At 48.3% G+C, this 117,012-nt stretch overlaps 2 protein-coding genes and 2 long non-coding RNA genes across 12 annotated transcripts; 2 read left to right on the top strand and 2 right to left on the bottom strand.

The window, feature by feature from the left end:
* Positions 1 to 1,632: 1,632 nt before the first annotated feature.
* On the top strand, positions 1,633 to 20,423 carry ADORA2A (adenosine A2a receptor). 8 transcript variants are annotated; one of them, XM_031656452.1, is made up of 3 exons: positions 1,633 to 1,955; positions 11,173 to 11,775; positions 18,651 to 20,423. In XM_031656452.1, exons 2-3 carry the CDS (start codon positions 11,453 to 11,455, stop codon positions 19,555 to 19,557), a joined length of 1,230 nt encoding a protein of 409 aa, XP_031512312.1. In that variant the 5' UTR covers positions 1,633 to 1,955; positions 11,173 to 11,452; the 3' UTR covers positions 19,558 to 20,423. The 8 variants fall into 8 exon arrangements, with proteins under 8 accessions (XP_031512312.1, XP_031512316.1, XP_031512314.1 ...); XM_031656454.1 differs by lacking the exon at positions 1,633 to 1,955 and adding an exon at positions 2,542 to 2,560; XM_031656451.1 differs by lacking the exon at positions 1,633 to 1,955 and adding an exon at positions 4,016 to 5,781.
* On the bottom strand, positions 7,261 to 73,102 carry LOC116270752. Its single transcript, XR_004178946.1, has 3 exons — positions 72,841 to 73,102; positions 16,743 to 16,819; positions 7,261 to 10,473 (listed from the first exon to the last, which is right to left on the bottom strand). It is a non-coding gene; the product is annotated as an uncharacterized LOC116270752 (long non-coding RNA).
* Positions 49,731 to 55,124, bottom strand: LOC116270753. Its single transcript, XR_004178947.1, has 3 exons — positions 53,427 to 55,124; positions 51,593 to 51,651; positions 49,731 to 50,339 (listed from the first exon to the last, which is right to left on the bottom strand). It is a non-coding gene; the product is annotated as an uncharacterized LOC116270753 (long non-coding RNA).
* Positions 73,103 to 73,280: 178 nt separating the features above from the next.
* On the top strand, positions 73,281 to 106,456 carry UPB1 (beta-ureidopropionase 1). 2 transcript variants are annotated; one of them, XM_003905328.2, is made up of 10 exons: positions 73,281 to 73,641; positions 81,218 to 81,389; positions 83,236 to 83,323; positions 90,209 to 90,303; positions 92,478 to 92,639; positions 94,370 to 94,539; positions 100,087 to 100,168; positions 101,686 to 101,728; positions 103,467 to 103,621; positions 105,581 to 106,456. In XM_003905328.2, exons 1-10 carry the CDS (start codon positions 73,532 to 73,534, stop codon positions 105,662 to 105,664), a joined length of 1,161 nt encoding a protein of 386 aa, XP_003905377.1. In that variant the 5' UTR covers positions 73,281 to 73,531; the 3' UTR covers positions 105,665 to 106,456. The 2 variants fall into 2 exon arrangements, with proteins under 2 accessions (XP_003905377.1, XP_009215190.1); XM_009216926.4 differs by having other exon boundaries at positions 73,379 to 73,641; positions 94,415 to 94,539.
* Positions 106,457 to 117,012: the final 10,556 nt, after the last annotated feature.

Raw genomic sequence — 117,012 nt, 5'->3', positions numbered from 1 at the left:
AATGGTCACTGCCATGGGCCTCATGCTCCTCCTCCCAACACACTGGCCAGGTGCCTGTGTGCCCACTTCCCACCCACCCTCTCCTCCCTGCAGTGAGTGGTGGCTGCTGTGATAGAGATCATGCCCCCAATCTGCCTTCAGCCTTAGGGTCCAGCCTGGCCTTGGGCAAGCCCCTCCACCCTGGGCCTCTAGCCAGGGCCCCACTGGTCCCCAGAGGTTCTAGAATGCAAGAATTCCCAAAAGCCTTTGGCCACCAATACCCCGGCTGTCTGACATAGCCTGTCCTGTCGTGAACAAAATTGGGATTAGTCTACATCCCTCCAGGTGCAAGGGTAGAAGGCGGGTTCCCTTGGACAGCTTGGAGGCTGGACATGAAGTTGTTCCCAATTGGAAGCCTCCAGAAAACAGGCAGGGGGGGGGGGGGCGGGGCGTGGGAGAATTCCCAGCCTCAGGCTTTAAAATTCCCAGTTAGTCTGTGGTGCAGACAGGACTCCCTGCCTCCTTGATCAGGGAAGGGGGAGGATCGGGGCCACACTGGGCACCAGGAGCTGGAAAAACAAGGGGGTCTCTGGCCCAGAGTCTGGGATGGGGAGAGGCAGAGGGGGCACTGGAAATTGGGGATGCATCTTTGAACTGAGATACCAGCTGTTGTCAAGACCAGCCCCTGGGCCAGGCTAAGGAAGGGCAGGGCTAAAGGTGGGGAGCCGAACAAGGGTCAGGCAGGGCCTTGAATGCCGTGTTCAGGAGGCTGGCCTTTATCCCTCAGGACCTGGGGAGCCATGGAAAGATTTGAGGAGGAGCGGGCACTGGGCACAGCTGGACACTAGGGAAGGGGTGACACAGGGGCATGGATCCAGCCCAGCTCAGATAAGGAATAGCAGAGTTCCGCGGGACCATAGCAGCAGAGGCGGCGGCAGTGAAGACTTCTTCTTATTTATTGATTTATTTGAGACACAGTCTCGCTCTGCCTCCCAGGCTGGAGTGCAGTGGTACGATCTCGTCTCACTGCAACCTCCGCCTCCCGGGTTCAAGTGATTCTCTTGCCTCAGCCTCCCGAGTAGCTGGGACTACAGGTGCATGCTACCACGCCCATTTTTAGTAGAGACAGGGTTTCACCTTGTTAGCCAGGATGGTCTCCTGACCTCGTGATCCGCCCACCTCCGCCTCCCAAAGTGCTGGGATTACAGGCGTGAGTCACTGCGCCCGGCTGGCATTGGGGGCTTCTTAAAAAAGAAGGAGGCTGGGCCCGGTGGCTCACGCCTGTAATCCTAGCACTTTGAGAGGCCGAGGCGGGTGGATCACCTGAGGTCAGGATGTCGAGACCAGCCTTACCAATATGGTGAAACCCCGTCTCTACTAAAAAATACAAAAATAAGCCGGGCGTGGTGGCGGGCGCCTGTAATCCCAGCTACTCAGGAGGCTGAGGCAGGAGAATCGTTCGAACCCGGGAGGTAGAGGTTGTAGTGAGCCAAGATCGCGCCACTGCACTCCAGCCTGGGCTACAGACCAAGAGTCCGTCTCAAAATAAAAAAAAGAAAAAGAAAAAAGGGAGTGTGGGGGTGGGGCCCGGAGCGCTCCAAGGGGCGGGGAAGGGGACTCCCAGGCCCGAAGACTCTTGGAAGGGAGGGGGGTGTGGCGCTGAGGAGGCGGCGGGACGGATGCGAGACCGGGAGAAGCGCGCTGGAGGGCTGCGGGCGGGGGATGTGGCGCGGTCCAGGCCCGTCGCGGCCTCGTCCTGACAGGGACACCTGCGGGCTCGTCCTTCCAGGATCACCTGCGGGCCTCGGGGGCCGATGCCTCGACTCCCCCTCCGGCCTCGGTTTCTCCGCGCAGCGGGGCGGGGCGGGGGCAGCGCGGGTCTCAAAGCTGCCTGCAGGGGGCGCCCGTGAGCGGCGCGGCCGGAGCCGGAGACCCAGCGGCCGCCGAGACAGCGGGAGCCGGCGTGCGAGCCGCAGGTCAGCCGGGGTCCTAGGTCCGGGGTGCGGGGTCCTGGGTGCCGGGTCCGGAGTGCGGGGTGCCGGGGGTTCGGGGCTGGCGGCCGGGCGGCGTGGGGCCGTCGGGGGTGTAGGGCTGAGAGGACTGGGAGGCTGGAGTTCTGCTCCCCTCAAGGTTCCTTTCCCGCCGCCCGGAAACCAGTTCCCCGGCGCGGGGTCCGAGTCCTGCCCCGCGTTGGCCGCCCGCACGGCCCGTGAAGGGCCCAGGCACAGTCACGCCCCAGGCGCAGTTGCGGCGCCGCGTGCGGGACCCTCCGAGCCGTCCCAAACTGCAGCGGAAGGCGCGCGGGGGTAGGCGGGGAGGGAAGGCAAGTGCGGCGGCCAGGGCAGCGCGGGGTGCGGAGCCGCAGGTAGCGGGCGGGGAGCGTCAGTCCGTCCGTCCGTCCGTCCGTCCGTCCGTCCATGCGCTGCAGACCGGCCCCGCGCGCGATGAACCTTCCAGGAGCTCCTCCAGCGAGAATGGGCAGGGGGCGTAGAGGCGCTTCCTGAGGGCTGGCGGACCGGACCCCGGGGCGAGGGAGGATCCCCAGGTGGAGGAGCCGGGCGGATACCGGTTCCCCGGGAAGGTGCGGCGCGGGCAGAGGCACCCGAGAGCCCGGGGCGCGCCGAGAAAGGGGGAGTCGGGAACTATGGGCCGAGCGCGGGCGCATTCCTTGGACAGTGGTGGCGGGAACTGGGTTTGGGGGACCCAGGAGACGACGGTGGACGGGCGGGGGTGGGCGCGCGCCTCGGACTGGCCCCGGCTGTCTGCCTGGCTGCCCGCAGCGAAGGTAGGAATGGCGGGAATGGTGACGGCTCTCGAGGGATTTGGCGCAAGGCGGCCCAAGGGCTTGAGGAGGAGGCCGCGGGCCGGCAGAGCTGAGATCCTTGTGTCCCGCACTCAGACTTTAGTTGCCCCGACTGTACCATGGGAGGAAGAGGGAGACCCAGGGCTGGGTCCTAGGCTGGGGGAGTCGGGGCGCTGCAGAGAGGAGCAGGTGTTTGTGGCCCTCGTTGGAGGGTGGGCCGCAGGTCAAGCCAGCCCTCCGTCCCCATCCTGAGGCACCTCCTCTCCTGGGCTGTGCCCGCCACAGGGCCCTCTTCTCTCCTGCCAGGTGCTCAGGTCGCCTCCACTCTGCCTCTGTTGTCGGCTCCCCCTGGGTTCCCCGGCGGGGCACTCTGCCGAAACTACCTAACGGGCCAGGGCTGCCCCGGGGCGCTCCAGCCCTGGAGACCGTGGTGGAGGATTCTGTGGAGCACCGCGGGCCTGGGACGCTATTGCTGGGTGGGGCTTCCTCACTGGCCCTGCTTTGGCCGCTCCTGGAGGCCTTGGGTGGGGCTGGGAAGGCCGGGCCCTGTGGGCAGCATCCCCCAGCCCCCATCCTGGCAGATCCATGGCAGGGGCGCCTCACAGGCTAGTCCATGGCCATGGTGTCAGTCCCTCCTTGTTCTGCGCTTGCTTTTTGGGGTTTCCTAGGCTCTCCGTAGTCCTAGTGTTTCTCAGGCAAATCCCAGCCACTACTCCTCCATCTGCGTCCCCTGTTCCCCCAGTGCTGAGCTGGCTGAGCTGTGAGCTTTCCTGCTCCTTGCCTCAGGAAGCTAGGGACAGCCCAGTCACCTCTGGCCGGAGGCAGGCCTTGGGCCAGGCTGACCTGGCTGGTCTCAGGGCTGTGCTGGGCTTCTTCCCATATTGGCCTGTGAAGTACAGATCCCCAAATATGCCCTGCTTCCTGCCTCCAGGAGTCCGCGACCGAGGAGGGCGATCAATGGCAATGACTGCCTCGTGGGCAACCCGATGGACTGGAGATTTCAGTGCCCTTGTCTGGGTTCTGGTCTTGCCTTCTTGACCCACTCACTGGGCAGGTCACTGTCCCCTGGAATCTGATATCTCATCTGTAGAACAAGGATGATGATCTTAGCAATGCCTAATGTGGAAAGGCCTTGGCTTGGGGGCGAGTGGGGGAAGGTTTAGGGCAGACCACAGAGCCAGTTAGGGATGTGTGCTGGAGCTGGGGAACCTGGGAGGGAGGGTATTAGGCTTGAGGGTCAGTGGACACCACAGGGATTGCTGTTGGCAGAGGGACACGTGAATGGCAGTTGGCCTGGGAGCCAGCATGTGTCTTGAAGGCATCATGTCCTGCAAAGTCCAGGTGAGGCCTGGGCAGTGCCTGCCGTGTGGGACCACAGCCCCTGGTGGCTCTTAGTTGTGTCCTGACACCCAAAGAAGGTCTTAGTACCTCTCACCGACCTAATTCCTGAGCCACCTAACCCCGAATGAGCTAGAATTGCCTTCCCAACCGTGTTTGCGGGGTCTGTCTTGTCTATTGCAGCGCAAACTGGTCCCTGAGCACGCAGGAGAGCAGAAGAAGGACAGACGGACGGATGGATGGATGAATGAAGGCGGGAAGCATAGGCTGAGGGGATTTAGGGCATGTGTGGTGAGGATGCTGTGGAGAGGAGACCACACAGGCAGGAGCTGAGCTGGTGAAAGGGAGGGTTCTAGCTCCCAGGAGAGGGGTCTGGGCCATTGACAGGAGGGGCTTGGTCCTAGGAGGTGGGTGGTCCAGAGGTTGAAAGGAGCAGAGGAGCCCAGATGGGGAAGGGAATGGAGCTGGGGTGCAGAGAGGAGCCCCCACACGACTGCCCACCTCCTGCGCAGGGCCTGGGACTCTGGGTGGTGGGAAGAGGCAGTTTCGTGGCAGAGAGGGAGGCCCGGGCCCCTGTAGCCTGGACTCTGTGGATCTGGTCAGGGACTGGGGAGGATCAGGTGGAGGGAGGAGCAGGAGAGCAACTGCCCCTTATCCCAGCACAGGGGGCGATGGGAGCCCAGGGAAGGCAGGACCCTGGCTTCGGGCCTCCGCAGGCATTTTCTCTGCTAGAATCTCTCGCTACCTCTCTCCCTTCACCTTCTCCTCCAAGTCCCACTCAGATGCTGCTTCTGTGAGTTGCCATGGGGATTCTCTCACCACACCCCCCACCCCCCACAGGGGAGGCCTGTTCCAGGAGTCACTGGGCAGGGGCTGCTGCTGCTGCCCTTCTATGCCCCACCCCTCAGATGTGCCGCTGCAGCCCTGGTCTTTGGCATCAGCCGTCACCTGGTGGAGAGGCTGCCGGAGCTGGCCAAGCAGAGGGAGGCCGATGGTGTCACTTGGTGTCTCCTCTGGCGTATGGGCAGGAGATTTCTCCCCAGAGGCCCCGGGCTGGTGTTTGTCTGCCCCTGTGTCACAGGAGGACTCACCTCTGGTCCCTCAGTGGCCTCTGCAAACCCTGAGCCAGCCTGGGGGAGGCTGCTCAGTGGGGAAGAAGCAGTGGCCAGGCTCTGCTTGGTCAACTTGCCCTCCTGTCAGCCTCCAGGGCTGCTTTGTCACACCTGCCCAGGGAGCCAGCAGCCGGTCCTCACCCCTCCCATCCTCAGTGCAGACACCCTGGGGCATTCTGAGGCCCTGCACCCAGCACGGCCCCTTCAAGCCTCCCACAGGGTCCCGCCCAGGACTACTGGGCTCTGTGTCCTCGGGGCCATCTAGAAACACTCCCTTGTCCCCCCTTCAGCAGCGTAGTATGTGTTGCCCGCCATTTGAGGGAGGTGCAGGTGCCAATCCTTCACGTGACGTGATGTGGCTCACCGCAGCCTGTGTACATGTGAGCAGCCGCGTGCAGAGGGGAAGCTCTCCCGGGCCTCGGGGACTGTGACATGGAGCAGGAGCCGCCCCCAGCCAGGCTGCTTTCAGCACAGCGTGGGCCCCCAGCACCTTTGTGCGGGGTGTGGCCCCTCGGAGGAGGGCTGTCAGGCGAAGCCTCGTATGAGGGGGTGAGTGGCGCCCAGGCAGGGAGGAGGGGGGGCTGTGGCCTCCCTGGCCCCTAGCCTGGACACATGGGGGTGTGGAGAGCAGGAGCTGGGGCCCCCAGCGCTGGCCCCAGGGCTGCGATGTGGGGGCTGCTCTGTGAGGCAGGCTCAGGGCCTTAGCCTCCAGCTGCAGGGAGCTGGGTCTTGGCCCCATCTTGCCCACATCCTGCCACCAGGAGCAGAGAGCCACAGCCGCACCCGGGCTGTGGGGGAGGGATGCCAGGCGTCTCTCTGGGTCCTGGGCCCAGCCTGCACCCAGCGCCTAAAGTAGGAGCCACCGGGCAGCCCCAGAGGGCAGGAGGGAAGCAGAGCCCATGCTGGGTGGCTGGTCACCACCGGGCAGTGAGGAAGGCACCTGCGCTGATGAGTTTTTGGGGAGGGTTTGGGGATCCTGGGGCCCTGGGCTGTGGGAGGTTCATGCCCAGGCCCCCCTGGGCCACCCAAAAGCCAGTCATAGTGGGGCCCACGACCTGCCATGCCCCTGCCGAGCTCCCGCAAGCCACTTGCTGATGCTTCTCAGTCTACCCGATGCCTCTCAACCGTTTCCTCCTAGACTAGGTCTCTTCATGGCATTTCTGTGAGAATTCCTCAGTACTAGCTTCAGATCCCCAGTCGCCTCTTCCACCATGTGTGTGCCTGAAGCCCACCACATGCCTTATTTCAGTCCCTCTGTTTTTCAGTCCCTGGATTTTGTATTATTTCATGTTTATATCCACCTGTCCTTGTTTCATTTCCGCCAGTCGGTTCAGAAGTTCTCATTCTTGTCTACAGATGCCATTCTTTTCTTTGCATCTTTGGACATCCTAAAGGTCTCTAAAATCATTATTAGATTACTGTATTACCTTCCTTTCTGCTGGAATGAATTCATCTCCATATTTTGTATTCTGTTGCTTGCCTTTCTTAGCCTTCATTTACCTCTTGCGCTTTGAAATTGATTTGCGACTCCTCTTAGGTGAGCCAAGGTTTTGGAGACAGGGAGTGGCCTGCAGTGCCTGAAACTGCAGGGCAGCAGCCGTCTCCCAAGAATGTCCTGGGTCCTTTCCTCCTTTGAGATCCCCTGCCATATGCTCAGGGCCCAAATGGGGCCAGGCATAGCAGTGGGGGGCATACCTCCCTGTGGCCCAGCAGTTGGGGTGCTGCCAGGCCTGGTGGAGGTGGTAAACATTTGTTATGGGAAAGTAGCAGGAGGGTTCTAAGGCTGGGATTCTGAAGCCCAGGAAAAGGCCAGGCATGGCTGGAGCAGGTCCGAGTCCCTGCACTGTGCCCTGTATGTTGCCCTTAGCCACACTCAGGAGCAGATGTGCAGGGCACTGCCTAGAAGCCGGTGGGCACCTCCGTGCAGCAGGCTCTGGGGGGTACAGCCACCATCTGGGCATGTGTACAGAGGGCCTTGCTAGTGCGACATACAAGGAACCAGAAGACGTGAGCCAGAAGATGTGTGGGTTTTGATTAAATGGAGTTTTAATTAAAGTGGCCGGGTTGGGGAAGGTGAGGAGGAAGGCAGGAACAAGTAGCAGTTTTGAGTCTGACCGCGTGGAATCCTATAAGGTTGTTCTTTCAAGAGGCATTATGCACGTTCCACAGCATGTGTCCCCTGTCTATATGGGGCAGCATCTGCCCTCTGATCTGTCCCCAACAAGGGGCAATCACAGAGAAGTATTACATTATTAGTATTTAATTTCCCCTCCTGGTTAGCAACAGATGACTGAAGGATTAATTAGATGCACAGAGCCAACAGAGAGGGATAGGAAATTGCCAGATCCTGGCCCCATCCCCTCCCTGGGGCCTCGGACCTTCCTGTCACTCTGGGAGGCTTCTGAGGGAGGGGAGCTGGAGGCCCAGGAGGCTTCCTGCTGCTGTGCTCTCTATGGGTACAGCCCCAGCCCTACGCCACCTTCCAGTGCTCTTGGTAAGGCTGAGAGAGGTCGCTTCACGCCTTTGGGCCTCAGTTTCCTCATCTGTAAAATGGGTTTCCTGGGACCAGCAAGATCACAGATGACAGTCATTTCCCAAGCTCCTAAGCAGGCTGCACAAGCTGTGTCTGAGGGTCCAGTGCAGTGCGTGACCTCTAGGCAGGTGCCTCCTGGGATGCATAAGGTTTGGCAGCTCAGCAGTGGCTGGCATCGTGGCCAGCTGACTCTGTTGCTCCCCAGTTCTGGTCCATGACACATTAGTAGCTTGAAACTGGGCACAAGGGGAGAATTTACACCACAGAAATCAGGCAAAGCCTGTAAGTCAGGGCACCCCGGCCCGGGGCCGATTTGCCAGCCTATGGTAGTTCCCAGCCTTTCCCCGAGGAACGCACTCCTCCCCTGCCTGCCCCAAGGGTGCCTCTGACTCCACCGATCTGCTTTGCTCAGGGCTGAGAAAGGCACAGCTGAGAGTGGATTCTGGCTTGGCAGCGGCCCAAGTTGCCTGTGGGTCCGGGCAAGCCTCACCCGGGATGTGCTGGCAGCAGCTGGGAGAGCCTGCAGGAGTGCTTAAGGAGGGGCCGAGGGAGGGGACGGGCAGCGAGGTGGCCTGTGTGGACCCTGCCGGCAGGAGCCATGGGTGTCTTTAGCCCCGTGCGAGGCTGGCCAGGGCAGAGGGGTCTGTTGCCCTCATTGAGGCTGGTGGGCAGCAGGAAGTTGGCTTCAGTGTAGTCAAGAAGGTTATCAGTATCTAATGCTGTTTAGCGTGGGGACCCACAGCACAGAAGGTGCGAAGACCCTGAGAATGGGGGTACACAGGCAGGTACCCACAGCTGCCAGGGAAGCCTTGCCAAACAGAGGCCCCAGTCAGGCTCCTCCCAAACCAGGCATCCCGGCTGGCATGGCACCAGTCCAGCCCCTGAGGCGGGTGCCGATGATGTGACCCCACCAGCAGGGCTCTGAGTGGTGGGACTGGGGAGTCCTCCCTCACCTGGGCAGACATGTTATGTTCCACCTTGTCTGCCCCCAGCAAGGCCCTTGAATCTGGAGTGTGGTCTGGGGCTGCATCAGCTTTCTCGCCTGGGATGGTCAGATTGGCAGAAGGTTGTGGCATCCTTCAATGCAGATGCCCTAGAGAGGGCCATGGTGAGACGCAGGATCCCTGGGTAGAGGCGGCTCCTCAGTGACCCACTGGGCCTCACTGGACAGTGGCCTGTTGCTGCTGCTGGTGGTGCTGGGCCTGGGAGGCCACCTTGGAACCACAGGCCAGGCACCTGGGTGGGAGGCAGCCCGGGCCCAGCACCAGCTCCACTTGTACCCATTGGGCAGGAGCTATCATGAGTCAGGTGGGCCCTGGTGACTACTGCTCAGGGAGAGAGGCCAGGAGCATCAGGGATAACTGTGTTCCTTGAGTGTGGCCAGAGATGGTGCCAGGAGACCTGGTCTGGCGCATCCCTGCCAGCGACATGCTTTGTGAGTGGCTGCCTGGCAAGTGCCCCATGGAAAGCAGGGGCTTGGGAGGACTCAGCCCTCTCCAGCTGCTGCAGGCCCTCCATTTTTGCAGGGTCTCTGGTCTCTGCTCTCTCCTTCCTCCTCCTGCTTCTGTGTCAATGCTCCATTCCAAGCCTCCTAGTAGACGCAAAAGGGCCTGTTGGGTGCAGGAGAACCTCCAGTCCCAGGTATGGCTGCAGCCTGTGCCAATCCTGTTCCAGCCACTTGAGGTGCTGACAGCATTGGAGTTGGAGGGAAAGTTGGGGTCTGTTTGAGCTCTGTCACATGGACAGTGGGGTAGAGGGGAGCCTGACCCTTTGAACAGGGCTCAGGACCAGGAGTGACTTTCTCTCCAGGTTGCCAATCCTGCTCCGTCCCTCATGTCCTGAAAGAGAAGAGAGATGAGGTGGCTGCCCGAGTCCACGTGAAAGGCAGCCTCTGACCTCTTGTCCCCAGGCAGGCAGTGGTGGCTGGCCATACACTCACAGGGCCCATGAGGGTTCAAGACTGGAGGGGGTAGATCTGAGGGCCTCTTAGCTCTCGGAGAGGGGCAATTTAATGGGCAGAGGTCCGTTTGGACCCAGACCATTCACAGGCTCGAGGGGGACACTGGGAATTGGGGCTGGGCTCAGGCCTGCTGGGGAACCAAGACTTCTGCTTCTGAGGCATGTCAGTTAATTCCATTTTGACTCTAGGGGAGCCATTTTAAATGTTTATTTCCTTCTCATAGAATCATATGTGAGAGCTGGCATAGCCCCTAGAGGTCATTTGGGGTCCAACTGCCTCACCGTATCAATGAGGAAACTGAGGCCCAGAAGAGAAAAGCATTCTTTCCCAGAGTCCCTCAGTGAGTCCTGGTTCCATACCTGCTTTCTGCCGGGGACCAAACTCCAGTTAGTCATTCCTGGTGTCAGCCAGGCAGAGGAGCAGGTGAGGGAGAGGGTGTGGGAGGAGGGAGGTGAGGCAGCTCCCTCCGAGTGGAAGCTCACAGTCAGCTGCAGCACCGCCCCCGGCCCTGACTGCAGCTGTCTGGTGGGGGCACCTGGAGGCAGCGGGTTCGGGCGCAGTGTGAGAGGGCTTACCCTCTGCGGCAGTGGGAGAAAGGACCAGGCGGCTCCCCACATCCTTCCACATCCGAGCTCCAGGGGTCTCTGGCCTGTCCTTTCATAGGGCAGCTGGTGTCCCTTAGGTGGGTGCTGGTAGTTCCTGGGAGAGCTGACGGGATGGAGTGGGCCAAGGGGGCTGAGAAGCTGGCCTGGCGAGAGAAGGTGGGTGGGACTGGGAGAGCCTGGGAAGGGAGGGGCTTTTCTGGGAGGGAATGTCATGGGGCTGGCCATGATCCAGGACCCAGGAGACTGGTCAGGCTGCCATAGGAGACCTAAGAGGCTGAGCATGGGGGGCCAACACAGTGACAGACTTTAACAGGTTCCTGGCCCCCCCAGGAAAAAAACAGACTACAGCTGATCCTTGGCCCTGAGTTTAGAGTGGGAGGCACCGTGACCCCAGTGCGCACAGCAGGGAATGCAGGGAGCCATGGATAGTGCTGGGGTGAGCTGGAGTCCTGGCAGGCGCCTGGCCATGGTGCTACTCGTTCTGCAGAGCCTGGGAGAAGGGGCTGCCTCCTTGGGAGGGGTTTGCGTGAGAGTCTTAGTGGGAATTCTATTGGACCAGGGGAACCAGTCTTGCTCAGTGACTTCTCTGGGTGTCCTCTAAAGTGAGGGTCAAATTCCCACCTCTCTTGCCTCCTGGTTATGACCACAGGAGACAGGGCAGGGCATGGGGCTGGGCGGAGTTGGGGGCCATCCTCAGGCTAACACCTGGCCTGTGGGTGGGGTGGGATCTGAAGCTGTAGGGTCTTCAGGGGGCCAGGGTGGGTGTGGGGCTAGGGGTGGCACTTTCTGCAGGGCCCGCCCTCTGCAGATGGTTCAGCTCCTTATCGGCTGTCCCTTTGCAGGTGCCTCGGGAACCCTGAAGCTGGGCTGAGCCATGATGCTGCTGCCAGAACCCCTGGAGAGGGCCTGGTTTCAGGAGACTCAGAGTCCTCTGTGAAAAAGCCCTTGGAGAGCACCCCAGCAGGGCTGCACTTGGCTCCTGTGAGGAAGGGGCTTAGGGGCCTGGGCCCCTCCGCCTGGGCCAGGCTGGGAGCCAGGCGGGCGGCTGGGCTGCAGCGATGGACCGTGAGCTGGCCCAGCCCGCGTCCGTGCTGAGCCTGCCTGTCTGTGGCCGTGCCCATCATGGGCTCCTCGGTGTACATCACGGTGGAGCTGGCCATTGCTGTGCTGGCCATCCTGGGCAATGTTCTGGTGTGCTGGGCCGTGTGGCTCAACAGCAACCTACAGAATGTCACCAACTACTTCGTGGTGTCGCTGGCGGCGGCCGACATCGCAGTGGGCGTGCTCGCCATCCCCTTTGCCATCACCATCAGCACCGGGTTCTGTGCTGCCTGCCACGGCTGCCTCTTCATTGCCTGCTTTGTCCTGGTCCTCACGCAGAGCTCCATCTTCAGCCTCCTGGCCATCGCCATTGACCGCTACATCGCCATCCGCATTCCGCTCCGGTGAGCAGGGCCAGGGTTACATCTGTGCAAAGGCTGTTGGTGCCCAGGCTTTGGTCTGTGCCCGGGGCCAGGGTGAGCCTGGGGTCAGGGCCTAGTCTGCAGTGTCAGCATGGTGAGCTGGTGACGGGGCCCTGGGCTCAGCAGGGGCTCCCCAGGGCCAGCACGTGGCCAGCAGTCATGCTGAACTGACTGATCCCTGTGGGCGCAGGGCAGCATGGCCCTCCCAGGAGGCCTGGGTTCCCCTAGGCTGCCTGAGGCCAACTGTGCTCTGGTTTTTGGCAGATGAGTGTGGCCAGGGTCTGGCATTGGGCTTAGCAGGGAGCTCTGGTCCCGGTGACCCACGTGCTGCCAGTGGGTGTGTCTGGGCCATTCCTCACACACGAGCAAAACTCCCCGCATGATGCTGGGGTGGAGCGGGGAGCCAGGGGAAACCACAGGACCTCAGTGCTAGGAGCCGCCCGCCACCTGCATTCCCCCAGCTCCTCTGGGCCAGCCTTGCAGTGTGCATATTAGGAAAATGACCCAGAGAGGGGAAGTGACTTGGCTGAATGCCACAGTGAGTCACTTGGACCTATATGCAAATTTTTGTTGCTCCTCAAGTCACCAAGGACTCATGGTTTTGGAGGCAGCCAGTGTGCTCAGGGGCTGGCTGTTGGAGGGGATTTTTATGGTGAATCTTTTGTGAAGTGACTTCAGCCAAGTATTGTGTAAATGAAGATTTTCCCAGAGGCTGAGTTTACTCGGCGTGGATTCCGCCTACCCAGGCCATAGATGAGGCTAGAAAGTGCATCCCTCCCTTGGGGACTTCAGAGGCCTTCTGTCCCACCTCCTGGCCCTGCCGCCATGGAGCTGGATTCCGCAGCCTGGGTGGTTGTGGGCCCTGAGGCCATGCATGAGGCTTGAGGTGGTGCCTCTTGAGAGTCAGGGAGCAGAGTGTACCATCTCTGTGGTGAATTATCTGAGACTGGTGGGTGCTTATCTAAAGAGGAAGCCACAGCAGCCCCACTCAGGTTGAGGGTGCCCCAGCAGGAAGGAGGACCCAGCTAAATGAGCAAATGGAAATTTAGAGTGTCAAACCCAGGGGGCCCTTAGAGGTCATTTCCTCTCATCTTCTGGATGGAAAATGAGCCTCAGAGAAGAGAGCCAGCTGTTTCTGGGCCACACAACGAGTTGGTAGTGGAGCTGGGGCTAGGCCTGGAAAAAAATGTGGCCTGACCCCCACTGTGACTTCAGTCACTGGGCAGCGGTCATGGGCAGCCTGTCTCCCGGAGCCTGCACCAGGTGGCCATCCCTGTCACCTGGGCTCTAAGCGGGAGCAGGAGCTGCATTGGGCTGCTCCAGGGAAGGGGAGGAGTCTGGACCTCACACGGCCCTATCAGATGCTCTGTATCCCAGGAGAGTCTAGAACCCTTGGCAAAGGAGAAGGGGACCCTGGCCAGCCCGGACAGGGATGAAATTAGGGGTTGTCTGACTCTAAGTGCAGTCTCTGGGGAGCCTCCATCCATTGCTCTGCAACGGGCAGAGCAGAGTTCAGGTTCGTTCAGTGGCAGCTCAGAACACGGAGGCCCAGGAGGGGCCCTGTCTGCAGGTGCCCGGGTGGGCCAGAGAACAAAGGACTGGAGCTGACTTCAGGGAACCGAGCTGAGTCTGCACACTGATGGGATGCTCCGTGGGGAAGCAGAGGCCAAGCTCTCATTTTTTCTCTGATTCAGAGGGCGTGATCCGGGCTGCTGTTCTCAGTTTAAAGGAGCTCGACTTTTTTTCTCTTTTGTCTCTCCCTTTCCTCCTCTGTTTTCTGAGAGTTGAGAGAATGGCTCCCTATGAAGTAAGACAGATGTGCTGTGTGGCTGTGGAAAGTTAGCTGCCTCTCTCTGGGCCCATTTCCTCATCCATAAAATAGAATAAGTCTCTCTGCCCCTCTGAGCTCACAACGGTGTTCTGAAGGTCCAGTGAGTGGATGGGGTGACAGGGACCCTGAGAAGGGTTGGCGGGGTAGGGAGGGTAGGGATTCAGATCTTTGGGTTCAGAGCCATGGACCTGCTGCCCCCTATCCTCTACCCATCTCATCCCAGCTTTCTTGGAGCTGGACCTTAGTTCCACCCAGACCTTGAGCCATTTGACTCTGCTCCATGAGGCTCTGCAAGGCTTAGGCTGGTCTCTTCTGCAGAGGGCCCTGGAGAGGATGACGACGATGATGTTCATTCTCCCTCGTGGGCAGAGAGCTTTACAGCTGCCAAAGGATGTCAGCTCAGCATCTCCTGTCATCCTCTTGGCCTGCACTGTGGCCAGGCGGATGTTCTGACCCTCCTGTTACTCATGAACTCATGGGGCGGCCAGAGCAGGGAAGGACATCAGAGTTCTTCCCTCTGGTGTCTCCTGATGTGGATGGACTCCAGGGCCCTTCAGGCTGTTCCTGGTCCTTAGGTCCCTTCGCTTTCCTGTTCCTCAAGGCCCCTGGGCCGCTGGGCATGTGGAGGTGTCCATGTGGGCTCCCGAGAGCAAGCGGGGTATGAAGGGAACTTGGAGACACTCTGGCCTGAGCTGGAGTTGCAGCCTGGCTCGGGATCCTCCCTCCTCCTTTCTCAGCTGGGAATCCAGCCTCCTCTACATGCCGTTTCCTGCTCCACTCAGAAAGGTCCATTCAGCTAGCCCTGGGTCTAGCCTCAGGCCTGCCCCACTCTCCATTAACTGTTTTTTTAAAAAAGAATTCAGTTTTGGAAAAATCTATTATTTTCCAAGTTCAAGGAACCTGTTGGGCTAGCACAGGGCCTAGTCGAGGAACTCTGTGAGAAAGACTCCAGGCCAGAGGCAGTGATGTAGCTCTCTGTGTCCCCAGAGGATAGAGAATTCAGGGCGAGAGACACGGGCTGCTTTTCCCAGTTCCCAGGGGACTTTTGCCTCACTGTCCCCTGGCTCTCACAGCAGCCCCTGGTGGATGCTCTCGCTGGTTGAGGAACAGGCCAAGGTGCAGGTGGCAGTTGGTGGTGAGACCCGAAGTCCTAAGACTTCTAAGAGGGCAGGATTGGGAGAGAGGGCTCCCTGGAGGAGGTGCCACCCAGTGGGTCTTGCAGGATGGGCAGGCAGGGTCTCACTGGCATGAGTGTGGGGGCAGCAGGTGTGTCAGGTGGGGGGCAAAGCCTGAGACAAGACCCTGAGGAAGGAATGAGCATGTGAGCACTGGTCAGGGAAGGGTGGCCTGGCTGCCAAGTGACAGAGAGAGATGAACAGCATGGGCAGGAAGCGTGGAGGCCAAGTCAGGCCTGTTCATACCGGGGGAAGGAACGGAGGTTTCCCCTGTTGGTCCATGGCTCTTCAGTTCTTGGATCAATGACTCCTTTGGACAACTTACGAAAGCTCCACCTACTCTTCAGGGTGGGACACGTGCACATAAAGCCCCACCTGGAATCATGGGGCATATTCTTGGACCATAGGGTTAGCCCCCAATGTGGGTAATGGAGATCCCCAGAAAGGGGCAGCCTGCAAGCCAGGGGACACAGGGCTGCAGAGGGCACCTCCACAAGGGGTGGGCAGCAGCTCTGGGACCCACATTCTCTGACACGCCTGGGCATCCCAGAGTGGCGGCATGTCATGCTAGACGGCCTTGGCATCCCTTTCAGCTGGAAGGTCAATGTTTGGGGTCTAGGAGGGCAAGATGTGAGTGTATGAGTCACAGATGCAGCCCAGGGTACATTGCTGGGCCTGGCTGAGGCTCAGCTGTGATTCCATTTGGGCCCTGATGCTGTCCCCACTCCCTGGGCACCAGGGTCCAGGGCTCTCAGCCTATGGGGATTTCTTTTAAATAAACTTACTCTATTTGTGTTTTTTTAAAAAAATGAGTAATGTTTTGCCCACGCTAAAACATTAAAAAGGAACAAAAGAGTATAGTATAGTAGAAAGCTGTTCTCCACACCCCGCTGGTTCCCCACCCCCAGTTCCCTGCCTGCAAGGCCATGTTAAGAATCCTTCCAGAGATATTCTTTGCATATATAGTCAAGTGCTATTAAGGTATGTTTTGTTTCTGTCCCCACACGGGGCTTTCTTTGCAGAGTGCAGTGGAAGACTCCCCTTGTGGGTTCCCTCTTCTGTACAAGTAAACAATTGGACAGACCAGGGATTTCCATACTGTGTTCCCAGAAGCCTTCGGCTTGGCTCTGCTGTCCCCACCAATTCACTGATTCAATAAACATTTAATAAGCCCCTTCCCTTCCCCAGCAGCTTCACCTCTGTGACTGCCTGGGAATGTGGGCGACAAGGTTTGCTGCTGAGAACAGTTTGAAAACCAGCAAAGCAGGTGGCCCAGGGCCCAGGCAGCTCTGCAACACCCCTGTGGCTGCTTGGCTCTGCTCTGTTGCCTCAAATGACAGGAAACTCACTATTGCCTGAGGCAGTCCATCTCTCCTGTGAACAGCTCAGCTGAAAAAGTCTTACCTACCCTAAGCCACAATCTGCCTCCCTATAATTTCCACCCACTGATTCTCCATTCTGCCCTTAGAGGGCAGAGTGCTGACAGGTCCAGGACTTGGTCCCATTTTACAAATGAAGAAACTGAGGCTCAGAGAGACAAAGTTTTAAAACATTCCTGTTTACAGGGCTGGAACCCAGGGAGGGATATGCTTTTCTCAGGAATAATGTCAGAATTAATATAGCGTCCCAGTCAATGAGGACTATATAAATTACTGTTTGCAAAGCACTAAGAATGGTGTCTGGCACAGAGTCAGTGCTATGTAATGTAGATGTGACAATGAGAGAGCCTGAGATTTTATGTTTGCGAGTCCAACAAGAGGCAGGGCAGTGCCAGCTCCCTGTTGCTTGGAAGCAATGAGGAAGTCTGTGACCCTCCTGTTGAGGCCCTGTTGCAGGTAACCAAGCCCCCATGGAATGGAGCTGAGGAGCTCCTGAGAATGGGCTTGTCTGGTTACTGTTTGGATTCAGAAATGACCTAAGAAATTCAGAACAGACAGACTCACCTTGGCCTGAGTTGTCTCTGGGCTCTTGGAATGTCCACAGCAAGTCCATTCCTCTCCTCGGGCCTCAATTTACTCACCTGTAAAACAAGAGGATTGGACCACATAAGAGATCAGAAGCCACCAGGGTTTCTCTTTTTCTCTGTAATTTGAATAAGTTAACAAAATTTAAATCTGAGGAGATTATACCCAGAAAACCATCTCCTCAGCCCCACCTGAGATCTGGTAACAGCAGGCACGCATTTTGCATGGCGGTGAAGACCAGGTAAACGCCCCACCAGCTGCCTCCTGTGTGTGCTACCTGTAGGCGCCTGTTCACTACCCATAGATGAGATGGTTTCTGTGGATGTTCCCAGCTCCAGAGTTAAGTAGAGCACATCTTTCCTTGCACCTTCTTTTTTTTTTTTGGAGATGGAATCTTGCTCTGTCACCCAGGCTGGAGTGTAGTGGCTCGATCTCGGCTCACTACAAGCTCTGCCTCCCAGGTTCATGCCATTCTCCTGCCTCAGCCTCCCGAGTAGCTGGGACTACAGGTGCCCGCCACCATGCCCAGCTAATTTTTTGTATTTTTAGTAGAGATGGGGCTTCACCATGTTAGCCAGGATGGTCTCGATCTCCTGACCTCGTGATCTGCCTGCCTTGGCCTCCCAAAGTGCTGGCATTACAGACGTGAGCCACCCCGCCAAGGCTTCTTGCACCTTCTGAGTGTCCCTGTCTCAGAGCTGACAATGCAGAGATGGATGTAGGAAAGCCCTGCCCCCGAGGGGCCCAGATGTGGTAGGGATCTGCTGCACTTCAGTAGGAAACTTCTCTGAGATCTCTATCCTGGACTTGAAGGATGGGTAGGGTTTCTGCCAGGTAGAGGGGAGTGTAATCTGGTCTTGCCAGAATCAAAACTGTTACAAACAGAAGTCATCCCTCAGTGATCATCAAGGTTGCCTTCCTAAATTAGGGGATTTTTTTTTTTGTCCATTCTTTTATGAAATCTATGCCACCTTTCCTACAGGGCTGAGGTCTGCTTCCTGGCTGGCAGATCCAGCCATTTCCCGAGTATAAGACTGGGAATCGGTAGGCTTGGATTTCTGTCTGGCTCTCACTCAGTGATTTCAGGCAGATTACTGTCTCCCTGGACCTCAGTATTTCCTTGCAAATGTTAAGATGGCCATGTGAATGTTAACACGTAATTCTCTCATTTCTCTCCAGAGGGCTGTGGGTGGGTTTGGAGGGGAGAAATGGCATCTCCTTTGGCCTGGGACCTCCTTGCCTCTTTTACCCCCATGCTGCCTCTTTGCAAGGGCTTCTGGAGACCCCAAGTCAAATGGCAAATGGGGAACAGAAGACAGGGTATGGAGTATAAGAGGTCTAGATCCCCTACAGGTCTGATCTGGCTGGTACTGCCCCTAACCAGTGAGGCCACCCTCCAGACCCCTTCCCACTCTCCAAAGGGAAGCCTGTCGTAGCCTTAACCAAGATCAACCAACATGGAGGTGACTGATCTTGGTTAAGGCTGTGACCAACATGGAAGTGATTGATCTTGGTTAAGGCTACGACGCATTTCCCTTTAGAGAAAAATAATGTTTTCCCCCTCAAAAAATCATGCGTTAATTCCCTCCAACCAAACTAAGTGCCAGGACTACTCCAAAAACTCCTCAATGACCATCTGGACGTTTGTACATGGGTTTCCATTTCTTGGGTGCCTGCGCTCCTGTTACCTCCCAGTGGCCTGTGAAAAAGGCAAGGCATATTACTTCCACTTAACAGAAGAGGATGCTGGGGTGAGGTGGCAGGAAATGACTGGTCCAAGACCTTATAGTCAGGAAAAGGGGAAGAGGGTGCTGCTCTGGGGTTCTGAACTCTTGCCCTGCTTAACCCTGGTTTCTCAGATCTCTGATGCTGGTCTCTTCTCCCCAGGTACAATGGCTTGGTGACTGGCACAAGGGCTAAGGGCATCATTGCCATCTGCTGGGTGCTGTCGTTTGCCATCGGCCTGACTCCCATGCTGGGTTGGAACAACTGCGGTCAGCCAAAGGAGGGCAAGAACCACTCCCAGGGCTGCGGGGAGGGCCAGGTGGCCTGTCTCTTTGAGGATGTGGTCCCCATGAACTACATGGTGTACTTCAACTTCTTTGCCTGTGTGCTCGTGCCCCTGCTGCTCATGCTGGGTGTCTATTTGCGTATCTTCCTGGCGGCGCGACGACAGCTGAAGCAGATGGAGAGCCAGCCTCTGCCAGGGGAACGGGCACGGTCCACACTGCAGAAGGAGGTTCATGCTGCCAAGTCGCTGGCCATCATTGTGGGGCTCTTTGCCCTCTGCTGGCTGCCCCTACACATCATCAACTGCTTCACTTTCTTCTGCCCCGACTGCAACCACGCCCCTCTCTGGCTCATGTACCTGGCCATCGTCCTCTCCCACACCAATTCGGTTGTGAATCCCTTCATCTACGCCTACCGTATCCGCGAGTTCCGCCAGACGTTCCGCAAGATCATTCGCAGCCATGTCCTGAGGCAGCAAGAACCTTTCAAGGCAGCTGGCACCAGTGCCCGGGTTTTGGCAGCTCATGGCAGTGATGGAGAGCAGGTCAGCCTCCGTCTCAACGGCCACCCGCCGGGAGTGTGGGCCAACGGCAGTGCTCCCCACCCTGAGCGGAGGCCCAATGGCTATGCCCTGGGGCTGGTGAGTGGAGGGAGTACCCAAGAGTCCCAGGGGAACACGAGCCTCCCAGATGTGGAGCTCCTTAGCCATGAGCTCAAGGGAGTGTGCCCAGAGCCCCCTGGCCTAGACGACCCCCTGGCCCAGGGTGCAGCAGGAGTGTCCTGATGATCCATGGAGTTTGCCCCTTCCTAAGGGAAGGAAATCTTTATCTTTCTGGTTGGCTTGACCAGTCACGTTGGGAGAAAAGAGAGAGTGCCAGGAGACCCCGAGGGCAGCCAGTTCCTACTTTGGACTAAGAGGAGGGAGCCCCAGGCTGGAGCAGCATGAGGCCCAGCAAGAAGGGCTTGGGGTCTGAGGAAGCAGACGTTTCATGCTGTGAGGCCTTGCACCAGGTGGGGGCCACAGCACCAGCAGCATCTTTACTGGGCAGGGCCCAGCCCTCCACTGCAGAAGCATCTGGAAGCACCACCTTGTCCACAGAGCAGCTTGGGCACAGCAGACTGGCTTGGCCCTGAGGCTGGGGAGTGGCTCCAACAGCCTCCTGCCACCCACACACCACTCTCCCTAGACTCTCCTAGGGTTCAGGAGCTGCTGGGCCCAGAGGTGACATTTGACTTTTTTCCAGGAAAAATGTAAGTGTGAGGAAACCCTTTTTATTTTATTACCTTTCACTCCCTGGCTGCTGGGTCTGCTGTCAGTCCTGCTGCTAAACCTGGCACCAGAGCCTCTGCCCGGGAACCTCAGGCAGTCCTCTCCCGCTGTCACGGCTGCCATCCACTTCTCAGTCCCAGGGCCATCTCTTGGAGTGACAAATCTGGGATCAAGGACAGGGAGTTGTAACGGAGCAGTGCCAGAGCATGGGCCCAGGCCCCAGGGGAGAGGTTGGGGCTGGCAGGCCACTGGCATGTACTGAGTAGCACAGAGCTACCCGGTGAGAGGCCTTGTCTAACTGCCTTTCCTTCTAAAGGGAATGTGTTTTTCTGAGATAAAATAAAAATGAGCCACATCGTGTTTTAAGCTTGTCCAAATAAGAATGGTGTCTGAGTTCGTTTCCTACTCCATAGCTAGGCCTGTGCACACATACAGGCATGTGTTGTGTATGAGAGAGTGTGTGCGTATGTGCAGACACCCTGCCTGCCCCAGGGGCCCTCCCCAGGCTCCTGTCCTCGAGGGGACAGGCTGCCTGGCTGCACCACAATCCAACCTGCATTTCTATGAGGGCCCACAGGGGCTGTGGGAGAAGGGGCTTTCCCCAGCAACTCCCTCCCTCCTTATCTTCCTACATCTTTAAGGGAAGATCTCTTTGTATGTTACCTTCTCGGAACTGTGACCTGCTACCCCTGCCCTGCTCCACCCTTTAGCAGAGGTCACAGAGGTATCTGCAAACAGATCTGGGCAGGGACTACACTGCCTTCCCCTAGAATCCCCCTCCTTCTATTCTTAACAAAAGAAACCTAGAAGGAAGGGGTGTTTTTGCTCTGACCCCGGCCTCAGGGGTCTCCTGCCTGAGGAGGTGGTGCCATCTTTCTGTGATGGAGAAGTTTGAGGCCTGGAAGGCGTTTAGCAACCTGCCCCTGCCTGAGGTTGGTGGGGAGCTGTGATTGTCCCGGTTTGGTCTCATTCACTCTGGGTTTCCGGAAGGAGTGTTCGAATGTCAAGGGTAATCCTCACATAGCCCTGTGAGCCCTGTTTTACAGATGATTAACAAGCCCAGAGAGGTTACATGCTTGCTCCAGGTCACACAGCTAGTAAGTGGCAGAAGTGAACTTAAAACCCAGGTCTATCTGACTGTAAAATCCATGTTCTTTTTTTCCATTAACTTATGATGAACTATTTGAACCAAACCAAAAAGTATAAAACATCATGTCCTTAGCACTCTGCTTAAGAACTGAAACATGACAATGTTGGATCTGACCCCTGCCCATCATTACCCTGCCTCCTAGGCCTGGAAACAACCAGTTTCCTGAATTTCATTTCTTTCCATTGCTCTTCTTGCTCTTCTTCTTGCTCTTCTTCTTCTTCTTCTTTCTTCCTTCTTTTCTTCTTCTCCTCCTCCTCCTCCTCCTCCTCCTCCTCCTCCTCCTTCTTCTTCTTCCTTCTTCCTTCTTTCTTCTTCTTCTTTCTTCTTCTTTTATTTTATTTTATTTTATTTTTTTGAGACGGGGACTTGCTCTGTTGCTCAGGCTGGAGTGCAGTGCAGTGGCACGATCTCAGCTCACTGCAACCTCCACCTCCCAGGTTCAAGTGAATCTCCTGCCTCAGCCTCCCGAGTAGCTGGGACTACAGGCACATGCCACCATGCCTGGCTAATTTTTTGTGTATCTTTAGTAGAGACGGGGTTTCACCATGTTGGCCAGGCTGGTCTCGAACTCCTGACCTCATGATCCACCTGCCTCGGCCTCCCAAAGTGCTGGGATTACAGGCATGAGCCACCGCACCCAGCCCTTTCCATTGTACTTCTTTACACTTTTAGTATATGGATGCCTGCAAAACTGTCCCAAAACCAACACAGGATTGTTTTAGCTATCTCACTGTTATATCCTCAGAGGTCCTCTAGACTGGCTGCACAGGAGAAATACCTAGGAAGCTTCAATCAGCACCAAAGCCTGAGTACCTTGCCTCAGAGACACTGGATTAATTGGCCAGGGTAGATCAAGTAATTCCCTAGGGGGTTCTTATGGACAGCCAGGACAACCTATAAGGAGCCACTGGTACAAATGCACTGAGTCCACCCCCTGTCCACACCAGCTTCCTCCCTCCTAGGATCTGCACTGGCTGTGGGCTGAGGGTGGAACAGTGGCTGGGGTGTGCCTGAGAAGACCAAGAACACAGAAGCTGCCAGTCCTCATGAGCAATTGGTGGGAAGAGGCCAGAAAGAGAACCACAAAAGTAGGGAAGAATGAAACCTCATCTCTCCAGCCTTTTCTGAGACCTTGGGAACCAGGCTTTGAGTACTGAGCTAGATGGGTGTAGGCTTTGGGGCTGGGAGAACAGGGCCAGGGGCTCAGCAAAAGCTTCTAGGTACAAATGGGCCCTAGTCCTCCCAGGGCCAGCTCCAGCCTAGTGGTAGAGCACAGGCCTCCTCATGTCCTTAGGAGCTTAGGGTCCCATGTCCACACCCACCCCATGTTGGTTCCCACCTTCAGCAGGCCTGAGTGTAAGCACATGGGCAGAGACCTGAACATATGCAGGCATTATTCCTCAGACAGTAAGAGAATACATGTGTGCACATATAAACATGCTAGTGGGCAGAGCCCATCTCAACAGGAATAAGTGCCCACAGCAGCAGCATGAGGGAGATGAGAAGACTGGCGAAGGGCATGAGCAACAGCCCAGTGCCATGGGGTACAGGCTATGTCCCGGTCCACACTGCCCTGGGCCAGGCTGCCAGGAGCTGTGGCCTGGGCTGCTCCAAGCCCTGCAGCTCTGTCGAAGGGCCCCTCTCCACCCTCTCCCTGCCCTTCCCAAAGGGCTGGGGGTGGATAATATGCTTCATTCAGGCCTGTCCCACGCATATGGGTCCCATCACAGATCCATGTTCTCCATGGCCCCAGCCCTTCTCTACAGTGGGTGTTGCCAGGCCACTGGGAGGCCTGAGAGCAGGGATCTGGCTCAAGCTGGGTCTCGGCTCATCACTGGCCCTCACAAGAAACAAGCCTGCTGGAGGGCTCCTTTCACCCTCCTCCTCTAACCACCCCTCCTGAAACCCTACCTTAATCGGGTTGGATTAAGGCCCTATCCTCTGGGAGGCATCACCCGGGGGCTCAGGGAACTGGGTAGGGGCCACAGTTCTGTGCACTGACCAGGGGACAGCAAACCACAGCAGGGCAGGAAAGAGGGGCCACCTGGGTACTGTGAGGAAATGAGCTGCTGATGTTCCCTGCATCTTCTGGGACTCGGTATCCCAGAAATGGGAAACTGGTCTTTTCAACTGTGGTGGGGAAACAAGAACCCAGGGGAATCCAACTGCTCAGCATGTGGGAAGGGCTCTGCCAGCCCACCCCTGCTCCTGGGGCCGCAGGGAAGGTGGGTGAGGCCAGCACTCTGTGCCTGGGATGCTGCTGCTGTCGTGCGATGTTGTGCTGCTCCCCCACATGGCTGCTGCTATGGGCTCTTGCCAGTTGGACACCCTCCCCTGAGCTCTGGTGCCGGACAACTGTTTTCTGAGCATGCCAAGCAATGCCCCTCTGCTGGTGGGAGAAGTTACTTTAGAGGGTACAGAACTTAGGAAGACCCAGGTGTGCTGTGAGGCAAGTGGCTCCCTCCCTGACCCTTACTGCTCAGTGTGCAAGGTTACCACCTTCCCCTCCTCCCCACACCCATCCCCCCTCTCTCCCAAGGTGCCCCTCATTGCTGCTGTCACTCATCATTAGCAGTTACTGTCATTTTTAGGACAGCCCCTGTCAGGCTGCAGAGCCAAGGGAGGGGGCAGGAGAATGTCAGATGACTCACACAACCTTAAAAGAGGGGGATGGACACACAGAACACAGAAGCTAGCTATGAGAAGCACCTTGTGAGACTCTGGTTCAACCCTTTTTCCAGAGGAGAAAGAGCAGCTTAGCAGAGCTTCCTGACAATTCCCTCTGCTTCCCATTAGTCAGGCTTGGAGGGAGGCTGGCCTAGGAGAAAGGCCAGGCCAGGGAGTCAGCATGAGGCTGGGCAGGTGACAGGGGTAGCCTACCCAGGGTCCTCTGAGGGAGGTGGGGAAGGTTTTGCATGGACCCATCCACGCTTCTTTGCCTTGTCCAAGGAAGTGTTTCTGTTTTGGGGAGGAGAGGAGTGACTCTTTGTCAAATTAGCCATCTGAACTCTCACCTAACAACCAGCTAAGCCCTCAGATCGTGCTGGTTAGGACCTGAGCCCTATCTCCTGGCTCCCTGTCCCTCTCCCAACCACTTAATGAGCCCTTGATGATGCACACTGAGCCAGGGGCAGGATGCAGGGAGCTAACCACTGACTAAGGAGAACAAGCCCAATGGGGAGAATAAGCCTGACAGAGGGAATAAGCCTGTGAGGGACACACAGGCTTTCAGAGGAGGTGAAAGCCACACCCTAGCGGGCAGCCAGGATGGGCTTCACAGAGGGGGTCACGCCAAGCTGGCCTGTCAAAGGCCCGCGGTCAGCTCCAGGGCCCCATCTCTTCAACCTGTTGGTCAGGAAATAAGAACAAGGAGGGGCTGAGTAAATCTGCGCCTGATTTTCATCTGCCTACACTGAATTATGCCATCCATTTGGAGGCAATTTTCAAGTTAAAATGTTGTCAGAAGGCTGTCACAGTTTTGATCTTTCTTTTCTGTTCTTTCTCAACCCACCCACATTTTCTAGTTAGGTTGGAAAGGGGAGTGAGGGGGATAGAGCCTGGTTTATATTCAGAGATTTCTGGAATTGTTAAAGATAGATGAGACTTTTAGAAATTATCAAGTTTTCTCTTAGGAAAATTGAGTCCCAGTTCAATGTCACAATTAATTGTTCTTTCAGTTCTAGAACTTTTAGGGGAACTGGAGGGCCACGGCCAGGCATCCTGCAGGCTATCTCTTGGGGTTTCAGCTTGATTCTCTCTGCTGCCTCATTCAGAGATGCCAAATAATCCCACCACTTGCTCCTTCCAACCACCACCCTGTTCCACCGACTGCTGGATGGGGAGTCAAAACACCAGTTTCAATCCCTGGCCTTGCCATTGACTTCTTTCACAGGACAAGTCACTGAGCTGCCACACCTACTTTTAGATAAAATGAGTTAATAAACGTGGGCCGGGCGTGGTGGCTCACGCCTGTAATTCCAGCACTTTGGGAGGCCAAGGCGAGTGGATCACCTGAGGTCAGGTGTTCAAGACCAGCCTGGCCAACGTAGTGAAACCCTGTCTCTACTAAAAAATACAAAAAAAAAATTAGCCGGGCATGGTGGCGAGTGCCTGTAATCCCAGCTACTTGGGAGGCTGAGGCAGGAGAATCTCTTGAGCCCGGGAGGCAGAGGTTGCAGTGAGCTGAGATTGCACCATTGCACTCCAGCCTGGGCAACAAGAGTGAAACTCTGTCTCAAAAAAATAAATAAATGTGGCAGTGCTTTGGAAGGTATGTGCAACACAAATGCCCAGGATGATGCCGACCGCTATTATTGTAATAATAAATCCATTCTCAGCTCAGAAAAATAAGAGGGTAGCCAATCAATAGTGCTAGTGTTCTTGGCATCAGAGAGTGGAAAGGAGGCTGGGAGGGAAGGAAAATGGGGTGGCAGGGAAGAGAGCTACTGACCACCTTCTACATTCTGCTCACTGACATTGCCCAGCCATTGCCAGAGGGAGAAATGCGGTAGGTGTGAGTTCAAGGCAGGCACCTGGAAGTCCCTGATCTCTGGGTGCCAGGAGGTGGATGCGGAACTGGCAGACGACCTAGGCAAGGGTCACTGATTATGGATCATTTACTTTCTTCAACCCTATACTATCCCATCTGTTTATGAAAGTCTAGAAACAAGGGAAATTTAGGCTTATCTAAGAGGTTAATGGAGAAGGGATACTGTAAATGTCTCGGCCAACAGAGTCAAATTCAAAATGACCTCAGAGGGCTGGACAGATAAAACTGAGCAAAGACCACTGTAAAGTCCTGCTCAGACAGGATGTGGTGGCTCACTCCTGTAATCCCAGCACTTTGGGAGGCTGAGGCGGGTGGATCACTTGCAGTCAGGAGTTTGAGACCAGCCTGGCCAACATGGTGAGACCCCATCTCTACTAAAAATACAAAAACTAGCCAGGCACGGTGGCTCATGCCTGTAATCCCAGCACTTTGGGAGGCTGAGGTAGGCAGACTGCCTGAGGTCAGGAGTTCGAAACCAGTCTGGCCAACATGGTGACACCCCATTTCTACTAAAAATACAACAAAATTAGCCAGGCGTGGTGGTGTGCACTTTTAATCCCAGCTACCTGGGAGGCTGAGGTAGGGGAATTGCTTGAACCAGGGAGGTGGAGGTTGCAGTGAGCCGAGATCATGCCAGTGCACTCCAGCCTGGGCGACAGAGCAAGACTCCGTCTCGAAAAATCAAAATAAAAATAAAAACTAGCCAGGTGTGGTGGTGCGTGCCTGCAGTCCCAGCTACTCGGGATGCTGAAGCAAGAGAATCACTTGAACCTGGGAGGCAGAGGTTGCATTGAGCTGAGATCACGCCACTGCACTCCAGCCTGGGCAACAGTGAGACTCCAAAAAAAAAAAAAAGTCTGCTCAACTTCAAAAAGGCCAGTGTGCAAGGAGGAGTGGGAGGATAGAGAGACCCAGCCTACTATCAGTTCAGGTCAAAACAACATGGACACTACAGTTACTCAGTTGAGCACTGGCTAACACCGTGGGACAGGCTGGGAAAAAAGCAACCACAGCCTCAAGCTGCACTGACATCCTAGTTACTAGGAAGTGAGTCCCAGGCTGCAGGGACTCACCAGGTCCCCACTCAAGGCAGGAGATATGCTCATTTCTCAACACCACACCTGCTCATGGACAAACTGAAATGAGTTTGTCATTTTGTGCCTGCAAACAAGACGGTAACCTCCCAATGACACTCAACAAATTAACAAGTGGCCAAAGGAAGGGGATCAAGACAGGGAGCATCTAGAAACTGAAAATGTCTGGAGGACGTGAGGTTGGAGAAGACTTAGGGAGAGCCATGGTGAACAGACCAGATGAGAGAAACAGCTTGCCATGTGCTATTCCAAAAGGCACAACTGGGCTCACAGAAGCTTCAGCAGAATAACCAGTTCACATTAAAGGCCACCAAGATGCAACAATTTGAGACTCATGGCTGGGTCTTCAGTGATCCAATGACAGTGATGTCAGGATATTCAGGCGCTTGCTGGCCTGGAAGGGGCTTGGACCCCCTTATGGGACTTGAGGAGACTCCTCTGTACTTCGAGGGCACAAGGCTAGGGACGATGGCTCATCTTTTGTGGCCAGAATTGTCTTCAGTTTAGTTTTCAGTTCATGGAAGCCCAAAGCAGGTATGTGGGATAAGACAGAGGATTAGGAGGAGGGAATGACAACATATATATTAAAAAGTCACTACCTGAATCCAGTGGGTATAGGTGGGAGATGCCTACCTGGTATGGATTGAAAGGCATCAAAGAGGCCCAGAGTCCTGTATTAACAGAATACACCCCAAGGCCAAAAATTCCTCCTTAGATGACAGCGGTATTACCCCCAAGTGAAGTACATTTGCTGTCTGGAGAGAGTACCATGATGACTTATTGGGTCAACATGTGGACATCCAGCAGAGAAGCCTGGGGAGGGCTGAGACATAGGGTAGAGAAGGCATCCTGCAGCCCAGGGTTAAGCAAACTGCCAACTCTACAAAATGCTCTCACCCAAGGAGTGCCAGAGGGTAAAGCAGGGGAGGGTCCTCACCAGCTTCCTCCATCCTATCCCATACTTCCTGTGGCCACTCCTTACTTCCCTAATCCTATTAGTAGGAGCTCTTCTCCTTATCTTCCCAAATCTAATCTATTACATTCTGTTAATTCTTTCCGAACATCTTTGGAATCTGTTCCATCCACTCTACCCCTTAGTAATCCCTCAAAGTCATGGTCTTGGCGGAGGCACTATCATCTCTACCAACCTGGATACACTCCAAACAGACCTCTTTGTTGATCTCTTTTACCACAATCTATTCAGCCCAAGCAGTGAGATTAATATCCCCAAAGCATAGCATCAGCCATGTCCCTCCCTTGCTCCAAAACAGTTAGTGGCCTCTAAATGTGCAGCAGATCAAGTCCGCCTTCTTTCTGTGGCCAAAGACACAGCTTTGCCCTCCAGAGACAGCTCTGACCACCCACTTTCCTTCCCACTACCCTGCCCCTCACTGGGCCAAACTGAACTGTCTACCATCCTCTTACCCCATTCCCTGCCTTTGTCTTTCAGGCAGGCCACTTCGCCTGAGATGCTGTCACTCTGAATCTCCCCTACTTTAGACACTTCCCATCCTTCAGGGACCACCTAAAGAGCCATCTCTTCCACGAAGATGGAGGGGGACTTTACTGAAATCCTCTTTTCCAAGGTCTCCTGAGTGCCTTTAGATGCATGCCTGTCCCACGCACCAGAAGTTTGTTACCTGCTGCTAAGTTATGACTTAATGCCTGAGTAATGTGCTGGTTTTCACCAGTGTATGTTATATTTTCCTAGCAAGACTCTAAATTCTAATCCTAGAGAGTGGAGTGGGGATGGTATCTCCTCCATCCTAGGGCGAAGCGTAGCACACACTTGGTAAAGCACACTGACTGCGTCGAGAGACCTGGGTTTTAGTTCTCTGCTGCCGTTAACTGGTCATGTGACTTTGGGTTTCCTTCCCTGCAAAATGATGAAGCAGATGGATGGATACATATCGCTTCCAGCTCTGCTATTCTCTGCATCTATTTGACTGTGGGCTGACCCACCCAGCTCTAAGCCTGGCTAGGGAAGCAGCAAGGGAGGCTATGGACAAGCCCAGGGAGAGAGAGAGGGAGAGGGAGATGGGGAGCTAATAGCTCTGGAGGAAGGAAGGACATGCTGGGCTAATGGGATAATTGGATAATCCTCAGAGCTAGGGGCTGCCAGGCTGGGGCCAGCTGTTAGAAGCAGACACAAATAGCACAAGCAAAACAAGGGCGCTGATGCAGGAAGCAGCTTGCTGAGAGATATGGAGGAAGGTGGGTGGTGGCCAGAGGGTGGGGGAGGGGACAAAGAGAAACTGGAGCCCCTTTCTGTGGAAATCTCGAGGACAGGATCTTAAGGCCTTGTATTCTGGCCCCATTTAGAAAGACTGCATTTAAGGATCCTGGCCTTCTATATACCAAAGAACATTCTTAGAGACCAATGGTTTATCTTGGCCTCCACAGTGTCCTGGCCACCAAGGACCTGCAAGGACCATAAAGCCCTCATCCATTGAGGGTTATCTGCAAATGGGGCATCCATTTGACATGCCTGTGAAAATATTGCTGGACTCTTACAAAATATTAATTTTGGATACATGACTCAGTGGGTCCCTTCATTTCGGGCGGAGAAGTGGACCTGTCAGTGGCGTTGGGCACAGAACAAAAGAAATTTTGGAGGGATCTAGGACCCAACTCTGCTGGGTCACATAAGTCATAACTTCAGTGACTGGACCTCAGTTAGCCCATCTATAAAATGGGGACAATAAGCATTACCTTCCCTGCAGGGCTATTGTGGAGATAAAATGAGATCATGAATGGGAAAGTAATTTCAAATGCAAGTGCTTTGCCAAGCACTTTAGTCCCAACTCGGTTTCTAATTTTGTATGATTTTAGAAAGGCTATTTCCTTTCTCTGAGTTCCAGTTTCTTCCAATATAAGATGATGAGATCAGACTACATGCTCTTTAAATTCCCTTCTAATTCTAATGACTATAATTCTTATAAAAAAGTAGTATATTTACATTTGTGTACCCTATAAGGACAGTATGAGAAAAGAAAATTAGAGGCCAATTTTATTAATGAACATAGATATAAAATACTCAAGATTAGCAACTGTATATAGCAATGTACAAAAAAATATATAAATCATTATCCAATAGGGTTTATCCTAGGAATGCAAGGATGGTTTCACATTAGATAATCATTCAATATCATTCATATTAATAAGTTAAAGAACACTACAGGAGAATCTCAACAGATGCTGAAAATGCATTTGATTTTAAAAAGTCAACACCCAATCATAGAAAAAACTTAGCAAACTAGAAATATAAAAACATTTTCTTAACTCAATAAAGTATATTTTTCAACATCTCACTGAACACACCATAGTCAATGGTGAACTATTAGAAGCCTTCTCTTTCGGTCGGGCGCAGTGGCTCACGCCTGTAATCCCAGCACATGGGGAGGCTGAGGCAGGCAGATCACAAGGTCAGGAGTTCAAGACCAGCCTGGCCAACATGGTGAAACCCCGTCTCCACTAAAAAATACAAAAATTAGCTGGTTGTGGTGGTGCATGCCTGTAATTCCAGCTACTTGGGAGGCTGAGGCAAGAGAATTGCTTGAAGCTGGAAGGTGGAGATTGCAGTGAATGGAGATCACGCCACTGCACTGTAGCCTGGACTACAGAGGGAGACTCCATCTCAAAAAAATAAATAAATAAAATACGAAGCCTTCTCTTCTAGTCAAGACCAAACCCATTATTCTATCCAATATAGTACTAAAGTTCCTAGAGATCAAAATAATACATGAAAAAGAAAAGAAACAAAGTAACATGATCTGCAGCTGAATTAACTATCTATATAGAAAAATTCAAAATATTTCTTTGGAGTATTATTGGAACTAATGAGAGTTTTATCAAGGCTGTTGGACATAAAATCAACATAAAAAAACAACAGCATTCCTATAGGGCAGCAAAAACTATTATTCCTATAGGGCAGCAAAAACTATTATAAGTAATTTAAAATATATATCAATTATAATAGTAGCAAAAACTAGAAGGTACCTAGAATAAATCCAACAAATGCACAAAAAGAAGACTCAGATGAGGAGATGTGCCCTGTTCATGGATGGGAAGACACAATACTATAAAACTGGCAATTATCCCCAATCCATCTGGAAATCAAGTATAATCCTTTAAAATTTCCAATAGATTTTTTTCATAAATTATACATTTTGGATCCTAAAAATCATTGAAAAGAAAAAAGGCCAAGAAGAGCCACAATAATCTTCTTCCTTTTAAAGAAGGTGAAGAGTTGTCCTAACAGATACAATAATGTGGTACAGGAACAGGCAAACAGATAAAGTAAATGAGATACAAAGGTTAGAAGCAAACCTGTCTTTGTATGGGAATGTGATATGTGGTAGAGGTCACATTACAAACCACAGAAAAAGCATGGAAGGTTCATTAAGTGGTTCTGAAACATGGAAAGGTAAAATTGAAGACAAAGGTGAAAGAAACAAAGATCTTTAATGCTTTAAAAAGCAAATATATGAAAATGTCTTTATGACCTCTGGACAAAGACCGATTTCTTAAAACACAAAAGCAAAGCCATAAAAGAATATGCTGCTAAATTAACTAATGAAACTTTAAAAAACATTTTTTTTTTTCATGAAAAAACAACGTAAAGTACAAAGACAAGCCACAGACTGGAAGAAGGTATCTGCAATGCATATAATCAATAAAGGATTAGTGTCTGTAATATATAACTCCTATGAAAATAAACAAAGATATTATCAGACACTTTAGAAGAAAAAACCTAAATGATCAACAAACACATGAAAATAAATTCGATCTCACTAGTAATTAGGAAAATGAAAATTAAAATATATTTTACCACCATTCACAGTCAGCCAACTAGCAACAATTTAAAAACCTTGGTGGGGAACAGAAATACATAATACCTGGTAGAGTTGAAGATGTGAATAGCCTGTAATCTAGCATTTTCCATTTCTAAGCCTCAATCTTCAATCAAGTCACACACATATTTTTAAAAACCATGCACATGGATGTTCATTGTGTCACTGTAATACTAAAAATGTCAAAGCAACATTTTTAGTATTTCTTAGTATTAGTATCTTTTAGAGTTAGAATGGATATATGAACTGTGGTTTACTACTTCAATGAACTATCATACAGCAGACAAAATAAATGAACTCAATATATCAACACCTGTTCTATATTCCAAGTTAAATTTCTCTAGCTATTTCCAGACCAGACCTTGAATTTCCACCTTTGTGTCAGTGCTCATTGCTATTGTCTTTCCTCTCACTTTTGGCCCAACAAATTTTAATGATATAATTTAAATGCCCCTTCCTCCTAAAACATCCCAGGATCCTTTAAATTCTGATATTAGAGATTAGAAAACAAGACCAAAAAAAGTTGAGTCATGCTAAGTTTATATGGCAGATGAGTGGCAGAATTGGAACCAGAACCCTGGTCTTTATATCCGTCTTTATACCCCTGCAAGGCCACAGATCATCTCAAGACGATAAAATACAGAACAAATCCCAGCTCTCAGCCTAGGCCACTTTGTCCCACAAACATCCCTGGAACAGCTGTGGTCCCAGCTTCTACAACCCCTTCTAGCCTGTTAAGACCTGGCTTCACTACTATATCTATGTGACTTTCAGTAAGTCAAACTCTTTTGTGCCTCAGTTTCCTTATCTGTTAGCTGCCAATAATTCCTGCCTGGCTACTGCATAAGCTCATTAATAGAACCAAACAAAATAAAGGATAATAAACTGGAATTGTATTAAATACATAGATATTCTTACCTTTTTATTATTTTCAGGATATAGAAATGCCTGCCCTCTTGCTAAAAGAATCATGGGATGTCTGATTTGTAAATAAATTTAATTTTGAGAGTTTGCCATTGCTTGGTGATGGAGGGGAGATGTTGTCCTTATACAAGAAGCAGGACTCTGAAAACTCTGCTCCCTTTTCCTGCCTTCTTCTGCTTGGAGGTTTTGTGCCACTGAGTTCCTTGGCATAGGAGGACCAGCAGGCAGCCTGGGGTCCCTGGAAGCAGGAGCAGCCAGTACTGACAAAATACTGAAGTTGGTCAAGATTGTCTTTAAAATCTCTTCCCTGTGCTCTTTCCCCCAGTTTAGCCTTTGCTACATCTTTCCTGGGTTGCTGAGGAAGGGGTTTTGTACAACCTCCTCCCTCTTCACCAACCACTATTCAGTTTCCCACTATTCGAGACCTACAAGGGGCCAGGGTGCGATGGCTCACGCCTGTAATCCCAGCACTTTGGGAGGCTGAGCTGAGTGGATCACTTGAGGCCAGAAATTTGAGACCAGCCTGGCCAACATAGAGAAACCCCATCTCTACTAAAAATACAAAAATTAGCCAGGTATGTGAAACACATCTGTAATCCTGGCTACTCAGGAGGCTGAAGCAGGAGAATTCCTTGAACCCGGGAGGCAAAGGTTGCAGTGAACTGAGATCACACCACTGCACTCCAGCCTGGGTGATGAGTGAGACTCCATCTCCAAAAAACAAAAGACCTACAAGGACCAAGGACCATGAGGTTGGGAAATGTGCCTGGCCCCATCCTGGCAGAGTCAGTATTCAACAAATGCTGAACTGAGCCAAAAGGACTGCCTGTGTGTCTTCCCTGCCAACCAGCAGTTTCATCCCAAGCAGGTCCTCCTGTTCATAAGGAAAACGCCTGATGGTTCCCTTCCCACAGACTACTGGGGACCACTGCATTTGCCCTCCCCTCCTAGGCTCTATGCATTTTCAAACAGGCCCCTGGAGAGGAACGGAAAACCTGGGGGTGGTGACATAGGGCAATGGAGCGAGGAACAGTGGTTGAGAGTGTAGGGGCTTGAGGACTCTACTCCCTTCCCTTTCTTGCCCTGACTCCTCTGCTGCAGCCCAGAGGTGTCACACCACCATGTTCCCTGACATCAGCAGGCAAGTGGCCTGGGGTCTCTACAGTCAGAGCTATGGCTGAGCAAGGCTTTGAAGTTACACAGGTTATGTTACCTCTCTTTTCTCATTTTTAAAATAGAGAAATATTTTCCATTTTCCTGCTTTACAAAGCTGTTAAGAAGATTAAATGTAAAAATGAGTAAAAAGAGAAGTGGGACAGTCAAGTCTGCCAGGCCCTCCTGCCTGTGGCCCTTGGGTCGCTGCCAGCTTGGACCTCAGTCCAGCTTCCTAGGGCTCCCTCTGATGGTCCTCCTCTCACCCGGACCAAGGACATTAGGACTAAACATGGGAGGCCCTGCCCTCCTGAGTGACTCTTTATCTATACAGGATTGTTTTCTCTGCCAAATAGACCAAAAGGAAGGAAGGCTGGCAAGACATTAGTTCTTTTCTTAGCTCTCAAATAGCTGACATTTCAGGAAACTGAAATTCTGAATGGGACCAGAGGTGATTTCAATTCATTGTGCCTGTCTGCAGAGTCAGTCTACATGAGGACTCCATAATATAGGATGTACTTCTAGAAGTTCAGGGAAGCCCTTGTCAAAAAATCTCTTCCAAACTTATCTACTCATGCTTGGAAATCCATCATTAGAGCTTTATTTATTTGGCACAAGCCAAATGTGGGTTTTTATCTTTTGTCTTTTATAAAAAACATATCAGTCATATCAATCATCTCAGTGTGAATGGAGTATACTGGTCCTTTCCTGGGAGCAGGCTCATATGAAGAGAAGACTAGAACACTGAAGACTTATAGCCTCTGAAACTAGATGAGGGAAGATGGACAGTGTGTAGAAGAGAAAGGATGTAGAAGGAGGTGGAACTGGTGAAGGCTTTCCACCTGAACAGTCAGGTATGATCTCCAAAGTACCCAACAAAGCTACATGTAGGCAGGACACAGTGGCTCATACCTATAATCCTAGCTCTTTAGGAGGCTGAGGCAGGAGGATCCTTTGAGACCAGGAGTTCAAGCTCAGTTTCAGCAACATAGCAAGACACTGTCTCTACAAATAATTTTTTAAAAACTAGAGTGGCCATGACTGTGGTCCTAGCTACTTGGGAGGCTGAGGCAGAAAGATTGCTTGAACCCAAGAGTTCAAGGTTACAGTAAGCCATAATCATGCCACTGCACTCCAGCCTGGGTGGCAGAGTGAGACCCTCTCTAAAAACAAACAAACAAACAAACAAAACAAAACAAAAAAACTACATGTAACAAAGCCAGACAGAAAAAGAGATTATTCTGCATGATTCCACTTATATCTAACAAATGAAAACTAATCTATAGTGACAGAAGGTAATCAGTGGTTGCTTGGGCCAGGTTGGGAGGAGGCAGGACAGTGGAACTACAAAGGGGCATGAGGTAACTTTAGGGGTGAAAGCTATCTTGATTATGATGATGGTTGCAGGACTGTATATATATGTCAAAACTTATCAAGTCATACACTGTAAATATGTGCAGTTTATTGTATGTCAGTTATATCTCAATAACACTCTTTTTTTCTTTTTTTTTTTTTTTAAGACAGAGTCTCCCTCTGTTGCCCAGGCTGGATTGCAATGACGGGAACTCAGCTCAATGCAACCTCTGCCTCCTGGGTTCAGGTGATTCTCCTGCCTCAGCCTTCCAAGTAGCTGGGACTATAGGCACATGCCACCATGCCTGGCTATTTTTTGTATCTTTAGTAGAGATGGCGTTTTACCATGTTGGCCAGGTGGTCTCAAACTCCTGATCTCAAATGATCCACCTGCCTCCGCCTCCCGAAGTGCTATGGGAGCCACTATGCCTGGCCTATAAAACTTTTTTTTTTTTTTTTTTTTTTTTTTTAAGTCTCGCTCTGTCACCCAGGCTGGTGTGCAGTGGTGCAATCTTGGCTCACTGCAAGCTCTGCCTCCCGGGTTCATGCCATTCTCCTGCCTCAGCCTCCTGAGTAGCTGGGACTATAGGTGCCCACCACGACGCTCAGCTAATTTTGTTTGTTTGTTTTGAGATGGAGTCTTGCTCTGTCACCCAGGCTGGAGTGCAGTGGCACGATCTCCACTCACTGAAGCTCTGTCTCCCAGGTTCACGCCATTCTCCTGCCTCAGCCTCCCAAGTAGCTGGGACTACAGGAGCCTGCCACCACACCCAGTTAACTTTTTTTGTATTTTTTTTAGTAGACGGGGTTTCACCGTGTTAGCCAGGATGGTCTCGATCTCCTGACCTCGTGATCCACCCGCGTCAGCCTCCCAAAGTGCTGGCATTACAGGCGTGAGCCACCGTGACCAGCTGCTAATTTTGTTTTTGTATTTTTAGTAGAGATGGGGTTTCACTGTATTAGCCAGGATGATCTCAATCTCCTGATCTCATGATCTGCCCGCCTCGGCCTCCCAAAGTGCTGGGATTATAGGCATGAGCTACCGTGCCTAGCCAACACTTTTTTGTAAAAGAAAAAAAAAAGACAGGGTCTCGCTATGTTGCCCAAGCTGAAGTACAGTGGCCATTCACAGTGCACTACAGCCTTGAACTCCTAGGCTCCAGCAATCTTCCTGCCTCAGTTTTCCAAGAAGCTGGGACTACAGGATCATGTAACCACGTCTGGCAATAACAATTTTTTTAAAAGAGTGAAAACACAAAACTACAGTATTATGTGCCTGCCAGATAATGTCTCACATGCCTCTGCTAAGTTCTGGCAGAAACAAGTGTTTTCCAGCATGATACTTCACCTTTCTGGGAATTGGATTTTCTCTCTGTGAGTTGATAGGGCTGAACTTAATGATCCCAAAGTCTGATCCATATATAATAGTCTAAGTGGTGAGGATCAAATATGTTAACTGATAGAAATTCATTATGAAAGCTTAAAGGGTTTAATACAAATATAAGATACGAATCATTAAATAACTAGTGTATATAGAGATACTAAATAAAAATAGTGGATGAGGCCAGGCACAGTGGCTCATGCCTGTAATCTCAGCACTTTGGGAGGCCGAGGTGGGCAGATGACTTGAGGTCAGGAGTTTGAGACCAGCCTGACCAACATGGTGAAACCCCGTCTCAACTACAAATACGAAAATTAGCTGGGTGGGAGTGGGCGCCTGTAATTCCAGCTACTCCTGCTGAGGCAGGAGATTCGTTTGAATCTGGGAGGCGGAGGTTGCAGCGAGCTGAGATTGTGCCACTGCACTCCAGCCTGGGTGACAGAGTGAGACTCTGTCTCAAAAAAAAAAAAAAAAAAAAAAAAAAGTAAATTAATCATATGCATCTAATTTTGCTATATCTAAAACTCCATCAAAAAAATGCTTTTTGGCTGGGCGTGGTGGCTCATGCCTGTAATCCCAGCACTTTGGGAGGCCGAGGCAAGTGGCTCACTTGAGGTCAGGAGTTTGAGACCACCTGGCCAACACGGTGAAACCCCTCTCTACTAAAAATACATAAAATAGCTGGACGTGGTGGCACACGCCCACTGGGAGTGGCACACTCCCAGTTACTTGGGAGGCTGAGGCAGGAGAATCACTTGAATCCAGGAGGTGGAGACTGCAGTGAGCCAAGATTGAGCCACTGCACTCCAGTCTGGGCAACAGAGCAAGACTCCTCCGTCTTAAAAAAAAAAAAAATGTTTTTTCAAGGGTAAAGCCTACAATAGGAGCTCCTGGAAAGAAAAAATATGACATCAGAAACAAAATGCTTAATAGAAGGATTAGAAAACATTGAGTAAATTCTCTAGTAAGTAAAATAAAAAGACAAAATAGAAACTAAGAAGGAACAAATGAGAAATTCATCCCAAAATGTGAATAAGAAGTTTCAGAAATACAACAAAGGAAATGAAATAATTCAAGACAACACTCCAGAATCGAAAGGACATGACTTTTCAGATTGAAAGGGTCATGAATGGCCAGGACAATAGGTGTGTCATTGTAAAATTTCTCAATGCTAGGGACAAAGAAATCCTGCAAGGTCACAAAGAGTGAAGAATCAGAATGACTTCGGCCTTCTCAGCAGCAGCACTGGAAGCTAGAAGATGACAGGGCTGAGGAATCTAAGTTCTGAGGCAAAACGATTTCTTACCTAGAATTCTACACTCAATTAACCAAGTGTTAGACATTTTCAGACACACAAGATTTTGAAAAAATTATCTCTTGTGTACTCCCAGGAAACTCCTGGAGGACATGTTATCAAAACGAGGGAAGAAAGCATAAAACGAGAAGACATGGGATCCAGAAAACAGGCAATCTAACACAAGAAAGAGGCAAGGGAATCCCTTGGACAGTGGTAAACAGAGGTTCCAGAATAGCAGTGTGTAGCAGGCCCCCAGAGCAGGAGAGAAGGCTCCAAGAGACTTTCCTGAGAAGAATGTACTGAGAGAAGATCAAGGTAACTGGCAGAGTTTAAGTGGTAAGAGTGACTAGTGCTAATGCCTTAGAAACCTAAGTGCATGAAAAAAGATAAGCAAAACAAAGTGGTGTGTTAGATAGGAAAAGCAATCGTGGCTGACTACATGGCTTAGCTGCAAGTGGCATTTATGCTGTCATAACAAACACTATTATCTACAAAAAATTACACTATATTGGGAGCAAGGGGGCACAGAAAGGGGTACATATGTATAGAGGGGGCAAGTGAAGAAGAAGGAGCTAAATCCTCATCTTCCATAGTGGGAAGTCAACAGATAAGGCCTAAAGGAAAAAACAGGAAGTCGTATTACAAACATGTTATTTGGAGATAAGTAAATTCCAAAAGAATTAAACAAGTTGAAATTGGTCCCTCTAGGGAAAAGGAAATGGGTTTGGGGTGGGTACAGGGAGGTTGAGGATTGCTCTTTGTCTTAGCAAATCTTACAGAACTAGTTCCCTTTTTAATCAATGTTCCTGTGTAACTTTGATAAAATATAAAATTAAAAAATGACTGTGGTAAAGGGTGATGAAATGAATGCTTATTGAATGCAGACAGTGCAGACAGGTGCTCCCCATTTAGGTGCCACTCTGCTGGTGTCCAAGCTTTCTACACTGTTACAGATCACGCCCAAGGTATGAAGGAAGGTGCCTCCATTTGGGGGTTGGTCCCACACTGTGCTGACTGCTGCCTCAGTAAGTCACTTAGCCTAAGTCTCAGCTGGCTCACTTTATGGAACCAGATTCAAGAAGTGGTGAAGGTTTCATGGGCAAGTGCCTGTAGAATACCTGGATAGGCAGCCACCTACTTCAGGTCCTGATCTGGAGAAAAGAAAGCAGTACGAAAGTAGTGAGCAGAACAGAAAAATATGCAGTCTGATGGTGGAAATAGACTCCAGCCCCTGGAGGCATGAAAAAGAGAAGCCCCTGCAGAACAGAGCTACTTGTGAGCTGGCTGGTGCCCTGCATGTCAGACTCTGATTGTACTCCTGTGTGCTGGAGAGTTTCTACTTCAGAATGTTGAAATGGTGGTTTCTGAGTGAGCTCTGTTGTCAGATACTCCAGCAGCAGCAGTGTGAAGCATATCTCGGGATAAACGCCTATCAGAGGCCACAGTCTAGTTAGCTGAGATAAACCATGTTCTAGGAGAACTCACAATACAAGGTGTGGCGAGGAAGAAAAACGCCCCAAACTGGGAATGAAAACATCCAGCTTCCCGGATGCCTTCTCTGCCACTTCTTGCTTTGTGACTTTGAATAAGTCACTTGCCATCATGGCTCACTTTTCTCTTCTGTAAAAGGACTGGACTAGATGCTTTCGAGGGTCCTTCCCGACATGTAAGAAAGTAAACTCACAGCTGGGAACGGCGACTCACGCCTGTAATCCCAGCACTTTGGGAAGCCAAGGCAGGCGGATCACCTGAGGTCAGGAGTTTGAGACCAGTCTGGCCAACATGGCGAAACCCTGTTTCTACAAAAAAAAAATACAAAATTAGCTGGTTGTGGTGGTGCATGCCTGTAATCCCAGCTACTTGGGAGGCTGAGGCAGCAGAATGGCCTGAATCTGGGAGGCGGAGGTTGCAGTGAGCCAAGATTGTGCCACTGCACACCAGCCTGGGCAACAGAGCAAGACTGTGTCTCAAAAAAAAAAAAAAAAAGAAAAGAAAAGAAAACTCCCTGAGGGCAGAGACCTTGTCTCACTTGTTCATTGCTCTGTCCTCAGTACCTAGCAGAGTGCTTGGTACAACCAGGTGCTTGATGAATACTTATTGAATGAATGAAATGGAAGATAAAAACAATCAGTTTTTTAGAGTCTTAAAACTGAAAAATGACCTCAGTCAATGCTTTAATTTCACAGGTGAAAAAACAAAAGCTCAGTGAGGAGGGAAAAAATGTGCTTGTGATCACCATAGCTAAGCAGGAATGGAGATGAGACTCAAGTCTCAGCACTATGGGAACTCAATTGAGGGCAGGTTAGGGTAGACTAGACGGGTGAGGGAAGGCCACATCTTTGACTATTCAGAGGTGAACTTCAGGGTAACAGTTTTCTGAACTAACTAGTAAAGTTTGGCTGTGGGCAAGACGTAGTGAAAAGTATACACAGTTATCTGGGTTCAAGTTCCACCTCTGCTACTTACTTGTGTGATCCTGGCCTAGCTACCTAATCTCTGACTCTGTTTCTTTTTTTCAGAAAAAGAGATAATAATAATATATATTTTACATAATTTCTGTCAGAATATAAGTAAGTTGGATATGGTATGTGAAAAAAATATTTTTTAAGATGTCAAATCTCACAGATTGTTAATCTGTTTGGCCAAGCTCCCTCCTAATAATATCTCATTCACTAACATATCAACATAGTTTATTAATAATGGTTTATTCAATCAATTAGTTGTCACTCTGAAAATCAAATGGAAGAACTTTGAAAGGTGGGTAAGTTTTGATGGAGTACAGCAGGAGGAAGAAAAAGTGGGGAGTTGGAATCTAGGTGGGGAGGGCCAGGTTTGGTGGCTCCTGCCTGTAATCCCAGCACTTTGGGAGGATCACTCAAGCCCAGGAGTTTGAACCAGCCTGGGAAACATGACAAGACCTCGTCGGTACTAAAAGTTAAAAAAAAAAAAAAAGTTAGCTAGGTGTGGTGGTGTGCGTTACTTGGGATGCCGAGGTGGGAGAATTGCTTGAGCCCTGGAGGTCAAGGCTACAGTGAACCAGGATTATGCTACTGCACTCCAGCCTGGGCAGCAGATAGAGATCCTACCTCAAAAACAGAAAAAACAAAAAGAATCTAGGTGGGGGCATCGCAGGGGCCACTCCTGAGGAGCCAAGGGCAAAGCACAGAGAGGCCCAGGGGTTAGAAACCAGATTCTATACTCTGTGACTGGGAGAACCTGTTAACCCTCTTGGTCTGTTTCTTCATCTGAAGTGGAAGGATAATAAGACTACCTCCAATAACTTGGAGGCTGTTGTAATATCACACGAGACCATGGATTGAATAATTTTTAGGGATCATCAACTGCCATCTCCACAGATGGGAGATTATCCTTCCTTTATAAGAGTATGGATGAGAGGATAAGAAGCATACTTGAAATAAACCTTGCCTATTGTTACGGACCAAATTGTCTCCCCTAAATTTATATTTTGAAGTCCTAATCCCCAGTGTGACTGTATTTGGAGATAAGCCCTTTAAAGAAGTAATTAAGGTTATAAAAGGTCATAAGAGTGGGACTCTAATCCAATAGGACTGGTGTTCTTCTAAGAGGAAGAGACACCAGGGATGTGCAGAGAGAAAATGCCATGGAAGAACACAGCATTAAGACAGCCATTGGCATGCCCAGGAGAGACACCCCACAAGAAACCAACCCTGCCAATATCTTAATCTTGGACTTCCAGCCTTCATAACCGTGAAAAATAAATTTCCTGTTTAAGCTACCCAGTCTGTGGTATTTTGTTATGGCAGCCCTAGCAGAACTAATACACCCACCTTACAGTTTTGCTTCCTTTACTCCTTCCCCCAGAACAGGTTCTCTCTTCATACTTAAAGGCATTGCACAAAAATAGCTTCTGGTCAGCCAGTAAGGCAGGACGCAGTGTGACTAATGGGCAGGACCAGGTGTTGAGACCTTAACCAGTCTATTGGCAGGTTCTACTCCTGAACTGCTAGATGGGTGGAACCAGCTTTGTCTGTTCTTAGACACCAAGTTTGTCTTCCAAGATTCTGAGGCTCGACAGAATGATGAACTGTTTAAAGAACTTTTAGTCACAGGGAAGGATGTAGGCCCACGATTAAAGCTCAATTTCCCCCTTCGTTATCTGCTGGGTAATTTGAATAAAAATAGGGGACAAGTAGGACAGGTGCGGTGGCTCACACCTGTAATCCCAGCACTTTGGGAGACTGAGGCAGGCGGATCACCTGAGGTCAGGAGTTCAATATCAGCCTGGCCAACATGGCAAAACCCCGCCTCTACTAAAAATACAAAAAAAATAGCTGGGCATGGTGGTGCATGCCTGTAATCCCAGCTACTGGGGAGGCTAAGGCAGGAGAATTGCTTGAACCTGGGAGTGGAGGTTGCAGTGAGCCGAGATCACGCCATTGTACTCCAGCCTGGGCAACAGGGCAAGATTGTCTCAAAAAAAAAAAAGAAAAGAAAAGAAATAGGCGACAACATTTATATCCTGATTAGAAGCTCCTAAAGTAAATATGTAGGCTTCCTTGGGATTAAATTGTCAGAAATTTTAAAAAACAAATCTGGTAATTGTATTATTCAGTCAACAAATTTTCATGGTCACCTACTATATGCCAACCTCTATTGTAAATTATACAGATACAATAGGAATAAAATCGACCTAGTTCTTTTTTTTTTTTTTTTTTTTTTAATTGAGATGGAGTCTTGCTCTGTCACCCAGGCTGGAGTGCAGTGGCACCATCTCAGCTCTCGCAACCTCCACCTCTTGGGTTCAAGAGATTCTCCTGCCTCAGCCTCCTGAGTAGCTGGGACTATAGGTGCGTGCCACCACGCCTGGCTAATTTTTTATGTTTTTAGTAGAGACAGGGTTTCACCGTGTTAGCCAGAAAGGTCTCGATCTCCTGACCTCGTGATCCACCTGCCGCAGCCTCCCAAAGTGCTGGAATTACAGGCATGAGCCACTATGCCTGGCCAAAAATTTTTTAAACAATATACCTGTAGAGGGCATGTACCATGAATGGAACTTGCAGGACTGGAGGTTGCTCTGGGTGTGTCAGTGAGAGAGTGGTGAATGAATGTGAGGGCCCACGGCATTCCTGTGCACTACTGTAGACTTTATAAACACTGTATACTTAGGTTACACTAAATGTATTTTTAAAATTTTCTTTCTTCAATAAATTAAGCTTAGCTTATAGTAACTTTTTTTATGTTATAAACCTTTTAATTTTTAACTTTTTGACTCTTTTGTAATAACCCTTAGCTTAAAATACCAAAACATTGTACAGCTGTATAAAAATAGTTTATTTATATCCTTATTCTATAAGTTTATTTCCATTTTTAAAATTTTATTTTTGTTCTACTTTTTAAACAGTTTTGTTTGAAACTAAGACAGACACATACACATTAGCCTAGGTCAGGGCTATCCAGGGACCCTCCCTACTCAGGGTCAGGATCATCAATATCACTGTCTCCCATCTCCACATCCTGTCCCACTGGAAGCTCCATGCAATAATATGAATGGAGCTATCCTCTATGATAACAATACTTTCTTCTCAAATATTTCCTGAAGGACCTACCTGAGGCTGTTTTACAGTTAACTTTTTTTTCCCATAAGTAGAAAGAGTACACTCTAAAATAATGATTAATATTATAGTAAATATATAAACTAGTAACATCATTTATTATCAAGTATTATGCACTGTATATAATTGTATGTGCTATACTTTTATATCACTGGCAGTGCAATAGGTATGTTTACACCAACATCACCAAAAGCACGTAAGTAATGCACTGCAATAGGATGGTATAATGGCCATGACATCACCAGACAACGGGAATTTTTCAGCTCCATTATAATCTTATGGGACCACCATTAGATGTGTTATGTGGCACATAACTCTAAAACTCTTTGGCCTGGCATTGAAAACCCAGTTCAATCTGGGCCCAGTTAACCTCTCTAGTTACCTCCTACCCTCCTATTTAGATGTCTTGTTCCAACCAAATCATCCCCAATCAAACCTTTCAAATCTCCAGTTCCCTAACTAGAATGCTTACTATGCCTTATTTAAATTCTATCCATCTGGCAGGTATGGCAGGCAGCCTTTAAGATGGCTCCCATGATCTCTGCCTCGTGGTATTCACATCCTTGTATGTGGGCTGAACTTGGTGACTCACTGCTGATAACAAGAATACAGCAAAAGTGATAGGATATTGCTTCTGAGATTAGGTTGCAAAAGGAATGTGGCTTCCATCTTGGTCACGCTTCCTCTCTTAAACCTCTCACCCTGGTGAAGCCGGCACCAAGTCTTGAAGCAGCCCTGTGGAGAGGCTTGCGTCAGGAGGGACTGAGGCCTACCAACGACCACTTCAGTGAGCTTGAAACTGGATTCTTCTCTACCCTCTGATGAGCCTTCAGGCTGAAAGCTTGACTGAAACCTCATGAGAGACTGAGCCAGAGGCACCTGGCTGAGCTACACCTGGATTCTGACCCACATAAACTGTTGGATAATAAATATTTATTCTTTTAAGCCACTAAGTTTTAAGGTAATTCGTCATGCAAGAATAGACACTAGGCTATGCGTGGCAGCTCACACCTGTAATCCCAGCACTTTGGGAGGCTGACGCAGAAGAATCCCTTCAGCCCAGGAATTCACGACCAGCCTGGGCAACATAGTGAGACCCTATCTCTATTTAAAAAAAAAAAAAAATAGACAACTAAAACACAAAGTGGAGCAGTATGTTACACAGCAATAGATAACTGATATACAAGACCAGTTCAAGTTGCTCTCCTGAATTTTCCTTGACCTAGCTTAGCCCAGAGCAACCTCTGCCTCATGTGAACTTGATGTAGAGCTGTTCTCATTGGTCATTTTGTACAAGGGCAACATTAGTTACCTTCTATCCTCTGTGTCTCTTGTCTTTTCCAAGTAACCTGAGGTCAGTAGCTGCTTAAATTTCTTGTATGTCTCTGGAGCAAGTATTTGTACAAGGAGAGAAAGCAGTAGGCTTTGAGAGGCTAGAACTGTGTCTGAAGGGTCTTTTCATTCATGTTTGGTGACTGACTGAAAAATGACTTGTTGGTGGGAAATCAAAGTGTATGTTAGAAGAGGGACCACAGCTTAGGAAAAGCTGATTTTTGATCTTCATCAAAATGAGGCTTCAGTGGCAAATACTAACAGCCAATCCTTCTTGTAAATTCTTTCTGTTGATTTCCTTCTTATTGTGAGGAGTTTAACCTTCTGTTGGCAGTTGTGTTGTGACAAGCAGCAGAGGGGGGTGGCTCTGGGACACTGGGGTCACTTCAGAGGAAGGGAAGTTGATTGTTTTCTCAGGGCCCCTTCTCTCACGTTTATTCTTTCCAGGGCCTCTGTAGCAGGACTGTGCTGAAGCCCATTTCCTACACGTAGCACCATTTATTTAAAACACACACTACATATACACAACAGACCAAATGCAAAGGAAAAAAGGGGAAAAAGGCTGCTGAAGACCAGAGTCACTAAAAGTTCAGGCTAAGAATAGACAAGGAACTCTGAGAGCTGCTCAGCTATGTGACCTCCTGCAGGGGCTTGGCAAGAAGCCCAATTCAGCTTTGTTTTTTTCTGTGCTTTTACAAAGAAAGAGCACTAGCTTGGGAGTCAGGAGACCTAGGTATCAGGCTTTGCTTTGCCAGTGCCTCTTTCTGTGGCCTTGGGTAAGTTTTTCCCCTCTCTGGGCCTCAGTTTCCCATTTGTAAAATAAAAGGGTAAGACTAGGTTCCAAGATTTTCCAACTCCAATGCTGAGAGGATACAGAGGAAAATAGAACGCTGGCTAAGGAACCAGTAGACTTGCCTTCTTGTCCCAGCTCTGCCACTGACCTAACCTCTTTGGGCCTCTGCTTCCTCATCTATAAAATAAGGTGCTATATTCATTCATCCAGTCCTTCAACAAATATTTCTTGAGCACCTACTATGTGCCAGGCTTGGTGCTGGAGATATGATGATGAGTCAAGCCAGACACAGTCTATGTTCTCATGGAATTTTTAGTCTATTGGGGGCGGAAGGGAGGAGGAAAAGATGAACCGTAATCAAACAATCACATAAATGAAGGTGTAATTAATGCCAGGGTAAGAAAAACAGGGAAGGGTCACACTTGGTTCTCAGCAACTGAGGGACAGCCACAATGTCCACCAATTCCAATGTTCTGTGACCTAGTATGTTGCTCTGCAGGGAGGTGCAAAGAAGCCTTTGGAATAACTCATATCTAAAATCATAGGGTTTTTTTTCAGAAAGGCACAGCTCAATTAATCCAAGCAACCAACAACCATCTATTGGGGATCTTCTAGCAGGAATCAATCACCCACCTCTGGCCTCCCTGGAGCTTTACAGTAGTGGGCAGAATGGACTCATAAATGGATACAGCTATAAAATGCCTCACATCATTCTCTGATGGCTAATTACATGTTTCAAATAATAATGTATATAAGAATTAGGTGGAAATTGGATGTGGTAGGGCAATCAGAGAAATTTTCTTACAAGTAGAAATTGAGATAGGCCCTGAAGGTTTGCTGCATGGTTTCAGATAAACAGAAACAATAATATCAGGGCGCAGTGGGCCCATTCCCTCCTACTAGACAGTACAGGTGCATGGGACATATGAGAGATATCTGGCCAGGCGTGGTGGCTCAACTTTGGGAGGTTGAGGCAGGTGGATCATGAGGTCAGGAGATCAAGACCATCTTGGCTAACACGGTGAAACCCTGTCTCTAGTAAAAATACAAAAATTTAGCCGGGCGTGGTGGCAGGCACCTGTAGTCCCAGCTACTTGGGAGGCTGAAGCAGGAGAATGGCGTGAACCCGGGAAGCAGAACTTGCAGTGAGCCGAGATCGCACCACTACACTCCAGCCTGGGCGACAGAGCGAGACTCCGTCTCAAAAAAAAAAAAAAAAATCTCAAGAAAGAGATTCCTACATTTCATTTTGGGACAGGAGAGATTCAAACCCTACTTGTTTTGTCAAAGAGCAAAAGACCTCTTCTGTGACCTACTCTAAATCCTGTCCCTTGGATTAGGAAGCCTGCTACCGATGGGATTCCTGACTTGGGGTAGCCATCTCACCTCAATGAATCTGTTATCTCAGTTGTAAAATGAAGGGGTTAGATGATACCCAAAGTCCCTTATAACACCCACAAAGATGGCTAAAACGTCATTCTTTGTAAGAATTTTTATTACTTTATAATAAAACTGGTGGTTGCTACTATGGAGTATGAGCTGTGCGATCTTAGGCAAGTTACTAAGTTTTCTAAACTTGTTATACTTTCTTTTTAAAATGCATTTTAATTTTTAAATATTTTATTTTCTTTTATATTTTTGAAACAGGGTCTTGCTCTATTGCCCAGGCTGGAGTGCAGTGGCACAATCACTGCAGCCTCAAACTCCTGGGCTCAAGCAATCCCCTCACCAGCCTCCCGAGTAGCTGGGACTACAGGCATGTGCCACCAAGTCTGGATAATGTAAAAATGTTTTTTGTAGCAACGAGGTCTCGCTATGTTGCCTAGGCTGGTCTTGAACTCCTGGGATCAAGTTATCCTCCTGCGTCGGCCTCCCAAAGTGTTGGGATTATAAATGTGTGCCATCTCACCTGGCCTAAAATTAGTTTTAAAAATAAAAAGTGTAATACATATGTACTATTTTTAAAAAATCAAATACTATAAAAGACTACACTATGGTAGTTAAAGTTTCTGTTTGGGGGATGAAAACATTTGGGAAATAGTGGCAATGGATGTACAACATCATGAATGTAATTAATGCCAATGAATTATATACTTAAAAAGGGATAGGCCAGATGTGATGGCTCACGCCTGTAATTCCATCACTTTGGGAGGCCGAGGTGGCAGAATCACTTGAGTTACTTGAGATTATGGAATCTGAGACCAGCCTGGGAATAGTAACACCCTATCTCTACAAAAAAAATTTTTTTTAATTAGCCAGGTGTGGTAGCGCATGCCTGTAGTCCCAGCTACTTGGGAGGCTGAGGTAAGAGGACTGCCTAAGTCCAGGAGTTCAAGGTTACAGTGAGCTATGATCTGCCTCTGTACTCCAGCCTAGGCAATAGAGTGAGACCCTGTCTCTTAAAAAAAGTGGGTGGGGAAGGGAGGGAAAGGGAAGGGTTAAAATCGCCAATTTTATGTTATATATATTTAAACCATAATCTTTAAAAGTAATAAAATATACCAAAAGTAATTCACTCATATAAAGTGAATTATACACTTTAAATGAGTGAATGATATGGTTTGTGAATTATACCTCAGTAAAAGGATATTCTCCATCCCAACCTAAAACTTCTGTCCCCTCCTCAGAGGCAACTATTTGTTTCTTAGCTTTCTTTCTAGAAAGAGTCTAGGCATAAACAAGTACATCTGAAAATCTATCATACTTTTTCTTTTCATACAAATGAAAGGAAGTGATACACCATTTTACACTGCTTTTTTTTTACTTAATCTCTCTTAGGTTATTGTGTATCAGCACATGCAGATTTACTGCCTTCTTTTCCACTTCTACATAGAAGCCCACTGGAGGGACCTATCACACTTTGTTTAATGAGTTAACTGATGAATATCTTGTTTCTAGTCTTTTTTTTTTTTGAGACAGGGTCTTGCTGTGTCACCCAGGCTGGACTGCAATGGCATGATCATGGCTCACTGCAGCCTCCAACTCCTGGGGCTCAAGCAATCCTTTCACCTCAGCCCCTTAAGTAACTTGAACCACAGACAGATGCCACTATGTCTGGTTATTTATATACTTGGTAGAGATGGACTCTCACTGTGTTGCCCAGGCTGGTCTTGAGCTCCTGAGTTCAAGTGATCCTCCTGCCTCGGCTTCCCGAAGTGCTAGGATTATAGGCATGAACCACCATGCCTGATACCCATGGTTTTAGGCAGACGCATGAATACATCATCTATAGGATAAATTCCTAGTTCTGGTGTTGCAGGGTCCAAAGGTTAGCGCGTGTTAAGTATTACTATTGCCAAACTGACTTCCATATAACCTATACCAGTTTACTCTTACCAAGAATTCATTCACTCACTTTTTTCATTCAACCAACACTGAGTACCTATCATGACCCAGGCACAATTCTAGGTCTTGGGGACACAGCAAAGGAGCAATAACAACAGGAATAAAAAGATAAAAATCTATTCCCTAATGGAGCTTACAGTCTCACAGAGGGAGAGGGCAAACCAAAAAGTAAAATATGTAACATCTTAGGTGGTAATAAATGCTATGGTTGGCCAGGCGTGGTGGCTCACACCTGTAATCCCAGCACTTTGGGAGGCCAAGGCGGGCAGATCATGAGGTCAGGAGGTCAAGACCATCCTGGCTAACACGGTGAAACCCCATCTCTACTAAAAATACAAAAAAATTAGCCCGCCGTGGTGGTGGGTGCCTGTAGTCCCAGCTACGTGGGAGGCTGAGGCAGGAGAATGGTGTGAACCTGGGAGGCGGAGCTTGCAGTGAGCCGAGATCACCCTGGGCGACAGAGTGAGACTCTATCTTAAAAAAAAAAAAAAAAATGCTATGGCTAAAATAAGGCAGAGAAAGGAGTGTTGGCCATGGGTAAGGGCTGGTAATTTAAATAGGATAGTTAGGGTATAAAAATTCTAAGCCTCAGCTTCCTTATCTGTAAAGCAGGACAACAATAGTACCTATGCTGGCCAGGGGCTGTGGCTCATGCCTGTAATCACCGCACTTTGGGAGGCTGAGGTGAGCAGATCATTTGAGGCCAGGAGTTCAAGACCAGCCTGACCAACATGGTGAAACCCCGTCTCTACTAAGATTATAAAAATTAGCCGGGCATGGTGGTACACACCTGTAATACCAGCTACTCGGGAGGCTGAGGCAGGGAAATTGCTTGAGCCCGGAGGCAGAGGTTGCAGTGGGCCAAGACAGCACTACTGCATTCCAGCCTGGGTGACAGAGCAAGATTTCGTTTAAAAAAAAAAAAAAAAGTGCCTATGCCATAGGATTGTTGAAAGAATTCAATGATATTGTCTGGTATACAGTAAAAATTTCCTAAATGAAAGCTATTCTTATTATAAACAACTTTATAGCTAGGGAAAGTGTGGCCCAGGAATGAACAGTTTGCCTACAGCTTCAGGGAAAATTAGTGGTTGCGTAAGAACCAGAACCAGGCCTCCTGACCCTCCATGCAGTACACTTGCAAATATACCAAGGGACCAAAAGCACTAAGACGCCATCCTTCTGGGGCTGCTAATGGGCAATATGGTTTTTAGCTTCAAGAGTGCTCTGAGAATGTGATTTTCAACATGCAAAAGAGGGGAGGGGAGATGTGAGAGTACACAAGGTCCATCAAGGAGAAGCAGGCCAACTTCACTCAGGCCTAAGGCTGAGCCTGCTGGGGTTTGCTCACAAGATAGTCAGATCCAGGATAGTGTTCTCAGCCAAAGGCAACAAGCGTTCTGGCTGCTGCTGGCCCATCTGCTCTGATGAGACTCTCCCAAACCCTGGACTCCCATTGGTTTCATTCCAAGGAATCTCCTGGAGGAAAGATAAGCAGCAGTTAAGTCACAGCTGTAGAAATAAGATTTGGAGGGGCACTTTTATCTGTTTGGCCAAGTTAGATTTTCAAGCAGGCCAAATATGTGGTGGTGGTGGTCTCTCAACTCTCTCTGTGGCGATTTTCCTCACCCCATGGCACCTCCTCTCTCTGTCCACAGCCAGATACTCACTGTTTCCCCAGGCCTTCTGCCTACCCAGAACTCTTTCCTTGTGTGGGTTCTATCCTTCCTTTAGCCCTATCCGTTCTTCGGTGAGCGTTTCATTCCCTCCATTCCTCCTAACCCCTACTTTGGAAATACATATTTTTAAAAAGGCGAGACTATGGAACAGGATTTAGGGAAGTCAGTGTTCTGGGCTTGACCTCTGTTAATGAGTGGGTGGCTATATGACCTTGGGAAAACCAATTACCTTTTCTGGGCTTCAATTTCTTCATCTAAAAAATGTATATTGGCTGTGTACGGTGGCTCACACCTGTAATCCCAGCACTTTGGGAGGCCAAGGCGGGTGGATCACCTGAGGTCGGAGTTCGAGACCAGCCTGGCCAACATGGTGAAACCCCATCTCTACTAAAAATACAAAATTAGCCAGGAATGGTGGCTCACATCTGTAGTCCCAGCTACTCAGGAGGCCGAGGCAAGAGAATCGCTTGAACTTGGGAGGTGGAGGTTGCAGTGAGCCGAGATCACGCCATTGTACTCAAGCCTGGGCAATACAATGAGACTAGGTCTCCCCCTCTCCAAAAAAAAGTATATCATGGCTGGGCTTGGTGGCTCATGGCTGTAATCCCAGATGTTTGGGAAGCCAAGGTGGAAGGATCACTTGAGGCCAAGAGTTCAAGATCACCCTGGTCAAAATAGCAAGACCCTGTCTTTACAAAAAAGAAAAAAAATTAGGCATGGTAGTTGTACATCTGTAGTCCCACCTACTCAAGAGGCTGAGGTGAGAAAATTGCTTGAGCCCAGGAGTTAAAGGTTTCAGTGAGCTATGATTGTGCCCACTGCACTCTAACCTGGGCAACAGAGGGAGACTCTTTCTCAAAAAAAAATTTTTTTTAAGATGTATATCATGGCATTTCAAGTACCACAGTGTAGATTTTTCTGCAAAGGGCAGATCCCAGTGATCCACCTGAAGACAAAAAGGTATACAGAGAAGTAGGAGGGCCAAAGGGAGAAACACTCAGAGTGGAGGTGCCAAGGCCACTAAAATGCAATTAAGAGGGGTGTAATACAAACCAGTGTTTGTTGAATGGCATCCAGTATCCAGTCCTGGGGCAGCCATAAGGAATTCACACCTGGGTGAGAGATTTAGGTTTAAAATCAATTCTTATATTGGGTAGACCTCAATGCAGGGGGAATTCCAGACCAGCTTTGGACCATGGCATCTCTACTCTTAAGAAGGGAAACACAAGAAAGAAAAGGCACTTTGTCCCAGATCACTAGCCCCTCTGTTACTTGAACATCATGGTGTAGATCTGGCCATGAGGTTTCTCTGCAAGGCTAGAAAGAGGAAGATTGAGAAACATTTAATCAGGTTGATAAAAAGTGTTCTTGAACTCAAATTTGAGGGAGGACCTAAGAAGATTTCAAAAGATGTTAGAATTATAAGCAAATTATGTGGATGTTTCCACTTCTGTTTAAACTGTGGACAATTACATTAAGAGATGGAGCTTCTACTGGGGCAATCTGAGCAAACTTAAAAAAATATTAGTGATTATCACTATCTTTCAAGGTGTGAAAGATTATACTATCTTTCAAGGTGGCATCCATAACCTTATTTTTTATTTTATTTTATTTTATTTTATTTTTGAGATGGAGTTTCATTCTTGTTGCCCAGGCTGGAGTGCAATGGTGCGATCTCGGCTCACCGCAACATCTGCCTCCCGGGTTCAAGTGATTCTCCTGCCTGAACCTCCTGAGTAGCTGAGATTACAGGCATGCGCCACCATGCCCGGCGAATTTTGTATTCTTAGTAGAGACGGGGTTTCCGTCATGTTGGCCAGGCTGGTCTCAAACTCCCAACCTCAGGTGATCTGCCCGCCTCGGCCTCCCAAATTGCTGGGATTACAGGCGTGAGCCACCGTGCCCGGCCATCATCCATAATCTTAATTTCATCCACAGAGAAAGGTAGAGAGCACCAAGGGGAATTGAGACATGAGATTCTGAACTCTGAAATAACCTATGATAGTCACTACATCATTGTTTCTGCCTGGAAAAACAATTCAGACCCGAAACTTTTCTTCTTTGATGCCCTGCAGTGGGGTTGACAATAAACTCTTACAGGCTTGAGCCTTGTGACATCATCAGTACAGCAGAAACAGTTGGAGACATTTTGGGTGAAAAATCGACCAAGCCTGCTTAGATCCCTCTGCCTGCTAGGACAAAAATATGGTCAGACTTTCAGAGTCAGCGGTGCATCCTAGCAGAGAAACACTGAAGGAAAGATGGCACTGTTTTAACAGAGTCTTCAGTGACTTTCCACTGAGCTGTGGGAAAATCTGGCAGTTGACTGTAGCTGAGTCATAACCCAGAGGTCCTGACCACTCAGATCTTTGAAGATTCCTTTCATTCCTTTCCCAAATGGGGAACCTGGCAGACTCCAATTGGTTAATTCCATTTACCTCCTGTTCCTTGCAACTACATGTAGGTGTAGAGTAGTGTGCTCTCAGCGGTAGCAAAAGGGTATCAGAATAACAGCATATACACTTTGTAATTATAATAGCTTATATTTATCTTCTACTTACTGTGTGTCAGGCACTTCCTATAGATTTATTTTTTCATTGAATCTTTACAACTGCCCAGCAGGATATTTACCATTATTATCCCTAGTCTACAGATGAAGAAACTGAGGCTCAGAGAGGCTAATAATTTGCCCACAGTCACATAGCTTGGGTGTGAGGTGCTGAGGTTTAACCTAAACATTCTAACTCCAGAGTTTGTGTTCTAATCACTATGTTGTACTGTGGCCAAACACCAGCATGGATATCCCAAGCTCAAAGGCACTTCAGATACCACAAATCAATCAATTTTCCAGCTGAGAAAACAGGCCTAGTGAGATTATAGGAATCACCTAGTGACAAAGTCAGGGTTCCAGGCAGGTCTCTTCACTCCAGAGTTCTACACTCTCTCCACTGCATCAGAATACTTCAGGTTCGTAGCCAAGCATGTGGTACACACTTGTAGTCTCTGCTATGATCGCACCACCGCACTCCCGCCTGGGAGACAGAGTGAAATCCCATCTCTAAAAAAATAAAATAAAATAGAAAAAGAATGCTTTGGGTGCTCTCCATCATCTTGAGAATCTGGAGCTTTTCTATATCTTATCCCTTATTCTTTAGGGAATGGAACTTAATTTTATATAAACATAAAATATTTTCACATAGTTTTTCTACAATATACTGATTTCCCAATCCTTCCCCCCTCAACTATTTTACATAGACTTTTTTTGAAATGGCATCTTACTGTGTCATCCAGGCTGAAGTGCATGGCGCAATCTCAGCTCACTGCAACTTCCACCTCCAGGGCTCAGGTGATCCTCTGCTACAGCCTTCTGAGTAGCTGGGGCTATAGGCACACACCACCACACCCAGCTAATTTTGTGTTTTTTTGTAGAGATGGAGTTTAACCATGTGGCCCAGGGTGGTCTCGAACTCCCAGGCTCAAGTAATCCACCTGCCTCGGCCTCCCAAAGTGCTGGGATTACAAGCATGAGCTACTGTGTCCAGCCTATGTAGACTTTTAAAGGGCATTTTAAGTTCACAGCAAAAGTGAGTGGAACATATAGAGCTATCCCACAGACCCCCTGCCTCCACACACAGCCTCCCCTGCTATGGACATCCAGCACCAGAGTGGTGCTGCATAACAAACAATTTGTTACAACTAGTGAACCAACATTGACACATCATTATCACCCAACGTCCATATGTTTGGATTAGGGTTCCCATTTGGTGTTGTATATTCTATGGGTTTTAGCAAATGTATAATGACATGTATCTATCATTATGGTATCATATGGTACTGTTTCACTGCCCTAAAAATCCCATGTGCTCTATTTACTCATCCCTTCCTCCCAAAGCCCCTGACACCCAGTGATCATTTTACTATCTCCATAGTTTTGCCTTTTCCAGAATTACATATAGTTGGGATCATATAGTATATAGCCTTTTCAAATTACTTCATTTAATAATAAGCATTTAAGGTTCTTCCATGTCTTTTCATGGATTCATAGCTTGTTTCTTTTTAGCACTGAATAATATTCCATTATATGGATGTACCATATAGTTTATTCACTGATTTATCTACAGAAGGACATATTGGTTGCTTCCAAGTTTTAGCAACTGTGAATAATGCTGCCATAAACACTCATGTGTAGGTTTCTGTGTAGACATAAGTTTTCAACTCCTTTGACTAAATACAAAAGGACAATTGCTAGACCATATGGCAAGAGTAGGTTTAATTTTATACAAAACTGTCAAACTTTCTCCCAAAGTAGCTGTACTGTTTTGACTCCCACCAGCAATGAATGGGAGTTCCTGTTGCTCCACATCCTGATCACCATTTGATGTTGTCAATGTTTTAGATTTTAGCCATTCTAATAGGTGTACAGTAGTATCTCATTGTTGTTTTAATTTGGAATTCCCTAATGATGCATGATCTTAAGCATTTTTTCCTACGCTTATTTGCCATCTTCTTTGGTGAGGTGTCTGTTCAAATTTTTTGCCCATTTTTTTTTTCTTGTAGAGATGGGGTCTCACTATGTTGCCCAGGCTGGTCTCAAACTCCCAGCTTGAAGTGATCTTCCCACCTCAGCTCCCCAGATGCTGAGATTACAGGTGTAAGCACAAGCCTGGTCACCTCCCCCTTTTTTTTTTTTTTTAGACAAAGTCTCGCTCTGTTGCCCAGGCTGGAGTGCAGTGGCGCATCTCAGCTCACTGCAACCTCCACCTCTAGGGTCCAAGCAATTCTCCTGCCTCAGCCTCCCAAGTAGCTGGGATTACAGGTGTGTGCCACCACACCCAGCTAATATTTTTGCATTTTTTGTATAGATGGGGTTTCACTATGTTGGCCCACTGGTCTCAAACTCCTGGACTCAAGCAATCCACCTGCCTCAGCCTCCCAAAGTGCTGGGACACCATACAGCCTTCGGTTATGATTTTTTTCTCTTTTTTCTTTTTTTTTTTGAGACAGAGTCTCACTCTGTCGCCCAGGCTGGAGTGCAGTGGTGCAATCTCGGCTCACTGCAACTCCGCCTCCCGGGTTCAGGCGATTCTCCTGCCCCAGCCTCCTGAGTAGCTGGGATTACAGACAAGCATCACCATGCCCAGCTAATTTTTTGTATCTTTAGTTGAGACAGGGTTTCACCGTGTTGACCAGGCTGGTCTCAAACTCCTGACCTTGTGATCCACTTGCCTCGGCCTCCCAAAGTGCTGGGATTATAGATGTGAGCCACTGCACCTGGCCCCAGTTATGATTTCTAGTAGTCAATTATCGAGTGTTTCCTGATCTCTGCATAATGCCCTCCTCTACCCCTCCCTTTTAGGAAATGACCAGCTAAGGCTCCAGTATGCTCCCTTAGTTCTCATCTCTAGGGAAGCTTTCCATCTTTAGGTCTTACTGTGTGTAGTTTATTTCTTATATCCTGCCGCCTGTCATGGGGACAGTGTCCCTATTCCTCCCATGCAGTTTGTCCACAGTGACCTTGGCCCCACTAACCTTTCCACCCTCTTCTGTATCCAGACCAACAAATTATCCCCTTTCTTTAGTGAAGGATTAGAGATGAATAAGAGCCTGGAAACAGCCACATGTAGTGGAAAGAGTTTAGTCTTAGTAGTCAAACAATTCTTGACTCCTCTGGGCAAGTTAGTTAACCATGCTGTCTCATGCCCAGTGGACAGGACACTCCTGCTTATAAGGTGATAATGAAGATTAAACATAAAACATGTGAAGGGGTCAGCCCATATCCTAGAACACAACAGATACTGCTTTCTCTCTCTCTTCTGGCCTTTTTCCCACTTCTCACAAAAAATGTTCAAGAAAGCTTCATTTTTAAAAAGCCCAGGCCAGGCACAGCAGCTCATGTTTATAACCCTAGCACTTTGGGAGGCCAAGGCAGGAGGATTGCTTGAGCTCAGGAGTTTGAGGTCAGCCTGGGCAAGATCTTGAGACCTTGTCTTTACAAAAAATTTAAAAATTAGCCAGGACTCGGTGACATGCACCTGTGGCTCCAGCTACTCAGATGGTTGAGGCGAGAGGATCACTTGAACCCAGGAGGTCGAGGCTGCAGTGAGTTGTAGTTGCACCACTACACTCCAGCCTGGGTGACACTGCAAGACCCTGTCAAAAAAAAAAGGCCCTATTTCATCTTCAAAGATCCTTTCTTGCCCCCTATTCAATTCATTCTTATCACTATTTACTGAGCCAGGGACCACCTTTTCAATACTCTCACAAATGCTGAATGCAACACATAATTACAAATTGGTCTCACTGCAGCATTAATACTGCTGGACACTCTGACACTGGGGGCCTGCTGATTCCTGCATCTCCTCTAACTTCTCTGTACATTTCTGTCTCAGGTACTTTATACTTCTCATCTTTCCACATCCTGGTCTCTTCTATTCCCATGGCTTCAACAACCACTATTTGCTAAAATTTCCAGTTTTCCCTCTCTCTCTAGTCCAAATTCCAATCCTTAGGCCCCAGGCTTGAATTTCTGGCTATTCACAGGGATCTCTTTCTGGAGGTCCCAGGAGCATCTTAATGTCCAAACTGGCTTTTTCTTCTCATGGCTCTTATTTCCTAAATGGCTTATATTATTAAGCCAATGCTGAGGCAAGAGGCCAGAATCATCCTGAATGTCCTTGTCTTCTACATTTCACATTCTATGTTGGAGTCATCACAATCCCTTTGATTTTCAATTCCAGAGTGGCTCTTGAATCCATCCCCACGCCATTTCTAGGGCTTTAGTTCAGTCCTTTATCATGTCTCACCTCAGATACTGCTGCAGACTGGGAGCCCTTATTGCCAGGCACTCACCCTGCTCATACTCTGCTTAGATCCCAGATTTATGTAATTAATAGATCTGAGAATATTAATCATCTGCTACAAAGTCTTCCATAGCACTAAGTGAAATACTAAATATTAGTATCTCTAGCTCCCATTAGAATGGAAGTACCTCAACACTATTAAAGACCTTGTCTTATTAATTATTATATTCCATGGCATATTATTGTACATTAAATATTCATTAAGAAATGTTTATTAAATGAATGAATAAAATCCCAGAACTATGCCATGTATAGCAGGGCATATGAAAGAAATATAGGATGGTCCCTGTCCTTTAGGAGCTAACACTCTTATTGGAGAGACAAGATAAAAACAAGAAACTGGGCCAGGCACAGTGGCTCATGCCTGTAATCCCAGCACTTTGGGAGGCCGAGGCAGGCAGATCACTTAAGTCCAGGAGCTCGAGAGTAGCCCAGGCAACATAGCGAAACCTATCTCTACTAGAAATGCAAAAACTAGCCAGGCGTGGTGGCACACACCTGTAGTCCCAGCTACTTGGGAGGCTAAGGAGGGAAAATGGCTTGAGCCCGGGAGGCAGAGGTTTCAGGGAGCCGAGACAGCATAACCGCACTCCTGCTCAGACATCAGAATGACACCCTACCACCAAAAAAAAAAAAAAAAAAAAAAAGTAAGGAAAAAGGAGTTTGCCTAAAATAAGAAAGTAGTAACTTTTTTTTTTTTTTTAGATGGAGTCTTGCTCTATCGACCAGGCTGGAGTGCAGTGGTGTGATGTTGGCTCACTGTAAGCTCTGCCTCCTAGGTTCACGCCATTCTCCTGCCTCAGCCTCCTGAGTAGCTGGGACTACAGGCACCCGCCACCACGCCCGGCTAATTTTTTGTATTTTTAGTAGAGATGGGGTTTCACCGTGTTAGCCAGGATGGTCTCGATCTCCTGACCTCATGATCCACCCACCTTGGCCTCCCAAATTGCTGGGATTACAGGCATGAGCCACTGCGCCCGGCCAGAAAGCAGTAACTTTTTTTGAGAGCTATAATAACACAAAAGTGGCCAGGTGCGGCAGCTCATGCTTGTAATCCCAGCATTTTGGGAGGCCTAGGCAGGCGATCACTTAAGGTCAGGAATTCAAGACCAGCCTGGCCAACATGGTGAAACCCCGTTTCTACTAAAAATACAAAAAATTAGCTGGGCCTGGTGGCACGTGCCTGTAATCCCAGCTACTCAGGAGGCTGAGGTAGAAGAATTGTTTGAACCTGGAGGGCAGAGGGTGCAGTGAGCTGAGATCGTGCGATTGCACTCCAGCCTGGGCAACAGAGCAAGACTCTGTCTCAAAAAAAAAAAAAAAAAAAAAAAAGAACATATGGAAAAGCTATAATAGAAATACTACCTTTTGATACACATATATACATACTCTTTTAACGAAACAATCCTTTGAGAAAGATATTATCCCCATTTCACAGAAGAAGAAATTTTGGCAGAGCCATTAAATAACTTGTTTGAAGTGACACAGCTACATGCAAGACCCCGTACTAAGCACTACTGAGACAGATTAATAAAATAGTTCATGCTTTCAAATATCTCAAAATCTAATAGAAAATTCTGAAACATAAATGATTAATGATTCTCTTATAAACAATTACCTATACATCAATGTTGGGTATTGTAATAAATATACACATAAGATGGGAGTGTTAATATTAATCTTAAACTATTACGCTGAAAAGGCTCTACTAAAAGACAAACACACTGAAATAGGAGAAATAGCTTCCTAGCTAATACAGCTTGCTTGCTAATACAATGATGCAGGCAAGATCCAGGTAGGCAGGTGATGATGGTGGATGCAGTAAGACTGGAGAAGGGGCAGGATGCAAGACATTTCACAAACAGGAATAACAGTAACAAGTTTAATGTAAGAATAAAGAATCGGCCTTAAGTTTGTAAGTCTTGGAAACTCAAGGATATTAGCAAAGACAAAGATACATTTATTTTAACGTATGGTATACTGAGCTGAAGACTGCTTTGCTCTGAGAGAATATAATATAGATTCAGAAATGAGACGTTAGAAATTGTTGGCAACCAGGCTTGAGTTGTATCTAAAGAAAGAATTTAAAAATATTTCAATTAGGCTCTGTGTCAGTGGGATGGCCTCTACATGTTTTCTTTGGTTTTATTTTCTCCTCACTCTCCACTGGTATCTATTATCAATTCTGTTTGCATCACCTCTTCCTGGAAATGAAGTGTGCTTATAAAGTAACAAAGCTGAAGTGTAAGCATACAAGAATTTATCTATCCAAAACTGATTCCAAAAATGTTGTTTTTGCTTTAACACTTTTCTGGAACTTCTGTGTTGGAGTTGCTTTCAGAGTCCATCTACAATCCCAACAAAGAAGCCAATTATTTCACAGTCACACTTTGTGAACATCTCTAACCTGATCATCCATTAACTTAGCTCAGAGTTAATTTCTGTTTTTTAAAAAGTAAAATCTACCCTCAAAAAAAAAAAACAAAAAAAAAACAGTTTCTTGATTAACCAACACTAAGGTTATTCCAGGGGTTGTGCTCCTTAGGCAACTTCATGTGAGGCTTTCCTGTAGGGGAGACATGGAGAATTAACATGTGTGAGCCCCTACTGAGAGCTGGGCATTGGACTGCTAATTATTTCCCAGACCTGCTTTTCATGTAATCCTTCAAGCAACCATTCAAGCAAGTACTGTCATTTCATGATAAAGAAGAATAAAAGAAAGTTCAAAAAAGTAACTTATATAACTAATACATAGCAGAGTTAGAACTTAAAAAACATGATTTTGCTACTGTACCATGCTGCTTCTAATAAAATAAGAACACTGCTTCCCAATGAACAGAAAAATGATCAGTTAAACAGTATCGTTACTATATAATCCTATATTATATGCCTATAGCTTTAATACTCTTTTAACATCATTTGGTTCCCTGCCACTTTCTGTACTGATTAACTCAGGAGAATACTGAGAGAAATATGAGCAACCAGCCATGAGAGTCTGTCATAGATTTTGAGTTAAGTCTATCTGATAGAAGCAGAATGTAAGAAACAGAAATGTCTTTGGAGCATCAGGCTTGACTCTCTCTGATTATACTAGAATAATATGGGTTAATTACATTATAATCCAGGTCAACAAGCAAATAGTATTTCCTTTCTCTTATACATCTTCAAATGGAGGCTATTGTGTATTTACCACCAGGGCTTTATTCATGTACTCTTAGTCAAACATAGATAATACGTTTTACTTATTCCTCCTTTGAATTCTACTCATTTACCACTGGAACAGTATCCACATTTATATATAGCAGACTCAAACTATCTTAAACTGAATTGGAAGCCTGCAGGCTTGAATTATTTAAAAGAAAAACATTTCCACTTGTCCTGCCAAGTACTTGATCAATGCTCACTTAAGTGATGCAATCATCTCCTCTCATTTTGTAAGCTCTAGTCTCTCTCTTCAGGTGACTAAGCAGTCTGCAATCTTCCTTCCTTTAATTGAATAATTTTCAGGCTTGTGTCTTATCCTTCCGGTTTTTACAAATTCATGCAATCATTTTCTCCTGTGACTACAGTAAAGGGTTTTATGGCTACGGTCCTCTCATTAGCACGCACGTCTCTAGAACTCTCTAGATCTGCTGCACATATGCTGTCTCAATGCGGCCTTTTATCTACTCTTGTGTTCCAGATAGACTAGCTACTCTGCAATGGCTATCTTTTTCTGCTTGTGGTCTTGCTTTTCCTTCTTTTTGATTGACCTTCCTGTGCCCTCCACACATCCCTCTGGCTCAGATATTTGTTTTATCCCACCTCTGGACCTGCACGGTACTTTTGGTAATGTTATCACCTACTATTGTAAACACAGCTACTGCTTATCCCACCTCTGGACCTGCACGGTACTTTTGGTAATGTTATCACCTACTATTGTAAACACAGCTACTGTTTATCCCACCTCTGGACCTGCACGGTACTTTTGGTAATGTTATCACATAATATTGTAAACATAGCTACTGTTTATTAAGCACTAGCCATGTGCTGTGTTTGCAGCCTTATGTATGTAACACAAACTATCCGGCTTTTCCCCCTACCCCTCGCAATGCACTTTCCAGCCCCTATAAAGTCTGTCACTTACAGGCCTGGCACAGTGCCTGGCACACAGCAGGTGCTCAAGACATGGAAGGCATTATTATCATAATTATGAGAAGAAGCACCATATGACTTATTCATGTTTGACCCCAATGTCTGGTTCATTTAATATTTGTTTACAAAACTAGGCAGTGGGCTGGGCACGGTGGCTCACACTTTGGGAGACCAAGGCGGGCGAATCATTTGAGATCAGGAGTTCAAGACCAGCCTGGTGAACACAGTGAAACCCTGTCTCTACTAAAAATACAAAAATTAGCCGGGTATGGTGGCACATGCCTGCAATCCCAGCTACTTGGGAGGCTGAGGCAGGAGAATTGCTGGAACCTGGGAGGCAGAGGTTGCAGTGAGCCAAGATCACACCATTGCACTTCAGCCTGGGCGACAAGAGTGAGACTCCGTCTCAAAACAAAACAAAAAAAAACAAAAACAAAAACAAAAAACACATCTAAGCAATTAAGAGAATAAATGTTAAATTATTCTCAACATGTGTAAGGCAAACTGCGCAGCTTGCCATGGACTACTGAAACTAACTCTTTCCAGAGTCTGGACAGGACAAGTACATAGTGGGGCTGTGTTGCCCAGATGCAGGGCCTGGAAGTCCAGCAAGAAGCTCTTTTTGGCTACTGACTTCAGAGGCTGAGTATAGCAAAGGGCCTTCAGTGTGTTGCTCCAACACAGGCCAGTATCAGTTTGGCTCCCTAGGTGCAGAATGTTTGGTCAGACCAACTTACTGGGATCAGAGAGAAACATGAGACTGTAAGAGAGGATTCGGACAATGAAGGGATTCCTGATTCTTAGAACCGAAGGCTGTAATTGTTGCACTCACAGGGGCCCAAAGGTGGGGCTCTGGGGCTCTGGGATTTACGAATGGCAGTCTAGGAAATAGTCTATGTTAGTCTGGCAAGATGTAGCAGGACATGCCAGTCACAGTGGTGTACTCCTTAGTCCCAGCTCTTTGGGAGGCTGAGATGGGAGAATAGCGAGAGTCCCAGAGTTTGAGACCAGCCTGGGTAATATAGCAAGAACCCATTTCAAAACAAACAAACCAAAAAACAACTCACAGAAAAGAGGCAGCAGGACACAAAATTCAGATTCCAGATTCAAGTCTTTGGCAATGCTAAGTTTAAAAGGGGGCTGTGCACTGAGATATCAGAAAGAGACCTGAGTTTAAGGAAACAAGAGATTCAAGATTAAATTACTGAACTTAGAGCACAGAAAGGTTTTTTTTTTTGTTTTTTGTTTGTTTGTTGTTGTTTTTTTCTGAGACAGGTTCTCACTCTGTCACCCAGGCTGGACTACAGTGACACAACCACGGCTCACTGTAGCCTCTGCCTCCTGGGCTCAGCTCAAGTTATCCTCCCACCTTAGCTCCCCAGGTAGCTGGGACTATAGGCACATGTCACCATGTCCAGCTGATTTTTTTTTATAAGATGGGATCTCATTATGTTGCCCAGGCTGGCCTCAAACTCCTGGGCTCAAGAGATCCTCCCACTTTGGCCTTCCAAAGTGCTGGGATTACAGGTGTGAATCACCATGCCCGGTCACAAAAAGGTTTAATGCCCTAAACTAGTTATTAGATTTGGGACATTAATTCAGGCAGGGCTAGCAGCAAGCAAGGTTGAGATCTGAAGTAGGACTCAGGTTCTGGGACTAAGGGCAGAACTAGTCTAGTGTTTAAGGTGGGGCTGAACTTGCCATTGGTGAGTTTGTTGCTGGGACAGAGAACCTGGTCAGTTATTACAATACTGTAAGCCCTCCACAATGAATCATTAGTACACCTTATAGCTTCTCAGAGTACATAATCTACTTTGCTTCAGTATAAAGTATTTTAAGAAGCCAATTATCTGCAGATGATGAAGTACAGAACATGAGTCTGTTTGGCCTAACTTAACAAATACATAATTCTTTCTATACACTTGTTTCACCCCTGGGCTGTGTACCTACTTGATCTCTTAACCCCCATCCATTTTTGTCCCCTTATGATTCCCCAGATACAACCACTTGCAATTTGAAATTGCTCTTTGCAACCATGAGATAGTTATTTCATCCCCAGATTCTGGGAGTAGAACTCTTTTCACATTAGGTTCCAGAAACTAGGGTCCATATACTCTTGCAATAAAGTGCTTCCTTTAAACCCAATCCAACCAAACCCAAACACACTTTTAAAAAAGTTAATAATAAAACCTTCCTATCATCTGGTTCTTCAGTAAGCTCACACTTACTGACTTTTACTTCATCAAATACCAAACTGTCTTGTATTATTCTATGGCTTATTTATGATTCTTTGGATTTGACATCCCTAAGATTTTCTTGGTTCATGTTACAGCAACATACAGAAATCAGAGACTCTAATTCAACTACCCATCTGATGACTATCTTCTACAACACTCCCACCAAGTGGTCATCTGGACCATACCTGAACACCATGAATGAGAACTCATCATTTTTTTTTTTTTTTTTTTTTTTGACATCACCTAATGAAAATAACTGTATTGGCCTGAAATACACCTACCTTAGTTTCTTGAGACAGAGTCTCGCTTTGTAGCCCAGGCTGAAGTACAGTGGCATGATCCCAGCTCACTGTTACTCTCTGCTACCTTTGCCTCCCGGGTCCTGGTTCAAACAATTCTCCTGCCTCAGCCTCCCAAGTAGCTGGGATTACAGGCACGTGCGACCATGCCCTGCTAATTTTTGTATTTTTAGTAGAGACGGGGTTTTACCATGTTGGCCAGGCTGGTCTTGAACTCCTGACCTCATGATCTACCCACCTCGGCCTCCCAAAGTGCTGGGATTACAGGCATGAGCCACTGCGCCCAGCCTCCTCCCTTAGTTTCTATCCATTGACTCCAGCTCCTCTCCTTATGGACATGTGGAACAAATAAAAACCTCTTATATGTGGCCCCTTCAGAAATCTGAATGAAGTGACAATATCCTTCCTGAGTTTGTTTGCCTTGTTTTGCTAAATAAATGTTCCCAGTGCCTTTAACATTTTGTTGTTGTTGTTAGATCTCTCTTTTCTGCATATTCAAGATGATCTATATGTCGCATATCTAGCCCAGAGCTAGATTAATTTCAGGTGTGCTCTGGTCAGCACAGAACAGAGTAAGATAGTCGTCTTCCTTGTGTTCTGCACACTCTACTTCTCATAATGCAACCTAAGATTGTATCAGCTTTTTCCGGCAGCCACAACACACTGTTGACTCACATTGATCTTTTAGTCAACTCAGTACCCCCTCCAAATCAGCCACACATACTGCTGCTAGGCCCACTGCATACTTCTGCAATTGTTTTAGGAGGGGGAGAAGGAGGTAAAGAGAAAGGTTTATTTATCACATTGATACTTCATGAAATTTGGGGCCCAAAATTTGACCTGGGATTTTGCATTCCTGTCATACATAAGCCTGTGCTTAGTTTGCTATCCTAAATGATTAGACAAACTAGTGATGAGTCACTGACTAGAGTTCAGCTTAGGCTAGTCAGCTTTGCTTTGTTTCATGGTCTCATGCAGCCTTCTCAAAATCACCCATCTTTCAAGTGTATGCTATTTATCCCAAGAAGAACTGGTGGAAAGACTATAAACGATTCAATGCAAAGCCGTTATCACCACTGAAAAAGTAACTCAAAGATAAGTATCCAGTACATTAAAGATGGCATATTTATAATTTGCCATGGAAGAATTATATCTAAACACCTTCTCCTTGATTAAAAATAGCACCTTTTAGAGATAATGCTTTATAGATTTTCAAAGATATTTCAACTTAGCTTATTCCATTCCTTCAAGAAAGTGGGGAAGGTATCATTATCCTCTTTTCTAGTCCAGTTCAGTCCTTATTGTACCCATGGTATTCCAACACAAGTGAGACCCAGCCCGTGTGATTAAGGCACTCGTATCCAGGGTGTTCTCATTTCTAGTCCAGTTCAGTCCTTATTGGACCCATGGTATTCCCACATAAGTGAGACCCAGTCCATGTGATTAAGGCACTCATATCCAGGGCGTTCTCCTCTAAGTGTCAGGCAACATCTGCTCTTCTTGCCCTTGCCATCTGGATTTTAAAAAGGATCTCATACTCTGGTAATCATAAAATCATAGCATCTATGAGAATTAATCTAATATCTTTAAAGATTAGGAAGAGGTATCAAATAATGCACCTAAAGCTGTAGTTACCTAATAGTAAAACTAGGATTAGAACTTATTTATATTCTAATCAGTATTCAGACCAATCTTCTTTCTCTTACACTACTATTTCTCAAGATATAAGCAGATAACTGTCTGTTATCTATAGCAAGGACATTTCTGAAAATGGGATCTGATACACATTCTCTGTAACTCAGGAATGTTATGGCTAAGGATCCCACCAAACTCCTAATCCAAGGGAATATGGGCCAGGAAGCTAATCAGAGAGGGATGAACCATGAAATGCTGAACCAGCAACTTCCCAGTAAACAGATTTGTGCTATATGAAGCAGCTCCCCCAATATTTACCATTGTTGGAGCCACTCGAGGATTTAGACTACTTGTGTTCTAGATAACCAGGCTGCAGAGATAGCTAGAAGTCATGTTGAAAGGAAATAATTATAAATCTGCTACAGCCAAAGGTGGTCTTTTTCAACAGCAGGCTAAATAAGCAGCTGAGTTAATATAGCTAAAGGAACCCGGTAAGTGACTATGATTGCATCAGTGCACTCCAGCCTGGGCAACAAATCGAGACCTTGTCTCTAAATATTTATCAATACTGATATGGTGTTCAATTTGATTCAAGAATCATTTATTGAGTGCCAGTTACATGTAAATCACTGTAGACTCAAAGACATGCCATACCTTTATCCTTAAGAAACAACAGATTCAGGTTGGACATGGTGGCTCGTGCCTGTAATCCCAGCACTTTGGGAAGCCAGGGCAGGAGGACTGCTTAAGCCCTGGAGTTCAAGATGAGCCTAAGCAACATAATGAGACCCTGTCTCTAAAAATAAAGAAAGAAAACAGCAGGGGTATGGTGGCTCGTGCCTGTGGTCTACTTGGGAGGCCGAGCTGTGAGGACTGCATGAACCCAGGAGGTTGAGGCTGCAGTGACCCATGATTGTGCCACTGCATTCCAGCTCAGGCGACAGAGTGAGAGACCCCACCTCTAAAAATAAATAATAATAATGACAACAATAATAATGCATTGTTTATTTCAAAATAGCCACAAAGAAATGATAAATATTTGAGGTGATGGACATGCTAACTGGCCTGATTTGATCATTCCACAATGTATACATGTATCAAAACATCACATTGTGCCCCATAAATACATACAATTATTATTTGTCAATTAAAAATAAAATTTAAAAAACATTTTTAAAGATGTAATATGAATAAAGAAGGTTTACTATGAGTAAAGCAGAGCTGGTCATGAGAAGAGAAGAAACCCACAATAAAAACAAGGGACAAAAAGGAGGCTGCTAAAATGGAGGCCATAAAACCTTATATGTCACAATTTTGGCTGGGTTGGCCTTGCTCTGCTGCAAAATCCATTTTCGGTAAGTTTAGGTGGGCTACTCCAAGATTTTTTCATCTGAGACACTTAAGTCTACATAAGGATAATAACAATAAAAAACGTTAGTGAAAAAAGAATTGTGACTTCTGGGCTAAGGAACGCAATGTAGGGACAAATTAACCCAGAAATTGGGTTTTAGAATGTTGCTTAGAAATTGGATCACCTCAGATCTTTTTTCCCTTGACTATAAGTAAAACATTGGCTCTTACAGTTTCTTTCCAGTAAATACCACGTTTAACTTGGAAATCTGACAAATACCAAAAACCCTGTCCCCTTACCTCACAGTATTATTGGATGATCAAATGCGACAAGCTGATGCAAAAGCCTTTTGTGTGTTATAAAGTGCTAAATGAGGGCATAAACAGGCCCTCTGGGTCATAGGAGAAGACTGGTAGGATTTCCATGTCATGGCCCTTATTAGAATTGCTCACCATTGATCATCATAAAATTTTAGTCCTTCAAATGTTAATGAGTAAAAATAGTACCTTACTGTATGATCCAGCAATTCCACTGCTGGGTATATATACAAAAGAAAGGAAATCAGTGTATCTAACGGATATCTGCATGCCCATCCCATGTTTGTTGCAGTACTGTTCACAATTGCCAAGATTTGGAAGCAACCTAAATGTCCATCAACAGATGAATGGATAAAGAAAATGTGGTACATATACACAATGGAGTACTATTCCGCCACAAAAAGAAATGACATCCTGTCATTTGCAACAACATGGATGGAGCTGGAGGTCATTAAGTGAAATGAGCAAGGCACAGAAAGACAATCCACATGTTCTCACTTATTTGTGGGAGCTAAAGATTAAAACAACTGAACTCATGCAGATGGAGAGTAGAAAGAGGGTTACCAGAGGCTGGGAAGGGTAGTTGCGGGTGGGGGAAAAGTGGAGATGGTTAATAGGTACAAAAAGTAGTTAGAATGAGTAAGATCTAGTATTTGCTAGCAGAACAGGGTGACTATAGTCAATAATAATTTAATTGTACATTTAAAAATAACTGTAAGAGTATAATTGGATTGTTTGTAACACAAAGAATAAATGCTTGAGGGGACGGACACCCCATTTACCATGACGTGATTATTACACAGTGCATGTCTGTAGCAAAGCATCTCATGCACCCAATAAATATATATGCTTACTATGTCCTCACAAAAATTAAAAATAAGAAAATTTAATTTCCTATACATATCACTTTTTAAAAAGCACTTTAAATACCTTCCCTAAGGATTAAAATAAACACATATTGTGAATTCAAAAGTAATACCTAAAAACAGACACTAATACATTTTTAACAAATAAGCTCCTTCTGCAGAACCAGCTTCTATAATGAAACTGTTTTCTCACAAATAAGCATATAAATAGAGGAATTTATACATAGCTAGATTATTAGAATCATACTTTATTAGAATTAGGACAAGACTTACATCATCTCTATAGACTGTTTCACCAGTTCCCTCCCCTCTCCAATCTTTTTTTTTTTTTTTTTTTTTGAGACAGAGTCTCGCTCTGTTTCCCAGGCTGAAGTGCAGTGGCACGATCTCAGCTCACTGCAACCTCCACCTTCTAGGCTCAAATGATCCTCCTGCCTGAGCCCCCCAGTAGCTGGGGTTATAGACATGCACCACCATCCCTAGCTAATTTTTGTATTTTTAGTAGAGACGGGGTGTCGCCATGTTGGCCAGGCTGGTCTCCAACTCCTGACCTCAAGTGATCCACCCACCTCGGCCTCTCAAAGTGCTGGGATTACAGACGTGAGCCACCGCACCTGGCCCCTATCTTTTTTATAACAGGAAAACTAAGGTTAAAGTAGAACCCAGACTAAACTGCAGGTTTCCTGACTCCTGTTCTAAGTCTCTTTTCTTCTATAATTTTTTAAAAATATATTTCAAACATAAAAGTATTGGTAATAAGCAGCACGCAGGTTTTTTAAATGTTAATATTGTCATATGTCTCCGATCTCTTAAAAAGAATTAAAATATTATCTATTAACAGATAATTCCCATTCTTCTATTTCATTCCCCTATCTCCCTCTCCAGAGGTATCCATCATGTTGAGGTTGCGTGTATTCTGTCCTTCCTGCCCATGTTTGTATACACTTACCAAATTATGGGTTATACATCCTTAAACCACACCATGTTGCCAGAGAAAGAGTTGTTCTTCCAAACAAGGAAGAATCCCTCACTCTAGTATGCTTGCATGTAGTTATAACCTTTTGGGTTGGCAGGATATTTCAGAAGGAAACTAGGGCAGAGCCTTACGTCTTTTTAAATGATTACCACAGAGCCAGGCACGGTGGCTCACACCTGTAATCCCTGTACTTTGGGAGGCTGAGGTGGGCAGATCACCTAAGGTCAGGAGTTTGAGACCAGCCTGGCCAACATGGTGAAAACCCATCTCTACTAAAAATACAAAAATTAGGCAGGCGTGGTGGCACATACCTGTAATCCCAGCTACTCTGGAGGCTGAGGCACAAGAATCACTTAAACCTAGGAGGTGGAGGTTTTAGTGAGCCGAGATCGCTCCACCACACTCCAGCCTGGGTGACAGAGGGAGACTCCATCTCAAAAACAAGCAAAAAACAAAATGATTACCACAGAAAGAGCTAGTGAAGTGTCTCAGTATCATTCAGAGTAAAAAGTAAATTCGGCAAATATAAACATTTTTAATACAACTTTTTATTTATGAAACACTGGTTTATAACGAACTAGTATGAATGACCTGTCACTTAACAATTGGGAAAGATGAACTAAATATTTTAACTAGTAATAATAGTTTCTACTACTGCCTCGAGGTCCAGCTCAGTGTTATCACCTTAATGAATTTGTCCATGATCCCAGAGTTGATGCCTTCAATAATCATTTATTGAGTGCTAAAGTCCTCTGGATACAAAAATAGATCCGGTCCATTTTCTGAGGAGAGCACAGAAATAACTACACAATACTGTTTAATAAATATAACAAGAGAGCTATCTATGAAGGCCTGGGGGAGCCTAACTTTTTCTGAGGCAATTCGAGAAGTCTTTACAGAAGAGGTGACGTTTCAACTGCATGGTAGAGGATGAGAAGGCGGTCACAAAATGAAGGATGAAAGGTGATTCCAGGTAGGGATACACTGAATGAGAGGGTACAAAGGATGGAAAGATACTAGTTTTAGAAAGACAACTAAGGATAGACATTGGAGGTGGAGAGACAAGTTAGAAGACTGGCAACAATTCAAGTAAAAGATGACAGGAGGCAGACATGAGGAGGGAGGAGGAAGGATATGAACAAAATCCAGGAGATAAATTTAGCAGAACTTGATACCTGATTTTATGGGGGAAAGAAAGAACATGGAGGAGTTGCAGATAACTCTTAAAAACTTGGCAAATCAGTGGGTGGTGAGGCCATTACTGAAATAGGGAATACATGCAGAAGCTAAGAGGCTGGGCGCAGTGGCTCATGCCTGTAATCCCAGCACTTCGAGAGGCCGAGGCAGGCGGATCACCTGAGGTCAGGAGTTCGAGACCAGACTGACCAACATGGTGAAACTCCGTCTCTACTAAAAATATAAAAAACTGGCCTGTGTGGTGACACACGCCTGTAATCCCAGCTACTCGGGAGGCTGAGGCAGGAAAATCGCTTGAACCCAGGAGGAGGTTGCAGTGAGCCAAAATCACGCCATCGCACTCCAGCCTGGGCAACAAAAGCGAAACTCTGTCTCAACAACAACAACCAAAGAAGATAAGAGCCTGCTTGAGAAAGGAGGTGAAAGTTCATTCAGTTTGAAGCATTTTGAGTTGACTTTGAAGCCTCTTCCATGAGACCTACAACAATTTCTCTAAGCCAGAAATCACCTCTTTCTTTGCACTCCATAGTATATCGTATCTTTTTCATCTCAAATTATTTCAATCTGCTGTATTTACAAGTTTGTTTTTACTTTTTTTTTTTTTTTTTTTGAGACGGAGTTTTGCTCTTCTTGCCCAGGTTGGAGTATAATGGCGCAATCTCAGCTCACTGCAACCTCCGCCTCCTGGGTTCAAGCGATTCTCCTGCCTCAGCCTCCTGAGTAGCTGGATTACAGGCATGCGCCACCATGCCTGGCTAATTTTTGTATTTTTAGTACAGATGGGGTTTTACCATGTTGGTCAGGCTGGTCTCGAACTCCTGACCTCAAGTGATCTGCCCGCCTCGGCCTCCCAAAGTGCTGGGATTATAGGCGTGAGCCACCGTGCCAGCCATCTTTACTTTAAATCACAGAGAAAAAGTACTAGGTCTAATCTGTCTTTATATGGCTCTCTTGGCAGTGCCTTACACATAGAAAGTCCTCAGAGTTTGCATTCTTGAAAAGGCAGCTCCATCAGACACTAGAAACTGTCAGTTAACATTTATCAAAACAAGGAACAAAACTTGCGAATTAGTAGCCTAAACAAAATACCTGAAGTATAGTATGTGGCCCTACAGCACCTTTTTTGTTTGTTTGTTTGCTTGTTTTTTGAGACGGAGTCTCACTCTGTCACCCAGGCTGGAGCACAGGCATGATCTTGGCTCACTGCAACCTCTGCCCTCTGTGTTCAAGTGACTCTCCTGCCTCAGTCTCCCGAGTAGCTGGGATTACAGGTGCCTGCCACCGCGCCCAGCTAATTATTTATTTATTTATTTATTTATTTATTTATTTATTTATTTTGTATTGTTAGTAGAGACGGGGTGTCACCATCTTGGCCAGGCTGATCTTGAACTCCTGACCTCATGATCCACTCACCTCAGCTTCCCAAAGTGCTGGGATTACAGGTGTGAGCCACTGCACCCGGCCTTACAGCACTTATTTTTAATGTTAGTAGCTGCTTCTAGATATAAATTAGCTCCCTTGTGCTCATCTTACTTGCCTCTTTTCTTTGAGATTGGGTCTCTATTGCCCAGGCTGAAGTGCAATGGTAAGATCACAGCTAGGGAGCCTTGAAGTGCTGGGCTCAAGTGATCCTCTCACCTCAGCCTCCCAAGAAACAGGTGCACACCACCATGATAGGCTAATTTTTAAAAAATTATTTTGTAGATACAGGGTCTTGCTGTGTTACCCAGGCTGGTGGGGAGTTCCTGGCCTCAAACAATACTCCTTTCTTGGCCTCCTAAAGTGTTGGGATTACAGGCATGAGCCACCGTGCTGGCCTTTTCTGACTTTTAAACAACCCCGCAGCGTCATCTTTGCATTCCTATTTTACAGATAAAGCAACAGAAGCCTCCAGTGACTAAATAACTTTCCTGGGGGTCACAAGGTTTACAAGTGGCTAAATAGGATTTCTACAGACTGGTTCCTTCACCTGGCTGCCCACCGAGATAAGTGGGCCTTACTGCCCTAATTCTCAACAGGACCCCAAAGAGGACGCTTCTTTGGTAACAGCAAACGGGGCTCTCACTCCTACCATCTCAGCGACAGTCTAAAGCGCACCCTACCCCAGGAAAGTGCCCATATTTGCGCGCGCACACACACGGCAGAGGGCAGGGCTGAAAGGGGGTCCTAGGGTGCAGGGGGCGCGCCCTTGCCCGGGGACCCCGCATTTTACAGTATTAGCTCCACGGAGGTGCATGTAAGGGCAGGCGAGCAGCTGACCTTCGGTTCCAACGCGGCCCCAAAACCGGGGGTGGGAACGCGCAGCCCAGGTAGTGACCTGGACTCCGAGCCTGGCCCCTAGGGGGTTAAAACTCCCCAGACATAAAGGCTCCGGACCGGACAGAAGTGCAGCCGCCGCGTCCCCATGGGACAGTGAAACTCTCCCCTACCTTCCTCCGTCGTCCTGTGCGGGAGGCTGGCCCGGCCGGCTGCCCTGTGCTTCGGACTGGAGGTCGCGGTCCGGAGGGGACCTGCCCGGTGGTTGCTGCTGGAACCATTTACCTCAGACCCGCGCCGCAGCCCCCCCCCCCCCGAGGCCGCGCCCAGGCTTCCTTCAAGACCTCTCCAGGGTCCGGCCCCGACACCAAGGGGCAGGTGAGGGGTGGAACCTGGAGGCACCCGCGCGAGGGCCCCTGAGGGAGGCGGGAGGGGACACCCTGAGACCCGACTTGAAGCCGAGGAGCTAGGGCTCCGCGCAGTCCCGCCTGTGGAGGGGCGTGTCTCATCGCGTGCCAAAGGAGAGGCGAAGGGCAAGGGGCAGAGGGCAAGGGGCAAAGGGCAATTCCCCTCCTCCCCCTACCCACGCGAGGCCCTGGAGCGCTGATTGGCGGTGTGCTGTGGAAGCGGCAAGAGGAACGTGTCTTGGCACGTGCCGAATAAGCGCTAAAGGCCAGGGGCGGTCCCACTCGCGAAGCCCTGGAGGGCAGATTGGCTGCGCGAGGAAGGGGTGTGTCCCCACGTGAGCTGTCCCTGAGCGAGAGTAAGAGATAAAGGCAAGAGCGCCTGAGCAGGCTTGGGCAGCTCCTCCCACTGCGGGCAAAGGGCAGGCAGTTCGTGCGGGGACACAAGCCCTGGCGGACCATGGCCATGGCGGGCGCTGAGTGGAAGTCGCTGGAGGAATGCTTGGAGAAGCACCTACCGCTCCCCGACTTGCAGGAGGTGAAGCGCGTTCTCTATGGCAAGGAACTCAGGTCCGCAGCCCAGAGGCTAACTTATGGGATCTTGGGGCCACAGAGTGTGGGTCTCGGGGAGCAGGCAGGGAGGGCCTCAGAGTCTGAAGGGCTCAGGGGAGGCAGTGAGAAGTCCTGAGTTGGCGGGTAGAGACCATAGTAGGTCTTGATGGGACAACCCTGGGGTCCTTGGGGGTTGCAGAATCCTGGCGTGACCTTTACAAATCTCTTCTCCCCCACGTTGCCCGGAACTGGAAGGAAAAGGACGGGATTTTACTCTCCAGGGCTTTCTCTGTGGCCATCCCAACCCTCCTCCATGGAGCCGGGCTTATCTTCTGGGTGTCTGGCTGGATCACTGTCTCCAACCAGAGCACCCAGCAGGTGTACTGATTGTCCGGCCCCAGACCATCCTTCCTGCTGTGACCCGACCTCTGGCTGACTCTTGGAAATAGAGGCTGGCTGCATTTAGTTGGCGAGGGAACCTTTCCCACTGGCAAGCTATGGGCGCTAGTTTTTCCACTCCCTGCAAGCTGTGTGCATCACCAGGACTTTGAGGGCTGTGTACTGCTGGACACTGTGTCCACAAAGCTGAAAAAGACACTTCCCGGCCGGGCTCAGTGGCTCACGCCTGTAATCCCAGCACTTTGGGAGGCCAAGGCGGTTGGATCACGAGGTCAGGAGATCGAGACCATCCTGGCTAACACGGTGAAACCCTGTCTCTACTAAACATACAAAATATTAGCCGGGCGTGGTGGTGGGCGCCTGTAGTCCCAGCTACTTGGGAGGCTGAGGCAGGAGAATGGCTTGAACCCGGGAGGCAGAGCTTGCGGTGAGCAGAGATCACTGCCACTGCACTCCAGCTTGGGTGACAGAGTGAGACTCTGTCTCAAAAAAGAAAAAAGAAGAAAAAAAGAAAAAGATACTTCCCCTTCCACTCTTGTTTCTCTTCAGTGCATTTCTTAACTGCAGCAACCAGAGGATCCCTTTAATATGTAAATCATATCCTGTTGACCTGGCGCAGTGGCTCATGCCTATAATCGCAGTACTTCGGGAGGCAGAGGCGGGTGGATCACAAAGTCCAGAGTTCGAGATCAGCCTGGCCAATATGGTGAAATCCCATCTCTACTAAAAACACAAAAATTAGCTGGGCGTGGTGGCACACACCTGTAGTCCCAGCTGTTCGGGAGACTGAGGCAGGAGAATTGCTTGAACCCAGGAGGCGGAGGTTGCAGTGAGCTCAGATCGCGCCGCCGCACTTCAGCCTGGGCGACAGGGCAAGACTCCGTCTCAAAAAAACAAAAAAAAATCATATCCTGTTGTTCCTTTGTGCATAAAACTCTGTAAGGAATTTCCTGGGCTCTTAGGATGAAATCCAAACTCTGCATGCAGCCCCTGACTAACTCTCCTTCCACTTCCTTGCTCATTTGTGGGCTCCCTCTCTCCCCGAGTCCAGCCAGTCTGCGGGCTCCATGACCTTGTGGCAGTGACCCTGCGGCAGGAACCAGAGCAGTTTACCGGTAACTGAAGGTGTTGATTGGATCAGTGGTTCCCAGCCACAGCTGCTATGGAGTTACTGCAGGGAGGCTAGACCTCAGATCCAAGGGTGTTTTCACAGCTAGTGGATGATGAAGTTAGAACAGCTGCTTTTTGGGAGTGAGGTAGTAGAGAACTTTGTCAGAAAGGGCTTTTCATATCCAAAGGGCTGGGTGACCTTTAAGGCCCCTCCCAGTGAATGCACTCATGCTCCTATTTCCACTGCATCTGTAAAGACTAGTCCTTGAGAAGTGTCTTAGATTTGAGACTCCTAAGGAAAAAGTCTTAAATAAAGCAAGGGGTGTCTTATGCTTCTAGGGATGGGAATTACTTTATTCTAAGAGTGGGATGGGCATATCTTCCTGGTAAAAAAGACAGCATGTGGGTGCCAGGGAGAAGTAAAGGAGAAGAGTCTTAGGAAAAGATAAGTCAGTTTCCCATAAAGGTGATTGGCTGGGGCACATTCTGGAGAAGGACTGAGGTCAGCCCATGCAAGAGGGATTTTATCTAAGCATTTGGGTCACTCCAGAGTGGGAGGGATGATGATAATAGCTGGTGAAATGGGAGACAGCTGTCTCTCTTGACCAATCACTGCCAGGCTTCATCCTGGGGCTCACAATAACTAAGTGGCTCCTTTTCCTACCCCCTTTTCTTGCTCCGTTCTACTCCGCATTTAGCCCTTTCAGCTTTTATCCCTAAGGTGTAAACCTTTGTACTTACTCTGTCCTTGCTAATGTGTGGGATTTGGCGATGAATGACATTTCGAACTGAAGATAAAAAAATTACTGCTCATTTAAAAACTCTAATCCCACTTAAATTCCTGTAAACTCCTCTAAGTCTGATTTGGACATAGCTACCTCTGTGAAGGTCCAGTGGACCTGAAGCCCTTAGCCCCTCGGATCTGACTCCCAATGTGCTCCACACAAGACCACCTCTTCGCCCACTTACAATGCTTAGTAAATGTTTGCTCAGTGAATTAGCCAAATGGGCCTTTGCCTGTGGCAGATGAAATCCCCAGAGAACATCGACTTTCCATTTTAAGACAACCAGAACCAAGAAGCAGTCATTCAGTCAACAAGCATTCATTGAGCACTTAGTCCTGGCCACTGGCACTGGGGATACCAGGATAAGTCATGGTTCCTGCCCTTCAGGGCTTTCTATCTTTTGATGGTTGCCTTACACTGTGAGGAGGAGGCAGGAAGAGCTTGAGAGAGTTTGTGTGTTTGGGGTTGGAGGGACATTAGGAAGGCTTCCCAGGAGCATCATGCCTGAGCTACATCCTAGGGGAGACAGGAAGGGTACATGTCCCCAGATACCAGGGGACATGCCCATTTGGAGACTGTGTTTGTGAGAGGGTTAGTCATTGAGTGCTCTCCTGAGGAAGACCTGAGAGAGGAGGCAGGAGTGGCAGGTAGCTCTTAGGGTCTCTGAGGCAGCAGAACTGTGTCCCGATAATGGCAGAGCCTTTGAAGAGTTTGACCTGGTGGCTGAGCGAAGAATGACCTGGAATAACGACTGGATAAGCTGAAATTTAAGGAAAGGAAAAAAGACTAGCCTGGAAAAAAGTAGGTGGAAGACGAGAGGCCTGATGTGAACAGAGTACCTGGGAGTGGAGAGACAGAAGGCTTCCAGAGGTTTCAGGGAGGTCAGTGGACAGTGAGCCAATGAGGATAACAGCTGTGGCAGTGAGGATCTTGCCGGCTTCTGGCTTGGACTCTCAGATGGCCAGTTGACTCATGTGATGAGGAGCATCTTTGGACAGGTTGCGTTTGAGTGTTGTTTACTTCATAGGGCTGCTGTAACAAATTACCACAAACTGGGTGGCTTGAAACAACAGAAACTCATTCTCACAGTTCTGAAGACCACAAGTATAAGACCAAGGTGTCAGCAGGGCCGTGTTCCCTCCAAAGATCCTAGGGGAGAATCCTCCCTTGTCTTTTCTAGCCTCAGGTGGCTCCTGGCTTTCCTTAGGTTGTGACAGCCAGTCTCTGCCTCTTTCTTGGCCTTCTCCTGTTGTCCCTGTATCTCTCCTGTGGTGTCTCTTGTCTTTGAGGAGGGTGCAGTGGCTCACACCTGTAATCTCAGCACTTTGGGAGGCCAGGGCTGGAGGATTGCTTGAACTCAGGAGTTTGAGACCAGCCTGAGCAACATAGTGAGACCCCATTTCTATAAAATGTTAAGAAAAACATAGCCAGGCATGGTAGCATGCACTATAATGTAGTCCTAGCTACACGGCAGGCTGAGGCGGGAGGATCGCTTGAGTCTGGGAGGTTGAGGCTGCGGTGAGCCAAGATCTCTCCTCTGCACTCCAGCCTGGGAGTCAGATCAAGGCCCTGTCTCAAACACACACACGTCTTTGAATTTGGAGCTTACTTGAATAATCCAGGATGATCTTGAGATCTTGATCTTAATTACATCTGGGAAGACCCTTTTTCCAAATAAAATCACAATGACAGGTTCCAGGTGTCAGGATGGAGACACAGCTCAACCTGCTACAGTAGCTTCAGGGTCTGCAGGTGGAAATAACCCAGGGGCTATTCGCTATGTGGAGATGGGCCTCAGGTGGGAGAGGCTGGGCTTGTTGAGCTGCCCTAGAGATGGTCATTCCAGGTGGAGGAGGAGCAGATACAAAAGAGGGCACTGGAGAGAATGCTGGAAAACCCGGATATTCAAGGGGTCAGAGAAAGATACTTTGTGGGAGATTCTGGAGGTGAGGACTGTGGGGCAAGACAGGGAAAGAAGCATCAGATGGCTCAGAAATGTCTAGCAGGTGAGGACAGCAGGAAGTCTGCTGGATTTAGCCATGATAAGGCTGGTGGCAGTTCCTGAGATGGGGCCAGGAGGTGAGACCTGAGCTGACGGGGAAGCATGTATGGAAGCTCCCTAGGCAGCAGGGAGAGAGAGAGCAAGTGAGTAAACGTGGACATGTGTGGAGCACTGTGCCTCTTTCTCTTTCTTCCTCTCCTTCTCTCCCTCCCCAGTCCCCTTCTGTTGTTCAGTGGGAGAGACTTTTTAACAGCTTCAGTGATGGATGTGGAGGTCTATAGGTACTAGTGGGGAAAGACGTCCAAGCTATGTGTATTAAGTGAAAAAGGCAAGTTGAAGAACAGAAAATACGGAATGATGCCATTGTATTTGTAATGCATGCACATAGGAAAATAGGAAAGAGACATAAAATATTGTTAAGAAGGGTTGCCTCTGAGTTTTGGGACTAGGGGTGGGATAGAAAGGGGAATTTATTTTTCATTTTATACCCTTTCCCACTATTTGATTCACCCCCACCAAGAGCACGTTTCTTTTGTAAAAGAGCTCCAGTTTAATTATTTAAAGCGCTGATGGTAAAGAGCCATCAGAGGTAGAAAGATGAAGTTCCAGAAGTGAGAGGTTGCTGCGGAGGCAGGAACTTGGTGTCCTCTGGCGAGATCTGCCTGACCCTGGGTGGGAGAGGTGGGGGCCCTGAAGGGCATGGTGGGGCTAGGATGGGAAGTGATGGGCTTTACTCCTTGAAGTTTGAAGGAAAGCCCTGATGCAAGGAGGCCTCAGTAGCAGGGTAAGGGATAGAGGGTCTGAAAACCAACTATAGGGACCAGGGCGGGCAGTGGCAGCATGAGGCCATCTGTGAGGTTGTGGCTCATTTGCTGGTCTTGTCCTCCTGGGCAGTGGCTGATTGATTGATGCTTGTTTTAGTACTTTTGAGCTGCTATAACAAAATACCACAGACTTCCCAGTACTTGTGGGCAATCACAGGGAGAAAAAGGAGAAGGGTCTGTGTGTCTGTTTCCCCAAAGGCCTGTGGGCCTGGTAGCTGGACGGCCTTTTGGGAATGTCCTAGTGAGCCCTGTCCTCAGCCTGTGGTCTCACATCAGGAAGATGTCAGGTGGGAGAGCTCTTGTCTGAGTGTGCAAACCTGCTGTAACCAACACCTGGCTGCGGTCTCTCTCCCTGTCTTAAACCACGTAAATTTATTCCTCACGGTTGTAGATGCTATGAAATCCAAGATCAAGGTGCCACAGCAGATCTGGTGTCTGGTGAGGACCCACTTCCTGGTTCGTAGATGGTGCCTTCTCACTGTGTGCTTACATGGTACATGAAGCAAGCACCCCCTCTTAGGGGGTCTTTTAAAAGACCACTAATCCCATTCATGAGGACTCTACCCTCATGACCTAATCACCTCCCAAAGAGCCCTATCACATTGGAGATTAGGATTTCAACATATGGCTTTGGGGCAGACATAAGTATTCAGTCCCTCTCAGTGGTCCACTGCATCTCCCGTACCAGGCCTTTTGGTGGACACAGCACATCATTGACTGCGTCTGCACAAGGTATGGCTTGAGAGTTGGTTAGGTTCTCCAAGATGAAGCTGTGTAGGATGTGGTGATGGACTGTCTTGGATAATGGAAGGGCAGAGAGGCCTTACAGGTGGTGCCCAGATAGTAGACGGGAGTGGCTGGGAAGAGGTAGAGCCCCAAAGGTGGCTGTCCTGGAGGGTGGAACGGCCTCTCCTGTATCGCCTTGGCTTAGAATGAGCTTGCAGGGAGCTGGGGATGAGGAGGTGGGCAGCCTCAGGGCTGGCCAGGCGGAGTCACCACTTGGGGGAAGAAGGATAGGTAATGGAGGTTATGCATGGTGGGAAGATGGGGAGAGAGACTTCAGCCAGGTGATGGTTATAGCCATGTTTCCACATCCAAGATGAGCTCTTCACCTGACATCTTCCTGCTGTGAGACCACAGGCTGAGAGGCCAGGCAGGGTTCACCAGGACACTCTCAAAAGGCTGTCTGGCTCCCAGGCCCACAGGCCTTCGAGGAAATAGACACATAAACCTTGCTCCTTTTTCTCCCGGTATCTACCCACACACACATCCTGGAAAGTTGCGTGATTATGTCCACCAGAGGGGATTTGCCCTGAGGCTGAGGCCTGCAGGACCGCCCTTCCGCTGGAGGATGGGAGGGCTGTCTAAGGCAATCACAGCAAGGAGAGGCACGGTGTGGGCACTGCTGCTATTTCTAACCTGCTGGAGTGAAGGGAACCTTGACTACTTGAAAAGCAGGCTGATTGTCAGGGGCGGAACCGAACTCAGAGCTGTCAGGGCCATCACATGGAAAGTGCCTGGCAGGGGGCGGCGACAGGGGGCTTGGGCTGACAGGGCTGTGATTTTGAAAGAAACGTCTCTAAGAAAGTGATTTAAAGTAGGAGAGAAATATTATTATTAGATAATGGCTGTCAGGTTATTTTTTGATGTGTTTTCTGGGTATTTCATAATCATCTTGCCCTTAGATGGTAAGCCCTTCCTGGTCAGGGGCCGTGTCCCATCCCATGCCTGTATGGGTTTCCCCTCTGGGTGTGCAACAGGCATCAGGGGTTATTTGCTGTTCGGCCAATGGTCACTTCAGTGAAGTGTTTTATAACTAATTCTCTAGCCTTTGTTAATAAACTACAAATGTGGATGAGCATTTAAGGCTTCCATCTGAACACCTGGGCCCCACCAAGCCCACCCAACACAAGGTGTGGAACTGGCCTCCCCCAGCAGAAGCAGCAGGACAGAGTAGCCAGGGTCTTTGTTCACCACAAGGTCATCCATATGGTCCCAGGTCATGGCCTCTCCAACCAGCCTGTCTCCTGAGCCTCATTTTCCAAGCCCTTCTCTGCTCCCACAGCCTGCCTCACACTCTAGGCTCAGCATAGTCCTGATTTTGTTTCAGAAACACTTTTGAGAATCTATTCCCTCCTTTCTGTGTTGACTGCCAGGCCTTTAATTCCTACCCTGATTTCAGCAAGTCTAAAACACCAACCTCTTGACTGGCTTCCCCGTTGCCAGGCCTAACTGTGCTGCCTCTCTGCTGAGGTCTCCCTGCCAACTGCAGGTAAAGTCTAGGTTCAGTGTAGTGTTCGGTCATGGCTGGACCCCCCTGCTCCCCAGCTCCCTTGGGCCCTGGCACTGAGCACCTTCTAGCCAGGACATACTCACCTCTTTGACTGATAAAAAACTACAGGAAATGGGAGAGGGCTTTTAAGTGGAGCAGACTGCATCAAAATCACCTTCCCTCTTCTTTCCTGCCCATCTAGGAAGCTTGATCTGCCCAGGGAAGCTTTCGAAGCTGCCTCCAGAGAAGACTTTGAACTGCAGGGATATGCCTTTGAAGCAGCAGAGGAGCAGCTGAGACGACCCCGCATCGTGCATGTGGGGCTGGTTCAGAACAGAACCCCACTCCCCGCAGATGCCCCTGTGGCAGAACAGGTACGGACTCTTGACCATAATAAATACACAAACGGGGTTGTGGCTCGCCCTTTGGAGCACACCCGCAGACCCTGGCTGGCCACATACTCCAGGTCTGCAGGCTTGGATCCCTTGAGCAGTAGCAGAGACACTCCTGCCCTGGCCTCCCCACAGCCCTCCAGCCTGCATCTCTGGCTCTTCTGCCTTCTTGTTCTTACTCTGTCTCTCCCTCCTCCTCACTGATCTTTCCACTTCTCTCCAGCTATTGATCTGAAGCTCCATTTACCAACCAGGAGGGTGCCCTTTTGGCCTGCTCGTGCTCTCCACGGGACGCTGCCTCTCAGCTGCCTGCCAGGAGGCAGCCAGCCAGCACACACTGGTCAGGACCGTCTGTCCGTGTGTTCTTCTGCCTTAATCCTCAGGGCGGGGACTTGCTATACCCAGAAGTCTGTCAGCTGTGGTACCTGCAGGCTTACAGGAATAGATAGGCATTTGCTTATGACCTCAGAGTTAGTAAATAAAGGTGACAGCATCTGGTATCTCCCTAAAGAAACATATTGTCACAGGCACAGGTGGTTTGTTTTATACACTTCTCCACAGCATTCCTCCAGCTGCTCAAACTTTCAGGAATTTCCCTGTACAGGTTTCCTCAGGATACAGGGTGTTTGAGGATTCTTAGGGATTCTGGAGAAACCTAAGGTCTCTTGGATTCCAGGTTTGGTTCTGCATCATCATTCACATTGGTCCTTCCTTTGCTTTTGTTGGATTCACAGATGTCTGGTTCTCAGTTCTCTCACTTTTTGTGTCTGGATTCTTTTTTTGTGGATATGTCCCCTCTATCATCCCAGACTGTCAAGTCATAGGACCAGCTATGTTTTTTTCACCCACACAGTTAGCAAAAAGCTTTGCTAACGCCAAGCAAATGTGTATTTGTGGGGCTGATGCTGTCAGCAAATACCCACAAAGCTGTGGGGTACCCAGCCTCTCAAAGGAGGAGACTATAGGCCTTGTAAAGAGTTTGTGCACTCTGGGTTTTCAGCCTGGTTCCTTTGGTCTGTCTTTGAACAAACACTTTTGATGTCTCCTGGGAGCCAGGCATTGTGCCAAGGACAAGTAGACGATGAGGTTGCTTTCTTCCTATCCCTAAGGAGCCTGTGGGCTCCTGGGAGTGACAAGACACCAGAGGAAGAGTGGCACACAAAGCAGTGGCACACGATGGCTCCCGAAGGCCAGTGGATTCTGAGTTAGCTTGACACTTGGCCCACAACTGTGAGAGTCTGCAGAGGCCCACAGAGGGGCGACACGTGACATAGATAACGCCTCCAGGAAGATTAGGTGGGAGGAGGGAAGTACATTCCTGGCCCAGGGCACAGCACACACCAAAGCACAGGGATTTAAAAGAGCCAGAGAGGCGAGGCATTCCATGATACGATACACACAGGATAAGTAGAACAAGTAGGGTAAGTGCAGGACAAGGCTTGCCTCTGAAGGCAGGACAGTGGAGAGCGGAGTCCTGGGCCAAGGGGATGGTTGACCTGGGAGATGGTGTGAGCATGGGCCCTGAACCAGAAGCAGCACCATCCTCATCCCTGCCTCTCAGCAACCCCACAGGTCAGGTGGCAGTCTCCCCATTACCAGATGAAGAAACTGAGGCAGTGTCAAAGTGTCTGTGACCCCAGAGCCTCTGCACCTCCAGCTTTTCATGCAGATTTTGGACATCAGGAGATAACCAAATATAGAACCTCCCCACCCTACTCCTCATACCTGCCCAGGTGGGCATTGATTGTTCCATATGCATTAGGATGAGATCCTAAAAATTGCCTTACCAATAGAACTAAATGGATTCTAATCCTTTTTAAATTCTCAGGTCTCTGCCCTTCATAGACGCATAAAGGCTATCATAGAGGTGGCTGCAATGTGTGGAGTCAACATCATCTGTTTCCAGGAAGCATGGAGTGAGTCTTTTTTATGGTGCTTTCTCTGCTGCCTTCAAACAATTGTGTATTCTCTCCATGTTGCCAAGAGTGTCTGCTGCCTGACTTTTAAAGAATCTCCTTTGTTTTCTCATCCATGGAAAGGTTTTCTGTCCACATCACCAGGAACCCCAGCCTTCCTGTTGTTACGTGCCAGGCTGTTGTCTGAGGCCATCAGTTTTCCCACATCGTTCTGAATCCATTCACTCCTCCCCATTTCTCTACCACCACCTGGTCCAAGCCTCTGGCAGCCCACCCCTGACTTTTGTAATTCCCTCTGGCTGGTCTCCTGTGCCCTCCTAACCAGGACTTCTTTACCTTCAGATCTCAGCCCAGAGCCAGCCTCCCTATCTAAACATTTCTTGCACAATGTACCTTTGTGGTTTTTATTTTTATCAGAGTTATACATGCTCATGGTTTAGAGTCAGATGGGTCTACAAGGTCTGTTACCAAAAAATAACTGTTATCCCCAGCATCAACACTGAGCTAGTTCCTTTGGAATTTACCTTTGTTAGTGTTGCTACTTCCTAATTTTTTAGTTTTGCATCACCTATTGACTTCCCCCTATGGAAGACGTCAGTGTTAGCCCTTTCCTGCCTCCTCCTGGCCCTTCAACATACACGTGTCCTTGTTCTTCTATCCCCCCAGCCGTTTTGTCAACTTTGATTCCTTTTTCTTTTTTTTAAGACAAAGTGTTACTCTGTCACCCAGGCTTGGAGTGCAGTGGTGCAATCACAGCTCACTGCAGCCTTGACCCCAGGCCCAAGCAATCTTCCCACCTCAGCCTCCCAAGTAGTTGGGACCACAGGTGTACACCATCATGCCCAGCTAATTGAAAAAAAAAAAACAAACAACAAAAAACAAACCAAAAAAACACTTTGTAGAGATGGAGATCTCACTATATTGCTCAGGCTGAACTTTTATTTCTTTTCCTGAATTATTTTCTGTTTTCCCTAGAGTTTGCTTTGTTTTCTACTTGCCACCATTCAACCCCAAACTTTCTACGAATTCCTAAATCTCCCTTAATGTGTTTTAGACACATCAAACAGTCTATCAGTTTCATCTCCTCCAAGGAATCTGCCCCGGAGCCTTGTGACTGCTGTGGGCTGAATCAGGTGCCCCCCCTGCTGGCCACACAGTTGTCCTGGGATCCCCCCTCACCATCACCCTGGGGAATCCCTTTGCTTTGCTCTTGTGTTTCTCTGTTCCCACAGCTTCCTCTTTCTTGGTTTATGCCCTTATTTTAGTAGTGTAGTGGATCCTTAAAGATTTATGTTGCCTTAGCATCCATGTTGAATACAAGTTTAACTCTGTCATACCAGAGGCAGGGCTCAGTCACCCTGGACACAGTTCCCAGTTCTACGCCACACCCAAATGGCTCAGGTCAAGTGGCCAGAGGTAAGAACTTAAGAGACCTTTCTCCCGCCAGCCGACTGGGCTGCCCACTTCCCTGCTGCTTCCTTTAAATGGACCATCCAGGCATTTGGCCATTAACTTAAGGTGACCACATCTTAGTCATTATGTGTACTGCTAGTTGGCCCACACTCTCTCTGACTCTTCATTTCTGCCTCATCTGACCTGGGGACAGAGGACTGCCCTTATGACTCATGGCACTCTCCTTACCCAGGATCTGTAAGTAAAAATCTTCAAACTTGTTTCCTATTGCGATGGTGTGTTGAATTTGCACCTTCCATGAGAAGAACCAGGGGCTGCCCCAGGCTGGGTTTTCCCTGGGATACCGGGGGAAACACAAAGTTGGACTCCTAGTGCCAGAGTGGTAGTCAGGCAGGGACAGGTCAGGCAAGAGCCACACAGCATCTACCAGTGTAAACAAGTTTCATGTATGAGGGACCCCCTGGTCATGGGTTGGACAGACAGGCATTAGGCTGTCCACCATGTACAAGATGTATCCTGTGAAAGGCACACTATAGAGACCACGTCCAGCTCCCTTCATTTCCTGTTAGTGCTGGGTTGCTAGCCACTCTGGTACTGGAGCCCCCATTTAGCTAGGGACTCTCAGAACCAGTAGTTCCCTGAGGAAGAACACATCAGAGGTAGACTTTTTGAGGCCTTGCCCATCTGAAAATATGTTCCTTTTACAATTTTCTTGATAGTTTGGTTGAGCATCAAATTTCAGGTTAGAAATCATTTTCCTTCAAAAGTTTGAACACACGTTGTTCCATTGTCTTCTAGTTTTGGGGCATTGTTGAGTAATCCACAGCCATTTTAATTTGTGACCCATTGTCTGTGATTTGTTTTTCTCTGGAAGACTGTAGGAGTTTCTGTTTTTCACCAATACTCTACAATTTCATAATGATATTCCATTGTGCATATCTATTTTAATCCACTCTTGGTACTTAGTGGGTTCTTTTAGTCTAGAAACTTGGATTCTGACGCTCTAGGAAATTTTCTTGCATTATTTCATTCATTCATTATTTTCTCCTCTTTTTTCTCCTTCTAGACAGTCTTACTATTAGGATATGGGAACCCTGGACTAGTACCCTAATTTTGTTGTGTATTTCCTCCTATTTTTTTTTTTTTTATACATGGTCTTACTCTGTCACTGAGGCTGCAGTACAGTGGTGCAATCACAGCTCACTGCAGCCTCGACCTCCCAGGATCAAGCAATCCTCCTGCCCCAGCTTCCCGAGTAGCTGGGACCATAGATGCATGCCACCACACCTGGCTAATTTTCTTGAATTTTTTTTTTTTTTTTTTGTAAAGATGAGATCTCACTGTGTTGCCCAGGCAGGTCTCAAATTCCTGGGCCCAAGCAATCCTCCCACCTTGGCCTCCCAAAGTGCTGGGATTACAGGCGTGAGCCACTGCGCCCGGCCCCTAACTGCTTCTTAAATAGACCTTTGGCCAGTCCTTGTTTATCATCCTTCCCTGCTTCCCCACCTTCAGAGGTACCTGGTCCCCCTGGGTCCTGAGCTTTGGATAAGCAGGAGACCTTCTCTACTGCTAGTGGACTCTTTTCTCTGATCTGCTGAGAGATTTGCCTGCATCTCTCTGCCTTCCTGTTTCCCCTCCCTCCCGGTCCTTGTGGGTATATGCCTTTGCATGAACATTGCTTTCCTGTCATGTTGGTAGGGTTTCAGGAAAGAACATGTGTCTGTGTCCCAGAAGTTCATGTCGTTTTCCTATTTTTTGTTACCTCTGTACTCTCACTCTTCATTAGACCATGAGCTCCATGAATATAGTACCTATGTTTGTTTTTCCCAACCCTCCACCCACCCCTGTTTCATCTTTAGTGGCAAGAATAATCCCTGGTGCATGACAGGCACTACACATTAGTATTGACTGGGTAGTTGAACTAACATCTTCCCTTTCTTGGATCTGGAACTCCCCTTCATTTATCAAAGTCTAGCACAGGTACCCCTCCTTTGTGGGGCCCTGGGGACTCCCCCAGGCAGAGCTGACCACTCTGTACTGCCAGGTTGTGTGGCTGCACCAGGTTCTAATTCATCTCCTTCCCTCTAGGCTGGCAGTGCCTGAGGGCCAGGTGTTGGGTCAATGCATGTGGAATCCTGTCCCCTCTAGTTGAAGAACTGTAGTTGGGACTTTGCAGTCAGCCTCACCCAACCCCCCTTCCACATCCTTCTTTTGAAAGTGTGTTTACATTAGAGTGGTTGTGTAAACAGGAAAAGAAGCCGTTTATTCTCTGGGGGCAATTGACTCACTCCTAATGCTCTGAAAGCTGAGAATTAATGGTCATTAAGGAGCATTTGTGTTTTCAACAGCTTTTCTGTCGGCTTCCTTAAAATAATTCATCTTTCTTCACAGAAGGCGAGCCTGGGGAGCCTTGAGCGTGGTACCAAGGCCCCCAGGGCTGTTGCTGGCAGTGCCTGCCGCCTGCTTGGCAAGGTGGTGGTGGTGCCATTGGCGGGATATTTACTGTGGTACTCTTAGGACCAGGCTTCCTGGGACTGGAAGGAATTGAGAGGCTGAGGCTTCTCTTCCTTCTCTGTGAAATAAAGGGGGTGACACCTGCTTAGGGGTGTTGGAGATGAGCTGCCTATTATGAATACAAGAGTTATAAAGAAATAATTTTTAGGCAACTAGAAAGAAGTAAAAGGAGTAAAGGTTCTCAGTGGAAATTTTCCTGTAATAAGAAGCAACCCCTGAACCATTTCTTTTCTAACTGAACAGGCGGCTTAAAGAGCCATGCCAGCAAGCTTTGATATGCAAATGCAAGCAATTAGAAGCTAGGTCCACCCAACATGGCCAACATGGCGGTTCCTGTCCTCTTCTCCTTGTCACCACCTGTGCCAAGTGTCATGACCACCTCCAGATAACTCACACATGTTCAGGACGTCATGGCAGCTCAGCTCATATTTGCATATTAAAGGACTAAGGTGGGAGGGCTAGGTTTTTTGCAGGCTACTTGAATGTCACACCTGGTCAAACCAATCCCCTGGGCCCTATGCAAATCAGACCCCACCTCCTCCAGCCTCCCAATATAACCAACCACAGAGGGGAATCCGCTGGGGTGGGCCCTTGGAACCTTTGGCTGTGTTCCCAGTGCTGCTCTACAGCCCAGCCACACATGGATATCTGCAGCGTGTGGAGTTACCTTTAGTACCTGCCAGTCTGCTGGTGTGAACGGTGCCTACTGTGAGTAAATGTTTCCCATAGCTGAGATCGTGCCGTTGCACTCCAGCCTGGCAACAAGAACAAGACTCCATCTCAAAAAAAAGGAAAGAAAAAAAGAAATGGACTTGGGTTATTGTGAGGTGGGAGATCTACAGAGTATACTGAATTAGTCCAGACAAGGAATTCAGTTCTCCAGATTGAGAAAGAAAAAGACGAATAGCCCAGTAGGAAATAGGCAAAGGGTACGAACAAAAAAATGTAGGGAAGGAATCCAGACTGGCCGGTGAATGTGTGGTGAAGGACTCAGCCTCACTGGGGATATGGGAGACATTTACTCACAGTGAGGCACCATTCACACCAGCAGACTGGAAGGTACTAAAGGTAACTCCACGCGCTGCAGATATCCATGTGTGGCTGGGCTGTAGAGCAGCATTGGGCACACAGCTGAAGGTCCCAAAGGCCCACGCCAGCGGATTTCCCTCTGTCCCCTGCATAGGAGACTGCTCTGAACCTGGAGTGCATGGAGATGACCAGCATCTTTGAACTGTTACTCTGTGTCTATGTACCTACTGTTTGGAGAAAAAAAAAAAAACAAAAACCAATGAGTTGAATGAAATTTCCTACCAAATTAGCCCCCTGGTGGGGCCTGGCCAGAGATCATGAGAATAAGAGCATTAATCCTTGCAGATGTTCATCCTGTTCGGTGGTTCCCAAACTTTTTGTGGGATCATTAATGAGTAGCTTTTCTTATTTCTAAAGAAACCTCCTTGTCACTAGGAAGAGGGAGGGTCCCAGTGTCATCCCCAGTGGCCTTCTGATACTTTCCCCAAGGAGTTAATGGAGCTCCTGCCACCCTGCAGATTGGCCAACAGCAGGAGATCTGCTAGTTGGGAACTTTGGCAATTTAAAACTTTTTGTGTGTGTGGCATATAGATATACATAACAATATTTACCATTTTAACCATTTTTAAGTGTACAGTCTGTGGCATTAAATACATTCATGTTGTTGTGCAACCATCATCACTGTGATCTCCAGAACTTTTCTCATCATTCACAATTGGACACCTCTACCCATTAAACAGTAACTCCCTATTATCCCCTCTTCTGACCTCTGACAGCTATTCTACTTTCTGTCATTAAGAATTTGACTACTCTAGGCCGGGCATGGTGGCTCACGCCTGTAATCCCAGCACTTTGGAAGGCCGAGGTGGGCGGATCACCTGAGGTTGGGAGTTCAAGACCAGCCTGACCAACGTGGAGAAACCCCGTCTCTACTAAAAATACAAAATTAGCTGGGCATGGTGGCGCATGCCTGTAATCCCAGCTACTTGGGAAGGCTGAGGCAGGAGAATCGCTTGAACCTGGGAGGGGGAGGTTGTGGTGAGCCAAGATCATGCCATTGTACTCTGGCCTGGGCAACAAGAGCGAAAACTCTGTCTCAAAAAAAAAAAAAAAAAAAGAATTTGACTACTCTAAATACCTCCTATGAGTAGACTCCTACAATATTTGTTTTGTATCTTAGCATATTCTTAAAGGTTCATCCATGTAAGCATGTATCAGAATGTCTTCCCTTTTTAAGAGGGCTGAATAATACTCCATTGTGTGTATATACACCACATTTTACCAATCAATTCATCTGCTGATAAGACACTTGGGTTGTTTCCATCTTTTGGCTATTGTGAATAATGTTCCTATAAACATGAGTGTGCAAATATCTGTTCAAGTCCCTGCTGCAATTGTTTTTAAGACTTTGGGAGGCCGGGCGCGGTGGCTCACGCCTGTAATCCCAGCACTTTGGGAGGCCAAGGCGAGCGGATCACGAGGTCAGGAGAATGAGACCATCCTGGCGAACATGGTGAAACCCCGTCTCTACTAAAAATACAAAAAAATTAGCCGGGTGTGGTGGCGGGCGCCTGTAGTCCCAGCTACTAGGGAGGCTGAGGCAGGAGAATGGCGTGAACCTGGGAGACGGGGCTTGCAGTGAGCCGAGGTCATGCCACTGCACTCCAGCCTGGGCAACAGAGCAAGACTCCGTCTAAAAAAAAAAAAAAAAAGACTTTGGGAAAGACATTTGGCCCAGCCCCTTGTTTTGCCATGAAGCCCAGAGGTAAGGGCTGCCTAGTGCCCACAGCCAGGAACGGGACCCAGAAGCCAGGCCGTGGCACTCCTGAGACTATATTCTCGTGCAGTGACCACCTGCTGCTGGGCTGAGGAGCCCCCCTCAGAGGCTGTGCATGTTGGATACAGTTCTGCCCTTTCTCCTGTTTATAGCTATGCCCTTTGCCTTCTGTACGAGAGAGAAGCTGCCTTGGACAGAATTTGCTGAGTCAGCAGAGGACGGGCCCACCACCAGATTCTGTCAGAAGGTAGGACATTAACTGCGCCTCTGGCAGCAGCTGCCAAATATGTGCAAGTCACAGAGCATGACCACAGCTGCTGGGTTTGGCCTTTCACCATGGAAAATGCACCTGTTTGGTGCTTGTTTTGCTAGATGAGATTAGATAAGACTATTTGCCACTTTTTTTTTTTTTTACCGTACTCTTAAAATTAGAGAGTGTAAGGCTCCAGAAGGGCCATTAGTAGCTTTTTCAGGCAAGGGAGCTGCAGCCCAGGGAGGGTGGTCGGAGGTGACTTTTGTAGCAAGTCCTGCAGCTGGCAAGTGGCAGAGCTGGCATTCAGGGACCAGAGAAGCCAGTTCCTCATCCAGAGCTCTGCATACTGCACTGCAGTTTGCTTGAGTCACAGAAGCTTCGATGCATGGCCTGTGTCTCATCAGCGTACAAATTGGTTTTGATTTGTCTTCATTAAAACCTCATGATATATGTTGTATGATCCCATTTATATAAACTGTCCAGAATAGGCCAATCCATAGAGACAGAAAGCAGATTAGTGGTGGCTAGAGGCTGGGGGTGAGGGAGGAAGGGAGTGACTGCTAATGGGTAAAAAATTTCCATTTAGGGGTGATGAAAATCTTCTAAAATTAGATAGTGGTGAAGGCTGCACAACTCTGTGAATATCTTGAATACTACTGAATTGCACACTTCAAAAGAGTGACTCCTTGTTCTGCTCTTTCCCACCTCTCACTGCTGTACTTGACCAATCTTAAAGTGAATCTTATGCTGTGTGAATTATATCTTAATAAAACTGTTACCAGAAAACCCATGAGGTGACGAATGGTCATTTATCCTTATTTTCACCTCTAACGAAAGAACTCTTTTCATTTCTTTGTATTCTCTTTCAGGTTTTATACATATACTTAGGGGCTTTGGGGGCAGAACTATAATCATGGTGACTTTATCAATACTCAGTTGTGATTCCCAACATTGGTGTTCTGAGGCTGTAGAGGAAAAAAAATCTCTCATTCACCAGGTTGTTGATTTCTTGCTGTGGAAAAAAGAGGAAGGAGACTGGTTAGGGGACTTTTGCAGATGATAAGCCCGAGCCAGGACTGGAGGAAGAGGATGAAAGAGAGCTGGTGCCAGAGACACTCTGCTTCCACAGGGACTTGAGGCTGCCCTTAGCGTGGCTCCTAGTGTTGCCTTCGGAGCATGCCTCTCCCCTGTCCTGTTAAGGCCAGAGATCATGGTGGCTAATTAGAGTAGAGGACAAATGACCCGCTGGGCTGCTCATCCTGTGGTCACCAGGGATTGAGGTTCTTACTTGAGACAAAAGGAATTTGATGCCAAAGAAATTTGTTTTTTGGTATAGATAAGAAGTTTGATTATTCTTTTTACTCTTTTTTAAAGTGGTGATATATATGTATATATAGTACCATTTTAACCATTTTTAAGTGTACAGTTCAGTAGTGTAAAGTATATGCACGTTGTGCAGATCTCCAGAACTTTCGCATCTTGCAAATCTGACTCTATCCCATTAAACAGTAGCTCCCCGTTCCCCCAGTCCCTGGCAACCACCATTCTATTAATATTGTACTTTCCATTTCTGTGACTTTGACTACTCTAAATACCTTACACAAGTGGAATCATACAGTATTTGTCTTTTGGGGACTGGCTTGTTTCATTTAGCATAATATCATCAAGGTTCATCCATTTGTAACATAGAACCATGGCATCTAAGGCTGGATGATACTCCATTGTATGGATGTGCCACGTTTCGTTTATCCATTCACCCATTGATGGGCACTTGGGTTGCTCCCACCTCTTTGCTATTGTGAATAATGCTGCAATGAATATGCGTTTGCAAATCTCTTTGAGACCCTGCTTTCAATCCTTTTGGATATATACCCAGGATTAGGATTGCCAGATCAAATGGTAATTCTTGTTTAATTTTTTGAGGAACTCCCATATGGTTTTCCAGAGCAGCTGCACCATTTTACTATACCACCAACTGTGCACAGGACAATGTGATTCTTATTTAGCAAAGCATGGACATCAGGGTATTTAGTGTTCCAAACAACAAATGCAAGTGATTGCTCTGACCCAAGCCTAATGATTTAGTAGGATCATTAAATTCTTCTTCAATAAAAAACTACAACAATTGGTTTGAAAGTGGGACTCTGCTATATTTATCATTTTTCCAGCTGGCGAAGAACCATGACATGGTGGTGGTGTCTCCCATCCTGGAACGAGACAGCGAGCATGGGGACGTTTTGTGGAATACAGCCGTGGTGATCTCCAATTCCGGAGCAGTCCTGGGAAAGACCAGGAAAAACCACATCCCCAGAGTGGGTGATTTCAATGAGGTGAGCCACCCATAAGATGGATAACCAGCCCTGCTCACTTGCCTCTCTGTGTGTTGTAGATCTCTGTGGGACTTTCCGTGGGGAAGTTCTGTGCAGGATCATACTCCATGTCACGCACACTCCACTGGAGCACAGTGTGTGGCTGCGGTGTTCAGAGGGTTACCTGACATTGCTGTATATCACACAGGCAGACCGGATTCAGGCGGGACTCTCAGAGGAGTCCCAACCACCTTTAGCACAATGGGGCATATGTTTTTTTAATACAGCCTGATTTGGCCTCCTGAATTCTTTGAAGTAAGTGGTATATAAATTAAAACCAAAAATAAATATTGCACAAACATGAAATGATTCCCATGGCCCCCTTCAGGCTCAGAGCCTAGGACGCCACAGCCCTGTCCTTGTTTGGTTTGGAGCGTGGCATTCCTTGTCTGTGACTCATGGAGGGGTCTGAGGTGGCCCATGTTTGTGTGTCAGGTGACAGTGGGCAAACATGCACGTCTGTGTAGTGTGCGTTATGTGAAGTTTCATGTGCCCATGATCAGGGCACAAGTTGGGGGGGCCATTTTTGTTGGTTAATGCCAACCCCTGGGTGGGTAAGATGGGAGCAGGTGGACGTTTGAAGGAGGGAAAAGAGCTCTGCCTAATGCCTAAGATACTAAATCTGAACTTGATTTGCCATTATACAGTTGTTCAGGATGTGATGTCCCCAGTTCTCACTCCATGATTGTGGCGATCCTGGCCATTCTCAGGCTGGTCAGGCAGACAAGAAATGGCCTGCAGAGCTAGAGGAGGTTTCCCAGGGAGAAAGAAGAACCCAGCGTTTCTCAGTAACAGCTGGAGGTGGGGTGGAAAGACGCGCCCCTCACCTGTTTGCCCTGGGATTAATCTTTAGCTCCCTGCAGATAGCACAGGGCTTGTCTCAGCACAGCAGGATCTGCTCCAGTGTTCACCACGTACACACATCCTGGTTGCTGCCTGACCCTGGCCAGTTTTGATGGCCAGGATCAGGAGGAGGTGGAAGGCTCCCAGAGCAGATCTGTTTGGGACCCTGATTTGCCCTCTAGCTTCCCTCAGTGCTGTCCAGGACAGTGTCCCTGCCCTGGTACCCTTAGGAACAGACAGAGAGGCAGGGATGGGAGGATGGGGTCTGGTCCACCTGCCCCACAGGGACCTCCTTAACCCTAGGCAGAATGGAGAAGGTGTGCTTTCAGGGTGTGGTTCTACTAGAAGCTTTGGCCTTAATCATTTGGGTGAGCTATGCCCCCTCAGGAAACAGCTTTCTCCTCTGACCAGGCAGAGAGTAGTTTGGATGTGCTCCAGGTCCCCGGGGCTCCACTGTTCTATATGATGACATATGGTTGCTGAGGGCATTGACCAACTCGTGTTAACACCAACCAAACCTGAGCCTTGAGTTGGACCGTGATTGAAACCTTACCAGAGTTTGAAATAGTGTGGAACGTCGTTGTGGGGATTTTTTGACATGTCAGAAAGGAGACTGAGCAAATGCTTAAGCCACTGTGATTTCCCCCCGGGGCTGGCTTATTTGGTGTCAGGGGTTTTTTTTGTGTGTGTGTTTTGTTTTTATCCTATTGAAATTCTGGAACTTAGAGTCACACTCAGGAGTGTAATCACCTCTGGACCATTGGTGATATTTCAGTTTTTCTGCCGAGTCTAAGAAAAGGGAAATCTTAAAGGTCAGAGGCATCAGCGTATGGCCCTTTGCTTTTCAGTCAACTTACTACATGGAGGGAAACCTGGGCCACCCTGTGTTCCAGACGCAGTTTGGAAGGATTGCGGTGAACATTTGCTACGGGCGGCACCACCCCCTCAACTGGCTTATGTACAGCATCAACGGGGCTGAGATCATCTTCAACCCCTCGGCCACCATTGGAGCATTAAGGTCACTCAGTTGGTGGGGTCTGGGGGGCTTCCTGGGGCCCAGCCAGCTGAAGCCCAAGGCTGGTCTGTGGAGCTCCAAGGTGGCAGCAGGCAGGCGCAGCCACCAGGATGTTAACAGAGCTGAGCCCCCAGGACTGTATGTTGTACATATGACCAGCTTTTCAGTGAAAAGAATGCTCAAGATGGCAATGAGCAATCCCCCACCCGCAGCAAGAGTTAATCTACAGTAAAACACCAACCTCTGCTGTGATTCCGAACAGTGAGATGAAAATAATTCCCCCCTTTCCCTATAGTCACCAGGGGGCTTCAGAAAGCCCCACATTGGGCTGGGCTCAGTGGCTCACACCTATAATCCTAGCACTTTTGGGGGCCGAGGCAGGTGGATCACTTGAGGTCAGGAGTTTGAGACCAGCCTAGCCAACGTGGTGAAACCCTGTCTCTACTAAAAATACAAAAATTAGCCGGGCATGGTGGTATGCGCCTGTAGTCCCAGCTACTCGGGAGGCTGAGGCAGGAGAATCACTTGTACTTCGGAGGCAGAGGTTGCAGTGAGCCAAGATGGCACCACCGCACTCCAGCCTGGTGACAGAGCGAGACTCCGTCTCAAAAAAATATAAAAAACGGCCGGGCGTGGTGGCTGAAGCCTGTAATCCCAGCACTTTGGGAGGCCGAGACGGGCGGATCACGTGGTCAGGAGATGGAGACCACCCTGGCTAACACGGTGAAACCCCGTCTCTACTAAAAAAAAAATACAAAAAACTAGCCGGGCAAGGTGGCGGGCGCCTGTAGTCCCAGCTACTCCGGAGGCTGAGGCAGGAGAATGGCGTGAACCCGGGAGGCGGAGCTTGCAGTGAGCTGAGATCCGGCCACTGCACTCCAGCCTGGCGACAGAGCCAGACTCCGTCTCAAAAAAAAAAAAAAATATATATATATATATATAAAACAAAACCCACATCTAAGTCCTTGGAGCATAGTAGGTGCCTAGCCAGCATTGGCTCCTGGTTGGGGGACTGTGGATTCCTAGTCCTCACATCTGCAGCATCCTGCACAGGTAGGGCAGACATCTGGACAAGAGAAGCCACAAATGAGGGAGCTGGAGATCAGTCAAGGAAATTTGTCTTTAACCAGAGAAGGATTTAATTTTTGTAATACATAACAAGTGTTTTGGTGTTAGCCTCACCCCTAAACAGATAGAACTGCCCTGGTCAAGGCAGGGTTGGGGGATGAGGGGAGGGTGGCCCTGGAAGCTGGAGAGCTGGGCAGTACCCCACCCCTGGGGCCCCTCATTTAGGAGGGGCATCCCGTGAGCTGATCTGACTGCATGACTGTGCTGCTGCTGCCTCTCTCTTCCACAAAGGCTGAGCATTTGGGTGGTTTCCAGTTTTGCATCACTACAAGTAACAGAACTCTAGGAATTTATGTGCAAATACTTTTCTCCCCAACTCACTTCCTTCCAAGCAGGATTCCTGCAGCAGGAGGTGCTGGCTTTCACTTTCTGTGGTCTTGGCTGCCGGTGTCCTTGGCAGGACAGGGGTGTGCCCTGTCCTGCCATGGATGGGCAGCTTTGAGTCTCTGTCGGCCTGCACCTATCTCTCTTGTCTTCATTCTTGACTAAATTTCAGTTGAATTTCTTCTTTTTCTTTTTTTCTTTGAGACAGAGTCTCGCTCTGTCGCCCAGGCTGGGGTGCACTGGTGCAATCTTGGCTCACTACAAGCTCCGGGTTCATGCCATTCTCCTGCCTCAACCTCCTGAGTAGCTGGGACTACGGGCGCCCGCCACCACGTCTGGCTAATTTTTTTGTATTTTTAGTAGAGATGGGGTTTCACTGTGTTAGCCAGGATGGTCTCAATCTCCTGACCTCATGATTTGGTCTCCCAAAGTGCTGGGGTTACGGGCATGAGCCACTGCCCCCAGCCTAATTTCAGTTGAATTTCTTCTAAACGTCAGGGTGTGACATTTACCTTTTCTTTTCATATAGTGCCCCTTTCTCAAGAGTAACATCCCCTCCGCATTCAACATTTATTTGCACAGCAGGTTCCTTCTGGAGCCAGAATGTAACCCCTCATCTGTTACCTTAGATCTACCACCCTGCCCATGTACCTGGAGATCTGGTCCATGTCCAGGTGGGTTACTGTTGGGTAGAAGGGGAAAATCAGGCCTCCATCTCCCCTCAGAGAACATACTGGAGTCTCATGGTGGCCAGATCACCAGTGACAGCATTCATTGGCGGTCGTCAGTAGAGTTATTACTGGTCATCCAGCTACCAGGCCTGGGCAGAACTGTGGGGCCACCCCCTAGGGCAGCCTCCTCTGCTGGCTATGGGTAAGACACTTGGCAAGCTCCATCTCCCCACTGGGGTCCCTAGAGGAACCCAAAGCACTAGGGCATCTGGCTTCTGGGCCAGGGTAGGCAAAGTTGTGGCCATGGACTCAGATGGCTCCTCGCCTTGTGTGCAGAGGCCCTCCCTCCCTAACCCTGCTATCTCGGGCTTTTATTAGCTCCAGTTAGGCAAACAGAAGCACCCCAGTGCAATATGCATATAATTGCTATGTCCTCAGCAGCCTATTAGGCTTATTAAAAATGATTGATTTTTCTTTCCTCAGCCAAGAATCATCTAACCCTTGGCTTTCCAGGCTGTGGTGAGGCTGGCAGTAAAAACTAACAGGTCTTTTGAAAAGCAGTATATTTCCTGAGCTCCTAAAATGCTCATGCCCTTTGGCCTGATAATGATATTCCTAGAATTGTAGCCTGAAGAAACAGTCTAAAAGAGGAGGGAAGGCCAGGCACAGTGGCTCACATCTGTAAGCCCAACCCTTTGGGAGGCCAAGGCTGGCAGATCACTTGAGGGCAGGAGTTTGAGACCAGCCTGGCCAACATGATGAAACCTCATCTCTACTAAAAATACAAAAATTTGCCGGGCATGGTGGCCGGTGCCTGTAGTCCCAACTACTTGGGAGGCTGAGGTAGGAGAATCGCTTGAACCTAGGAGGTGGAGGTTGCAGTGCGCTGAGATTGTACCACTGCACTCCAGCGTGGGCGACAGAGCAAGACGGAAAAAAAAAAAAAAAATAGGAGGGAAAGGCAATGTATGTGAAGGTGCTCACAACAGCTTACTTTACAATAACGGAAAAGCTGACAGCAGGAGAAGTGTCTGGGCTAAGTACATTGCAGCCCACCTCTTCCACAGGTTATTGTACAGCCAGTAAAAAGAGTCATAATGAAGGTAATGCAAAGTGACGAAAGCCTGTGAGCAAGAAAAAGACATGTTCAGGCTGTGGTCAGAACTCTTGGAAAAAAAAGAAAAAAGAAAAAAAAAGTTTGCCTATGGACAAGGATAGTCATAGAGTGTGGATAAAAGGCAACAGGTGGTTTATTAGGATGGTAGGATCCTGGGTGGCTTTCTTAAAATGATGAATGATGGAATTGATAGTGTTTTTCAACACAATGCTGGGCAAATCGCCACCAACATTGGATCACAGCATCCAGAACCATCCATCCCCTTTTCTGGCACCTTCTGCCACCTGTATCAGAGACAGACATACACATGTGCATGCACACACGTGGGTCAGCAGGGTGTCCTCATTCATTTTTGAGTCCCACAGTTCTAAGTACACAGTAGTGTCTGAGTGCTTTTGATTAGGTTATCCTCATAATCCAAGGATGTGTCCCTTACAGCTTGGGTGACCAGAGATTTCTACTACCTGTGTACATTCACTGGCAAGTCACCATCCTATCCTCTAGCTGCATCTTACCTTCCCACTGCGATTATTTTTAGGGATTTGTGTGTACTGCACTGGAAATATGGCAAACGTCCCCACTCCCCCATCAGACTTCATGATTCCTACACACACTGGGCTCTCACTCATCCCAGCTTCCTTTCCCCTGGTGGCTTTGAGAGCATAAATTTTATTGCCAGCTGTGGGTTTGGGTCCTACACAGAACACCTCCCTGGAGAATTTGCAACTAAGATGTTTATGGCAATTGCCCTGCAAGTGTCTATTTAATTCCTGAAAATGTCATTTACTGGTGTGTTTCTGTAAAAATCATTTCTGAAAAGTTTTGTCAGCTTGGCTTGGCAGCTGGGGGGAAAAAGCAGCAAAATGAGTCCCCTCAATCAAGCCTGTGATTTTTCATTTTTTCAGACTTGTGAATCCTCCTGAGAATTAGGCTTGTGACAAGCACCCACCCCCTCCACCTCCTCCCTGGTTTAAACCAGGTGCATGCTGTCAGGAAGGAAGATTCCAGGGCATTTTGCTCCCAGTCACACAGTGTTTCTAAGTGGGCATTACTCCTGTCAATCCAGAGTCTTTTTTTTTTCTGAGACGGAGTCTTGCTCTGTCGCCCAGGCTGGAGTGCAGTGGCACGATCTCCGCTCACTGCAAGCTCCGCCTCCCGGGTTCACGCCATGATCCTTCCTCAGCCCCCCGAGTAGCTGGGACTATAGGTGCCCGCCACCACACCCAGCTAATTTTTTTGTATTTTTACTACAGACGGGGTATCACTGTGTTAGCCAGGATGGTCTCCATCTCCTGACCTCATGATCCACCCACCTTGGCCCCCCAAAGTGCTGGGATTACAGTCATGCCTCATGTACAGTGCCCAGCCTCAATCCAGAGTCTTAAAGGTGTTACTCAGACAAAAGATAATTGGTGACAAGAAGGCCCACTGGATTCCGTGTCACATCTTAGTTGGCGGGCCAGAGAAGGACAGGATCTCTGGTTGGGGCCATGTCTCCCATTGCACTCTCCCTTTGCAGGTGCTGGAGTGAAGAAGGCCCACAGCTCATCCAAGCCTGTGGGGTGCCTCCCTCCTGGGCCACTCCCTCCCTGGCCAGTAGGAGAACTAGGAAGCCTTTACTTAGAGACTCAGGGTTCAGAAGAGGGAACTGGGAAGTCACTGGGAAATGTTCCAGCTTGGAGGAGGTGACCCTGCTGCTGAATCTGACCCCTTATGCTATTACCTAAGTTCCTTTCTTGTTTACTGGCCCTGAAATCTCCCACTTTGGAGATTGCCTTGTAAGGCAGCACGGTAGGGTAGATAGAGCCTGCGCTCAGCCCTCACCGGCCCTGACAAGCCCGCCAGGCCCCTGGCTCCCTTCTGGCATTCACCAGGAGAGGTTCTGCCCAGCCCAGCAGGTGGGTTCCAGGAGAAGGGATGGAGGCGGGAAGTGGTGGTTATGGAACTCCTACCACTTGGATCTTCACCTGCATGGGTCATTCAGTCTTCATAGTCTTCCTTTGAGGACATTTCAGAAAAGGAAACTGAGGCTCAGGATGAGGATTTGATCCAGGGCTGCCAATTCGTCTGACAGAGCGCAGCCACGTGTCTTATGCCTGCAGCAGGCTCTTCCCAGAGGCTGTTCAGGCCAGGGCAAGGTGCTGAGGACAGGCTGGCCTGCTTGCAGGTTTGGGCTGTGACCAGTGAGTCTCCTGGCTGTCCCCACCACCAGCCCAGGAAAGCCTGCAGCCAGGCCAAGCTCAGGGCTGAGCATCCACTGAGTCTGGCTGGAAAGTCGGCAACCTGGTTCCTCTTGGTCTTCTCTTACAGCGAGTCCCTGTGGCCCATCGAGGCCAGAAACGCAGCCATTGCCAATCACTGCTTCACCTGCGCCATCAATCGCGTGGGCACCGTAAGTCCCGAGGTCTGGCTGGGGGGAGGAGCCGCCCCCTGGTGGCCCTGGTGGGGACACCACGTTCCCTCTGCACACATCCACAAATCCTAGGGTCCGGAAAGGGGTAAAACTGGCTTGGTCTGTTACTTTTTCAAGATCTCTCTGTCCTCTTGTTTTTTCTGTTTTTGTATTTGGCTGAAGCCATTTTGAAAAGATCTTTGACATGGCAGTTCTCACCCTGTCACGTCCAAATGTCCAGTGTATTTTCCCCCTTGACCCCATACACTAAACAGTTTTGACTGCCAAACAGAATGCACTTATTATATCTCTTCCTCATCCTTATTAATCAGATATCAAACTCTAATCAGAGGATCTTTTCAGTCTGAGATAACCAAGGTTTCCACACTAAGTCGATCTGACTTTAGTGGCATAAAGAAACCTGATGTTTTGGCTGGGTGTGGTGGCTCATGCCTGTAATCCCAGCACTTTGGGAAGCTGAGGCTGGCAGATCACCTGAGGTCAGAAGTTTGAGACCAACCTGGCCAATGTGGCAAAATCCTGTCTCTACTAAAAATATAAAAATTAGCAGGGCAGGCTGGCACGTACCTGTAATTCCAGCTACTCAGGAGGCTGGGGCATGAGAATAGCTTGAACAAGGAGGCAGAGGTTGCAGTGAGCCGAGATCGCACTACTGCACTGCAGCCCGGGTGACAGAGTGAGACTCTGTTCCCCCCAACCCTCCCCAAAAAGCCAGATGCAATGGCTCACGCCTGTAATCCCAGCACTTTGGGAGACCGAGACAGGTGGATCACCTCAGGTCAGGAGTTCGAGACCAGCCTGGCCAACATAGAGAAACCCTGTTTCTACTGAAAATACAAAAAATTAGCCAGATGTGGTGGTAGGCGCCTGTAATCCCAGCTACTAGGGAGGATGAGGCAGGAGAACTGATTGAACCGGGAAGATGGAGGTTGCAGTGAGCCAAGGTCATGTCATTGCACTCCAGCCTGAGCAACAAAAATGAAACTCCGTCTCTAAAATAAATAATAAAATAAATGAAAATAAAATAAACCTGATGTTTTAGTTAGCCTGTGTAACCCCATCACAGGTTGATGTACAGTTTCCATTAGGCTTTGGGGAAAATACTGAAAGCAGTGTGTGTACCCGCCCACTGCCTTCACAGACCCTGGCCTGGGGTTTTTAATTACTTCAGGCCAGCCTCAGGTGCCCACAGCCCTGAGGACCAGTTTGTGCCCAGTGTCTTTCTCTTGTCTCAGATTATAAACTCCCCAAAGGCACCATCCAGGTTTTTACTCTGCTTGTCAAATTCCCCGCTGGCCCAGGGCTGGCTGCTCAGCAGGGGTGTTTAATAAGCGCTTAATTGCCCCGTGAGTACAGACCATTCCAGCTCACCTTAACTGTTTCCCGGCTGACTCACCTCTTGGCCTGATTGCCCTGCTCTTCTGACTGAGTGAGCTGGAATGAGTGTAGTGGTAGTGCCACCTATAGGTTCCTCTTACCTTGGTCTTATTTCACAGGAGCACTTCCCGAACGAGTTTACCTCAGGAGATGGAAAGAAAGGTATGTCTCATGAACCATGGTGGCTGCAGTTGAGGAGTGGGCCTTCTTCTCCCCTTCTCTGTCTGCTTCCTCCGGTCAGGATCTGCCACATAGATCATGTCTGTGTGCCTGGCACCTAGGAGGAGGTGCCAACTCCTCTCTGCTTTATTGCCTGCAGTGTGGGAATCAGGCTGTGATTGGGGTGTGGATAGGCAGTCCTGGGCTTGAGAAGTGGGTTGGACTCCATCCATTCCCGGGACTGGTGTGAAGATGAACTGAGAGAATGTGGGGGATCCTTTGTGAGCTCTCTGAAAGGGAGAGGGGCTCTCATTCAGCCTGTGGATCTCCCTCTCCACTTTTCTTTGTCCTTGTCCCCCCTCCCCTTGCCCAAACCAGCTGTACAGATGCCACAGGGCATTGGCATGGATGCCCCTGGGTTTCTAGAGTCTATGGCTTGTTTTGATCCAAGGGCACATACCACCTCACCTCTGCTAAGAACCCTAAAGACTCCTTTCCCATGTCTCTGGCCAAGAATGAGGGAGGTAGGGACTGCCTCCCTCACCAAGGAGGTATCTGAACTAGCTCAGAGTGTCCTCTAGAAAGCTGGAAGGGGGCCGGGCACGGTGGCTCATGCCTGTAATCCCAGTACTTTGGGAGGCCAAGGCGGGTGGATCACCTGAGGTTGGGAATTCAAGATCAGCTTGGCCAACATGGAGAAACCCAGTCTCTACTAAAAAAAAAAAAAAATTAGCTGGGTATGGTGGCCCCCGCCTATAATCCCAGCTACTTGGGAGGCTGAGGCAGGAGAATCGCTTGAACCTGGAAAGTGGAGATTGCGGTGAGCCGAGATCGCGCCATCACACTCTAACCTGGGCAACAGGAGCGAAACTCCGTCTCAAAAAAGAAAAAAAGAAAAAAGAAAAACCAGAAGGTTCTGAGCGGATCTGTTTTCCAGGAAAACACTTCCTGAAAGGGTCGCAGATGCCCCTGCTTCAGGCCCCCGGCTTCTGGAGTTCCTGATCCTAGTTACTGCAAATAGAGATGCAGAAAGAGCAGGGGAATGAGCATCCACTGGGTGCCTGCTGCATCTGGACCATGCTAGGCCCTGCCCAGCCCCACCTGTTCCTTACACATGTGTGGGGTGGCTGCTAGTCCTCCCTGACTGGTGAAGGGACCAAGGCCTGGAGGGAGGGTGAGGGTGATGCAGGTGGCAAGGCAGATGAAGGCAGAGCCTCCAGCTCACTGTGGGGGCCCTCATAGGAAGCCCCCAGAGTGTGACCTTCTGATTTCCTTAGGCTGTGGGTGGGAGCAACACCTCTCAGAAGGGTGACATTTAGACATTTCCCCAGGGGCAAAGGGGAGCAGCATAAGGGGGCCATTTGCAGCAATCTGCTGGGCCTTCAGGCCTGAGATGAGACACAGGCCTTTTGGGCCTCAGCATTTTGCCCCTTAGCGGGGCAGGCTGGCACGCGCCTGTAATTCCAGCTACTCAGGAGGCTGGGGCACGAGAATAGCTTGAACAAGGAGGCAGAGGTTGCAGTGAGCCGAGATCGCGCCACTGCACTGCAGCCTGGGTGACAGAGTGAGACTCTGTTCCCCCCCGCCGGCCTCCACCCCCCAAAAAAAGCCAGACGCAGTGGCTCACGCCTGTAATGGTATGGACCCCGTGTCCTGGGCCTGCCTGAAAGTGCCTGACCCTCTGCAGAGCCCACAGTGCATCTACACAAGCTCACAGATATGTTTCTTTCCTCCTTTGAAGCTCACCAGGACTTTGGCTACTTTTATGGCTCAAGCTATGTGGCAGCCCCTGATGGCAGCCGGACTCCTGGGCTGTCCCGTAGCCAGGATGGACTACTGGTTGCTAAGCTCAACCTAAACCTCTGCCAGCAGGTGAATGATGTCTGGAACTTCAAGGTAGGTCCCCAGGACCCCTGTTGTTGCCTGCCCCTCTGCTTTGGCCCTCATCCTGCTCTCAGGGCTGGGAACTGCTGTTGTGGGCTTGCCCATGGCAGCATGAGGTACCAGCTCCCACCCGAGGTCTCTGTATGAGCTGAGGGTGGAATCTCTGCCTCTTTGTTGGCTCCTGGGAGGAACAGTTGGGTCAAACAATGTACAGGCAGCAGGCTGCGATAAATTCTCCTCTCATCTGATTTAGATTCTGGGTGCCTTCAGACAAATTAATCTCAATTTCATTTGTCCAGAGAATAGAATGGATTGGCTCCTCTAATCCTTTTTCCTTTCCAGGCATTTGCACTTATCACAAGATAAATGTGCATGTCTGGTTCTGCTTGTGGCTAGTCCCTGTAGTCTAGGCCTTGACGATAGCAGGAAATGGGTCATGCAGAGAAATGGAATCTAGTGGCTCTGCCACAACCTTCCTTCCTTGGTCACCTTAATTAAGCCCCTTCTGCTCCCAAGCCTTAGTACTCCCAGTTGTAAAATAAGGGGGTTAACTCGAAGGTCACATGCTGGCTTTGACACCTAATGCCCTGTGATGTCAGGAGTCAGAGGAATGGAGGCGTCTGCCCTCCTGGGATGGGACTCCACCCTAGAAGGGCTCACAGCTTCAGAGTTTGCTGTATTAGTGTCCGAAAGTATTTCCACCAACTCAACACCCCCTTTCCTTTTTTTTTGGTGGAATAGAGGGCATGGAGACAAGGTCTTGGCTCTGTCATCTAGGCTGGACCATATGGCACAACCATCGATCATGGCATCCTTGACCTCCTGGGCTCAAGCCATCCTCCCACCTCAGCCTCCCGAGTAACTGGGACTATAGACATGCACCACCACCATATCCAGCTAATTTTTAAATTTTTTATAGAGACTGAGTCTCATTATGTTGCCCAGGCTGGTCTTGAACTCCTGGCTTCAAGCAATCCTCCCACCTCGGGCTCCCAAAATACCAGGATTATAGATATAAGCCACTGTGCCCTGCCTCAGCCACCTTTTATAAGCAAATCGTATAGCAAATAAATGTCCATTGTTATAACTGACTTTCCCCGGTGTGACTGAGAGACCACCAGGGCCTCTAATCCACCCAGACATGGGCTTTTTTGGTCTTGATCCTGTTTTCTGAGCATGGGTTCCTCAGTCTCGGATCCTTGTCAGACACACAAGGTGTTGGGCATGAGAGAGTCTCCTGACCTTTCTCTCCTCTTCCTGGGCAACTAGGATGAATGTAGGATTCCACCCAAATCAGAAATCGGAGTCAAGAATGCTGGCCAACTCTTTTTAATAAGTATCCCAGGAGCAGTAAACCAAGTGTTTTCTCATTAGACACTTCTTAGAAGCTTAGAAGCCTTCCCAACTTTCGTAATGGGCATGAGCTCCTGTCAAGGCTTTATGGGAGTAGTCCACCTTGGGAAAGGAGGGAGGGAGGGAGGGAGTGCGTGCTGGGTGTGAGCACCCTGGGTGGGCTTTCCAACCCCACTAGGCTCTGTATCCATGATGAGATGCCACATGGAGTAGACAGAACTCCAGACCCATCCAGGAGCCCCTGGTTCAAATCCCAGCCTTTTCTACAACTGGCTGATGACCTGGAGCAGGTCCTCTCTGGGCTGTAGGCTGCTCTTCTGGGGAGCAACAGGACCACAGGACTCCCCTTCTCCCTCCTGCCTCAGCAGACCACACTTTCCGGATAGACAGGTCGAAGAGGTCACAGCAGCCAAGACTGGGCTGTATGAGTCATCGTGGCATCTGTGAACTTTGCCACAGTACCAGAATCAGTGCCAAGAGGTCACTGTCAACGAGCCTTCCTGATGCATTCCTGTCCCATGACTGCCCTCCAGTGGCAAGAGGTGGTGGCGTGTAAGCGATGGGGATTTATAAAACCAGAACCTCTAAAGTACAAAAGTATATCTGTTTTGCTTTCAGATGACGGGCAGATATGAGATGTATGCACAGGAGCTCGCTGAAGCTGTCAAGCCCAACTACAGACCCACCATCGTGAAAGAGTAGCTGGCTTCAGTGCCTGCCTTGGGGTGAGGAAGACACCTCTGCCCCAGCGGATTAGCAAGCGTGGCAGGCGTAACACGTCCAAGTTATCCCCAATAACATTGTCCAGCTTGGCTTTAAAATCCCCAGGCAGGGGGAGGGTGGCTTGGGGAGTGACTTCTTAATGGATAAGGGGTTTACTTCTGGGGTATTGGAAATGTTTGGGGACTAGGTAGAGGTGAATGTACTAAATGCCAGTGAATTTGTGTATACTTTAGAATGTTTCAGTTATGTGACTTTTACCTCAACTAAAAAAAAAAATGCCCAGGTACTGCTTGTGCAGGTGGGTTTGAGGTTAGGCAGATGATGCTGTCCATCCTGTACACCAGTGGGAAGAGGTTGAAGGCTGATCCAGAGACCCTGAGCCTACAGCAAGGCTGTGGTGAGTGGGATGGTCTTTGGATGTGTCAGCTTAGCTAGACTACAGTCCCGAGTAATTCAGTCAGACACTAATCTAGGTATTGCTGTGAAGGTATTTTGTAGATATGACAAAAGTCCATTCCCAGTCGACTACGTAAGTGAGATTATCTCAGATAATCTGGGTCAGCCTGACCTGATCAGTCAAAAGGCCTAAAGAGCAGAGCTAAGGGCTTCCCTGAGGAAGAAATTCTGCCTGTGGACAGCAGCCCAGCGCTTGGCGAGAGTTCCTGACAGCCTGCCCCTCCTGATAGCCTGTCTTACAGAGTATAGACATGACTAGCCACTTCTACAATCACTGAAGTCAATTCCTTGCAATAAATCTCAATATATGCCCTACTGGTTCTGCTTCTCTAGTTGAATCTGACTGATACAGATTTTGGTGCCAGAAGTGGTTTTAAACAAATAGAATCTTAAAGATGAGTTTTCTGCATTGGTTCTGGATTTTTTAGAATTCTTCTCTAGTTTGATTGAACTTAAAGGCATTAATGACTCTTATTTCCATAGAGTCAGGGTAAAGAGGGTAGTTGGTAGTCCACAGCATGGTGCAGCAATAGTAATTTATGTGCGAGGCCAGCCATCAGCCTGTGCCCAGAGTTCCAGCTTGCCCTTTCTGATGGCTTGTCCTGTGGATATCAGACTTGCCTGACCAGATTCCATCATCATAGAAGGTCATTTGTTGCACTAAATCCTTTTATATCTCTATCCATCACCTACTAATTCTGCTAGTTCTGCTAATGTGGTTGAGCTCCGTTTTACACATCAGATTACTCACCTCTCTACACCCTGGTTTTCACATCTGTCAAATGGAACTGGGCCAGGGGCGGTGGCTAATGCCTGTGATCCCAGCACTCTGGGAGACCAAGGCGGGTGGATCACTTGAGGTCAGGAGTTCAAGACCAGCCTGGCCAACATGGTGAAACCCCATCTCTACTAAAAATACAAAAATTAGCCAGGCATGGTGGCGCGTGCCTATAATCCCAGCTACTCAGGAGGCTGAGGTATGAGAATTGCTTGAATCTGGGAGGCAAAGGCTGCAGTGAGCTGAGATCACACCACTGCGCTCCAGCCTGGGCAACAGAGTAAAAGCCTGTTTCCAAAAAAAAAAAGAAAGGGACCATATTCCTGTTTTACGTCAAGACAGTGGTAAAAGACAGATTAGATGGGCCAGGGAGCCCCTTGGCAGTTTTCAGTGCCGTGCCTATTTAGCCCTGTCCTTGCACAACACAGCAAGAGCCCAATCTGCCAAGTCTCAAACAGCAGTTGACCAGAGTATCGAGTTGGGGGGTGGGGTCGAGATTCTGTAATTCCCCACTTACTGTTCCCAAATCAGAGAAGGCAGTCTCATCCCTTCACTGGCCCAGCAGCTGAATTATATGGAAACCTCCACGGCAGGGCTAGGGTACTCCTGGACAGCCACCAGGGATGAGAAACCCTTATGGAGCTGCCTGGCCACAGCTCTGCAGTAACTTCCTTGAACTCTCTGTGCTGCAGGTTTTCACTTTACCTAATGGCTTCCTTGTACCTTAAAAAAAAAAAAAAAAAAAAAAAATTCCAGTCCCACAGACACGGTGAGCTTTTTTTGCCTGGTCCTTTAGCTTTCAAAACCTTAGTGTCAGCCAAGGCAGGCAGATCACAAGGTCAAGAGATGGAGACCATCCTGGCCAACATGGTGAAATCCCATCTCTACTAAAAATACAAAAATTAGCTGCGCGTGGTGGCGCACGTCTGTAGTCCCAGGTACTTGGGAGGCTGAGGCAGGAGAATCGCTTGAACCTGGGAGGCGGAGGTTGCTACGAGCCGAGATCGCACCACTGCACTCCAGCTTGGCAACAGAGCGAGACTGTCTCAAAAAAATAATAATAATAATAAAACTTAGTGTCTTTGGTTTCTAGAAAGAGGGTGTAATCAACCTAATACACAAGCTAGCTTAGGTCACAAATTGGTGCATTTGTGAAATAGGCATGAATAAATGCACCACAACTCTTTGATTATCGCAACTCTCATTGCCTGGAAACAGAACAGTCAGGCCCATCTTAGAGTAGGCAGGCCCTGCACAGGCAGGGTCATTTCAGGGTTTAATGCATCCCTGGAACATGTAGATGCTCAGTAAACATTTGAATGAATCTGTGGTGGAGGTTTTTGTTTCCTTGTGATCATTGCTGATGTCATGGGGCAGTCTCTCAGACAATAAATTGCAATGATTCAGTGTACATGGCCGGTAGGCCCATGGGCCCCTGTAATCTTGGATGATGCCTTCTGACCCCTCAGTTTTCTCACCAGTAAGATGACAGGTGGCTGGGCTCAAGAATTTCTCCCTAGAAATTCTCAGTTCTGGCAGGCCACCTTCCTGCCAGGCTACAGCTTTATTGCTGGAATCTGGGGTGGAGTAGCTGAATTTCAGTGTGCCCAAAAGAAAAAAAGGAGGTTGTGCACAGTGGCTCACATCTGTAATCCTAGCACTTTGAGAGGCTGAGGCAGAGGGATCGCTTGAGCTCAGGAGTTCAAGACCAGCCTGGGCAACAGAGACCTTGTCTCTATAAAATTAAAAACAAAATTAATAATAGAAAAAAAGAAAAGGGCTAAGGCATTATTAAATATAGACCAGACCACATTTTAGGCCACAAAAAAGACTCAGTGAACTTAAAGATTAAAGTCATAAAAGTGTATTTTCCCATCACAATGGAACAAAACTAGAAATCAGTAGCAAAGGAAATACTGGAAATTTTTAAAAATTAAACAACGACCGGGCGCGGTGGCTCACGCCTGTAATCCCAGCACTTTGGGAGGCCGAGGCGGGTGGATCACGAGGTCAGGAGATCGAGACCATCCTGGCCCATATGGTGAAACCCTGTCTCTAAGAAAAATACAAAAAATTAGCCGGGCGTGGTGGTAGGCGCCCATAGTCCCAGCTACTCATTAGGCTGAGGCAGGAGAATAGCGTGAACCTGGGAGATGGAGCTTGCAGTAAGCCCAGATCGCGCCACTGCACTCCAGCCTGGGCGACAGTGAGACACCATCTCAAAAAAAAAAAAAAAAAAAAGAACACACTTTTTGTTTTCTGAGACAGAGTCTTGCTCTGGCACAATCGTGGCTCACTGCAATCTCCGCCTCCCAGGTTCAAGTGATTCTTGTACCTCAGCCTCTCGAGTAGCTGTGACTACAGGTACATGCCACCGTGCCTGGCTAATTTTTGTATTTTTAGTAGAGACAGGATTTTGCCGTGTTGGCCAGGCTGGTCTTGAACTCCTGGTCTCAAGTGATCTGCCTGCCTCAACCTCCCAAAGTGGTGATATTACAGGTGTCAGCTACCCCTCCTGAACAACAACACACTTTTAAACAACCAATGGATCAAAAAAGAAATCATAAGGAAAGTTACATATCTTGAGACACATGAAAACAAAAACACACCAAAACCTATGGGATGCAGCAAAAGCAGTGCTGAAAGAAACTTATAGCTATAAATGCTTACATTTAAAAAGAAGAGTCTGGGCACGGTGGCTCACACCCATAATTCCAGCACTTTAGGAGGCTGAGGTGGGAGAATCGCCTGGCCCCTCTACAGAAAATTAAAAAATTAGCCAGGGATGGTGGTGCACACCTGTAGTCCCAGCTATTCCAGAGGCTGAGGTGAGAGGATTGCTTGAGCCCAGGAGTTTGAGGCTGCAGTGAGCTAAGTGAGCTATGATGGCACCACTGTACTTTGGCCTAAGCAGCAGAGCAAGATCCTGTCTCTTAAAAAAAAAAAAAAAAAATCAGCAACTGAACTATACAAATTATTTATACATTAAGACACTAAAAAAAGAGCAAATGAAAGATCTAACAGAAGGAAGCCAATAAGAACAGAGCTAGAGAATAGAAAAAGAAAGAACAAGAAAAAGTCAACAAAATCAAAAGTTGCTTCTTCAGAAAGATCAACAAAATTGACAACCTTTAGCTAGAGTAAGAAAAAGACTCAAATTACTAAAATGAGAAATGAAAATCAGGACACTACTACCAATTCTACAGAAGTAGAAAGGATTATAAAGTACTACAGACAGTTGTATGGAAACAAACTGGATACCCTAGATTAAATGGGCAAATTCCAGCGGGGCGTGGTGGCTCACATCTGTGATCCCAGCACTTTGGGAGGCTGAGGTGGGTGGATCACTTGAGGTCAGGAGTTTGAGACTAACCTGGCCAACATGGTGAAACCCTGTCTCTACTAAAAATACAAAAATTAACTGGGTGTGGTGGCATGCACCTGTACTCCCAGCTACTTGGGAGGCTGAGGCATGAGAATCACTTGAACCCGAGAAACAGAGGTTGCAGTGAGCCAAGATTGTACCACTGCACTCCAGCTTGGGCAACAGAGTGAGATTCTGTCTCAAAAACAAATCAGTGAATGAGTAAATGAATGAATAGGCAAATTCCTAAAAACAAAACCTACCAAGACTGAGTCATGAAGAAATATTAGAAAGCACAAACTTCAAATCAAAAACTGAATAGTCAAGAGATTTGACTCTGTTTGCAAGCTAAGTTAGCCTACTGCAGTTTCACAGATGCTCACAGAAGACATACTTTTTTTTTTTTTAAAGAGACGGAACCTCGCTCTGTTGCCCAGGCTGATGTGCAGTGGTGTAATCTCAGCTCACTGCAACCTCCGCCTCCCGGGTTCAAACGATTCTCCTGCTTCAGCCTCCTGAGTAGCTGAGATTACAGGCTCCTGCCACCACACCCAGTTAATTTTTGTATTTTTAGTAGAGATGGGGTTTCACCATGTTGGCCAAGCTGGTCTCAAACTCCTGTCCTCAGGTGATTCACCTGCCTTGGCCTCCCAAAGTGCTGGGATTACAGGTGTGAGTCACTGCACCCAACTAGACAAGACACTCTTGGGTCAGATACAAAGGACAGTTTATTACAGCAATAGTAATAGCCAGAGTATCAGCATTTTCTTACAGCCATTTCCCAAGCGTAGTTCCCATAGGGCAACACAAAGAGGACCAAGTGAATCCTGCACATGCAGTGGGTTTTATTGAGGAAAGGAGGAGGGAAGAGAGCTAACAGAATTTGTGTCTTTTATATTGGATGGTTGGTATGCCTTCCCTTTGCATAATGGGAGGCATTATCTCCACCAAGGTCACAAGAACACCTGTCCTTTGCTCTATGGATGCAAAGCACCTGTGTCTGTCTTCCAAGGCCATACTAGCTTCCTTGAAAAGATAGTCCAGAACAAAGGCCTTCATAGTTTTAGCTGGCAAGACACATACAGAAATGTGAGAGACCTGTGGAGAATTATCTCCCAATAATATCCACCCCTCATTTCTATACTGTCTTGGCTTCTGACAGTTTTCTTATGGGTATGCCATTTTATCAGTCACTGATTAATCTGGCCAATAGGCATACAGCAAATCAGTTCAGTGTGTCTTACAGAATTTAATTTAATGAACAGCATTTCAAACAGCAGAATAAGTCCAACCTGCTATGTTAACCCCAGTCCTGACTGCAAGGTTTTCTTTTTTTGTTGTTCTTTTTTTTGTTTTGTTTTGTTTGTTTGTTTGTTTTTGTTTTTGAGACGGAGTCTCTCTGTGTTGCCCAGGCTGGAGTGCAGTGGTACAATTTCGGCTCACTGCAAGCTCCACCTCCCAGGTTCATGCCATTCTGCCTCAGCCTCCCAAGTAGCTGGGACTACAGGCGCCCGCCACCATGCCCGGCTAATTTTGTTTTTGTATTTTTAGTGGAGATGGGGTTTCACCGTGTTAGCCAGGATGGTCTCAATCTCCTGACCTTGTGATCCATCCGCCTTGGCCTCCCTAAGTGCTGGGATTACAGACGTGAGCTACCGCGCCCTGCTGACCCCAGAGTTTTCAACTCAATAGGCTAAACAAATCCTATAAACCATCAAGGTCTACCTAAGAAAGCCAAGTGACTTTCTCAAATATTGACCTTTCCACTCAGCCCAAGTCATTAATCCAGGTACAGCAGGATATATTAGATGTTACATAATCTCCACTGGTGGTTCACAGGGAGGAAGCCTAGGGCAAGTCTGTCATCCATACCACCTCCACCGTGGCCAGTGAGTTGCCACTGACATGAATGCCTTCCAGGGCCAAGGTGGTACCACGGATCACCCAGCTAAAGTTAGGGACAAATGTTTCATCACCTTTCCTAATCAGAGGACTCCCATCATAGGGATAACTCTCCCTATAGTGCACATTAAGGAATGAGTCAATTATCAGTCCAAGAAGCTCCCCTGAGTAACCAAGGGCAGCCTCACTTTAGAAAGATCTCCACAGTCGTCAGCCGGGTGCCATGGCTCACGCCTGTAATCCCAACACTTTGGGAGACCAAGGCAGGCGGATCACCAGGAGTTCGAGACCAGCCTGGCCAACATGGTGAAACCCCGTCTCTACCAAAAGTACAAAAAAATTAGCTGGGTGTAGTAGCAGGCACCTGTAACCCCAGCTCCTTGGGAGGCTGAGGCAGGAGAATTGCTTGAACTTGGGAAGCGGAGGTTACAGTTAGCTGAGATCACACCACTGCACTCCAGCCTGGAGCAAGACTCCATCTCAAAAACAAAAACAAAAATCTCCATAGTTGTCTGTGGGCTACATAATCTATTGGTGGTATTTGCTTAACACTTGAAGGTCTCTTTTGACCACCCTGAAGAGGCCAGACACTATTTCGGGGAGGATGACAAGTTAATGTTTAGCTTCCACACAAGTGCAGTCATAAGGGCACATAGAGTTACCCCTAGAAAATGTTTGTAATTGTTGGGGTCCCCCAAGTGGGACCTACATTTGTTGGGGCACAGGTCCTGGCCACCTGGTAGGGCTTTGGTTTCCCAGTTCAGTTTACTTGTTTTTTGTTTTTTTTTTTTGAGGTGAAGTTTCACTCTTGTCACCCAGGCTGGAGTGCGGTGGTGTGATCTCGGCTCACTGCAACCTCCACCTCCTGGGTTCCAGTGATTCTCCTGCCTCAGCCTCCCGAGTAGCTTCCCAGTTTCCTGTTTGTTTGTTTGTTTGTTTGTTTTGAGACGGAGTCTCGCTCTGTCGCCCAGGCTGGAGTGCAGTGGCGTGATCTCGGCTCACTGCAAGCTCTGCCTCCTGGGTTTACGCCATTCTCCTGCCTCAGCCTCCCGAGTAGCTGGGACTACAGGTGCCCACTACCACGCCTGGCTAATTTTTTGTGTTTTTAGTAGAGATGGGGTTTCACCGTGTTAGCCAGGATGGTCTCCATCTCCTGACCTTGTGATCCTCCCACCGGCCTCCCAAAGTGCTGGGATTACAGGCGTGAGCCACCGCGCCTGGCCCCCAGTTTACTTTGAATAATTCAGTCTAGTCCTTGTATTTGGAAGGACAGCCTGACAGCAGTTAGTCCGATCTATCCCATTTGTCCATGCTGCCAGCAAGGTAGCACTTGTTCTGTCCACAGAATGGCTGAGTGGGGTCTATGGGAATAGGGACACAGAATGGCTGAGTGGGGTCTATGGGAATAGGGACACAGAATGGCTGGAGTGGGGTCTGTAGAATAGGGACACAGAATGGCTGAGTGGGGTCTATGGGAATAGGGACACAGAATGGCTGAGTGGGGTCTATGGGAATAGGGACACAGAATGGCTGAGTGGGGTCTATGGGAATAGGGACACAGAATGGCTGAGTGGGGTCTATGGGAATAGGGACCTGGGAATGGCTGAGTAGGGTCTATGGGAATAGGGACACAGAATGGCTGAGTGGGGTCTATGGGAATAGGGACTTTAAGAATGGCTGAGTGGGGTCTATGGGAATAGGGACACAGAATGGCTGAGTGGGGTCTATGGGAATAGGGACACAGAATGGCTGAGTGGGGTCTATGGGAATAGGGACACAGAATGGCTGAGTGGGGTCTATGGGAATAGGGACGGGAATGACAACTGGTGATTTTCATGGAAGGTGCAGGAGCCAGGGACATCCCCTGCTCTTTCCAGTGGACTTCTAGTAAGGTTAATGGGAATGGTGAGCAAACCAAACAGTGGCCAAAGCCATCTGATGGGGCAAGGCAGAACCCACAGTCGTTACATTTATTTTATTTGAGACAGGTTCTCAGTCTTGCCCAGGCTGGAGTGCAGTGGTGCCATTGCAGCTCACTGCAGCCTTGAACTCCTTGCCTCGAGCGATCCGCCCCTGCAACTTCCCAAGTAGCTGGGATTACAGGCAGGAGCCACTATGCCCAGCTTTGCAGTCAGTTAAATTTAAGGTGCTTGCAAAAGTTTGGGAGAGCTGCACCAGATCTTTTTTATGTTCATAAGAAAGTCTTCAGGGGCAATTATGAAGGACAAAGATCATAAATGCCTCTTCCTCTTTATCTCCTGGAATCCAAAGTACTTTCTACCTAGGTGCCAGAATTGCTGCTCCCGCTCCCAAATCAGTGTCTCATTCCAGTACCTCTTTAAGGAAAAAGAGGTGAGTGGACTGACCAGTACCAGCCATCTCTTTTTCCAGTTACCTGCTTCGTACACCTAGACTTTTTGATTGGAAGAGTCAGGTCCAAGAGGAACAAGGGCATTTTTATAAAATGCACAGAGACCCATTATGTTCCCCGCTTTGTCCCATATGTACCACTCAAAGGGGTCTTGGTGAGCAGCGTACTTGCCCAAGTGGTCATTATTCTTATGCTCTAAGACCATGTCAGTCCAACAAGAGAATCCAGGTGTCTGAAACACAATCAGGTTTGAGCCCCTAGGCCCCCTTATAGTTAAGACTGCCATCTAGAAGGTGTGCCCACCAGGCTGGCCTGGGGTTGCTGCTAGGGGAAGGCAAGGAAGCAATGTGCCCAGGAAGAGTCTGATCAGAATCCCAAATTTTGAAAATAGGTCTTTGTAACCTTCCTACACCTCTTCATTCAGATACACCTTTCTAGGAAGTAGCCTTTTTAAAGAGCTGCATTTGGTAACCAAAATGTTTTAATAGGGCCAGGCGCATTGGCTCATACCTGAAATCCCAGTTCTTTGGGAGGCTGAGATGGGAGGATTGCTTGAGGCCAGAAGTTTGAGACCAGCTTGGTCAACATAGCAAGACCCCATCTCTACTTAAAAAAAAGAAAAAGAAAAAGAAAAAGCGGAGTGCTGTAGCTCACGTCTTTAATCCCAGCAGTTTGGGAGGCCAAGGTGGATGGATCTCTTGAGGTCCAGAGTTCAAGACTAGCGTGGCCAACATGGGGAAACCCTGTCTCTACTTAAAATACAAAAATTAGCTGGACGTGGTGGCGTGTGCCTGTAATCCAAGCTACTTGGGAGGCTGAGGCAGGAGAACGGCTTGAACTCAAGAGGCAGAGCCAAGATCGCACCACTGCACTCCAGTCTGGGCGACAGAGCAAGATTCCGTCTCGAAAAACAAAAACAAAACAAAATGCTTTATGAAAGTGTGTGGACCAGGAGGGAGGGAGAAAAGTAGAGTAGAGACCTTGAGTTGAATTTTTTTTTTTTTTTTTTTGAGACGGACTCTTGCACTGTCGCTCAGGCTGGAGTGCAATGGCGCGATCTCGGCTCATTGCAACCTCCACCTCCCATATTCAAGCAATTCTCCTGCCTCAGCCTCCAGAGTAGCTGGGATTACAGGTACCTGCCACCATGCCTGGCTAATGTTTGTATTTTTAGTAGAGATGGGGTTTCACCGTGTTGGTCAGGCTGGTCTCGAACTCCTAACCTCAGGTGATCTGCCTGCCTTGGCCTCCCTAGGTGCTGGGATTACAGGCATGAGCCACTGTGCCCAGCCCGATTTTTGAGGAAGCCATTCTAATACTCAGCAATGCCAGATGCTCATGATGGCAGGAGTGTGGAAGATCTCTTGAATACCACGACTATTGTTGAGTGGCTTTTGTGATAAAAGGCGCACGATTGTCACACTGCAGATGGTCTAGAGAGCCAAAACATGACACAGATTAGTTTCAAGGGTTGCAGCGGTGTGCTCAGAGTTGGCTGATAGGACTGGAACAATCCAATAACCTGAAACAGTGGTAAGGCACCATCAATAGCCCCAAGAGGTCAAAGGTCTAATGAAGTTGATCTGCTATGAGTAGGCTGGGGCCATGTCCTATGTAAGATGACCTCCTCCTTTGCAAAAGAAATGGGCCAACCTTTGGCAGGAATCACAGCCTGGTATGTGGTGGTAGCCTCTGCATCAGAAATAGTCTTTTCTGGCCGGCTGCAGTGGCTCACGTCTGTAATCCCAACACTTTGGGAAACCAAAGCGGATGGATCACTTGAGGTCAGGAGTTTGAGACCAGTCTGGCCAACATGGTGAAACCCCGTCTCTACTGAAAACACAAAAATTAGCTGGGCATGGTGGTGCGTGCCTGTAATCCCAGCTACTTGGGAGGCTGAGGCAGGAGAATCACTTGAACCCAGGAGGCAGAGGTTGTAGTGAGCCAAGATGGTGCCACTGCACTCCAGCCTGGGCGACAGAGTGAGACTGCATCTTAAAAAAACAAGCAAAACCCCCCCCACACACACACAAATAGTCTTTTCCATTGTGCCCAGTCCGTGATGGTGGATGTGTTGCCATGTCCGGCACAATGATGGATCCCAATGGCAATATGGCTAGTGCAGGCTCCCTCAACAGCCTTATTTCAGTTGGTCTCATCAGAGAACAGGCTTCAACCACGGGCATCTACATGCGTGATGCAGACAGAGCAATCACAGCCAAAACTTATTTCCATAGTTCATGACCCCAAAGATGGATGTCTTTAATCCACCAGTTGAGGTTTTCTAAGTGTCAGACCAAACACCTAGGCCATTGGCAATGCCCCAAGAGTCAGTAAAAATATAACAAGGGTTACCAAGAGGAGTATTGGCTCAGGGCCTACTGAGCAGAGTTACTCATCCATTTTCCATTCTGCACAGCTGCTTCTGAGGGTGAACAGCCACAGCAGCCCTGTGG

The sequence above is a fragment of the Papio anubis genome, chromosome 16 (assembly GCF_008728515.1).
Source record: "Papio anubis isolate 15944 chromosome 16, Panubis1.0, whole genome shotgun sequence".
Taxonomy (NCBI): Eukaryota; Metazoa; Chordata; class Mammalia; order Primates; family Cercopithecidae; genus Papio; species Papio anubis.
The sequence above is the reverse complement of the archived record's forward strand: the minus strand, read 5'-3'. Positions and strand labels throughout refer to the sequence as shown.

Excerpts from the sequence above, each read along its gene's own strand:
- ADORA2A (XM_031656452.1), top strand. The coding sequence starts at position 11,453 with ATGGGCTCCTCGGTGTACATCACGGTGGAGCTGGCCATTGCTGTGCTG. Across the intron at positions 11,776-18,650 it reads GCCATCCGCATTCCGCTCCG|GTACAATGGCTTGGTGACTG; the intron begins GTGAGCAGGGCC and ends TCTTCTCCCCAG.
- UPB1 (XM_003905328.2), top strand. The coding sequence starts at position 73,532 with ATGGCCATGGCGGGCGCTGAGTGGAAGTCGCTGGAGGAATGCTTGGAG. Across the intron at positions 90,304-92,477 it reads CCACCAGATTCTGTCAGAAG|CTGGCGAAGAACCATGACAT; the intron begins GTAGGACATTAA and ends TCATTTTTCCAG. Across the intron at positions 101,729-103,466 it reads CTCAGGAGATGGAAAGAAAG|CTCACCAGGACTTTGGCTAC; the intron begins GTATGTCTCATG and ends CCTCCTTTGAAG.